The following is a 106,550-nucleotide window of genomic DNA, read 5'->3' on the forward strand; positions in this document are numbered from 1 at the left end:
AACCACTAAAGCTACAGAGCCGACTAAGAAGACAATTCTAGGTTATATAGAAATGATTTTTCACCCACTACCACCAGGTATTGCTGGTTTAATAGGTGAAACGCTGGTGACAGGTTCCCTTTAAAACCCATTGTTTTAAAGAGGACCGGTCACTAGGTTATATAAGTTGAACGGGTTTACTGACCTGAATAGCGCCGTCTCCCTGATTCCAGCGCTGATTTTTTTATTTTATTTTTTTACAATATAGTGGCAATTTACACAAAGATAGGATTTGGTTGATAAACTCAAAAGGGAAACAAACGATATCATAGTATGCTCTGAGCTAGCTATGGACCATGAATGTAATAAAAAGAAAAACCTGAATATTGCCAGGTAAGATTTATTAAAATGAGTAAGATAAAATTCAGTATTTACAATTTATTCTCATTAGAAACCAGACACGTCTTAGGAGAGTTTATTCAAAGAAATATTAATTTCTACCTAAAACACGACTTGTGTTCTTCTTTGCACCACATTTATTGTCCTTCCATGACATTAAGGTGGATGTATAATATTCACAAGTCTTTATTAACATCCACCATATTTAGCCAAATGTCCTGACACCGTCTAAGACACTGGAGCAGACCCTCTACGGCACTTGTCTCCAGGCTGGGGCTCTTAACCCCCTGCATGTCCTGACAGCTGCAGGCTGAAATACATGGAATGTTTCATGGGATTAAAAGGAACATCCTTAAAAGCTATGTGCACATTTGAGGGGCATTTTTTTTCTTTTTCTTTAAATAAACAGGTCAGTCAGTGTGTTCGGTGTAACGTTTTAATAAGTTTTCATTAAAAATTAGTTTTACTTTTTGAGATACAGCTGCTCTGTATTCTCTATACATAGCATTCACTATGACCTGAATCCGTCAGTCCCACTGACCTGACGGGAACAGGATTTAGCGCTACACAGATGCTCTGTATAGAGAATACAGAGCAGCTGTATCTCAAAAAGTAAAACAAATTTTTAATAAAGACTAATTAAAACGTTACACGAAACACACTGACTGACCTGTTTAAAAAAATAAAAAAATGCCCCTCAAAGGTTTACATAGCCTTTAAGATACACCATTAATGTATGAAAGATGGGGGTTCCACTTCTGGGACCCCCACCTATTGGGGGCATGTTGCTCTCCCCATCAAAATCTATGGGAGATTCAGACACAGTCAGTGTGCTTGGCTGTTTCTTTAATTCCCAAAGACCCATGTTTGTCTGATAGGTGGGTGTCCCAATGGTCAGACCCGCACACATTGGACCTATATGACATATCCTACAAATACGCCATAAACGTCAATGGTCAGCACACCCCTTTAATGACAATACTTACAGATTTTACCAAGCCAATATGGTACCGGGGGATGCCAGCTGTACGGATGTGCTGTGTATTCCCTCCATAGACTTCAGTGGGTGCAGCAGGTTCATAGGCCGGCTATACGGGCATGTATGTGGAACCAACACAAAGCACCTCTGTACAGACATGATCCAGAGACTGCAGTGTCATGTAGCAGAATATGCAACGTTAATTGTTAGGGAGAACCCGCTTTGTGCCAAGTGCAATACAAGAAAGTTGCATACCCCTAAATATGGATAGAATCGTATATAAAAACTATGTGCAGTGCATTTGACACATAGCCGTGCTGTAATACGATACTACATTCTTTGATAAGTTCTCACTACTTCAGCCGCCATATTTGTTGTCACAGATGAATAATATTCAATTATCCACAGGGACAGATTATACCCTCAAATTACTCTAAACATTAGAAAAATAAAATTATGCAAAGAAATGTAATTCATTTAGTGCTTTTAACTGCAGGGCATTGCTATGTACCTCCCGGGCAGCCGACTTTCCAGAAAATACTATAGTAAGGTTATAGCAAATATTTAACCAACCGTTTTAATTTTACAATGAGTAAGTAATGACTAGTGTTTGTTCTAAGAAGACAAATGCTACTTAATAATCCCTATACCAGATTACCAAGATTTTGTTTCATCTGCAATTCCCGATAATCTGACATTGGGCAAAAATAATCCCCATGCCAAATTACCAAGACATTTTGAAATGTTATTGATCCAGAGAAAAAGACCATCAGGAAAGCAAACACATTCATTTAGTGCTCCCTTTCCCCAGCTTTGCAGTGTATGCTGCAGAAATAAGGCAGAGCAGAAGAGAAGTGGCTGAAGAAGGAGTCGAGAGGACCCGGGTGAGTCACTTTCTGCACTGTAACCCCGGCCCCTTCTGGCTATTCTTTATAGCTGTGGGCTAGCACCTGCTACACTGCCCATGTCCCAGAGGTTCAGCATATTAATAACTCAGCACCCTGTGGCCTTAATTGGGCCAAATAATAGGACTTTTACTACCTATAGAACACATGCAAAGCTGCCAATTTGGTAAATCAGTGTAAAAAAAAAAAAAGAAGGTCTACTGCTACAATCCCTGATCTTCAGAAGTCCAGTCCGCGATGTCTGCAGTCCGAGGGCTTCCTGTAATACACTATTTGGCAGGCTTGGATTTGTTGTATATCAAGAAGTCGGAGATATCATGCCAGATGTTGCTGTCGTCATACAGATAAGTCATGGAGGACTGCAGAGATGGCTGGAGAGTGTGTCTTTGGTATTCAAAGAGCCACAGCACAAAACCCCACACTAAGGCTCCAAATAAGGGGAATACGTCACACTTGGGCTCGGGGATATAACCTTTCTCAACTGCCAGTCTGGACAGACCGAAGAGGACGCGAGATAACAAGTACATATTTATCTGCAAGCAGACAAAAAAGGGTTAATACAAGATCAGCTGCCACTTTCATGCATGACTGTCAATTCAACCATTTCATTTACGTCTTTGTACAGTTGTACTCGAGGCAAGACTACCAGTGGCATGCCTACCATAGAGGCTGGGCATGCAACTGCCATGGTGGGAGGAGACCATCAGCATAAAGATGGCACTGGAAACCAAATCTGCTGATAGTCCGCCCAACTGGAATTGTGTAGAGGAAACAGGAGGGGGTCCAGCACTAAACCTCGGGGAACCCCGACAGAGAGAGAGTAGAGAAAATACACACCAAAAGTGCGGTCAGAGACCGGAGAAAAACCAGGATAGGACAGTATCCTTTTAGCCAAAGAAGAAGAGTTCTATGCTTCTTGTCAACGAATGGAAACATTCAATGTTTATAATCAGAGCCTGAAAACCATGCAGACCTAATATTTCTCCGTTTTCTACAGTTGTAGCCAGCCGGTGAATGTTTCCATTCACTGACAGCAAGCAGAGGTCATGCAAATAGTGAGGAACTGAAACACAAAGGGAGAGATTCAATACGTTATTTGCACCAGTTTTCGGGCAGAAGGAGAGTCACAAATCTCTGGGGAAACCTTGTATCGTTGTGTCATTCGCTGAGGAAATTCCCAAATACTTCGGGCTCAGGAAGGAAGTTGTGGTTATGGTTGGAATCCCGGCCTGCGATCAATGAAGGCATTTACGATGCACAAAAAGTAAAAATTCCCATTTTGGTGACTGCTGAGAGACAACGGTATCCTAACACTGAACGCTTTCAGCTTTGTGTTTCCAGCCTCCTTATTCTGATGATCGGCCGGGGTACCAGGGTCAGACCCCCCGATCAAACACTGATGGCCTATCCCACAGAAAGACAATGATTTATTCCCAGAAAAGCCATCTAAGAGTATCCTGACTGGAAAGTTCCATATTAAGCCACTGACTATCCTTACCTGGCTATTGATGTGATTATTCTCTCCGAACACCAGCCACCCCCCTACACAAGCCGCCAGGAAGGAGTGGAATTGCCATTTGCTTCCATGGATTTTCTCTTGAGCAGCTAAAAGACTCTTATATGTGAAGACGAAATAAGCCAGATTCCGGGAATGGGTGAATGTTGCTTGGAAGATCGCGCTCAACTTCTCTTTTAAACTGGAGACACAAGTAGGAATAAGTCATATATGTGGTTTCAGAACAAGATCATTACTAAACGACTGATGGTTCCATTCACTTCAGGTAACAGCCAAGATACAAAGTATAACATTCATGTCGTAAGCACGAAAAGATCTACATGTTAAAAGGAGAAAATGGAAACCCCGTACAATCCCACTCAGTTCTTCATCCCGCCACCTTCTCTTCCCTCTATTTCTCCCTCGTTCTATCCTGACTCCCCCCCTTTCTACGATGCCCCTCTTTTCACCGCCACCTCTCATATATTGCCTCTTCTAGATTTGTCATTGTCTTACCTTCCTCTCCTAATTACTAATATGTCTTAGACATCACACAACTGATATTTAAAGGGCTTTTCCCACAATCAATATATGTCACCTATCCCAGTGGTTGGACCCCCACTGATCCCGAAAGCGAGCTTGCCTGACTATTCCTGCGCGCCCCATATGAATGGAGAGGTGCTGCGCATGCTCGGCCACCGCTCCATTTAATTTCTACGGGGTTGATGGACATAGCGCTCGGCAGTAGGCAAAAAAAAAACGATTTCCCTTTAAGCCTAATCCTGTACAGTTCTAAATCTTTTATCTACATCCCATACAGAGAATACATTACCTTCCACTTTTAAACAGGAATGTCATCACCAGTGCGTGCGGGGCCCGGATTTTAGCTCCATATCTTCATAAAGAGAAATAAGAAAAAGGAATTTACTATCATTTAAAGTAGACAACAGGAAAACAGCTTTTCACTGCAGGTGGATAATATTCATACGTCACAGCCAAGAAGAATGACCCGGTACAGTCCCCAGAGGCTGCATCTACTAAAGCCTGGGACCTTCTGCGGCTCTCTAGGCTTGGGACCCCCTTTATAAGTCACAGTGGATAATGTAGTTGCAGTGGAAATGCGTGGCCACCCGCAGCCTAGGGGTCAGAAAGCTATTCCATCTTGGTATAGAATTGCACCCCTTTGTAAATGGCTGTGGTTGGGTTTGGCCTACTCAACTGCAGAGGATAGTGATGTCATGGTAAGGACAAGCTACCAATATGGCTACAAGTGATGATGTCATTGCGTAGATCAATCCGAAGACAAAGACTATATAACAACTAATGCCCCTTTACAAAATAGCACGACTAACAAGTTCAACCTGCCAGTGACGAAAGTCACCCTACAATTCCTGCCTTAGACTGCTACGAAATCATATATTATGGTCTGTTGTAGGGATAAAAATCTGACAGTAGCCCATAGCGGGTGCACAGGATTACAAAAACATGGCTGCTTTCCCCTAGAAACAGCACCACGACTGAACACAGGTTGTCTTGAGTATTGCAGCTAAGCTCTATTTAGTAAATGGGGGCTGAGCTGAAATACCATACACAACCTGTAGACAGGTGTGGCGCTGTTTCTGGAGGAAAGCAGCCATGTTCTAATCTAGTACAACTGCCTCCTTTAATGTGGTTTCCTTTTTTCTGCAGATAAAGCTTAATCACTGTATAAATTAAATGTTATACAACTATAACATTGTTATAATTATAACTATAAGTTATACAAGTATGTTATACTCTGGTAATGCAAATGGAAGTGATAGTTTCTGTTCCTCGGACAGAAAGGTTGAACGGAACCCGAATACTGATGTGAACAGGCCCTTACTAATCATGTGAGGTAAACGGTTTTCTAATTTGGATACAATTGTATCAATTTTTTTTAAAACGTGAGCAGGACAAGGTATGTAGGGGTTTTTGGCCTCTGTATGTAAACAAGAATATTTTCATCCACTGACAACAAACAGAGATCTTATACTAATGGTGAGGAATTGATACAATAAGAAATTTACAGAACTTTTTATTACACATTTAAATAAAACTGGAAATGATTATTTGTCGCTAGTCGTTATAACTACAATAATGTGACAATTTTAAAAATGAAGTTGGATTGTAGTCAAATCTGTTGTCTCTGATCCCCTTGACCATCATTTTAAATGGATTTCCCCTTTGAACTGCAATGTAATGTCTATTGAGGCAGTGATCCTGTGTCTGTGGCCTCCCTTTTAGAGCACTGATAACAGGTGCTCCTCTCCCTCACTGCTATCATAAGGGACATGGGCAATGGCTGCACTCACACTGCTCCATTGCGGAAACCTTTGAGTACGGCCAGAGCAGCACGATATCTCTTCTTCTTGAGCAGCTCATTCAGAGCACGGAGCAGAGACCTCGGTAACACGGCCCCTGCCATTCTGACAGCCTGCAACTCGCCACTTCCGGGTTCAGAAACCACTTGCGTTCCACTGGAGTCAGATGCAACCATTAAATGTGTCCGTGCAGGAAACAAGCCTAACGCGCTTAGTTCCGTTTACTGTTTGCACTTTATTCCAACTTGTTATTTCTAATAAATTCCTCAAACTAATTATCCCTAATTATCTAACATTGTTATTATAATAACAACAGTAATAATAATAATAACAATAACAACTACGACCAGTCTCACAAAATATCTCACCGGTCTGTAGTAAACCCCAATGTTTATCATCTCACATTGCATGTAATGCACTATGTATGTATCTACTTTTTTTTGTGTTCACGTTTATATCAATACATTGTTTGCTTTTAGACATTCATGCACTTTATATGTAATATGTTGTTAGTAGGTTATACAGTTAGACATATATATCATCTGGCTCCCTCTGCTGGCAATGCTAGGTCTTGCACCAAGACGCGTTTCCCATAATGCTGCTCTTAGGACATCTGCAGCCTGCAAGATGGCGCAAGCAATATTTGAGGCATTTGAAGGTAAATATATAAAAATGATTGATATTTATATTATGTTTGTGAAATGATTACATAGCCCGACTACTGCGCATATTTGATGTGGCTTCTCTTTGTTGAGCAGGGGGAGGAGGTAGCTGGGGAAGAGCTGGGGACAGGAGGAGGGCGGCTGCTGGAAGAGCACAGGGGTTGTTGGGTGCAGCAGAGGGGGGCAGGCTTCCGGGAAAAGCCGCTTTATCAGTGAGGAGGGTGGCAACTAGAACAGCAACATAGGACAATGGTCGTGGACACCTCCAGCTATCATTGACCTGTATCTATGTGCTCATATCCTCCTCATCATGTACAGGACAGCAGCCATTACATAAAGCTGTCTATAGACATTACAATTTGCTCCATTATTTACCATGCACTTCCATATTTGTATGCAGCCAGGTTGTTATACTATAGGAAATTATTCTTATCCTTGCAGATATCGTGTGTATGGCCCTTTAACATTAATCCAGTCAGATCTGGTGTCAAATGTACATTATATGGCCAGTATTATAGTCCTGTCAGAAGATATTCATTTATGTCCAATATATGCATGGTAAAGTGAAATAAAAGGGGCTTTACCTTCTAATACAAGTCAGAGGATCGCAAGAGGTGAAGGGACCCAAAAAACAACTATGCTCAATAATGAGGGTCACAGCGTTTATATCACGGTTAGCCGACAACTTCCAGTATTCGTGAGATGTCGCCTGACCCGACATCGGGCATGGAGAGAGGCTCCTGCACGCCGGGCGGTAGGGTTGCCGTGGCAACCATATGATACCCTGAGTATCGTGTACAGTCCTAACTCTAAATAATGGTACCCATGCATGTTACTCTCTGGTATGATGCTGGTCACAATGCGGCCACGTTGAATTACATTACGTACAAAACAGGCAGGGTGACAGCAAATTTTGGCCGCTTGACCTGTTTCATGACCAAAGTCGCCGTGTAGCCCTAGACTCAAAGATCACTCTGGGCAAAACGGATGCGCTGTGTTATACGTAGTGCAGGGCCTGACCGGACGGTGCAAAACACGGATATTTAAAGAACACCAAAGGGAAAATACCTGTGTTCTGCACCGTCCCCTCAGGCCCTGACACAATGGGGCAGATTTACTATGGCAAATCCACCAGAATTCTGGTGGCAAATTGTGGCAAAAAGCTAGCGTATACGCCATGCGCTAGATATGTCATATTTTAGACACTTTTTGCACCTTACTAGACACCTTGCTATGTAGAGTCCCAAAATGCATCAAATTTATTAATGAGACGTGCTAAAACATATAAAATACTGGTCTAAAGTCAAGCCAAGAGGTGACGTAAGTTACACGTCTATCAAGATGCGCCAAATCTATCACATAGAGTCCGCCGTTCTGATACATTTTTGCACATCTGCCTTTGTGGTCTAGGTTTTTGCTTTCTTTATTTTAGACAATAATAATAAATCTTCACCGAGTGTCCCTCAAGCTGTCCTGACAGATGAAATCAGAGAATAACTAATGATAGGGGTAGGGAAACGGACAAGTGAGCCCTAATCTACCCGCCACTCTGTCCCTGCCTACTTGCAACGACCCGCCCTAGGCGACGGGGTACAACTGGGCGGCGGTCCCTACGCTCAGTAAGTGCACGAGACAAAACATACAAGGGAATATAAAGCAAAGGGAAAGGGGCAGTTGCCCACGGCAACACCGTGAGCAACAGAGTGGTGAACGAGCCAAGTCAAACCAGGAGAGCACGAGGTACCAAACGCAGAGCAGAAGAGTAGTCAGAAAGCCAGGGTCAGAATGGAGCAGGATCAAATTGTTAGGAGCTGTAGCTGGGCCAGGAAACCACACGGAAAGAATCACAAGCAAGGAGGAACAGGAAAGGCAGGTATAAATAGACAGAGGGCGGGAGCTAGCTGAGTCTGGCCAGGCTGCGATAGGCTCTACCACTCCTAAGCCTGCCAGCCTGAGTGGTGGAAGCTGGAGTCAGTCTCAGAGAGATAGACTCAGGTGAAGACTGATTACCTAAGGAAGTTAACCCCGAAGCTGTGCCTGGCAGATCCTTTACAGTACCCCCCCTTTTATGAGGGGCCACCGGACCCTTTCTAAGCGGACCTGGTTTACTGGGGAAACGAAGGTGGAACTTCCTGACCAATACCCCAGCGTGAACATCCCGGGCGGGTACCCAAGTCCTCTCCTCAGGCCCGTATCCTCTCCAATGAACCAGGTACTGGAGGGAGCCTTGGACCATCTTGCTGTCCACAATCTTGGCCACCTCGAATTCCACCCCCTCAGGGGTGAGAACGGGAACAGTAGGTTTCCTCGAGGGAGCCAAGGACGGGGAGGAGCGTTTAAGGAGTGAGCCATGAAACACGTCATGTATACGAAAAGATGGGGGTAACTCCAGGCGGAAGGAGACAGGATTGAGGACTTCAATGACCTTATACGGCCCAATAAACCGGGGAGCAAACTTCTTGGACGGGACCTTAAGACGCAAGTTCCTATATGATAACCACACCAGATCCCCGACCATAAACAAGGGGTTAGCAGAACGTTTTCTATCAGCCTGAGTTTTTTGTACGCTCTGGGACGCCTCTAGGTTCTTCTGAACCTGGGCCCAGACTGTGCACAGTTCCCGATGAACGACCTCTACCTCGGGATTGTTGGAACTACCAGGTGAAACGGAGGAGAACCGTGGATTAAACCCAAAGTTACAGAAAAAGGGGGAGACCCCTGACGAGTTACTGACCCTGTTATTAAGGGAAAATTCAGCGAGGGGAATGAATGAGACCCAATCATATTGACAGTCAGAGATAAAACACCTTAAATATTGTTCTAGAGATTGATTAGTCCTCTCAGTTTGGCCATTGGTTTCAGGATGGAAAGCAGAGGAGAAGGACAGATCAATCTCCAACTTCTTACAGAAGGCTCTCCAAAACAAAGAAACAAATTGTACCCCTCTGTCCGAAACAATATTGACAGGGACCCATGGAGACGCAGGATGTGTTTGACAAACAAGGTAGCTAACGTCTTGGCGTTGGGTAGTTTCTTGAGGGGCACAAAGTGGCACATCTTACTGAAGCGGTCTACTACCACCCACACCACCGACTTGCCTTGGGATGGAGGCAAATCGGTGATAAAATCCATGGAGATATGTGTCCAAGGTCTCTGGGGATTGGGCAACGAACGTAGTAAGCCCGCTGGTCGGGACCTGGGAGTCTTGGACCTAGCACAAACCTCACAAGTGGCGACGTAGGCCTTAACGTCTTTAGGCAAGCCAGGCCACCAATAGATTCTGGCAATGAGGTGTTTGGTACCCAGGATGCCTGGATGACCAGATAGTGCGGAGTCATGATTTTCCCTAAGTACCCTTAGCCGGTATTGCAGGGGAACAAACAGCTTGTCCTCAGGAAGGTTCCCGGGAGCTGAACCTTGATCAGCTGCAATTTCAGAGACTAAATCAGAATCAATAGAAGAAATGATTATACCGGGAGGCAAAATTCAAGCAGGATCTTCCTCCGAAGGAGGGCTGGCCATGAAGCTACGCGACAGTGCATCGGCCTTAATATTTTTAGACCCAGCCCTATAGGTAACCAAAAAGTTGAATCTGGTAAAAAATAGCGCCCATCGAGCTTGTCTCGGGTTTAGCCTCCGGGCAGATTCTAGGAAAACCAGATTCTTGTGGTCGGTAAGGACCGTTACCTGGTGCCTAGCCCCCTCCAGGAAGTGGCGCCACTCTTCAAATGCCCATTTAATGGCTAAGAGTTCGCGGTTGCCAATATCATAGTTACTCTCAGTGGGCGAAAACTTCCTGGAGAAGTAGGCACAGGGGCGGAGATGGGTGAGGGACCTGGTACCCTGGGACAAGACAGCCCCTACTCCCACCTCGGATGCGTTAACTTCCACGATAAATGGCTCCATTTGGTTGGGCTGAACCAGCACCGGGGCCGAGATAAAGCACTTCTTAAGGACCTCAAAAGCCTGGACAGCCTCTGGAGACCAGTGGAGGAGATCAGCACCTTTGCGAGTGAGGTCCGTAAGAGGCTTAGCGATGACCGAGAAGTTAGCAATGAATCTCCTGTAATAATTAGCGAACCCCAAAAAACACTGTAACGCCTTCAGGGAGGCAGGTTGGACCCATTCTGCCACAGCCTGAACCTTGGCGGGGTCCATGCGGAATTCATGAGGAGTGAGGATTTGACCCAAAAATGGTATCTCCTGTACCCCAAACACACATTTTTCGGTTTTTGCAAACAGTTTGTTTTCCCGAAGGACCTGGAGCACCTTCCTGACATGCTCAATGTGGGAGGGCCAGTCCTTGGAAAACACCAGTATGTCATCAAGGTACACTACAAGAAATATCCCCAGGTAATCTCTCAAAATCTAATTTATGAAATTCTGGAAGACCGCCGGCGCATTACACAACCCAAAGGGCATGACGAGGTATTCGAAATGACCTTCGGGCGTGTTAAACGCAGTCTTCCACTCATCCCCCTCTTTGATGCGGATAAGGTTATACGCCCCCGTAGATCAAACTTAGAGAACCATTGGGCCCCCTGAACCTGATTAAAGAGATCAGGAATCAAAGGAAGGGGATACTGGTTCCTTACAGTGACCTTATTCAGGTTACGGTAGTCAATGCATGGCCTAAGACCACCATCCTTCTTCCCTACGAAGAAGAAGCCAGCACCTACCGGAGAAGTAGAGGGGCAAATGTAACCCTTGGCCAGGCATTCCTGGATATACTCACTCATGGCTTCACGTTCGGACAAGAAAGATTAAATATCCTACCCTTAGGAAGCTTAGCTCCTGGTACCAATTCGATAGCGCAATCGTATTCTCTATGAGGAGGTAACACTTCGGAGGCCTCCTTAGAGAAAACTTCAGCAAAGTCCCGAACAAACTCAGGTAGCGTGTTCACCTCCTCAGGGGGAGAAATAGAATTAACAGAAAAACATGACGTCAAACATTCATTACCCCATTTGGTAAGCTCCCCAGTATTCCAGTCAAACGTGGGATTATGCAACTGCAACCAGGGAAGGCCTAAAACCAAATCGGACGATAATCCCTGCATCAACAGTACAGAGCACTGCTCCAAATGCATGGAGACAACAAGGAGTTCAAAAACAGGGGTATGCTGTGTAAAATAACCATTAGCAAGAGGAGTGGAGTCGATACCCACTACCGGGACAGGTTTAGGCAAATCAATCAAAGGCATAGCAAGAGACATAGCAAATTCCACAGACATGATATTAGCAGAGGACCCTGAATCCACAAAGGCGCTGCCGGTAGCAGACCTACCACCAAAAGAGACCTGAAAGGGAAGCAAGATCTTATTACGTTTCATATTTACGGGAAATACCTGTGCGCCCAAGTGACCTCCCCGATGATCACTTAGGCGCGGAAGTTCTCCAGCTGCATTCTTACGCTTAGGACAGTTGTTCACTTGATGCTTGTCATCCCCACAGTAGAAGCAGAGACCATTCTTACTGCGGAAATCTCTACGTTGTTGGGGGACACGAAGGCCCCGAGTTGCATAGGTACCTCTGAGTCTTCCGGGGAAGAACGAAGCAACGGAACCTCGGGAGGCATCATGGGGGAGTCGGAGGAGAAAACACATAAACGTTCGCGTTGTCGTTCCCTGAGACGTCGGTCAAGTCGTACCGCTAAAGCCATAACCTGGTCTAGGGAGTCAGAAGAGGGATAGCTAACTAGCAGGTCTTTTAGGGCATTCGACAGACCCAACCTAAACTGGCACCTTAAGGCAGGGTCATTCCACCGAGAAGCTACGCACCACTTCCTAAAGTCAGAACAATACTCCTCAACAGGTCTCTTACCCTGACTTAAGGTCACCAGCTGACTCTCAGCAAAGGCAGTCTTGTCAGTCTCGTCATAAATGAGTCCGAGAGCAGAAAAGAAAAGATCAACGGAGGAAAGTTCAGGGGCGTCAGGAGCCAAGGAGAAGGCCCATTCTTGGGGCCCTTCCTGGAGCCGGGACATAATTATACCCACTCGCTGGCTCTCAGAACCTGAGGAGTGGGGCTTTAAGCGAAAGTAAAGCCTGCAACTCTCCCGAAAGGAGAGAAAAGCCCTCCGGTCCCCTGAGAACCGGTCGGGCAACTTGAGGTGGGGTTCAGGAGTTGGGGTGAGGGGAACTACCAAGGTAGCCTCAGGCTGGTTGACCACCTGAGCCAGGGCCTGGACCTGTAGGGAGAGACCCTGCATTTTCTGAGCCAGGGTCTCAAGGGGGTCCATAGTAGTGTCAGGGACCAGGGTAGACTAGGTATATGGGCTTGTGATTATGTAATGATAGGGGTAGGGAAACGGACAAGTGAGCCCTAATCTACCCGCCACTCTGTCCCTGCCTACTTGCAACGACCCGCCCTAGGCGACGGGGTACAATTGGGCGGCGGTCCCTACGCTCAGTAAGTGCACGAGACAAAATATACAAGGGAATATAAAGCAAAGGGAAAGGGGCAGTTGCCCACGGCAACACCGTGAGCAACAGAGTGGTGAACGAGCCAAGTCAAACCAGGAGAGCACGAGGTACCAAACGCAGAGCAGAAGAGTAGTCAGAAAGCCAGGGTCAGAATGGAGCAGGATCAAATTGCTAGGAGCTGTAGCTGGGCCAGGAAACCACACGGAAAGAATCACAAGCAAGGAGGAACAGGAAAGGCAGGTATAAATAGACAGAGGGCGGGAGCTAGCTGAGTCTGGCCAGGCTGCGATAGGCTCTCCCACTCCTAAGCCTGCCAGCCTGAGTGGTGGAAGCTGGAGTCAGTCTCAGAGAGATAGACTCAGGTGAAGACTGATTACCTAAGGAAGTTAACCCCGAAGCTGTGCCTGGCAGATCCTTTACAATAACCTTATTGGGGGTCTGTGAGTTGTGACACAACTGTCCCTCTGAGTGGAGCGCTCGCAGCACCTTGGAATTCACAATACAGAATCTGATGCAGCACTTCAGAATGACGTTCGTTTTACTGGCCCCTTTTTTGCACAATACGTAATACGGTGCCAGTGAAATGGCAAGGTTTCTTAGAAATGAGCTGTGCCAAAGAGTTTCATGCATTCCCAAACTACACAACCAGAGCTTGGGTATTCAGTATCGCCGTGGCCCCTTGGTTCAGCTGAGCCTTATAGATGCTATGTTCTGAAGCACAGGTGCATCTATTGTGTAGCAGCCATAGAAGCTGCTAGCGGCCCAGTGACTGACCGGGCCTGCTCCGTACTTTATTGTAAAAAAAAGAAAGTTGCTAGCGCTCTAGTGACCAGCAATAGATTTACTATTTAACACTACCATACTGTCCATCTCTTAAAGGGCTTGTCCATCTGAAAAACCCTCTCTATATGGCATAATTGGTCATATGGATGTCAAAGAGGTTCTCTCTATGAGCCAAAGCGGAGAGCTACTAACAAGCAGCGGCTCTGGCCATTCTTGTATTACATGAACTGCAATTTATCTGATTGGTCGCCATGTAATTCTACATTTCCCCTGCTGGGGAAATGTCTGGCTGTCCGTGGCCTGCACAGAGCCCTGACCTCAACCCCATCGGCCTATCAAGGATGCCGATTGTGAGCCAGACCTCATTCAACATCAGTGCCCGACCTCACAAAATTCTTTAAGGAACTTTAAGGCAGATTTTTCTGCATGCAAAAAAACTCTGTGTGAACATACTCTAAATGCGATAGTGATCGTCGCATTTAAGAGGTTTGTAGCAAATCGGCACCCTCCATAACGCGCTCTTGGGGGGTGCCAATGGTTGGCATGGCAACCAGAGGCAGGTCCTGATAGGCTTCCTGTCATTGTCACACTGACAGCTGTAATACATTACACTACATAGGTAGTATAATGTATTAGAGCAGAGATCAGAGCTGCAAGTCTTCAAGTCCCCTAGTTGGACAAAAAAAAAGGTTAAAAAAGTTAATAAAAATGATGTAGAAAAGTGTAAAAATAAAAGTTATAAGTTAAAACAACAAAAACTGCCTTTTTACCTATAAGTCTTTTATTATAGGAAAAAAATGAAAATGTTAAAAAAAGCACAAATATTTGGTATCCCCGCGCTCGTAACAACCCAAACTATAATGTTATTTTTCCCGCACGGTGAACACTGCAAAAATAAAAAACAATGCTAATATCTCTCTTTTTGGTCACCACCCCTCACAAAACATAGAATGAAAAGTGATCAAAAGGTCACATGTACCCGAAAATAGTATCAATAAAAACTACCACCCGTCCCACAAAAAACAAGCCCTTACACATCTTTTTTGACTGAAAAATAAAAAAGTTCTGGCTCTCAGAAAAGTGATTTTATTGTGCAAACGCTGCAAAACATAAAAAAAAACGATATACATATGGTATCTCCGTAATCGTACCGACCCGCAGAATAAAGTAAAATTGTCACTCACAGCCCACGGTGAACACTGCTGGCTCTTGGTCACCTTGCTTGCCAAAAAATGGAATAAAAAGTGATTAAAAAAAATGAATGTACCCCAAAATGTACCAGTGAAAACTACAGATTGTCCCGCAACAAATAAACCCTCACACGGCTCCGGTGGAGAAAAAATAAAGAAGTTCTGTCTCTCAGAATATAGCGACGCAAATTGTGCAGTGTTCCAAAAGCGGATAAGATTAGGCACCATTTGACAATGCGACACCGGCCACACTTCTGTGAAATATTATTTATTTACTGCATTATTATGACCTCTTTATTATACCCTGATGTTCTCCGCACAGCTTACATATGCCCTGATGTTCTCCGCACAGCTTACATATGCCCTGATGTTCTCCGCACAGCTTACATATGCCCTGATGTTCTCCGCACAGCTTACATATGCCCTGATGTTCTCCGCACAGCTTACATATGCCCCCACATTATAAACTGAAATACCAGCAAAAATCCAAACCGAACAACTGCCAAGCAAAATCTGCGCCCCAAAAGCCAAATGGTGCTCCCTCCCCCTACAGTGTGCCCAAACAGCAGTTTCCGACCACATATATGCCATCGCCATACCCGGGTGAACCCGCTTAACAGTTTATGATGTATTTGTCTTCAGTGGCAAAAACTGGACACAACATATTGTGCACTAAATATATGTGGAAAATTGCAATTTTCACTTTGCATCATCCACTGCCCATTAATTAATTTCTAATGAAAAAACACATGTGCGGGCAAAATGCTCACTACACGCCTTAAAATGCCTTAAGGGGTGTAGTTTCCAAAATAGGGGTCACTTCTTGGGGGCTTCCACTGTACTCTGGTACCTCCAGGGTTTTGCAGATGCGACATGGCGCTCAAAAACCAATCCAGCAAAATCTGCATGCCAAATATCGCTCCCGCCTTTCTGAGCCCTGCTATGTGTCCAAACAGCAGTTTATTACCAAATATGCGGTATTGCCGTAATCTAGAGAAATTGATTTACAAATGTTGGGATTCTTTTTCCCTTGTGAAAATGAAAAAAATGCAACATTTTAGTGGAAAATATGTTGATTTTCATTTTTACAGCCTAATTCCACTAAATTCAGCAAAAAAACGGAGGGATCAAAATTCTTATTATATCCCTCGACAAATTCCTTGAGGACTGTAATTTCCCCATGGGGTCACTTTTGGGGTGTTTGCACTGTTTTGGTCCCTCAAGGGCTTTGCAAATGCGACATGACATTCCATCAAAACTTGAGCTCCAAAAGACAAATGGCGGTCCTTCCGTTTCGAGCCCTGCCGTGTGTCAAAACAGCAGTTTCTTACCACATAGGTGCTCCTTTGCTTCTGAGGCCTGTTTCAGACATGTAGCACACTAGGGACACATGTGGGATATTTCTTAAAACTGCAGAATCTGGGCAATAAATATTGAGTTGCGATTCTCTGGTAAAACCTTCTGTGTTACAGAAGAAAATTGATTAAAATAGATTTAAAAAAATATATATAAATTTGTGAGTTTCACTTCCAATTTTCTTTAATTCCTGTGAAACAGGGTTAAGAAACTTTCTAAATGCTGTTCTGGATAGTTTGAGGGGTGAAGTTTTTAAAATTGGGTGACTTATGGGAGGTTTATAATATATAAGGCCCTCAAAGCCACTTCAGAACTGAACTGGTCTCAAATAGGTGTTGGAAATTTTCTTACAACTTTAGAAGTCATTTCTCATATTTGTAAGCCTTGTAACCTCCTAGAAAATTAAAAGGATGTTCAACATAAAGTAGACATATGGGAAATGTTAACTAGTAACTATTTTGTGGGGGTATTACTCTTTGTTTTACAAGCAGATATGTTTAAATTTAGAAAAATGCTAATTTTTGCTAATTTTCTCTAAACTTTTCCACTAACATAAAGTACAATATGTCATGAGAAAACTGGCTGTGTCTACAAGGCCACAACAGGCTGAAGGGGTTAAACAGTCCACAGTTTGGCCGTGCAATAAGATGTAAGGCACTTTACTAGGTGCTGACTGTCATTTTTCGCCATCACGTGAAAGATGGCGGTAACAACGAATAAAGGAAAAAGATCTTCCAGTGGTAGGGGATTGTATATACCATCATGCTGTACTTACTATTCCCTCTGCCAGGTTTCTCCTCTGGCCCTCAGAATTTGTAGCAGAGGTCTTGCATGGGTTTGCCTTGAATTTTACAATGACAAGTGAAAAAAAAACTGGATCCCACTTAAAAAGACCTCCTGGGTTTTGGATGAGTAGTTGCGTTTTGTGCTGAATATTCAGGCCTATGAAAACACGTCAATGTTATCACCTCTCCAAAATGATACATCTTATATACAAGTATACTGCAGCCAACCATTATTGTATATCTGATCTCATACATCTTTATCAGTCTCCCAGTTCTGTGTTAAATCTGAATTTATTGTGTTCTTTTCTAGGGATGGACAACCAGACCGTCCTCGCTGTTCAGTCCCTGCTGGATGGACAGGGTGGTGTGTCGGACCACACAGCTCAAAATGTCAGCAATTCTGCAGCTTTGCAAGGACTTGGTATGACAATGGATATTTTTTTTTACATTTATTTAAGATATAAGAAGGGTCTTTAACATCTAAAAATACAAGAGGATCGTCTTCCTGCCAACTGCTTTTCAAAAACGGCATCTCTCTGCACGAAGATTTATGATCGGGTCGGCTCCCGTCCCCAGTCTCCTATGCTCTGGGTATGCCGTATAGTGTATGTGTCGTGAAGAGACACATACACAGATACAAATGTAGATGGCTGCCCCCACAAAAGTAAAAACACACACATAAATAAAGTTAGATTAGGGAACACATTGAAATAATAAAAAAAAATGGGCCCATAGCTTAAAATACATCAAATAAAAATTAAATAAATGGTCACACCTTTCCTTTATAAGTCAATAACTTATTTTAATAATTATTTTTAACATGGTGAAGGAAATGAGAGAATCCAAAGAATTGATCCCACACTGTATCAGGATCAGTGCTCCATATTGTACGTGATGATTGTGTACAGCAGAGACATAGAATAAAGTCTTCACCACAATAGAGTATGAGATATCTTTCCACAACCGACTCCGCAGTATGGTACCAGGAATCCTTCAAAATCCTAACCAAATTATTGAGCGTATATGAGTATATAGGAGAGTATTAGGCTCTGTTCAAAGTGTCTGTCGCAGAGGCAGCGCTATTTTTCCTGGAAAAAAAGATGAATACCATGGTGTATATCAATGGACTACATTATAGGTCAATGGGATCTATCGGGCACCCGTGGTATGCATCGTATGACGTATCCGGCAGATGGTTATGGCTTCCATTATGAATGGCAAATGTGAACAGAGCCTTAGAGTATGATCGTCTTTGTATTTAACGCTCACAGGCTGGATTGTTTCAGTGCATAATGATAGAAGTGATCAGTGAGCCCATGTACAGCATACAGTCATCTCATTATGGTTTATATATAGTCCGCTTCATTATTGATGAGACCCTACATGTACGATAAGAAACCACAAACCCAAAACAAAACATTGGAACAAAAAACTGGTTACTGAAAATTCCAAAATTTTGCTTTTCTTTATAGATGATGAAGATGTTTTTCTGTGCGGCAAGTGCAAAAAACAGTTTAACTCTTTGCCTGCTTTCATGATCCACAAGCGGGAACAGTGTCATGGCAATGCACCATCCTTGGCATCAGTCTCCATGGGTAATCACAGTGTATATACACCACCAGTCAGTTCTGTACAGCAACCACAAGTTAACAGACAGGTGAGTAGAAATAGAGGCAAACTGTGGCAAAGCTCCAATTTCAGTACAGGTAGCAGCATATACTGAAGCGGCCACATGAAGTTCTGTCCACTATACAATAGACTACCTCGCTATGCTACACAGGCTTGTTTTATGTTCATCACACTTTGTCACCAGGAAACATGAGAAGAGTACATAAGAAATAGTGCAATAAAAACATGCAAGACAATGGAGAAAAGGTGCAGGGAAAATTGGAGGGATTCTTTACTGTAAGAGCTGTGACACTATAGAACTCTCTGCTAGAGGATGTTGTCACGGGAAATTCATTGAAAGAGTTCAAAGAGGACCTGGATGCCTTTCTTGAGTCTAATAATATTACAAGTTAAGTTTACTAGATTACTGGAGATGGGTCGTTGATCCAGGGATTTATTCTGATTGCCATATTGGAGTCGGAAAGGAATTCTTCCCTGAGATGTGGAAAATTGGCATCCACCTCATTGAGGCTTTGCCATTCTCTGGATCAACATTGCAGGATAATAGGCTGAACTTTTGGATGGACATGTCTTTTGTCATTCTAACAAACGATGACACTAAGATCTACTGTATATTTACTACTAGATATCCACCTATATCGCAGTTCCGCCATCACCTCTAATTCAGACTCTGGTGCAAGGAAATGTCTTGGTGAATGATGAAGTCCTGCTTTCTGCAATGTCAGCCCTTACCTCGCTGGATCAGTCCATGCCACCCACACCAGCCCCTGTACAGGTAACAGAAGACAGACCAGTACCATGATTCATGTAGACCTGCATGTGAAAATATTAAGTACATTTCATCACCTGGTAACTTGCGCATTAAATAATTTAGGTGATTGTAGTCTTTTAAAGAAGGAACTTTATAAATAACAGTTTATACTATATATTATTACCATTGTTCCCTTTACTAGAATGAATGATCCAATAGTAAAGTCACATCTGCAGGGAATTCTAAGCACAAATCTGTCAGCAGAACACAGACTGCCATTAATGCAGGCTGTATTCTGCCTGTGGTGCTGCAGTCACAGGCAGTCCTAAAATAACCCACTACAAAAAGGAGTGATTTCGATAATAGATGTATGTTGGTGAATGTATCTTTATTCGATTCTTTAATTTATTCTAGATACATCAAACACCTGGGTGGTCAACACCCATTCGTGAGGCAGCTTCCCTGACGGTGAGCTGATCGCTGGGGGCCGGCTGCTGGATAACAGTTCGTCGGTGAAGTCAATGGATGATCATGTAATGTGGTCACACTGAGTCCTCCAGAGCGGGAGAGCGATGCTGTTTGCAGCAGTTCTCCACTCTAGTAGAGGGTTGTCCTGAGCAGAGGACTCACCTCTAAGATGTCCATATGCCCTAATAGCGTTGTTCTGAGTTGGTAACCCCGTTAGAATGAAGCACCACCAAGGAACCACGTTAAATAGTATATTAGAGGATTGCAAAATGAGCAATTCCCTAATGTGATGTTATTATTGGACCATTCTGATAATAACCTGTAGGCCGAATACAGGTACCATTTATGGCAGCCTGTATTCTCTATGTTATGCTAATGTGCTGACAGATATCACAATAGCCTCTGTCTATATTGTAGGATGGAAATACATCTCCTGTTCTAATTTTAAGCCAAGTCCCACTTCTGATTTTTATTTTTTTCTAACATAAGAATCATTAATCGTCATATTCAATGACTTTGTCTTTTTTTAGAGTAACCTCAGCATGCACACCGGTGGCAGCTATCTCCACGCACACTCTCTGTCTCACCGACCGACTCATCCAGCTGCACAAGGGCAGAACCTTATGGGGGTCCCTGTCCAAGCCAACAGTGGTAGCTGCAGTACTGTAGTTCAAGTCTACAGCTCTCCCATTAGTATGCCAGGAAACACTGGCATGGAAATCCATGGTTTGGGCATGACACCCTACACCCAGATAGAGGTAAATACAGTTGTAGAACATTTTTCCTTTGAGATGTTGTTGTCTTTTTTGTCTCACCTTCTGAAGACCATCATCGTGTAACCTTCTACTATGCATGTGTTCACCCTGTCGCAGCACAAACCATTGCAAGTGGACAATAATGTAATATATAATGATCATCAATTATTCACAATATGGACCAATTGGATCATGTTAAAGAAGACCCGTCAGCTCTACTGACATGTCTACTTTAGTAAACATTTGTATTGCACATGAAGAAAGATTTCTACAGCATCTTTTCTTAGAACTCTGCGTTGTGCCGTTGCTCTGTTATTCCTCCTGGAAATGTGTGAATGCATCAACAGCTGGGTATATAGAGACACACCCTATTGACAAGGGAAATGGTAATGCCCAGTTTTCAATGTATTCATCCATTTTCGGGAGGACAGACAGCGGCACGTCACAACACAGAGTTCAAAGAAAAGGTGCGCAAGGAGTTCAAAGAAAAGGTGCGCCACAATTATTATTATTTTTTTGAACACTCTTTTTTATTTGCATTTTCTTTGCATAAACAAAATCAAAACAAAATTGAAATCAAATGAACAATTGCCAAAATGTATCGATGTCAGTTGTGCAAAACACGGAAGAGTGACCATGCGGATAGTTTCATAACATTCACAGTAACTTATATCGTACAGGGCAATTCTGGTCATAACATAACATTAGAGAAGTCGATCCTGGGTCGCAGCCCAAGGCTATTTGTTTCCAATATCCTGAATAACCAAGTAAACATAAACCTGAACATGACCCTGTTGTAGCTTAATGTACCATCTACATGTATCCACGTCCCCCTTATGAACCTCAGAAAACCCTTTTATTAAGCCTAGCCGTATTTGATCCTCTCTTGAAATGATATCCTCCCCGAAATGTCTAACTGTCCCAAGGATCCACTTTTCGTGTACCATGCGGTGTATCTAAAAGGAGACATCAAGTCTTTCATCTCCTTGTCTATTCAATTGAGTAATTATAAATTGCTTCCACTTTCTGAAAAATTGAGCTGTAGTCTGTTCCTTGTGTCTTTCTGTGTCAGGACGATTCATAGTCAGGAGTTTTTTCAGTTGTGGGATTAGAAATATTTTATGGACGATACTATTATTTACTAAAAGACATGTCAGGAGAGCTCAATTCCCAAATGTTTCTTTGAGCATAAATAGCAGTTTAATGAGTAATGATCTTGAATAAATCTACCTACAGGTTCCAAGTCAATGTGTTGAGAGTACCGTTTATAACACTCCCCCTGTCTACAGCCCAGGAAAACAGGGGCTGAAATCCAAAACTACAAGTAGTTGTTCACCTTGTGCTGATGTAAATGGGAACAATATGGGAAGCCTGGAGCCTGCCATCCCCAACAAGATTCGCCGCACTAAGTCAGACAGCAGTGGTCAGAACGGTGAGTGCAGTGATGACCGTGGCTGGCAGTTCATATAAGTCGGACAGCAGTGGTCAGAACGGTGAGTGCAGTGATGACCGTGGCTGGCAGTTCATATAAGTCGGACATCAGTGGTCAGAACGGTGAGTGCAGTGATGACCGTGGCTGGCAGTTCATATAAGTCGGACAGCAGTGGTCAGAACGGTGAGTGCAGTGATGACCGTGGCTGGCAGTTCATATAAGTCGGACAGCAGTGGTCAGAACGGTGAGTGCAGTGATGACCGTGGCTGGCAGTTCATATAAGTCGGACATCAGTGGTCAGAACGGTGAGTGCAGTGATGACCGTGGCTGGCAGTTCATATAAGTCGGACAGCAGTGGTCAGAACGGTGAGTGCAGTGATGACCGTGGCTGGCAGTTCATATAAGTCGGACAGCAGTGGTCAGAACGGTGAGTGCAGTGATGACCGTGGCTGGCAGTTCATATAAGTCGGACATCAGTGGTCAGAACGGTGAGTGCAGTGATGACCGTGGCTGGCAGTTCATATAAGTCGGACATCAGTGGTCAGAACGGTGAGTGCAGTGATGACCGTGGCTGGCAGTTCATATAAGTCGGACAGCAGTGGTCAGAACGGTGAGTGCAGTGATGAGTGGCTGGCAGTTCATATAAGTCGGACAGCAGTGGTCAGAACGGTGAGTGCAGTGATGAGTGGCTGGCAGTTCATATAAGTCGGACATCAGTGGTCAGAACGGTGAGTGCAGTGATGACCGTGGCTGGCAGTTCATATAAGTCGGACATCAGTGGTCAGAACGGTGAGTGCAGTGATGACCGTGGCTGGCAGTTCATATAAGCCGGACAGCAGTGGTCAGAACGGTGAGTGCAGTGATGAGTGGCTGGCAGTTCATATAAGCCGGACAGCAGTGGTCAGAACGGTGAGTGCAGTGATGACCGTGGCTGGCAGTTCATATAAGGCTCATCGGTCTTTAGCATATAAGAGAAACTTGGTACTTCTGCCGGCTTTGGGGAGTTGGAATTTGCACTGGCACCACTATACATTTTTCAGTGGGACTGATCTGTAATATTACTGCACAGTAAAAGCTTTTTTCAGTAAAAGCATTTTGCATCTATTTAAAATGTCAGCAATAAATGCTATATAAATATAACATGTATGTTTACTTCCCTCATTCTGATTCACATCTTTACTAGGAAAGCTGAAATCTCCCAAGCTGAAGTGTACTTTCTGTGATAAAGCCTTTGGAAAGAATTTCGATCTCCAGCAGCACATTAGAAGGTGAGATCTTTCCAGGGAGCATCAATAGTTCAGAGCACGCTAAGCCATTAAATGGGTTGTCCAGGATTAGAAAGAAGGGTCCAGAAACCGCGCCACTCTTGTCCAAGGACTGTGTCTGGTATTACAGCTCTTCATTCAAGTGAATGGGGTTGAGTTGCAATACTACACACAGTCCATGAACAAAAGTGGCGCTGACCCTTTTATTTGATCCCTAACAACCCCTTTAAAGTGAACTTCCAGTTTTAGCTATCTTCTTATAAGACCCAGAGACTTGTCAGAAGATTACCTGGACAGTCATCTAGGAAAACATCGGCTCAGTCTCCAGATACCTCTATGAAGCAATAAAACCTTTCGGCATTCTGATGTCTCACTGACTGGAATGTTGACTGTTGTATCCGAGTTCCAGTGGTGGTCTGAACTGGATCTATGATATATCAGAGGGTTTCTATGATATATCAAAGGAGTTTCCCTTTAACTGCTACAAAGGTCTCTCCCTTAGACCCTGTTCACACAGAGTTTTTTTGCAGGCAGAAAAATCTGCCCCAAAATTCCTGAAATCAATGGGAGGCGATTTCAGACGTTTTTTGCTGCAGTTTCCACGTCAACAAAAAATGCGCCAAACATTTCTGTGTGAACAGAGCTTTATAAGGCAGCAGATTCCCTATTCCCTAGCCTTGATGAAAAAAACGGGGTAATACTTTTTGGAAGTGTCCTGCATTGTAAACAGAAACCATGTAGAATTCTGGACACTTCCTGGATTGCCGGTCACTGCTGTGCTTATTTGCATACGGCGCCCAGGGGAGCAAAAGCTGTTTTTACGGTTCACAATGGCATGACTTGGGCAACATAGCTATGTTTGAAAAACTTTCATCCTTCCCTGTATTAGCTCTTGGAAGGCAAAAATGTGTTGACAGATTCACTTTAAAGTGAAACTCCAGGAAAATATTCCTAATGGACCTTCTAGGGTCATTTAACATACCAAGGCCATTCATTCTTTCACTCTGATCTGCTAAATGTAAGTTTCCCGGGTGCAACACTATAGAGAATCTGAAAACTGCTGCAAGTTACTGGGCTGTACAGGTAGGATTGCCACATTACTACCGGGAAATACCAATCCGATCAAAATGGGGTGCGGCTTCACACAAATACATTTTATTAAGTTGCTTAATTTTGCATTTAGGAAGCAAATTAATAATAATTTGTTTTGTGCATGTTATGTATCCCTGGTGGTCTAGTGTGGTCAAGGGGTAATAATACCTGATTTATTTTTTTTAACGTTTATTCAATTACCACTGGAAATAGTACAGCCAATACAGTTAGTCTTCCAATACAGTGAAGCATGTAAAGAAGAAGCCATACATATATAAATTGGTACAGGTAAAACATTTTACATTCCCCCACCCTATTCCTCCCGACCGACCGACCGCAGCTCTATGACCCGTTCACCCTATTCCTTCCATATACCAGTCCTATCAAATGTCAGTTATGAAGTGCTTATCTCCAGCCGATGTCTTGTTAATTCCTGTGGAGCCAGCCCAGGACAGTTCAGCCACTTCCCCCATTGCTGCTCAAACTTTTTTGTGGCCCCATGTTTGAGGTGTACAAACCTTTCTGTGAATTATTCATATACACTTATAAGTTCAGTTTGACCAGTGGGATCTCCCTGTATCCAGTATTTAGCTATCAATTTTCATGCACGATACAAAACCTTACCAATAGCCTGAGTTTCAGCCATGTATCCTCCTATTCCTCCCACACATACCAAAAAAACCTACTTTAGGATCTGGCAGTATAGTTATCTCTCCTAATTAAGTCTCGTACTGCCAGCCAATAGCCGTCCACCACCATGCAATCCCAGAACATGTGTTTTAGGTCTGCCATTTCAGTGGTGCACCTAGGACACTCCATAGACGGTCTGATAAGCATTTGCCAAATCCGCTTCAGTGTCCTGTACACTTTATGTATTAAAAACAATTGTGAACGTCTGTGCGTTATATTGAGAGGTACCAACAGCGGAGAGACGGTTACCTCCCTCCATTCCTCCGGTGTGAGGGGCCCCACATCTGGTTCCCATTTACCTTTTATGTCCACAATTGAATCCCCCAGATGCACCAATAGCATTTTTTGTATATACCAGTGAGATAATCCCTTTAGTAGTTCCCAAAACATGTTCCAGTATGCCTGAGCTAGAGCTTCTCAGATCTACCATTCTAGACCGTGCTTGAGCCGCAATTGTAAATGTTGATAGAATTGATCGGAATATCAGTCATCTTTTAGTTGTTGGAAGGATCTGAAGTCTCCATCACTAGACAATTGACTCACATACTTAACTCCCTTCTGCTCCCAATCCAGAAAGCCCTCCAGGGTGTTAAATTCCCAGAGGTACGGGTTATTCCATATGGGCATATAGTTCAATCCTCAGCAACATTTTACTTTTCCACCAAATTGTATGCATGAGTAGCAGAGTCGGTTTACCCCCAGCTTCTCTTTTGAATTTAAGGGTTTTCCAGCGCCCCCATCATACCAGTTTGTTGACTTAGATAATATAGCAACTGCCCACTAGAGTGCCAGTCCCAGCGATCTCTATCTTTCCATCCTCTAAAGTGCTGTATTTGAGCCGCCAAATAATATACCCATGCATTCGGCAGTGCAAGCCTGCCCTGTTCTTTAGACAGCTGAAATTTTTCCAGTTTAATTCTAGGCATCCCCCATTTCCATACCAGATTTCTAAATAATTATGAATCCTCCTAAACCAGTATTTTGTTAACCACACTCTTCCGCATTTTCAGGTATGCCAAGCATGCGAACATTATTTCGCCGTAAGCGGTTCTCTAAATCACTTAGCCAGCAAATTATTCACAGCCACCGAATTTGTTAAGATCTCTCATCGGCAATAACCTGTCTTCAATCTCACTTATGCGACCTACTGCCGCAGTGGTGCGTTCTGCCACTTTTTGGAGGACATGGCATATTATTCATATGTCCTCTTTGATCCCCCCTACCTGGCAGGCAAGCTTAGCGAGTGTGGTGTTATATTGGCTTACCGCCGAGACGACATCTGCCAGTGTAGGTTCAGGGTGTATCGTGGTCTGCACCGTGGCCATCTTAGACTCAGAGGGCTATGCGCTCTCAGCGGTGTAAATCTGGACCCAAGCCCACCGTTCAGCGAGTGCCACCACTCTGCCTCTGCATTACTCCTCACAGATCTGGCTCGAAGGTGTTTGGTGTGCAAACTTCTCCAGCCGCGATGCCGTCTCTCCTCTAATATCCCTCTGCTCCAAAGGGTCACCATCTTGGGCCTCTCTGTCGGCGCCATCATCAGCAGCCTTAGACCTCTTTGAACGGGTCACCCTGTCTCCAAAATCCTCTGAATTTAGTCTCCGAGGTCTCCGCAGGTATCAATCACCAGTTTGGGCACCAGCAGGAAGCCGGGGAATATGGCAAGTATGATCTTTCAGGATGTTAGGCAATGGGAGCTCCGGAGCTTGCATCTGCTCACATATGACGCTAGGCCACGCCCCATAATACTTGATTTCTAGTGGATTACTCTGCTCCCCAGGCTCCAGTCATGTCTCCTATTACAGGAAGCACTTTCAAATTCCTGTTTCCTAGGTTGTCTTTTCCCATGTGCGCGTGTCCCTCCCAGTAATACATGCTGAATGTGAGTTCTGGGTTTCCAGGATGCCGCTACCTTCATTAGCTCTCATGTATCATCAGCACAGCTACATTCCTGTACTGCTTACTCCTTCTACAGCCCATGAGGGATCTCTTCTCCCTTGTCTTGACAGACACTGATGCTGAGAAGTGTGTGATTTCCCCTCCCCCGCTCTCCTTTCTCTTTACACTGGTATCCTGTGTAAATCTCCCTCTCCATGTGCTTTCCTCTCTATCTACACTCTAATACAGTTCACTGCGTGTAAACTGCCCTCCCTAAACACTTGGATGCCCCACCTATGCCATGTACAATCTCCTTCCACTCCCTGCTGCTATCTTTAAGGCTGGATTCACACGAGCGTTGCGTTTTTGCGCGCGCAAACAACGCGGCGTTTTGCGCGCGCAAACACCATTTGACAGCTGCGTGTGTCATCCGTGTCTGATGCGCGGCTGCGTGATTTTCGCGCAGCCGCCATCATAGAGATGAGTCTAGTCGACGCCCGTCACTGTCCAAGGTGCTGAAAGAGCTAACTCTTTCAGCGCCCTCGACAGTGAATGCAGTGAAAAAAAGAAAAAGTTCGTACTCACCGAGAACTTCCCGGCCGTTGCCTTGGTGACGCGCCCTTGGTGACGCGCCTCTCGACATCGGGCCCCACCTCCCTGGATGACGCGCCAGTCCATGTGACCGCTGCAGGCTGTGCTTGGCCTGTGATTGGCTGGAGCTGTCACTTGGCCTGAATTGTCATCCCGGGAGGTCAGACTGGAGGAAGACGCCGGGAGTTATCGGTAAGTCAGAACTTCGTTTTTTTTTCTACAGGTTCATGTATTTTGGGATCGGTAGTCACTGTCCATGGTGCTGAAACAGTTTAACTCTTTCTGCACCATGGACAGTGACTATCTCCTGACTTCGCGTACCGATAATTTTTTTGCCGGGTTCGGCCAAATCGAGTTCGGCCGAACCCGGTGAAGTTCGGTTCGCTTGTCCGGCTTCGCTAATCGCAAAGACACTCCGTTTGGATGTTCGGAAACAGAAAAGCACGTGGTGCTTTTCTGGTTACATTCATCCTTTTGACAGCTGTTGCGCAAACACGCAGTTCGCACCGAAGTGCTTCCGTGCGACATGCGTGGTTTTCACGCACCCATTGACTTCAATGGGTGCATGATGCGTTGAAAACGCTGAATCAACGGACATGTCGTGAGTTTTTTGCAACGGAGCAACGCTGCGCAAAAAACGCTGCCATGTCTGCACGGCCCCATTGACTAATTTAGCTACAGGCAACGCACGTGAAAATCACGCGCTTTGCACGCGCGTATTTTACGTTCGTCTGAATAAGCCCTAACACTGTGAGAAGGGAGGGAAGATCAGAGATAGCAGATTACATCAGACCCCTTACAGGAGCAGTGTGCTGTCGGATTTATGTGTGAATCTGCAGGACACCCATCTTTGTGAAGGAGTTACCCAGACTTTATAGCAGCAAAATGGTAGAACATTTTTAATGAAGACTATTTAGAAAGGTGCTTAATTTTGCATTTAGAAAGCAAATAAAGAAATAATAAAAAACATGTTAGTGCAAAGGTGTCCATAGCATTTAGTGTCTGTATCCCTGATGGCCTAGTGTAGTACTAGTGGATTACTCACCTTCCCAGGCTCCAGCCAAAGATTCTTTTTTGGCCTGATGAAGACACAGGTTCTGTGTTGAAAAGTGTTGCCTGTTTTTGTAAAAAAATCTACCTTTATTATCACCCTGCTTATCCTTATCTTGAGTAGCGCTTTCCTATATCCATTTATATATATATATATATATATATATATATATATATATATATATATATATATATATATATATATGTGTGTATATATATATATATATATATATATTTTAAAAATATATACCTTTTAAAATTGCTATTTCTCGCGGCACTACATAATTGTTGCCGGCATCTGGATATCGAAAGCTGCAACCTAGTTTTACCACTGCCTACTTCAAGTTGTACCTGCCAGTACAAACTACCTTAGGTGAGTGTATTCACTTACCATTACTACGAATTACCCTACCTATCAGGTTTATCTTGCACTATGTGACGCTGTGTACATTTATTTCTTTCCAGAATCCTCATACAGGAAGCTGAACTGATGTGTAAACCACTTTCATCTTCATGGTACTTCCCTGTACTGACAACAGAGAGCAGGGAAAGAAAAAGAGGACTTTGCGGCTGTGACTTAACAGCCGCAGTGCTCTCCCTGTGTTCGGGCACAGCACAGTGAGGGGAGACCTCTGTGAGCAGGAGCCGACAAATTGCATGTCAATTTAATGCAAAAAATGTAATACCAGCAACGGCCTCTTGGTATCAGTTACCAGGCAGACTGGTCAGTTACTAGCTGGGTGGCAACCATATGTACAGTAATAGGTTCCAATATAACACCCCTTCCCGCTCGGCAGCTTTTGGCTGAAGCTGCACCTCATAGACTTTCTTCTCTGCTCTGCATTCACTCTGTTTTTTGCTCCATTTTAGTTGCCTACCCCAGCATGTGGACGAGATAGCAGAGGGAATTATATTACTCACCTTGAACGTGTTACATGATGTTACTGGCAACTGGTAAAAATTCTCCGTACTTTTCTTTGTGTTGCAGTCATACAGGGGAGAAGCCTTTCCAGTGTATTGTTTGTGGACGAGCATTTGCACAGAAGTCCAATGTTAAAAAACATATGCAGACTCACAAAGTGTGGCCAAGAGCGCCAAACACCACAAACACACAAGGATCCATGACGGTACAGGTGGTGCCACTTAACCCTTCACAGCCAGAAGAAGATTGTGTTGAAAATGGAGGTAATATGAGTGTGTCTGTTATACATGCGTGTAATGTTTATATTACTGGAGTCTTCTGGCTATATTGATATTCTACAGTCTCCAGCCAGGTCCCAGCTGAAGATGCATCATCTCATGACATAGACCCTTCCCAGAGTGGGCTATGTGCTGGATCAGATGCCAAACAGGCTATGATTGACAGCTCCTACCACTGCCAGTTCTGCACCGGCAAGTTCAGTAACTATTTCCAGCTTAAGTCTCATATGACTCAACACAAACAGGAACAGGTAAGAACCAGGATGTTCATCTTTAATTTATGACAGAACTATCATTATACCTATACTGATATCTCTTGCTGAATATACTTCGTCACATTAGTAAAGGAAAAGTGCACCATGTTCACTTTTTTCTTAATGGGGCTATATGATATTAGATTAACAGGTTTACTTTATTCCAGAAACCGCGCTACTCTTGTTCATACATGATGATGATCGTCGGACCTGTCACTAAGTCATGTTGTTTGTGGTTAGGGCAGCGTGATCTTGGTGACCGGTATTTCAGACAATTTATTCATTTACAAGAGGGTTTAGATGTTGTTTTTTTTAATAAGAATCCATATTAAATGTCATTGACAGTGGAAACAGGGCTGTGAAGTTATGACACACGTTGTGTACATTCTGTACTGAATGCACAGTGTATATAATAATACGGGAAGACTGACAGCTGTATTTCTGGTAAAGCAAAATACTTAGATACGTTTAGAAATCATTATATCATTAAGGTTACATAGATGCTATTATCCAAAGTGATTGTAGTGAACCCTCCACAATTTGAGAGGTCTACTAATATTATTCTACTTAACATTTTCAGGACCCCCTCTATGAGTCTGAGTGGAGAGGCACTGACAAGCAGTGGCTCTTGCTCTGTTGGACTGGAGCCGTCTATGTATTACATGGATGACAATTCAACTGAATCGGCGCTATGTAATACTATATTTCTCCTGCAGCGGCCACTGCAGGGAAAATACATAGCCATCTTCAGAAACCGGATCTGCGACAATCAGCTGATCCACCTCCATGGCAGTCACATTAATCTGTGATGTGACAATTGTGTTTGTGGTGCCTTAAAGGGCTTTTCCCATTAGGGACATTTATGACATCTCCACAGGACTGAATGGTAGTTATAGAAACAGCGTTGCTTGCATGCTACGCTGCTTCCGTAACTGCCATTCGCTATTATGGGAGTTGTGAAAACAGCATAGCTTGCTGAGCTTCGCTGTTTTCGTAATCCCAACCATATAGTCAGGAAGTGGCTGGGAGGCAGTTGCAGCTCCAAAAACGTTCTCAGTTGTTAGTTGCTCATGACAATAATATGGGAGTTGTCGCCTCCAGGACCGGAAGTAAAATAGTAGACAAAAAGCTAAAAGGTTGTGCAGTTTTCTAATAAACAATTTCTCATGGTTTTCAAGATCTCTGCTTGCAGCCATTGAATGTGAACTTTTATTGTTTAATCCTAAAGATGAAAATCTGTCCTGGTCATGTGATGGACACACAGGTGCATGGCTTGTTACAGTTATCAGAGCAGGGGCGGACATACCGCATGTGCAGCCGGTGCAGCTGCACAAGGGCCCCGCGTGGGAAGGGGGCCCGTTCCTCTGCTGGCCGACTCAGTTCTCAGCTGCGCGATGCTGAGGACTGAGACAGAGGCCCGTGGACCACTGGCGTAGCTATAGGGGTCGCAGCGGTCGCAATTGCGACCGGGCCCCGAAGCCAGGGGGGCCCACGGCCCCCCGCACCACATCAATAAAAAGTTACTATAGTAACTCGGGCCGCGGGCCCCTGTTACTATAGTAACATACTTTACTTACCTTCCTGGTTCCGGATCGCAGCGGAGGTCCTGACGTCAGGCGCTGTGCGCAGCGCATGACGTCACAGCGCTATGCCGCCGCGCACAGCATCGAGACTACAGAACTCCCGCCGCGGCCGAAGAGGAAGGTAAGATAGCCCTGACTGGCGGGGTCCGACTCCTGGGACCCGCCAATCAGCTGTTTTGAAGGGGCCGCAGCACTCGTACGAGAGCTGCTCCCCTTCATTCCTGTCACTTCATTCCGGTCACACTGTGAATCGGTTTCGGCGATTCACAGTGTGGGCGAGTGGTGAAATGAAGGGGAAGCAGCTCTCGTACGAGTGCTGCGGCCCCTTCAAAACAGCTGATTTGCGGGTCCCGGGCGACACATCAGCTATTGATGGCCTATCCTGAGGATAGGCCATCAATGTTTAGGGACTGCACAACCCCTAAGCCTACGATGTAGCAGGCTTAGGGGGCCCATGAGACAGGATCACAGATTGTGTGATGCTGTCTGCTGGGCCCTGTATCTAAGCCAATCACATGGTAGGCTTAGATACATGGCCCATGCGTGATCCTGTCTGCTGGGCCCTGTATCTAAGCCTACCACACTGTAGGTTTAGATACAGGGCCCCAGCACACAGTAATCTTATACTGTATAAGATTACTGTCTGCTGGACCCTGTATCTAAGCCTACCTTGTGGTAGGCTTAGATACAGGGTCCCACAGACAGTATCACACATGGGCCCTGTATCTAAGCCTTAGGGTATGTGCACAGACACTAATTACGTCCGTAAGTGACGGATGTATTTCGGCCGCAAGTACCGGACCGAACACACTGCAGGGAGCCGGGCTCCTAGCGTCGTACTTATGTACGACGCTAGGAGTCCCTGCCTCGCTGTGGGACAACTGTCCTGTACTGTAATCATGTTTTCAGTACCGGACAGTTGTCCGGCAGCGAGGCAGGGACTCCTAGCGTCGTACATAACTATGATGCTAGGAGCCCGGCTCCCTGCAGTGTGTTCGGTCCGGTACTTGCGGCCGAAATACGTCCGTCAATTCCGGACGTAATTAGTGTGTGTGCACATACCCTAACACATGTGTTACTAATCATTTTTTGTGTGTTTTCTTACAGGTTCGGTCGTTGGACTACGGCGGATTCCAGGACTACTTCGATGACAGCTTTTTTTTTTATTAATAAAATGGTTAATGAGGGTTGTGTTTTTTTTTTTTATTTCAATAAAATATTTTTTCTATGTCTTTGTGGTTTTTTTTAAACTATATTACTACCGCCTTAGTAATGGCCGCCGGCTGATTGACAGCATCCATTGCTAAGGCAGGGCTTAGTGTTAGCCGGTGCAGAGGCTAACACTAACCCCCTTTATTACCCCGGTACCCACCGCCACCAGGGGTGCTGGGAAGAGCCGGGTACGATCCAGTACCTGACCATCTGTAGTGATGGTCGGCCACTGGGGTGGCCGCAGGCTGGTATTATCAGGAGGGGAAAGGCCAGATACAGTGGCCCTTCCTACCCTGGTGATGCTAGGCTGCTGCTGCTTTATTGTATCTGGCTGGTTATGAAAATGGGGGGGACGCCACGTCATTTAAAAAATAATTGGAAAGAACGATGTCGGGTCCCCCCCAATTTTCATAACCAGCCAGATACAACACAGCAGCAGCAGGCAGCATTACAAGGGTGGGAAGGGCCACTGTTTTTGGCCTTCCCCAGCCTAATACTACCAGCCTGCGGCCACCCCGGTGCCTGCCCGTCACTACAGCTGGTCGGGTACTGGTTTGTACCCGGCTCTTCCCAGTACCCCTGGTGGCGGTGGGTACCGGGGTAATAATGGGGGTTAGTGTAGACTCTGCACCGGCTAACATTAAGCCTCGCCTTAGTAATGGAGGTTGTCAATCAGCCAGCGGCCATTACTAAGGCGGTGATAATAAAGTTTAAAAAGATACAAGCACATAGAAATTTTTTTTATTGAAATAAAAACACAACCCTCATTAACCATTTTATTGAGAATAAAAAAAACGCCGTCATTGAAGTCCTCGTATCCGAAGTCCAACAACCGAACCTGTAAAAAAAACACAAACACACAAAAATAATCAGTAACACATAAAGAAGCAAAATTATTATTCTTACCTTTCCTGGGTCCAGCGCTGGAGCCGCAATGTCAGCGAGCTGGGCCCTGTATCTAATCCTATCATGTGTGATACAGTCTGCTGAGCTGTGTATCTAATCCAATCATGTATGATACTGTGCTGGGCCCTATATCTAATCCGATCATGTGTGATACTGTCTGCTGAGCCACTGTATCTAATCCTATCATGTGTGATACTGTCTGCTGAGCCACTGTATCTAATCCTATAATGTGTGGTACTGTCTGCTGAGCCACTGTATCTAATCCTATCATGTGTGATACTGTCTGCTGAGCCACTGTATCTAATCCTATCATGTGTGGTACTGTCTGCTGAGCCACTGTATCTAATCCTATCATGTGTGGTACTGTCTGCTGAGCCACTGTATCTAATCCTATCATGTGTGATACTGTCTGCTGAGCCACTGTATCTAATCCTATCATGTGTGGTACTGTCTGCTGAGCCACTGTATCTAATCCTATCATGTGTGGTACTGTCTGCTGAGCCACTGTATCTAATCCTATCATGTGTGATACTGTCTGCTGGGCCACTGTATCTAATCCTATCATGTGTGATACTGTCTGCTGAGCTGTGTATCTAATCCTATCATGTGTGATACTGCCTTCTGAGCCACTGTATCTAATCCTATCATGTGTGATACTGTCTGCTCAGCCACTGTATCTAATCCTATCCATAGTTTATAGGGTCGTAGTGCTATAGATATGCTATGCTGTCTCCTATACACACACTTTTTTTTGGGGCGGACACATATGTATTGGGGCTATTTCCCGGACATTTTAAGCCCTGAGGGTATGTTCACACGGCAGCGTCTGTTACGGCTGAAATTACTGTGCTGTTTTCAGGAGAAAACAGCACCGTAATTTCAGCCGTAATGGCATGTGCAGGCGTCTTTTGCTGCGTCCACTACGGAAGTAATTGAAGCTGGTTTTCCATGGAGTCCATGGAAAACGGCTCCATTTACATCTGAAGAAGTGACAGGCAGTTTTTTACGCGCCGCCTTTCGACAGCGGCGCGTAAAAAAAAATGACCATCGGCACAGAACATCGTAAGACCCATTCAAATGAATGGGCAGATGTTTTCCGACGCTTTTGAGCCGCATTTTCGGATGTAATTCAATGCTAAAACGCCCAAATTACGTCCGTAAATAGTGTGTGTGTGAACCCAGCCTTAGTGACGCCCCGGCTGCTAGTGCTGCATTGTTGGGTCACTTAGGAGACCCAGCGATGCAGCTGAAAGCGGACCGTCGGCCATGAGAAGTTTGCGGGGTGGGGGGGGGGGGGGCCCTGGCACATTATCTGCACAGGGGCCTTTTGCAGTCTGTGTCCGCCACTGTATCAGAGCTGTGTCTTTTGTAATGAGACACCAACCTATGTGATCATTAAATGACCAGGGTAGATTTTTTTATCCTCCGCACCACGAAGAAGAGATCATGAAAACCATGAGGACGTTACTCAAAGCATATTAGAAAATTTTATAACTTTTCATTACATTGTAATATCCCTTTTGCATTAGGGGTTATTTTTTTTTATCTACCAAAATAGAATCTTGGTATGATTAATATTAATAATAGTCGTTATTCTCTATAGCCGTGGATTGCAGCCTGTAGCCCTCCAACTGTGGGGAAACTTGTCAAGACATGCTGAGAGTTGTAGTTTTCCTGCAGTGGGAGAGACACGGGATGCATATTCCTACTACTAAATAGTGTTGGGTTCAAGAAACGTGATCAGATAATTTTCTATACAATACTGACAGGTGGTATACATGGTGGTCACTATTATATTTTTGCAGGTGTACAAATGTGTGGTAAAGGGCTGCGTTCACACATCTCAGAAGCTGGACCAATTCTTGGAACACATCAAAACTCACCAGGAAGAGATGACGTACCGATGCCACATCTGTAACAAAGACTTCTCTTCTCTATATGAGATGGGGGTCCACCAGTATTCTCACAGTCTGCTGCCCCTTATTGCCCCCAAGAAGGAGATGGCTGTGTACAAGTGAAGTATTAGTTCATTTTATATCATTACCCAGACTGAGAGATTCTTGTCCAGCATCACTAGTGAGAGCCAGAGCTAAAAGGAGACCTGCCAGAAGAAAAAGGGTGTTTAGAGTAGATTATACATGAGAAACCCATTTTTAATATCTGGTTTGATTCTATGCAATATTGTTAAGGAGACTGTGTGTGGATTTAAATAACAATACAGGTCTATGTGTATATACAGAAAAACGGATGATACATGGAAACCACACTGGCGCAACACGGACAGTCACATGTATGAAAAATATCCAGGTTTTTTTGTGCACACAAATCGGACACGATTGTGTGAATAATGCCTTGGACATAGGCGTAATTCAGCCCTTTATACGTAACAAACAATGTGAAAAATTCTTGGAGACAGAAGCTGGGTCATTGACTATTTGTAGAGGACAAAAAGTTTCTCTATCAGCATAGAAGAGGTTTATATAGGAGCAGTGAGGCTATGGAACTTTCTGCCCCAGCATGTGGTGGTAGCTAAAGAATAAAGGAGTTGTTCAGCCACATCATTTTTTTTTACAATTAGCTTTAGAAATGTTAGCTTTACAAAGCTATAAAACAACAAAAGAAGAAGTAATCACCTTACTAAACTCCCGTCACTCCCATCCCACGCGCTTCTGGCTGTAGCAGTGATGTATCGACACCAGTGAGGTCACCGCTGTGGCCGGTGATTGGCTTCAGCGGTCACATGTTGTGTCAATCAGTCATCGCTGGAGCAGGTATAACATAGACTGATGGAGGACCGGGGCAGCGTCGGCAGGGTAAGGTGAATATCTTATAGCGTTGTAAGCTCTCTAGTAAAAATAATCAGGGGGCAGGACTACCGCACTCATTTAATTTAGCAGGTGTCTGGATGTCTTACCAGAAAGATCTACTACTACAGTGTCTCTAGATAAAATTGTTGAGATATGTAGCAGTATCTACTTTGTAATTAAGCTGGAAAACTTTACTCAACATGTACAGATTATCAATGTTTCCTAGATCAACAGACCTTTAACAACTTGCGACTCCCCTTTTATTTCAGGTGTTTGAAGTGCATGAATAAATACTCCACCCCAGAGGCATTGGAGCAACATCTACAGACAGCCACACACAGCTACCCCTGTCCACACTGTCAGAAGGTCAGAATATCCACAGTCTTCCTCTCAGTAACCATGTGGACTCCACAACACATTCTAAAGATATTTAGACTAGAAAATTAATATTTTAATCTATGCCACCATTACAGTATTACATTTAATGAAAGTCTACTGTCTGAATACACATCACGTCCTGGCTGGAGGAAATGTATATCCATTATCAGGACACATGTGTAGCGTTATAGTGTGTTTATGTGGCTGCACATAGTGATATAGCTATATCGCTATGTGCAGTGTAAATGAATGGGGAGAAGTGTATGACGCTGATTGGTCACTGATTGGTCAGCGTCATACACTCCTCTGTACAACACCCAGTTGGCCAAAAAGTAAAACACGGCCAGTTGTCCATTGAGAAACTCATTAGCATAAAGCTAATATAGGTCATAACTCCGTCAAAAATGATTGTTTTTCTAAATAAAAAACACTGTTGTTATCTGCATTACAGCGCCGATCACATCATGTACAATATAGGCCACTTGTAATGTGGTGACAGACGCTTTAACCAATTCAGATCTCTCAACGTACAGTACAATGTCGAACATTACAAGGTATAGGGAAATGGTGGCCCAACAAAAAAATAAGTAGTTGTTCATAATAAACTAGCCACTAAGTGTATATTTCTATCTGTACCAGAAAGAAAGAAAAATAAAGGCTTTACTTTTTACTTTTTCGTTTTTAGGTGTTTCCATGTGAACGATATCTAAGGAGACACCTACCCACCCATGGAGGAGGTGGCCGTTACAAGTGTCAGATCTGTAAAAAATTATTTAGAAGGGAACACTACCTAAAACTTCACAGTCACATCCATTCAGGTACAGTCATGTATTATTATCTCAGAGATAGATTCTGGAAGCTAGTGACAATAGAGAACATGGCAGGACACAGCATAGCCGTGTCACCTACAGTCGTGGACAAAATCGTTGGTATCCGTCTGTTAAAGAAAGGAAAGCCCACAATGGTCACTGAAATAACTTGAAACTGACAAAAGTAATAATACATTTTAATTTACTGAAAATCAACTAATGTAAATCAGACTTTGCTTTTGAATAGTGGTTCAACAGAAAAAAAAAAACTAATGAAACTGGCCTGGACAAAATTGCTGGTCCCCTTAACTTAATATTTTGTTGCACAACCTTTTGAGGCAATCGCTGTAAACAAACAAAGGATTTGTGTAACTCTCAATGAGACTTCTGCAAATGTCCACAAGTTATTTTGGCCGCTCCTCGTGAGGACGCTGCTCTAGCTGTCAGGTATGAAGGCGCCTTCTCCAGACCGCAGGTTTCAGCTCCTTCCACAGATGTTCCACAGTGGCTCATAGAAGCCACTTCACAATAGTCCAATGCTTTCTCTTAGCCATTCTTGGATGTTTTTAGCTGTGTGTTTTGGGTCATTATCCTGTTGGAGGACCAATGACCTGCGACTGAGAACAAGCTTTCTGACGCTGGGCAGCACATTAGATGGGCCCGTGTAAAAGGGCCTTAACTTTTCAAACAACTTATGCTAATCTATTAGTACACCTGATATAGATCAGCTTTGCAATTTACAGTGGTCCCTGAAGTTAAAATGGCCTCAGGTTACAATATTTCCAACATACAATGTTCCTTCCTGGGCCATTTGTAACTTAAAACCACATTAAACATACAACGCCACAGAAGGTCTGGATCTCGGGCGCATGCGATTGGCTGGAAGATCCAGCCAATTAGCATGGGCATTTTATTGGTAAAACATCTGTTGTAATGCAGTACATGGCCTGATTGGCTGTCTAGTAGCGCCTCCCTACTGTACAGTACAGTACTACATGTCCTGTACTGCTCTTTCCCTGCGCCAGAATGTGTTGCTCTTTTGGACACCAGTTGAGGACGGCTCCATGTTATATTTCTGGTACACTGTGTACTGTGCAGGCTTCTGAGGAAGCTCCTGTCCTCATCGTAGAAAGTGATTTACAGCCTCCAGCAGCTACAGTATTTCCACAGGGTTATTGTTATGGCCGGAAGAAGGGGAAGGGGATAAGTGAGCCCTAATCTACCCACCGCCCTGTCCCTGCCTACTTGCAACGACCCGCCCTAGGCGACGGGGTACAACTGGGCGGCGGTCCCTACGCTGACTAAGTGCAAGGGAATACAAACAGGGAAGTCGGAATAGGATGTCACGAAGTATACGAACGCAGAGCAAGGAGCAGAAAGCAAGCCGGGGTCAGAGCGAAGCAGGATATGCGGAAGCTGTAGCAAGGCTGGAGCAAGGCAGTAGCAAGGCCAGGAAACCAGGAAGAATCACAAGCAATGAGGGAGAGAAAACGGCAGGAGTAAATGGACAGGGGGCGGAGCTAACTCCGACTGACCAGGCCGCGATAGGCTCTCCCACTCCTTAGCCTGCCACCCTGATTGGTGGGAGCCGGAGTCAGTCTAAGAGGTCCGGCCTCAGGTGTCGATTGATTAATCCTGGGAGTATCCACAGAAGTAGTGCCTGGCAGATCCTTTACAGTACCCCCCCTTTTATGAGGGGCCACCGGACCCTTACTAAGAGGACCTGGTTTAGTGGGGAAGAGAAGGTGGAAACCTCCTGTTCCCATTCTCACCCCTGAGGGGTTGGAATTCGAGGTGGCCAAGATTGTGGACAGTAGGATGATCCAGGGCTCCCTCCAGTACCTGGTCCATTGGAGAGGATACGGGCCGGAGGAGATGACTTGGGTACCTGCTCGAGATGTTCACGCTGGGGCATTGGTCAGGAGGTTCCACCTTCTCTTCCCCACTAAACCAGGTCCTCTTAGTAAGGGTCCGGTGGCCCCTCATAAAAGGGGGGGGGGTACTGTAAAGGATCTGCCAGGCACTACTTCTGTGGATACTCCCAGGATTAATCAATCGACACCTGAGGCCGGACCTCTTAGACTGACTCCGGCTCCCACCAATCAGGGTGGCAGGCTCAGGAGTGGGAGAGCCTATCGCGGCCTGGTCAGTCGGAGTTAGCTCCGCCCCCTGTCCATTTACTCCTGCCGTTTTCTCTCCCTCATGGCTTGTGATTATGTTATGGCCGGAAGAAGGAGAAGGGGATAAGTGAGCCCTAATCTACCCACCGCCCTGTCCCTGCCTACTTGCAACGACCCGCCCTAGGCGACGGGGTACAACTGGGCGGCGGTCCCTACGCTGACTAAGTGCAAGGGAATACAAACAGGGAACAAGCAATGGAAGGGGCAGTAGCCCACGGAACACCGTGAGGAAACCAGAGTGGTCAACGAGCCAGTCAGAATAGGATGTCACGAAGTATACGAACGCAGAGCAAGGAGCAGAAAGCAAGCCGGGGTCAGAGCGAAGCAGGATATGCGGAAGCTGTAGCAAGGCTGGAGCAAGGCAGTAGCAGGCTGGAGCAAGGCTGTAGCAAGGCCAGGAAACCAGGAAGAATCACAAGCAATGAGGGAGAGAAAACGGCAGGAGTAAATGGACAGGGGGCGGAGCTAACTCCGACTGACCAGGCCGCGATAGGCTCTCCCACTCCTGAGCCTGCCACCCTGATTGGTGGAAGCCGGAGTCAGTCTAAGAGGTCCGGCCTCAGGTGTCGATTGATTAATCCTGGGAGTATCCACAGAAGTAGTGCCTGGCAGATCCTTTACAGTTATGGTTTCAACATAAAATGGTAGTCCCGGAACCAATTAATATTGTATGTTGAGAGACCACTTTACTTACTGTTAAAATGTAGTTGTTTTATCCATGCAAATTCTGTGTGAAGTTGCTGCCCCTCGGTGTCTTCCTTCCTGTAATCTGCTGTCCACCACCTGTTGTCATAGTTACATAGTACGGTTGAAAAAAGACACATGTCCATCAAGTTCAACCAAGGAAGGTCATGCAAATCCGTTCCTGGTTACAGAGCAGAATTGATGGCCTGCAGTTGTTGGCAGTGTGGAACTTCACTTCCTGCCCATACAAGTCTATGGAGAGGGTACGGGGGGTAGGAGGAGGGAGCAGAGAGAGTGTGAATCACACAGACGCTGCCAATAAAATTCTATGGAGAGGGGTGAGCAGGAGCAGAGTGAAAAAGACACAGACGCACGTTGCAGCAGCATCCTGGTAAGTGTTATATCACCCCAGTGCTGTATTCTCAGCTACACTGCTCATTACTGCTATATAATGTCTTACATGCTGCTTTATATATGTGATCAATAGGAGAGCAGGATTCTCCTATCTCCATGTGTGCTGTACATAGAAGACATGATAGCCATTAGGCTGCACCCACTCGCTCAGAGACCACTGAGAATTAGAGATAAAATCTGCAGAGGGGAAAACTGCTAAATAATGCAGAGTACAAGTCCTATTATGGCCAGAAATAGTATTATTCCTCAGGTACGCACATATGACCGATTATTCTGAAAAGTTAGGTACACTTTAAATAAAACTATAAGTAAGCAGGCTGCTCTTTGCCGACCTCTCCACATACAATCTGTACATCTGTTACTTCTCCACCCTCACACCCGCATTCTGTAGCCGCTTTTAGCAGCAAAAAATGGGTCTTAGACTATATTACAAAGTATGAGCACTTTATGTGCTCACGGAACTTATAGAGAACCCCTTTCATTTGTTTAAGGAGTTGTCTAGGTGATTTAAAAGATGCTCAGCCTTCAATATTCGGAATAGATATACACCCACAGCTTCATTCTATCTGTTTCAGGTGAAAAGCCATTCCGATGTACACTGTGTGAGTCTGCATTTAATCGCAAGGACAAGCTGAAGAGACACATGCTGATTCACGAGCCCTATAAACAATACAAGTGCCCCTTTGCGTATGTATTTTTAAAATTATATTAAGATATTATATATATATATACCGTATATATCTCTTGTGTGCCTTGAAATGTTCAAGTTGCCCTGTGTTGTTGACTGATTTCTGTATTGGTTCTCTTTTTTTCATGACCTGGTTCACTGACATGGCTGCTTGTGCAGCTATGAGTTCAGGGCTCAGTGGATTTTCCCTGTGACTTATGCCCCCTCCTTCTTCCTCAGAGATCTATAACTTTCTGTGTGTGAAGAACACTTCAAGAGGCTCTGTCACCAGATTTTGCAACCCCTATCTCCTATTGCAGCAGATCGGCGCTGCAATGTAGATTACAGTAACGTTTTTTTTTTTTTTAAAACGAGCATTTTTGGCCAAGTTATGACCATTTTTATATTTATGCAAATGAGGCTTTCTAAAGTACAACTGGGCGTGTTTAAAGTTATGTACATCTGGGCGTTTTTACTTCTTTTACTAGCTGGGCGTTGTGAATGGGAGTGTATGATGCTGAAGAATCGGCATCATCCACTTCTCTTCACAACGCCCAGCTTCTGGCAGTGCACAGACACACAGCTTGGTTCTCCTGACACCCTTGTTACTTCCATTATCTTTGTTGTCACTGCACATAAGAAATGTCCTCATTATGTAGATTTCTGCCATGGTCCTTCTTATAAAAGAATTGCAGACACAAAAATGCAACATCGCAGCTCCTCAGACTTGCTCAACAAAAGCAGTTGATGCCGTGGATATCCACTGAGCCTTGTGTTGATTGGTAAGGCCTCATGCACACGGCTGTGCCTGTAATCACAGGCCGCGATTGCGGGCATGGCCGGCCGCGGACAGCCATCTGGATTTTCGGTCCGTGCTCCCATACAAAGTATGGGAGCACGGACTGTAAAAAGCAAAGGATAGGACATGGTCTATCTTTTGCTGTACAGTTCTACAGCACGGACACCTATCCGTAGCGATACGGAAAGGTGTCCATGGCCAAAACACCTGAATAGGTCCGTAATTGCGGAGAATTTTTACAGTCGTCTGCATGGGGCTTTAAGGCGATCCCATGACCATGACCGGTTTCTGGCAAGGGTATTGTAATTTGTGATACTTTCAAGAAAATACAGTGCACTGCTTGATACAGGAGGGCAGTTTCTTCTATGGGCAATCGATCTGGCCTGTTAGACGCTACTTACTTGAGATTCTGGTGACCTCATTGCACCACAAATTGTGATGACAAAAACTTAGTCAAGCCACAAAATTCACAGAATATCTTTTATTGTGCTTAACTCTCTATAGGTCTCACACTGGATGCAACAAGGAGTTTAATCGTCCAGATAAGCTAAAAGCTCATGTTCTGTCACATTCAGGTAAGTTTCCTGCTGCCAGGACTCGCGTGTGCATGGTGAGTGATAGGGGTTACGGAGACAAAAAGATGCTAATGGTGAAGATTCATTGAACGTTCTGACTTCAAGTCCCAGGCAGGTACATGGACGCTAAATCAGCTATTTAGTGCAAAGTGTGTGCAAGCCGCTGCATAGATCTCCGCTTCCTGGACCTTTCTGAATAGGACTTGGAGGAGAGGGTCAGATTGTGTTTAAAGAGTAACTACTTTCAGCATCGCAACCATTGCGGAAACGAAGGTGCAGAAGCACTCCGCTAAGCGCTTTGCACCTTCGGCTGTGATCAGCGCTCCGCGTCAGGCTGAAGACGGCTTACATAGAACATCTGTGAGGGCCGTCTTCAGGATGACGCGGAGCGCTGATCACAGCCGAAGGTGCAAAGCGCTTAGCGGAGTGCTTCTGCACCTTCGTTTCCGCAACTCCCACCGATTCAAACTTTTCATATGTCTCATCAAAAGTTTTATTAACAACCAGCTTGTTTTCTGGCATAAATATTTCTAATGTCTATGGGCATCATAAGGCCTTCTTCACACAGTACAGAATACCTGCAGATTTTACATGCATTTTCTAAGCCAAAACCAGAATTGGATCCACTTTAAGGCCTTCCTTTATATATTTCGTCTGTGTAGGTTCCGTTCCTGGTTTTGTCGTAAAAAAATACATTCAGAATCTGCACTGTGCGAACAAGGCCTAAGTCACCTATGAACATTTCCCGCATTGGATTTTCATTACATTTACTTGTGTGGAATTATACCGTGTACTTGTTCTGCTCTGTTTCTACATCAGGAATGAAGATGCACAAGTGCCAATATTGCTCTAAATCCTTCAGTCGTCGTGCACACATGATAGAACATCAGCGAAGCCATACAGGGAATTACAGGTTCTGCTGCCCCAACTGCGGCAAAGGGTTTACCCGGCAGAAGTATCTAAAAGAACATAAGTGTCGACTACATCTAGAAAATGACAAGGAACAGGTGAGCTGAAAAATGATTACTTCTCATTTATGTTTAAACAAAGTATTGTAAAGCGCGCAATTTTGGAAATAAATCCATCAAAATAATGTATATAGAATATGAAATTTGTTGTGTATATCAGTGTTCCCCAAACTAGTCACTCTTGGGCCCAATGCATGTGGCTGTCCAGCTGTTCTAGAAACTAGGGCTTGATCCAGAGTCAAAACCTTATCGCACAGCCCTATATTTAATATACTCTGCGTCTTTTACTATTCAGTGTGGCTCAACACTATATGTTATATATGAAAGTGGCGCGGGACCTGCAAATGGTTGGGGGCCACTAGTGTATATGATAAACGCTCTGCAAAACACAGTGTGGTCCCATTTTAGCGTTACTGGGAAAGTGTTGTCTTCATTCATATACATAGCTGCTTTCAAAGTTCTGATGGTTTCCATAGGAAACAGGCAGTTTCACTCGGCTGTCAGACATGCATGCTTGGATTGGCTGAGCATGCATGTTTATTTCAATAGTGAGAGGAGGTTGCTGCAGACTTCTGCCAGGCATGTTAGATTTCAATTGCAAACATCGGCAGACTGACGGGCTGCCCCAATTCACATTAGATCATCTGACAATCCTGCCAAAATGAGTTGCATTGAATTCTTAGGGTATGTTCACACGGCCTATTTGTAAAAACAGCGCGTAAAAAAACGCCCCGTAAAAAAGAAGTTCATGTCACTTCTTGAGCCATTTTTGGGTCAAGAGAAAAACAGCTCCAAAAACAGCCGTAAAATACGCATCCAAAGACGCCTGATGCATAAAAAAACGACTGTAAATCAGAGGCTGTTTTCCCTTGAAAACCGCTCGGTATTTTACAGCCGTTTTTTGTTTAGGGTGTGAACATACCCTTAGGCCTCATTAACATGAGCGTATTTCACGTCCTTGTGCTGTACATTTAAAGAGGCTCTGTCACCACATTATAAGTGCCCTATCTCCTACATAAGGAGATGGGCGCTGTAATGTAGGTGACAGCAGTGCTTTCTATTTAGAAAAACGATCTATTATCACCACTTTATTAGCTTTATGGTAATGAGTTTCTTAATGACCAACTGGGCGTGTTTTTACTTTAGACCAAGTGGGCGTTGTACAGAGGAGCGTATGACGCTGACCAATCAGTGACAAATCAGTGTCATGCACTTCTCTCCATTCATTTAGTCAGCGCATAGGGTTCCTGCTAGATCACTATGTGCTGTCTTATACTTACACATTAACGATACTGAAGTGTTTAGACAGTGAATAGACATTCCTTCCAGCCAGGACGGGATGTCTATTCACAATCCCGACACTTCGTCAACGTTTCTGTGCGACTTACAGCAGAGCAAAGCGTAATCTCCCTGTAACCGGTCATTTACAGCGTGATCTTGCGAGATATCCGGTACCTACACTTTATTATCTCTGTATAGGCCTCCAGCATCCGGTACCTACACTTTATTATCCCTGTATAGGCCTCCAGCATCAGGTACCTACACTTTATTATCCCTGTATAGGCCTCCAGCATCCAGTACCTACACTTTATTATCCCTGTATAGGCCTCCAGCATCAGGTACCTACACTTTATTATCCCTGTATAGGCCTCCAGCATCCAGTACCTACACTTTATTATCCCTGTATAGGCCTCCAGCATCCAGTACCTACACTTTATTATCCCTGTATAGGCCTCCAGCGTCAGGTACCTGCACTTTATTATCCCTGTATAGGCCTCCAGCATCCGGTACCTACACTTTATTATCCCTGTATAGGCCTCCAGCACCAGGTACCTACACTTTATTATCCCTGTATAGGCCTCCAGCATCCGGTACCTGCACTTTATTATCCCTGTATAGGCCTCCAGCATCCGGTACCTACACTTTATTATCCCTGTATAGGCCTCCAGCATCCGGTACCTGCACTTTATTATCCCTGTATAGGCCTCCGGCATCAGGTACCCGGCATGGAATGGACTGGGAAAGCGTTGGGGACTAGCCGTATTAGCAGGATTTCCGGGACCACTGGATGCCGGATTCACTGTGTTCCTGTATTAATCATTGAGCAGAAAACAAAATATCCGCTTCCTTTACGGTCAAGCCCTTGTAAGCCAGTTACAGCTACAACTTTCCAGAATCGTATCACTTCACGCCTTGGTGACCTGTGGCCTCTCTGGACATTGTTGAGTTTGGGGTAACAGTTTCTGTGGTCCAAAGCAAAAATAAATAAATCCCATTGCGCCCTGAGGACCTCAGAAAACAGATATGCTGACCTGCTAGATAACTCCTAAAGATGACCCGACTGTCCCAAACTATTACGTATTTTACCCGGAAATCCTCATGGGACTATTTGTGTCTCATGCCACGTTATCTGGATGATTTTTAGAGCTGTATATTCTGATTTGTTCGCTTTTAGGTAAGGAAGGGGCAGCGAAAGCGAGGACGGGGCAAACAAGATGAAGATACTGGTCCTGAAGAAGAAGAAGAAGAGGAGGAGGAGGAGGAAGAAGAAGAAGAGACCACGTTAACAGAGTTGAAGAGCAGTAGAGAGCAACTTGATGAAACCGATCCTGCAGTAGAGAACTATCAGCAGACTGGTGCTGTGCTTTCTATGGTGGTAGATGGATCTGCAGCTGCCAGGGAACGCTCGGCAGTGCCCCCCAGCCAGGACACTACAACCCCTACTACTGTGACACTAGCTGAGCTGCAGAATGCCACTGATCCTTCATGTTCAATGCTGGCAGTGCCCATATATATACAAAGTTCAGAGTGAACAGATGACCGGATGCTCTTGGGTTGACTCCTGGGACAATGTACATAAAAGGGCCGTTCCAGTCTTGCTCATCTCTAATAGTTGTGGAAAGTAGACATTGCTGCAAATAACATTCATTATCTTCATGTCTATACCATCGCAGGACGGCTTCTCCTCTCTACTCTGTTACCAGATGAAAATTTGTTCTGCCATACCGTCCAACCAATGAACCAAACAGCTTGGGCATAGCCGATCTTAGAAGGTAATACAATGTATATATATATATATATGCACATACTGTATATTCAGAAATGTATTTATATTTTTTTTCACTTCACCTGTGTGTAGATGTATTTTATTTGTGTGTATGGAATATTAAACATACAAGTATTTATATAAAAAATGCTGCTCCATTTATTGATGTCATCTGAAGATATACAATTTTGTAAAAAAAAAAATGTTTTTTGTACCATCCTGTACACTTTTTTCCATGGGTTATATCTGGTATTGCAGTCCCGCCTTATTTACTTGAATGTGAATACTAGACACAGCCTATGGAAAAGAGTGGCGCTGTTTCGATAAATCATAGACAACCACTTTATGCTTTATTTACATCAGATTGCAAAACCGTATATAGTGTACCTTCCAGTTCAAATAAAATTTGCATGTAGGCAGATCTTGTTTGTTACGGGGGTTTTACACTGGGCAATTATCAGGCAAACGATCGTTCACAGAATGCTCATTGACAATAATTGCCCTGTGTAAACAGGCAGCGATCAGCAGATGAACGAGCAAACTATCATCAATCATCTGCTGATCGTATTGTTTTAAAAAAGTAAAATATTATCGTTGTCGGCAGCACATCTCCCTGTGTAAACAGGGAAACGCGCTGCCGACATGATGATAATGAATGGGGACGAGCGATCAGAGTAACGACTGCTCGTCCCCATCCATAGCTCCGTGTGACAGGAGCAAATGAGCGCCGATCAACGAGCTGTCTCGTTGATCGGCGCTCGCTGCATAGGGCCATTAGTGCGTCTGCCACATACTTTTACATGAACTTTCTATTGTTCAGAGCTGGCAGATCCTCCTGCACCCTCTGCTGCACATGTGGAAATCTTCATAGCGCAGACTCTACTTTTTGGTACTTGCATCCAGTGTGAGGTCTCCTTGATTTGTGGCACCCATTGACTAATCGTTACCTTGTTGTAAGGAGACCTCACAAGGAACGTGAATTCTTCGGAGAGGGAGAACAGAAGCGGTGTAAAGATTTACACAGACTGCAGGAGGGGGAGGGGAGATCTGTGGCTGCACTTATGTTACTATTCGCAGAATACAGGTATTGTTTAAACACCCATGTACCCTGAAAGGAGATAGCAGAAGGGTGTAATTAACAGTACACAAAATTTATGAATGGGGAAGAGGGGGAGGTAGACCTCCAGCTCACCGTTTAGTTGTGTCTGAGTGCAGACAGCGCCCGGATTCCCGCGCGGCCAGCGGTAAACAACAGGAAGAAAAAACAGAACCAAGATCCAGCGCTGGGTGTGCGTTAAAAAGGAACTCCTGTTCCAATTTTATTGGTATAACAAAGATAAAAATAATAGAACTATATAGAGTAGTTCTGTGGCAGAGTACAGGAATGAATGTTAGGTGAAGGATAGCAGTAAGCCCTGTTCAAATGTGCCTACGCGTTTCTGACACGTCTGTGTCCTTATTCATGGCATGCATAGGTACTCTGAGTTCACTCCTGGCTTTTATTTCCGGTTTTAATGTCATTTGGAGGGAAATTAAAGAACAGCTGTGTCCATGGGGATTGAGGAATCAAAAAAGCCGGTAAATGTATTAGCGGTTCTTATTGATTTATTGAGAGTAGCTAAAGAAATTGGAATATATCCTGTGTTTTAACAATGGACAATGTTAAAGAAGTATTTATGTAAACGAAATTCGTAAGGAATAAGTAATTGATACTAAACTTAAAATTATCTCATATAAAAAGACATGAACAATATTGAAAGTGAACCCAAAAAGATGGTAAAGATTTTAGTAGAAAAAAATAGTGAGAAGAGATGATTGCACTTTTTATTTGATTATGATTGATAATATTTATCCAATATTATACTTTATTGCTGATTTTGTATCATTTGGAAGGAAATTCACGATCAGCTGTGTCCATCGGGATTAGTAAACCACAAAGCCGGTAAATGTATTAGCGGTTCTTATTGATTTATGGGGAATAACTCAAGAAATTAGATAATATCCTGTATTTTAATGAAAGACACTGGAGGAGGAGTATTTATGTAAAATAAATTCGTAAGGAATAAATGATTGATACTGAGATTAAAATTATTTCGTACAAAAAGACATGAGAAATATTTAAAGTGAACCCAGAAATAAGGTAATAATTCTAGTAGAAAAATAATGGGAAAAAATGATTGTACTTTTTGTTTGATTGTGGTTAATGATATTTATCAATGAGAAAATTGTATATTAATAGATAGTATATCATGGAAAAGACTCAGGATGTGAGGTCAGAGTACATGCAAAAAGATCCCCATGGACACAGCTGTTCTTTAATTTCCCTCCAAATGACATTAAAACCGGAAATAAAAGCCAGGAGTGAACTCAGAGTACCTATGCATGCCATGAATAAGGACACAGACGTGTCAGAAACGCGTAGGCACATTTGAACAGGGCTTACTGCTATCCTTCACCTAACATTCATTCCTGTACTCTGCCACAGAACTACTCTATATAGTTCTATTATTTTTATCTTTGTTATACCAATAAAATTGGAACAGGAGTTCCTTTTTAACGCACACCCAGCGCTGGATCTTGGTTCTGTTTTTTCTTCCTGTAATTGACAGTCCCTGACTCCATTCCCACAATACGGGGTTGTAAGTGGTGTCTGTATTTTCTACAATCTAAGTGCTTACTCAGACGATTGAGTGTAAACTCGGACGTGAAAAACGGCCGCTTCGCACCCATGTGGGACCAGTTTTTACAGATCCCTCATAGACTTGTGTCTATTGAGGGATCCGTGAGAACGGACAAAAATAGGACATGTCCTATTTTTTCATGGGTCCTTCACACGGTCTGATAAAACAACGGCCGTGTGAACAGCCCCATTGAAATACATTCAGTCATGTGACGGCCGTTAAAAAAACGTCAGTCACACGGACGACATTTACGTTCATCGGAATAAGCCCTAATACAATATATTGTTTCCTGTTATTAGCCAATTTAGGCTGAGCAGAAGCTGAATGTGGGATAAATATCTAACCCCCTGATCACTACTTTGTCCCACATTTCTGTATGCGGAGAACCTCAGAGACCTCTATATACAGAGCTGTAAAGCGCCACGACAGCCCCTTTTATAACGGTTTCTCAGACGATCCCGTAGTGACCTGCGCTACACCCGTCAGGAATCCGTCTTTTTATTTCCATCCTTTGTCTAACGCTTTCACGGAGGCTTTTACAATCCATGGTGTTTGTTCCCATTGTATCCAGAGTTTCTAGTCGTTTATTCTACTGAACTAGAAACCAAACACTTCCTGCTCTCACTTCACGTCTGAGTCACCCGGCAGGATATTTCTCCATGTCACATGATGACGATAACGTAATAAGGTCACTGTGCCTCGTGCTGAAGTGATACTAGCAATAGATAATCCGCCAGCGTCCTGCCACATCAAAACCAGATGATTGCTGAAACTCTATCATAGATCCCATCACTGATCGTGCAGGACCGGGGGATCTGGCTGTGATTGATCGTGCAGGACCGGGGGATCTGGCTGTGACTGATCGTGCAGGACCGGGGGATCTGGCTGTGACTCTGATCGTGGCTACATCTGTATTCAGTTTTTATGATCTCCCGATTGTTCTGCCGTGACCAGGCCCCTAATCGAGCGGTGCTATAGATGGGCTCAGGGCAAAGTGTCATGTTGTATTCCGCACATTTCAGTACAGTAGCACCCCCTGGCTTGTTTTAATTAGGACAACAGAGGGTGTTTTCACTTGGTGCCATTTTGCTGCGGTCTTTACTGCACCGCCAGAAAGTGCACTGCAACACTACGTGCGTTTTACTAAAATTTGCAGCAGTTTGAACGCTAACTGCAGAACCGCGGCAAATCGTAAAAATGCACACATGTATTGCCACAGAGAGGCAAATCCGCTCTGTGGGAATACACCCTAATAGGTGCCCTAATTTTAAGGGGTGTTCCACCATGAGAAGTAATGACATATGACTTTCGGTGGGGTCCAGGCAGTAGGCAATGCTCAGATTTAAGGATTCCCAGCACTAGTTTTGTGTTGTGCTGTTTTGCAGTTCCCAACACAGCGGGTGTCCTCGTACCGGGTAAATGTCCACGTGGCCTCAGTCCCTTTCCTTTTCAGGGTCGGCGATGGTCCCAGAAGTCGCACCCCTATAATTGTTTTAAAGGGGTATTCTCATGTAATAATGTTATGTCATATCACTAGGATAATCCATACCATTGTGATCAGTGATAGTCCCGCCGACCAAGGGAACTAAGGTCTCCTTGGTTTATTCAGTGTCCCTGTGCAAGGAAATACTGTGCTGGAGCAGCTGCACTCAACCAGCACTACTACTCCTCATTCTGAGGATCGGTGGGGTGTCATCAGTTATACAAGTGTAGTATTTCTTTAAGCGGCCAGCATTGTTATGGAGGCACTGAAGCCGGGTTACGAACCTGTAAATATTTTATTTATGTTACGTTAGATGGTTTGATTTTATTTAAGTCAATGAAACTTAAAGTGACAGTGTCTTTTAATTACAGACTACAGTATGAGCTCACTCCCACGTGACTGTGACACAGAACTTCCATGTGTAGCAATCGTCCTAGCCATCACCCTGCCCGCACACACCCATGCTTCACACGCATGCGCGCCCCGCTGACGTCACGTCACTAGTTTCTATAAGTAAGCTTCCCTATCATGATAAACTAAGGGCGGACATCTTTGAAATGGTTTAAACCGGCTTTACCATCCATAAAAAAAAAATGTAAACTGAATCCTAGATGTAAAATATGTCCTTATAAATTACGAGCGCGGCACTAACAGAGTACAGTCCCGAAGTGCTCTTACGTTTAATGTATTTCAGCACATATGCCAGAAAGGAAAATGGCTTCCGGGCAGTCAGAGAAACGCCCCCTTTCCGTGTGCGGTGAACGCGTGACTTGGTGACGTCAATACGCTGGGGCTGACGGGACCAGTCCGGTTGTTGTCGTCGCAGGGCAGGAGCGTTCGGTCAGTCAGTGGTAGAAGCCGAGCTCCCAGCGCTAGGCCCGGTCTCTGCATAGTACAGTGACGTCCTTACACCAGGGAAATGTCGGTGTTCGGGAAGCTGTTCGGCACCGGGGGTAAGGGTGGCAAAGGCCCCAGCCCCCAGGAGGCCATCCAGAAGCTGCGGGACACCGAGGAGATGTTGACTAAGAAGCAAGAGTTTCTGGAGAAGAAAATAGAACAGGAGCTGACGACGGCGCGGAAACACGGCACTAAGAACAAGAGAGGTGAGAGGGCAGGTGGGGCACACCTGGGGAATGTGTAATGCAGCGTACAGGCCAGGGGGGAGCTGGAGGGTAAAAGGGCAGTGAACACCTGGTCATACACAAGACAGCTCCCCCTGATCTGAGCAGCGGTGCCGAATCTTTCACAATTTGGACGCTGATCAGTGAAGAGATCTGCGCCAATTATGGTCTTTACGTGTATTTTCTTATTAGATGTAGCCTCAGGAAGTCATTCCATGCTGGGAGTTGTAGTTGTCAATGTGGGACTGCTGAGTTTAGTAGTATAGAGGTAATGATGATCCTTCTCAGGACAGGTTATACATTATTATTATATCTGTGTAGTCTTCACATCGGTACAATGGTAACACACTGCTGAAATCGCCTGCAAGGTTCGGGCTTCTATAGGGGGAGGGGGGGGGGGGCAGGCAAAATGAAGGCCCTTTAAGGCCTGAGCTAAATGATCAATTGCCACACATGTTGGATCTGTCATTGACTTGTCAGTTCACTTCCTCTACCCACTTGTCACCCACTGCTGCAGCCAATGGAAGCTGCCGGACACCATCATGTGACTTCACTGAAATTTTTAATTTAGTAATGAGAAAAGCTTTGACTCACTTTTTGGCTCCTGAAGGGGTCCAGCTCCCTCTGAAATGTTTAGTTCATTGTCGACCTCCACTTTATAAGACCCTGTTCACACTGGACCACACACCTAAGGCCTCACGCACACGACTGCTGCCATTGTTTTGGCTACAAGCTACAGATCCTAATGTTTGTGTCTGTAATGCCTCAGAGTTGCTTTGCCAACCATTCCATAGATCTGTATATTACGGCTGTTTAGTTTTCGCGTCTCATCCATATTTCGCGCGTCGCACCTATAGGAAGATCACGTGATCGTATTTCCCAGGCGTTTCCTTGCGATGTATCTGCAAAATCGGATCACGCATGGATGGATCGTCCTGTCTGTTATTTTTGCAACTTGAATGATGGCACGGGTCCACAAAAACGGACAGGAATAGGACACATTCTATAATTTACGGGACAACGGATCCACAAAAAACACTGATGTGTGCAGAGCCCCATAGAAATGAATAGGTCGGGGCTCTGTCTGCAAAAACTGCGGATATCACGCTGAAGATAAACATGGCCGTGTGCATGAGCCCTCAGGGGTTTTCCAGGAATAAACATTGATGGTCTTTCCCTAGAGTGTGATTGGTCGGGGTTTGACCCCAAAGACCCCCAGTGATCCATTTAACAGAAGTGCCACGACTCTGACTGGAGCCCCACGGGCCCTTCACGGCCCCAGACACTGCAGCGCATCCATATGGGTACCTGGTACTGCAGCCCATTGCCATTCCTGGACCCCCAGCAATCACGCATTGATAGTTTATCAGAAGGATCGGCCCCCATGTATTCCTGGACACCCCCTTAACATGTCATTGCTGCAGCATCTCTGGCTATGTGTGAATGAGATCTTTTAGTAGTTCTTGACATTTGTGTTTAGTAAGAATGAAGTTGGTTCAACTTGAAGCATCAGAGACAAGAAATCTGAGACTTGTGGTGTTGGCATTTGGGAAGTCCTTTATCTGTAGCGTTGAGATGCCCGGGGACGATCTGAGAGAGGAGAGAGACTTCCTAATGATGTCATAGGAGGTAACAGGAGTGTCACTGCGTCCTAGTAAAACCTCAGCTCGTTAACCGCCTGTAAATACAAGTCTTCTAAACTTCATAGACTAAGGCCGGATTCACACCAGTGTGTGCGTTTTGCGCGCGCAAAAGGTCCATAACAGCTCCGTGTGTCAGCTGCGTATGATGCGCGGCGGCGTGATTTTCGTGCAGCCGCCATCATTATGACTCTGGTTGTAAAGAGAAAAGCACGTGGTGCTTTTCTGTTTTAATTCATAGTTTTGACTACTGTAGTGCGCGGCACACGGAAGTGCTTCTGTGTGCCGTGCGCGGTTTTCAATGGATGCGTGCAGCGCGAAACACGGCCAAATATAGGACATGTCAAATTCACTGACAGTCCGAACGGCCCCATTTATTAACATAGGTCTGTGCGTCGAGCGTGAAAATCGTGCGCGTAGTATGGACGTATATCACGTTCGTGTGAATAAGCCCTAAAAGTGATTCCACCTCCAGGTCACAACCCCCGCTGTTATTGAAGCTTCCAATGATTTCTGGGCCCCGGCTTCTGAGATCTGTGGGTCTCTTCTCCTTCTTGGACCCTACTTTCTGTTCCAATGGATAAGTGTTGTGATTGGCAGAAGCTGTACCTAAAACCTGAAGCCTCAGAGCAGTGAGGGGTGAACTTCAATATGCAAGTCTAAGGCTGGGTTCACACGAGCATGTTCGGTCCGTAAAGGACGGAACGTATTTTGGCCGCAAGTCCCGGACCGAACACACTGCAGGGAGCCGGGCTCCTAGCATCATAGTTATGTACGATGCTAGGAGTCCCTGCCTCGCTGCGGGACAACTGTCCCGTACTGTAATCATGTTTTCAGTACGGGACAGTAGTTCCACGGAGAGGCAGGGACTCCTAGAATCGTACATAAGTATGATGCTAGGAGCTCGGCTCCCTGCAGTGTGCTCGGTCCGGGACTTGCGGCCGAAATACGTTCCGTCCTTCAGTGTCAGTGTAGGATTATTTTGGGTGCTTATACATGAGTCCCTTTTTCTCATTGCAGCGCAACTGTGGCATTTTTGTAAAAATGGCTATTCTGCCGAAATTACGAAACTTTCAGCATAAAACATGAAAAACCTGTAGATGAAGTTTATGTGAAGAACGTGTGCTGGCAGTGATCGATGCTCAGAATGTGACAGGCAGGAGCAGTGGCAACCGCAGGTCAATTTCTGAAAGTCTTTTCAGCAGATTTTTTTTTTTTCCCCGTTTGCGGACGAGATTTGTTCAAATTTCATCCACTTTGCGTTACTGTGAATACTGCGGACTTTCCACACAGAATTCAGTTTTGGAAATTCCACAGCATCTATGCAGACATGCGTAACGGATGCCGTGGACACACTGATGACACAAGGGCCGCAAAATACAAACGGTCGTGCGCATGTGGCCTAAATAGGTGATAATTCCTCCTGCATCATCTATGGTAATCCTGTCATACATTGTCCGCAGTGAGTGAAGCAGGTGTAATGGGTGCTGGGTGCACTGTGTGTGGCCAGGGAGGGGGCGGACTGCGAGTGTTGCCAGGGGGGGGGGCAAGCCGTTGTGAGGACAGTAGCTGGGTGTGTAGCGGCCGGTCAGGGTGCAGGGAGAATGTGTTGTGGCTGCTCTCAGTAGCGGTGTGAGGCCACGAGGCAGGTCCTAGCTTGCATCACATTCCACATCGATATGGAAATGTGTCCGATGTGTGTGTGAAGGATCTGATTCTTGTTCTCTGAATACAAATCCAGTAACAAAAGGATTCAGTGCACATTATTTAAAATACCTGGCCAGTTTTCCATTAAAAGCGTCAATTTAAGGCAGTGACTTGGGACAAATAATCCAAGTGATCGGCCAACATTATAATATATAACCTGTAGCTGAAACATAGGTCAGGCCTGTGCTGCGTGTCCGTGGCGGTACCCTGAAAAATCTGCAGTAGGTAGTCGTGGATTTATGTGGTAAATGAATAAGCTCATTAGTGTAGTTCACCCCTGTGACGTGACCTGAGATCGGCAATCGTCACAAGGATATCACCTGGATTTGTTTATTCAGCGCGCCCTGTAGTCTGCACACACTTCACTTATTGTACTGCACTTTTGTTGGCGATTTTCAGTGCAGATTCCACAACTTGTAAACATTCCCTTAGGATATGTAGCCACTTGTTATTTTTTAGGTTAGGCCCTGTGCACATCATGTTTATGCCCTACGTTTAGTGGGTACATCAGAAACTTCCAATGTACACGCTAAATGTGTAGAGCTCCATTAGCCTCACGGAGACCAACAGTGACCTTTCTGCCTCCCTTTTCTTAAAGGATGGAATAGCGCAGTAGACTGCGCTTTTCCATCCTGCCGGACCCCGCAAAACAACATATACCACGACATATGCGGTTTACTTATTTTTTTACATTGGGGCCTGTGGGTGATGGATGCCACTGTATGGCATCCATCATAGGCCTTCTTTAAACATGTGCCCCGGGAAGCTCCAGTGTAACTGTTCATAGATAGACAGTTATCACTGGAGCTCCCAGACATAGCAGAGGATCCACACAGAAAATACTCCACTCGCACAGCACCCGACCGCAATTTTCAAGCAGCCTGAGCCGGAAAACACGCCAAAAAACGGCTGAAAATGCCTCCCATTGATTTGAACGGGAGGCGGAGGCGTTTTTTCCCGCGAGCGGAAAAACAGTCTCACGGAAAAAGAAGGAACATGCCCTATCTTCAGGTGTTTACGTCTCTGACCTCCCATTGACATCAATGGGAGGCAGAGAAAGCGTATTTCGTGGCGTTTTTTGCCTGCCGCGCTCAATGGCCACAGGAGAAAAACGTAGCAAACGGCATGCAGGCAGAGGAAAATCTGCGTCAAATTTCCAGAATTTTGAGGCAAAATTTTCTGCCTGCATAAAACTCCATGTGACAATACCCTAAATGTTTTTTATGCTCTGAATCACTTCAAAACTGCACCAAAATGGTGCAATTAAACCGCAAAAGGAGAACATTTCCTTGTGAGATCTTTTAGTCTGTAGATGGTGACCTGGAATAATTATTCTTGCTTGATTTCCTGTGGCTGTTGGGAGCAGCTCTGTAATGTGAAGGGGAGAAATACAAAGGTCCAGAGTTGTATGGAAACTCCACCGGTCACTTACATGGTGACCTTCACCCTCTTGTGCTGATATTTCTGCTGGCCGCAATACAAACGCTTCAGCAATAAGTTGTTCCCCCGGATTCTGAGCTCCCGGGAAATGTCCAGCCATGAACAATTATTCCAGGTCACCATTCACAACGACCGGAGCCTTTCATGTTTTTGGTACAGGAAATTATTGTGAGGCTCTGCCCCTAAGATCAGGGGCCCCCAACCCATGGCTCTCCAGCTGTTGCAAAACTACAACTCTCAGCATGCTTAAATAACTGTGGGATCATCACGACTAAAGGCTTATACTCTAGAGTGGGGTTTTCTACTACTAAACCTCTTAGGGTATGTTCACACGCTAAACAAAAAACAGCTGGAAAATACGGAGCGGTTTTCCAGGGAAAGCAGCCTCTGATTTTCAGCCGATTTTTAAACCACTAACGTTTTTTGAGGCGTTTTTTTTTGGAGCTGTTTTTCTATTGATCCAATGAAAAAGGTCTCCAAAAACGGCTCGAGAAGTGACATGCACTTCTTTTTACGGGACGTTTTTTACACGCCGTTTTTTTCAAACGGCTGGGTAATAAAAAAATACCCTGTCGGGAACGAAACAACGTTTTTACCATTTAAAGCAATCAACAGATGTTTGGAGGCGTTCAGCTTCCGTTTTTTTTGGGCGTTTACGGCCCGAAAAAGGCTGAAAATAAGCCGTGTGAAGATGCTTTGACCTTGTTGTGGCTGGACCTGATTTTTGTGTTTGAACCTGGACCCCCAGATAGATCCTCTGCAGACATGTTGTGCAATGTTAGACATGTCAGCGAGAACAAATGTACATACAAAGAGAAGGGAGAAAAGTGACACCGGTTTTATTGTATCATTGGTAGATGGAGGGCAGAGGTGGCACATCCTGGTAGTCTTTTAGACTCTCCCATGGTGCGGAGGTTCTGCAACCATCTTGAGTCAGGTCTGTTCAGAACAGAAATTGTCACAAATAGAAATCAGCAGATCATTGGGTGAGTGGATGCAGTGGTACATAGTGGTGCTCGTGACTTAGGGCCTGTTCACATCTGCGTTGGCTTTCCGTTTCGGGGTTCTGTCAGAGGTTTCCGTCGCGTGAACCCCACAACGGAAAGTCAAACTGAAACCACAGCTTCTGTTTCCGTCACCATTGATATCAATGGTGACGGAAACATTTCTAATGGTTTCCGTTCGTCACCATTCCGGCAGGTTTTAGTTTTAACGACGGAATCAATAGCGGAGTCGACTGCGCTATTGATTCCGTTAGAAAAATGGAAAACTTCTGGAATGGTGACGTATGGAAACCATTAGCAATGTTTCCGTCACCATTGATATCAATGGTGACCGAAACGGAAGCTGTTTCAGTTTGACTTTCCGTTGTGGGGTTCACGCGACGGAAACCTCTGACAGAACCCCCGAAACGGAAAGCCAACGCAGATGTGAACAGGCCCTAAAATACAGACCTACGTTGGTTTAGAGCATAATATTTAGGATTTGAAAACCCTTCCAGAACGTTTTAATGCATCTACAATATTTCTTCTGTGTTCTGCCTTTAGCTGCCTTACAAGCCCTGAAACGTAAGAAGAGATACGAGAAGCAGTTGGCACAGATCGATGGAACGCTATCTACCATTGAATTCCAGAGGGAGGCCTTAGAAAATGCCAACACCAACACAGAAGTTCTCAAGAACATGGGCTTTGCGGCTAAAGCCATGAAAGCCGCTCATGACAACATGTAAGTAAATACGCAGCAGACCGTCCGTCCACCCCCTGAATCTGATAGGTTGTTTCTGGAGCACGTGCATGATTTCTGCAAGGTCCATTCAGATGAAGGGGACAGTTGCAGAAATGTCTAACAAATCTGCCGCGTGTGAATATATCCTTAGGCTATGTGCATCAGTAGTGTAATATCTGCAGACTAACAATCCGCTGCATATTACAGTGGCAGCAAAGCGGAGGAGGGTTAACAAATCTCATCCACACGCGGCACAGTGATTCACTGAGGATGGGCAGCCGTGCTCCCGCTACATCTACTGTAGTCAGGTCTATGACTAAGATGCACTAGGTGTCAAAAACCGGAGAGAAGTGTTAGACCGCTAGTCTAGGGTGGCAGAACAGAAGTTCTATTGCTGGAGTTGGAAGTAAGAGACCTCCAGACACCTGGCTGGGCACAATGTACTGGACATTTTGGATAGGAGATAGTTGGCAGATCCCGTAGATTTATATCTCCGGTCTATTTAGTTGACGAGTGTAATGTTTTGTTAATTTGAATGGTTCCTGGAAACCGGGTTTATAAAAGTAGCCCAGATCTAGACATGGCTTTTAATAATGTTCTATTCGTGAGCTGTCGGCATTGTGCAGCATCTAGAACACTGGGGGAAATTATTAAGATGTTAACGTAAAGTAATGGTAAAGAATGGCGCAAATTTTAGCGCACACCTGGTCCCCATAAAAGTGTGATCCTTTTTACCCTTTTAAGCTGCTCACATTACTTTAAAAATGAAATAAATAAAAACTACGGCCCAACAAATATATTCTAATTTATGCCAGGCTAAGCTGGCACAGGTTTCACTATGTTGTTGCTTCAGTCTAACTCCTTGTTCACTCGGTGCTTAAAAAAAAACAAAACGTGTGAACTTGTCAAAAACGTCTGCGTTTTTGTAAAGCACTTTTTAAAATACAGGCTTTTTGATGCGTTTTCGTTGCGTTTTTTGCCGCATTTTGTTTGCACTTTTTTGCACGTAATGAAGACTCATTGACTATGGGAATTAGGCGTGTTTTCGGCTGAATAATTGCTGCTCGTCCTCTGACATTTTATGTGACCAACTTCTACCCAGCGCTCTATGCTAGAAAGCCTTTACCAGTATAGACACCTGGGTGTATGGATGTCCTAGAGGGGGATCACCTTCGCTGACACTGCCCCCTCTGTCAGCCAGAGCAGAGCGCTACAAAGAGCCGATCCGGCGTACCCGGGCCTGTCATGCCGTACATAGTAAATTGCAGGGGAAATGTAGGATTATGTAATAAATACGGACTTTAAAGGGAATGTGTTGCCAGCAAAACATGTTTTTTTTTTTTTTTTTTTAGTTAAACAATTAGTGTGTAGGTGATTAAACATTGTTCTAATTTTTTTTTTTTTTTTTCACGAGTCAGGAAATATTATAAATTAGATTCTAATTTATAATATTTCCCTTTGCTGGTCACTAGATGGAGCCATTCCCAAAATTGCAGCATTGCATGTGGTAAAGCAACCACATTGCTTTATGCTGCAAAATTTGGTAAAAAGCCCTCGCTCTAGTGAGCTCTGAGAATCCCCCCCTCCTTTATCCTGGCTAGTGCCGGGAGAAACGAGGGGTTTGAACGGTCTAACCTCCTACACTGTGTATCGCCATATTTTGAGCTAACACACAGTGTAGAAGGTTTACATACAGTAGTAAATACACACTGAAACACAAACATACATAGAAATCCCTTACCTGCTCCAGTCGCCGCCGCTCCCTCCGGCCCGTCCGCTCCGTCTGCTGCCGCTGCTCCATGTGCACAAGTCCGGAAGCCGCGACCGGAAGTAGTAATCTTACTGTCCGGCCGCGACTTCCGGTCCACAGGAAAATGGCGCCGGACGGCGCGCATTTCAAATTGAACTGTGTGTGAGCGGCGCATGCGCCGTTCCCACACAGCGGCGTACATGTTAGTGGGTGGAACGGGCCCCGTTCGCAGTCCCTATGGGACTGGAGCTGCCGTATTCCATGTCTGTATGTGTCGTTAATCGACACATACAGAAATGGAAAAAAAAATGGCAGCCCCCATAGGGAAGAAAAAGTGAAAAAATAAGAAAGTACACAAATTAATCCAAATGTTTTTAATAAAGCACTAACATCTTTAACATATTTAAAAAAAAAATTGTGGTGACACTGTTCCTTTAAGGCTTTCATTGTTCTATTTGATATGAGTTATATTACATTTTATGTGAATTAAAGATGGACGGTTATGGCTTTGGTTGCATTGCTGAATGGGTTGTCCCTCCCATTATGCAAAATGCTCATTGTTCACACAGATTTTCACATTAAAAGGTCTGTCGGGTCTCCCCGGTATCTCTTAAGACTCTACTACATGGGCCAATGGTTGGTTCATACTGACCCCTGGTTATCAGCTGATCGCAGGGTTGTTGTATGTTTATTTGTGTAATCCATGGTAAGATGTACATTAGACAACTAGATGTTTATGTGGCATCTCCTGTCACTTACGTAATCTATTTTCTTTCCCCAGGGATATTGATAAGGTCGATGAACTCATGCAAGACATTGCTGACCAGCAGGAGTTGGCTCAGGAAATCTCTGATGCAATTTCTAAACCTGTCGGCTTTGGTGAGGAGTTTGATGAAGTAAGTAGCAGATCACCCTTTCTGGCTTCCTTAATAAGATGTTGTCCAGCGCAGTGTTACCGCCTCACCCTGGTTGCGGGCCACACGGTGCGGCATTCTAGTATTTGCTGCTGGGTGACGTAAATAGAGATGACTAGGCTTGATAGACGATGGTTGAATGAGCACACAAAATAATTCTTGTTTGAGCCGGCTGGCAGGGTAAGGGCAGTAACAATGAGCGCAGGAGAAGGCATGAATAAACCTCACATCTACAATCGTGAGGTTCAGACATAAGAGCGCTCCGTGGTCTGTATGTCGTTCACTTAATTGTTCCCCGTTGACTTTGGCTACATTCAGACGAGCGCAGCTAACCTCGGAGGTGAGAAACTGCAGTGCACCCGTGTGGGGCGCGTTGTCACGGATCCCCCATAGACTAGAGTTTTTGGAGGGATGCGTGACTCGCAGTAAAATAAGACATGTCCTATTTTTTTACACTCTTGTAACAACGGTCGTGTGAACGGCTCCTAATGAAGTACATGAGTCCGTGTGACTGCTGTTGTTTTAACGGCCATCACACAGACTACATATACGCTTGTCTGAATGAGCCCTTAGAGAGTTAACGTGAAATGTAAAAACCCCTATAGCTACCATGCCTGCCCAAGAATATAGAAAACCGTGAAAGTCTTGTGATGAATATTTTGGGGTATCTCTGGGGGAATGAATAAGACCTTGTTCACACAGTGCAGATTTTGCATTCATTTTTTAAGTCAAAACCAGAATTGGATCCAGGAGAGCAGACCTATAAGGCCTTTCTTTACATATTTCTTCTATTTAGGTTCCGTTCCTGATTTTAGCTTAAAAAAATGCATGCAAAATCTTCTCTGTCTAAACAAGGCCTAAAGCTCCCATTCATAGTGTGTTTTTGGGGGATTTTTTTTTTTATGGCAGAGGGACCTACAGTGTCCACCACCATTGCCTTCATGTGCGCCAGCCAGGAACACCATAGGTGCTGTATTTACCTACAGTCCGATTTCCACTCTCCGTTCTGGGAACAGAATTGTCACTTTTGTTAAGTGTGAGTGACCATTCCAAAGGAGCACGGAGATCCAATGTGGTCACCTGTGTGCTCTGTCCTGATCCAATGTGGTCACCTGTGTGCTCTGTCCTCTGTCCTGATCCAATGTGGTCACCTGTGTGCTCTGTCCTGATCCAATGTGGTCACCTGTGTGCTCTGTCCTGATCCAATGTGGTCACCTGTGTGCTCTGTCCTGATCCAATGTGGTCACCTGTGTGCTCTGTCCTTTGTCCTGATCCAATGTGGTCACCTGTGTGCTCTGTCCTCTGTCCTGATCCAATGTGGTCACCTGTGTGCTCTGTCCTGATCCAATGTGGTCACCTGTGTGCTCTGTCCTCTGTCCTGATCCAATGTGGTCACCTGTGTCCTCTGTCCTGATCCAATGTGGTCACCTGTGTGCTCTGTCCTCTGTTGCTAAGCAACAGTTTGATCATTCTCAGGCCTCTGCTTAGAACCTTCTTCATTATATCCAGTCTAGTTTTTACCAGTTTCTCTTTAATTTATACATCGGTCAAAGTCTAACAAGTCAGTAAAGCGGAGGATTTGTATTTTCAAATAAGGAAATATTTATTGTGTGGAGTTGGTGTTTTCCGGTGTTTTTGTGCAGTAAATCGGATTACAGGCTTTGTGGTTTCAGCAGCGATGATATTTTTAGCAGGTTTGCGCTCGGCCCCTCTAATTACCACAATGCCAGGCTGAATACTCGGCTGCTGGCATCAGGATTACAGGCACAAGTTACATTACGGCTGTAAACTGACGTGTCCGATCTGCTGTGACGCTCTGTGACACTCCCAGCATTTCTGTAGCTGCCATTTGTCATGTCCAACTTCTAAATGGAGAAAACCTTGAATAACCCCACACTGCGCTGAACCGCTGATCTGTAAACTTCTTAGTACGTCTTTCTGTAATACTGCATATAGGGCTATAATGTCTGGATGTACATCCGTATATAGTCATGGGATACTGTGATGTATCCATTGCTTAGTCTAATATATCACTGTTTATTCCAGGATGAATTGATGGCGGAGTTGGAAGAACTAGAACAGGAGGAACTAGACAAGAATCTTCTGGAGGTCCACGGTCCAGAAACTGTACCCCTTCCAAATGTACCGGCTTCTTCTCTCCCTGCAAAGCCAAGTAAGTCCTATTGATGAAATGCAGATTTTACTCGGTGAACCTGAAATGTAACTCTTTAATGCCAGTATTCAACGCCTGGAAATATTTGTGAAAAAGCAGTGGCCAACTAGATAATAAATGCAGTTGTCACCAAATGTTTAGCTTTATAAAAGTACCTTTATAAAAAAAAAAGTAGCCATTTATGTCTAGTCCTGTACAACCTTTTTATGGCGATCCCCTTAATATTCTATAACACGGCTCCAGTATCACTTTAAAAGAACACTCCTGGGAAGCTGTGTCCTGCACTAGGCGGAGAGTGTACATGTTGTGCTGGGAGTGTTCCTTTAATGCTGTTCATTTTACCTATTCACGCGTTTCACTCACCCTATAGAAAACCCCTTTTGATATAGCACAGATTCTCCTGCACAATATATGGCCGTGAAACTCTAATCTGGAGCATGTTGTTCAGAATCTGCGACAATAACTCCTTATTTTGTACAAAAGCAGACGGCCTATCGTAGCGCTATACAGTAAATCTGAACATGTAATTCCGTGCTCTGGCACTAGGCTGCTGTGGTATTTCATCTGGATTTGATGGTTTCAACTAAAATAATGGCTGTGAATCAAAGCATGTCACAATGACTCTGTAAATCGGTAGTTAAACCTGTCTTGGTTGTATCTTTCACTGCTGCTTTTAACCGTAGGCGACTATGATTCAGGCTCTGAAGGAATCAACATAATAATAAATGTTTAATTGTTGACTGTATTTTACCAATCTTTTATATTTTACTTTTTAGCCAAGAAAAAGCAAGAGGAGGATGATGATGACTTGAAAGATTTAGAAAACTGGGCAGCAGTGTAAAGTCTGGAGGAATCTTACAAGGTCCACTAGTGGATGGAAAGACTGATGATCTGCTGGAATTGGGTGTACATATAAGTGGGATGGAAAGTTTTAGGGGTACAGAAAATGATTCAGTCTTTCTCCACCCCTACTTCTTTTGCTGCCTGGAACATGAATTCATGTAAACAAAACTGAGAACGGCCCTGGCTCATATTTGGCCTGATTTGGATATGGTGACGACGTTTGTCTTTTTCATTCATCACTTTAAGTCCAGCGTTTGGCTCAACCTATGGATGGCAACCAGATTGCCTTCATTAAATCCTTGACGGTTACTTCCCCATCTGCTTGGCCTCAGGTGCCTTTGCTCTCAATAAAACTTTGACTACTTTTATTTCTTTAGCTCTCGTATTCCGGTCCTGTCTCAAGCTTGGTATCCTAGTAAAGTAACATGTCACATGGTATACAACACAGGTTTCAGAACTGCGAATGTCACTACATATTAATATCCATATTCGCACTACTTCCAATGCTACTCACATTTTCGCCTCTAGTCTTACAGAGATGAGGCCGCAGCGCAGAGGACTTCAGAATGTTACTACTTAGAATCATGGGGGTCATTCAATGTAGTCAATGAGACGTGATTTACTTTGTATAGTTCTTACAGAAATAAACCAATTCCATAATATGCAGTTTGTATATTAGTTGTACAGAGTCTATTAGGACTAAATGTCTAATGGATTCAGAATGTCTCCATCTTTATCCAAGTGAAATATTGTCTTTGCAGTAATAGAACCTGTCACAAGGTGGCGATGTGACGGCTGTCCATGAATCTAGTTGGTGTAATCCCGGCTATTCAGGATAATGGGTTAAATAGGTTGTAGCTTCCACTTCTATCCACAGCGACAGATGGAAGGGCAGAACAGTCACGTTGGGATTCTCCTTCTGTCCACACGTTGCGAACGCTGGCATTCATTCTTAACCCTTCACAATATCTTGTTTACAAGCATCTCGGAGCCTTTCTTCAATCACCTCACACAACCATGTGCTCTTCTCCGCCGGGGAAGGAACAGTAAGTAGATCACCGGCCTAGAAGCGGTAACCAGAGGAAAAGAATGAGAATTTAATTTCCAAGCTGTATTTCTTCACACTAATAATGTTATTGTTTAGTTTGGATGATACGTGTTTGTTTGTTTGTTTTGTTTTTTCCTTTTTAAATAGTTTGCACTTTCTAATAAAAATCTCTATATTCCTATCTTGTTTTTATGGAACAATTGCCCTTTATTTGCTTAGCCAAGAAGCCCCCTTTTAATAAGCGCAACGTAGGATGAAGAGACGCCGCCGCTCTGAAAGTGTGTGTATACATATATCCGATGACTGGCTGCACAGCTCTAGCTTTGTACATGGAGTGAATGTATTTTGCAATACTGTATGTCCCTGTTTATAACATTTCCAATTACTTTTAGATGCATTCGCTCTGACTCATGAAAGAAAATAAAATATATTTCGAAAAATTAATGTGAATGATTTGTTTTCTACCCCAACTCTGCTGAAAAGCTTTATATGTATGTGCTGCTATAGTTAGTCAGGGTCCCCACACGGGAGACCGGGGTTTTCTCATCGTAGGTTTGATTCACACCACTATGACTGAACCATTTGAAATGGTCCCGCCAAATGAATGCAACATTATGCCCTCATGGTTGCAAATGTCTGCCATTGACTCGTGGTTGAGTTTATTGTTTTTTCAGTTAGAGTGGTGGGGTCCTTGTGTATGCCTGCCAAAAGGACTCTTGACATACGTTTAGCAACTAAAATCTATGGCCACATCGTGAGATAGTGTCTCACACTCACTCATGGGAGGTACCGTAAGGCTGGATTCACACGAGCATGTTCTGAATTCAATGGGAAATACTGTGTAGCTCAGACAAGGTGCGTTTCTACGCCCCAGAATTCAAATACACTGCATTACAATACCTCGTGAAAAGGCACGTGACATTGATTTTCCATTTCCCCCTACAAAAAAATATCTCCAAAAATGCCTGGATTCAGAGGTTAATTTCTCTTGAAATCAGCCTCGTATTTTTCTGCCTCGAACATATGACGTGTGTACATAGGATATAGAATACGAAGTCACCTGTTTCTGTAGTGTTGGCATTAAAATAATGTAATATGTGTTTCCTTTTCAAGCTTATATGTAGTTAAACTTTATTACATATCATCTTGTACCATACATGCAATGGCAGCAGCCTATATTGTGCAGGGAAAAGGGCAAGGCCTCATACTGGTAACAATACAACCCTCAAGCTGCGCATTTCCTATCCACAACTAAACAAGATCAGAGTAAATAGAACTCAGGCCGGAACGATGTACAGAGAATCGCACGGCTTTCCAGAATGATCTAGAATATAGTAACGCAGTCCCGCACGCCCTCTAATCCTGGGGCACTTTAGTGCTTATTAATGTTGTACTTTTTCAGCTCTGTAAACTCGCTGTAATCTTCATGAGTATTTTAATCACCGCTAATTTAACCGGGTTAAGATGCTGAAAGCTTTTTATGGTCGGACGCTCACTTGAGTTCAGCTAAAAAAAACAAAAACACACCACAAAGCGTTCCCTGTGATGGGCGCAGCATGAATGGATTCCTGCTGAGCAGTGCGGGCCTGGAGCTGCTGGGTTTGGTTTTCCCCTTCCTGAAATTGTTGCATTTCAAAAAAAAAATGTCCCCACATCCTAATGGCTTTCAATGCAACAACAAAATGTAAATGTTCTGGGTAGTAGAAACAAAACTTTGCTCCTCATTCCTCTCAATTCTTCCATAACCTGCATGTTATTTCATTAGTAGAGAGAGAAGCTGCTTCAAAACAAAAGCCACTTATCTCAGGGGGATCGCACAGGTTACAATCAATTTATCTGATCCGGTGATAAGCAGCAGGACAAAAATGTTCTGTTTTCATGTCCGCTTTATCGCTCGTGTCATGGGAAATTTAGATATCCTTTAGATTTATTGTCCCTTTGAATTGGGCACATAAAGGCCTGTTTCTCTATCTAATCCAGAGTTTCTCAACCTTTTCAGGCTTGGGGCACCGCTGGAAAAAAAATGTTTCCCCTCCGGGCACACCTAGCAAATGTTTACTAAAAACTGCTAAAAACAAGCATTACACCTGGAGACGGGTCCTTTGCATTTGAGGTGTCACATGGTCAGGTGGGTAAAAGAAATGTATGCCAGATTTACCGAGGTTGGCCAAAAATTAGATGCACTTTATAATTTGCTACACTACATTATGCCACACCCCCAAACAAAACACTTTCCGCAATGAGGAAATAACCATCAACCCCCATTCACAGTAAAATGAGCATCAGCCCCCCACTCACAGTAAAATGACCAGCCCTCCACACACAGTAAAATGACCATCAGCCCCCCACTCACAGTAAAATGACCATCAGCCCCCCACTCACAGTAAAATGACTATCAGCCCCCCCACTCACAGTAAAATGACCATCAGCCCTCCACTCACAGTAAAATAACCATCAGCCCCCTCCCACTCACAGTAAAATTACCATCAGCCCCCCACTCACTGTAAAATGACCACCAGCCTCCCACTCACTGTAAAATTACCATTAGCCCCCCCACTCACAGTAAAATGGCCATCAGCACCCCACTCACAGTAAAATTACCATCAGCCCCCCCCCCACTCACAGTAAAATTACCATCAGCCCCCCCCCCCCCACTCACAGTAAAATTACCATCAGCCCCCCCCCCCCCACTCACTCACAGTAAAATGACCACCACAGGGCGTAAAAAGTTCTCCTCATGGCTCACTCTCTGAGCTTGACCTGATCCACTGACAGAAGTTAATTCCTTCCCCCTCAGTAAGCACACTATAACCACGCTGCAATCACATCAAAGAGTGTAGCGGCACAAAAGTGTATTTACTGCGGGGAGAGAATCGCATTCTTATACTGCCCACGAACATAGCGTCGATGGTGCCCGTACTCCTCTCTGTCAGGCTGCGCTGGTAGGAAGCGTTGGGGGGTGGTGCTTGTAGCAGACGTGCGTACGTCTCGTCACGTCTGCTACAGGCAGGAAGCAGCTGCAAGAGGGAGGACATTAGGACATTTATTTATTTTTTTCCCTTGTGGTGGCAGTGGATTTGAAGAGTTTTACAAAAACTCCTGAAGGGTTCTCACGGCATCCAGGTTGGGAAAGACAGATGTAAGCTTATAGCATTGAAGTGTACCCCCAGTTATGTGCTGTTCTGTGCTTCCACCAGACGTTACACTAGGTGTATCAGAGTCTTGTAACCATCCCAGCAACTGTGTCCATCACATGACCATGGACGGAATTTTATCCACTGGAAGTAAACAATGAAAGCTCCTACTGAATAACAACAAGCAGAGATCTTGAAAACCGCAGGGCCAAACTCCAGAAAGTAAATTGGAAAATTATACAAAAATAAAACTTCAATTTTCTGAAACTAGACAACCCCTTCAAACTTCTGGCGGAAGAACAGAACAGCACATGACTAGGGGTACACTTCAATGCTAAAAGCGGAGTTAAAAAAAAAACAGTCCTTTTTATGTGCCCAATTTAACCCCTTAATGACCGCCGATACGGCTTTTTACGGCGGTCATTAGTGGGCTTTATTCTAGAGCGCCGCCAAACTACGTCGCTGCTGTAGAATAAAGTAAACAGAGCAGGGAGCCGTGAAATCTCCCTGCTCTCGGCTGCCAGAGGCAGCTGAGGGCTGGGGGTGTCCCTGCTCTGCCGGGTGAGATCGATATTAGTATCGATCTCACCCGTTTAACCCTTCAGATGCGGTGCACAATAGCGAGCACCGCATCTGAATGGTTTTGGAGAGAGGGAGGGAGCTCCCTCTCATCTCACTGACACCCGGCGATAAAATCGCCGAGTGTCTGTGTCTTCTATGGCAGCCGGGGGTCTAATAAAGACCCCCAGGTCTGCCTGGAGTGAATGCCTGCTAGATCATGCCGCAGGCATGACCTAGCAGATGCCTGTCCGTTTTAAACGGACAGGCAGTAATACACTGCAATACAAAAGTATTGCAGTGTATTATAATAGCGATCGGAGGATAGGGAAGTCCCCTAGTGGGACTAGTAAAAAAGTAAAAAAGTTTAATAAAGTTAATTTAAAAAAAAAGTGAAACAAAAAAAAATGAAAAACCCACTTTTTCCCCTTACAAAATGCTTTACTATTAAAAAAAACTACAATAAAGCAAAAAAGTTACACATATTTGGTATCGCCGCGTCCGTAACGACCCCGACTATAAAGCTGTTACATTATTTAACCCGCACTGTGAACGCCGTAAAAAATAAAATAAAAAACAATGGAAAAATTGCTGTTTTCTGTTTATCCTGACTTTAAAAAAATGTGATAAAAAGTGATCAAAAAGTCGCATCTACTCTCAAATGGTACCAATAAAAACTGCAAGTCGTCCCGCAAAAAACAAGACCTTATACAGATATGCCGACGCAAAAATAAAAAAGTTACAGCTCTTCGAATGTGACAATGGAAAAATGTAGAAAATGGCTTGGACATTAGGGCCCAGAATGCAAGCAGGGGGAAGGGGTTAAAGGGACAACAAATCTAAAGGATATTTCATCTATAGTTATTGCACAAATTTAGCCATAAAATGTATTCATTAGATTGCATGTAAATGCCTGAGGGGACAGAAGAAAACACTGCTATACTTCTTTCCATATGGCGCTACAGATCTTTTATGTCATGGGGTTCGTTTGGAGGGGTTAACATTTTTGAAAGTTTCTCCTTAAACCGTATTTGTCATATTTGTCACTTGTTAAAGGCTATGTACACCTTTGAAATAGTTTTTTTCAATAAAAACGTCTATCAGTGCGTTAGGTGCAACTCTCTAAATACTTTTTATTATAAATTCTTTTTACTTTTTGAGATACAGCTGCTTTGTATTCTGTATACAGAGCAGCTGTATCTCACACTGAGGCCTGAATCAGTCAGGTCAGCAGCACTGACAGGTTCTGTGTCAGAGGGTCCTGCGTGATCCACCCATTATCGATCACATCTAAGTTATGAACATAGATGTGATCGATAACAGCTCGATCCTGTGTGTCAGAGACACTCACAACTCGCTGACACTGATGGACCTGACGGGAGTAGGATTTAGCGAAAAATACAGCTGCTCGGTATAGAGAATACTGTATCTCAAAAAGTGAAACAAATTTGTAATAAAAACTATTTCGAAAGTTGCATCGATCACACTGACCTTTTTATTTTAAAAAATTGCCTTTCAAAGGTTTATATAGCTTATAAGTATTTATTTGTGGCCACTCTGCTGATAATGAGGGTAGAGGCCACACTGCAGTTACCATTGTGTGGGCTATTATTAGACTAGATCAGGTCTCCGAAAAACTTTCTATAAGAGAAAAACTTTCGAAATTTGACCAATAGTCACGCTAAAATTAACAATATTACAATTAACAAGTATTACTTTCATTTGCATCCTAAACCCAGTGTAAGATAAATAAGCACACAAGGTATTGACCACGACCTACATTTACAGTAAAATAACGACTCACCATGAACGTATTCACCAATCAACAGAAGTTGGGGTTCAGTAGCTTCTTAAACTCGGGGTAGCTCCATCCAATCGTCCAGAGCATTTCTTCTGTTGCTTGCGCTGCTCCTGGATGCAAAAGGACTTGTTATCTGGGCAGTGTAGCGGACATTACACAATGTGGTATGGACAGATAGATAGGGATACAACCCACTGGACACCAGGGACCAGAAACTAACCCACTATCCTCCAAGGACTAGCATCTGAAACAATCAGATGCCACCAGAAACACCAGGTACATATTGGGGCACCAAACCACCGGATACTAGTGATGCTAAAACATTTGACCGCCAGGACTAAAGCGCTAAACCACTGCATAGCAAGGACAACAAAACATTGTATGTATGCTTACATTACATTATGTATACATAAGAAAGCCCCAGTGTGGACAGGAAAAGCACCTGCCCCACTGCTGCTACGGAGTGTGTCCAGTTGACACTAGTCAGCAGCTTTTAAAGGGGTTCTCCAGGGATTTAACATAGGATCAGCCATCAATGCTTGAACAGTAGGGTTTCGATCAGCACAATGAAAGAGCTGTGCCAGTCACCTGAATAGGATGAACTGTGATACCAGCCACAGCTGCCCTTATGATGGATGAACCACTGCGCCTTTGTAAACAACGAAGGGGACATGGCACTCACTTCTGAAGGTCGGACCCTCACTGGTCTCGGAGATCCCATCTAATTTCTTTCAGAGCTTGTTTCCTTATCTTCTTTTGCTGGTTATACTAGCCGGTTATCATAACATCTACATCCAGATCACCTTTGAAAAAGTATTAATAGCCATTTTGACCCAAACAAAAAACCGTTTCCAATCAAAGCTTATGTGGCTAGTGAATTCTAGTCAATATTTCAGAGTTTTGCTCAATGCATCTTTTCTGATACATAAACCACAACAATCACACAATATACAGTGCGGCCTATAAGAATCAGTTATTGTCCCCAGGACTGATCAGAAACAGCTTATGAAACGTCCCAATGCTATTAAACTGTACAAGTATTGCTTCACTATTCCAGAACTGTAGATTGAACCAGAAAAACCTCAAAGAAAGATAAAGTCATGTAAAACACCTAATAAAAGTTTTGCAATTGCTAAACCTTCTCAGTTGTAGCTCACCTTTCCTGTCACAGCATCTTACTGGTCAGAGACAAGTAAACTGCATTTTATTTCTAATGGATATTCTGCGGAGTATGGTTATGGATTTCTTAGGAAATGTAATGTATCCAATATATCATCGTGATTCAAGCTTTACACCAAACATGAGAAGGATTTATGCTCTGACTGCAAGCTACAGAACTTCTGCTCCTCATGAAGACTGCCAATAGGAGCAGGAGATTTACAGGAGGGATGGCAGAAGACAACCTGATCCTTTGCTAAATTTCCTCCAGAGAAACATTTGTATTCATTTATTTGTATTTTTAATTAAATCAGGAAAAAGAAAAACAACCATATTACAGTCAAATATATTATCCGGAGGAATTAAGTTTAGCTTGGTTTACCTTTACTCCCTTACATAGAAATTTAAATATCTATCTATCTATATATACACACACACACACACACACACACACACACACACACACACACACACACACACACACACACACACACACACACACACACACACACACACACACACACACACACACACACACACACACACACACACACACACACACACACACACACACACACACACACACACACACACACACACACACACACACACACACACACACACACACGTCAATATAAAGTCCAAGCACAAGGGTATACTGTTTCTACAAACTTAGATTTAGATAAAGTATTGCTCAGGGAGTAGCATGAAAACTAAAATAGATTGGGGCGACTGTAAGAGTCAGGGTGGCGCCGCGGAGGTGAAGACTGACGTGTGTTGGAGTTTTTGCTTATCTTATTTTTTTGTCTCTTGATAGATTATATTCATCTGGTATGTGCAACCAGCACCAGTAAGAGTTGTGGCGCTTAGTGTTGGCCCAGTGGGTTGTACTTTGTCTTCGTGCAGCTCCAGGTTCTAGTCCTGCTGCTCTTTTTGGGACATTATATTCCTTTGTGAAAAAAAACAACACATTGGAGAACATTGTATTTATCTAGCGAGTATCCTCTGTCATGATCTTGCTCAGGGTATAGGGAAAAGCACTAGACTATGGTGTGAGAACTTGGAGTTCTGTCCCTGTGAGGGGACTTTATTATTTATCACATTGAGTAACACAGAAGGAAGTGGCAGAGGGGACCGTAGTCGCCAAGGTTGAGATGGCAAAGGTGACCATGGTGGCTGATGCGGAAGTGGCAATAGTGGTGAGGGCTCAGTTGGTCATGAGGAGCAGCCAATGGTTGGAAAATTTGGCACGATTTTTCTTAAACTGCATTAATCTTGCTTACAGTATTGACTATTAACCCATGGTAAGAAGTTGGACGACTTGGATGATGCTGGGTGATGCCAATGGTTTAACTTGATGTTGGCTCCTTGATATAGTTGGTCCATGTTGCTCTTTGCTTGGGATGACCCACGCTACACAAATAATCTGAAGCTCCAGTGTTAGGAACGTGGCGGGCGGCTGATCTAGAAGTTGTTTTTTGAAGTATGAGAAGTCTTCTTTGCAGGAACATCTGAAGTCCTGGGCTGAGTTGGAGACGACTGATCTTAGGATGTTCTTTTTTCGTCTCTCAATGTCCCTTCCCCTGATGTACCTGTCTTAGGACTTTTAGATTCTTCTTTGTGTAACTTTTCCATTATTTTAGACTTATAATTACAAAAATCACCTATGATTTTCAGATCTGGCCGTGGGTCAGTGGTCAGTGCAGCGGCTTGAATAGTAAGAAGAAGTCATGGGTTCTAGCCCTATCTGCTGCTATTTCATTTGTTTCTGAGCAGATTCTGCATTTTTTTTGCCCACGAGGGTCGGAACCGCTCAAAACCCCTCCTCCTCTTTCTCGATAATGAGATTAAGAAAGGTACTCTTATATGTATAGAGGTGGAGCTGGCTCAGAGGGTAGAGCGCCAGGAGAGGCAGTAGTGGTGCTGGAGACCAGGGTTCGAACAGTGGTGCTGGCTCCTAGGAATAGCAGCTCAGTTGTCTGGGAGACCAAATACCATACACCTGTAGTGCAGCCGTCTGGAGTGGAAGTGGCAGGTTATAGAAAAATGGAGCATTTTTTTCACAAATCTGAACAGTAGAAGGGTGTCTTTCTTCAGCCAGGATTCAGGAAATGAAATGACCAGAGGAGATTTGAACCTGGGTCTTCAGCATGGGAAGCAGAGCAGGAACCCTGTGAGCCATCTCACTATTTGTTACTAGACTATAGATTTTGGCAATGATGATATTTAGATGTAGCCGACTAATCCTCAAGCTCCCATCCTGTGAGGTTCACTTCAGTCTCGGGATTATTAAGGTAGAGGCATGTTCAGAGAAGATGCAGGTCTCCGGGGTTACCTCCGACACGGCAAGATCTGTGTTCACGAAGGTTTTTGAAGGCGAAGTGGAAGCTCCATATTCATGATCCCCGGAGATTCGGCTATTTATTGAGTGAGACCGGCCACGCATCATGCAATATACTATTCCCATTGGATGGACACTGCTCTGTAGACGATTCAGTATCAATATAATATAATAATTCTTGTAATTCTCATGAGAAGACGGAAAAAATTGCTGGCACCGCTCAATCCAACAAAAGACGCTGCACATGGATGGAGTTTCACCACGGCAATTGTACTGGATAATTGATCCTGCAGCAATAGAACAGCACAAAAGCATGTAAATACAGTCGAGCCACATTATTATGACCACCTCCTACTTTCGACGTCAGCAGCGCGTAGCCCATAAAGGAAGTGATGTGTCGTGGGCTTGGTGGGTATATAAGGCGTGCGGTCGGCTGTCTGATCACGTCACTCATTGTTGCCAGGTGGAGATTTATCAGAGTTGCAAAAAGGGATGATTATTGGCTTTCGGGCCAGGGTGGCAGAATTTCTCGAACAGCGCAGTTTGTGAACTGTTCGCATGCTGCTGTGGTGACAGTGATCATGACTGGAGAAATGGTGCCATTGGAAATAACCGACGTGGTAACTCCGTAGCACCACGTGCCATTTATGTGAGAGATGAATGTCAGCTACAAATGGGCATGAGGGTCAAACAACGCGCTACAGTTGAGCAGCTCACCGTGAAAATCAACCAGGGGGGGTACCAGACATGTTTTTAAAACAACAGTTCAGCAAACCCAACTGGGTATGGGGCTCCGAAGCAGACGGATGGTCACTACTCTTATGCTAATAAAGGTGCATCGGCGGGGGGGAAAAAAAAGTCTACAATTTGCACGGCCGTGTCCGAATTGGACCACTGCTGACTGGCAAAGGGTTGTGTTCTCACGTTTTCTGCTTCCTGGAACGGATGGACGTTTTCGTGTCAGGAGAGAAACATCAGAAAACACCCGGCAGCCACTGCTGGAAGAAAACGAGCCGGTGGCAACAGCTTTATGGTCTGGGGGATTATTTCCTGGCATTCTCTGGGCGATGGGCCACGTGGACGGCGCTGAAGCGATCTGGTTATGAATCCGTCATTGCAGATCATGTCCCCCCCCCCATACATGCTGATTGTCTTCCGGGGGTAGATGGAATCTTCCAGCAAGACAATGCGACATGTCACACAGCTAGAAAAGTCTGATAGTGGATGGTAGAGCACGACAAGGATCTCCAAGTACTTCCCTTGCCCACCAGACTTCAACCCAATTGAGCATCTGTGGGACCTCAATCAATAGTTCGCTCTATGGATCCTCCCCCGCGCAAACCCTCCAGCAAACGTGGAATGCACTGCAATAAGCGAGGCGCCAGATACCGGAGACCACCAACCAGCACGTTGAGTCACTCCCAGCCCGTCTACTGCTGTCCATGCTAAACACGGCGGTTACTCTGGATAGTACCTGCTCCTCATAATAATGTGACTCGACTGTGTATATGTGACAGTAAACCGATTGTCGCAGCAATCACCGATAGTGCAAAGATTCCTTTACTTCAATTATCTCAGTCTATAGGATGTGGAAACAAATCGCCTGCAGCCGTTTTGTTTGTTCCCACGCTTTGTCAAGTCCTTGGTGTCAATTCCTGCACTGCCCCTTTTATACGTAACATGTGAACTACATTCACGTAATAATTGTGAAATAATTAATATTACAAAATACAGAATTCGCGACAAGAGCTGCACATGTAAAAACATCATAAACACAGCACATAATAAATAAAAAAGATTATTAGGTATCAGGATCAGATCATGGTAGGATGATTGCCTCTCAACATCGATTCTTGTATCCAGTTATTTCTTTATTCATGCTCGATTTGAAACGTCCTCTTACCCAGAGGCGTAGCTAGGTTCTCCAGCACCCGGGGCAAAGATTCAGATATAGCCCACCCCTGTATACAGTGTTTCACAGATAGCCCACCCCTGTATATAGCCCCCCCTTGTACATATAGTCCACCCCTGTATATAGTGCTCCACAGATAGCCCACCCTTGTATATAGTATATACAGGGGTGGGCTATCTGTGGAGCACTACATACAGGGGTGGGCTATATCTACAGGGGGACTATATACAGGGGTGGCCTATATCTACAGGGGGACTATATCTACAGGGCTGGGCTATACAGAGGGGGGGGGGGCTATACACGGGGAATATATCTACAGGGGGCTATATCTACAGGGGGGGGCTATCTATGGAGCACCATATACAGGGGGCTATATACTATGTAGCGCACCCCTGTATATGGTGCTCTATAGTCAGCCCACTCCAGTATATAGCCCAGCCCTGTAGATATAGTCCCCCTGTATATAGCCCAGCCCTGTAGATATAGTCCCCCTGTATATAGCCCAGCCCTGTAGATATAGTCCCCCTGTATATAGCCCAGCCCTGTAGATATAGTCCCCCTGTATATAGCCCAGCCCTGTAGATATAGTCCCCCTGTATATAGCCCAGCCCTGTAGATATAGTCCCCCTGTATATAGCCCAGCCCTGTAGATATAGTCCCCCTGTATATAGCCCAGCCCTGTAGATATAGTCCCCCTGTATATAGCCCAGCCCTGTAGATATAGTCCCCCTGTATATAGCCCAGCCCTGTAGATATAGTCCCCCTGTATATAGCGTCCCCCTGTATATAGCCCAGCCCTGTAGATATAGTCCCCCTGTATATAGCCCAGCCCTGTAGATATAGTCCCCCTGTATATAGCCCAGCCCTGTAGATATAGTCCCCCTGTATATAGTCCCCCTGTATATAGCCCAGCCCTGTAGATATAGTGCCCCTGTAGATATAGTGCCCCTGTAGATATAGTGCCCCTGTAGATATAGTGCCCCTGTAGATATAGTGCCCCTGTAGATATAGTGCCCCTGTAGATAGCCCAGCCCAGTAGCTATAGTCCCCCTGTATATAGCCCACGCGCTGTAGATATAGTCCCCCTGTATATAGCCCAGCCCTGTAGATATAGTCCCCCTGTATATAGACACCCCCCCCGGAGATATAGTCCCCCTGTATATAGACACCCCCCCCCCCGTAGATATAGTCCCCCTGTATATAGACACCCCCCCACGTAGATATAGTCCCCCTGTATATAGCCCAGCCCTGTAGATATAGTCCCCCTGTAGATATAGTCCCCCTGTATATAGCCCAGCCCTGTAGATATAGTCCCCCTGTATATAGCCCAGCCCTGTAGATATAGTCCCCCTGTATATAGCCCAGCCCTGTAGATATAGTCCCCCTGTATATAGCCCAGCCCTGTAGATATAGTCCCCCTGTATATAGCCCAGCCCTGTAGATATAGTCCCCCTGTATATAGCCCAGCCCTGTAGATATAGTCCCCCTGTATATAGCCCAGCCCTGTAGATATAGTCCCCCTGTATATAGCCCAGCCCTGTAGATATAGTCCCCCTGTATATAGCCCAGCCCTGTAGATATAGTCCCCCTGTATATAGCCCAGCCCTGTAGATATAGTGCCCCTGTATATAGCCCAGCCCTGTAGATATAGTGCCCCTGTAGATATAGTGCCCCTGTAGATATAGTGCCCCTGTAGATATAGTGCCCCTGTAGATATAGTGCCCCTGTAGATATAGTGCCCCTGTAGATATAGTGCCCCTGTAGATATAGTGCCCCTGTAGATAGCCCAGCCCAGTAGCTATAGTCCCCCTGTATATAGCCCACGCGCTGTAGATATAGTCCCCCTGTATATAGCCCAGCCCTGTAGATATAGTCCCCCTGTATATAGACACCCCCCCCCATAGATATAGTCCCCCTGTATATAGACACCCCCCCCCATAGATATAGTCCCCCTGTATATAGACACCCCCCCCCATAGATATAGTCCCCCTGTATATAGACACCCCCCCCCCGTAGATATAGTCCCCCTGTATATAGCCCAGCCCTGTAGATATAGTCCCCCTGTAGATATAGTCCCCCTGTATATAGCCCAGCCCTGTAGATATAGTCCCCCTGTATATAGCCCAGCCCTGTAGATATAGTCCCCCTGTATATAGCCCAGCCCTGTAGATATAGTCCCCCTGTATATAGCCCAGCCCTGTAGATATAGTCCCCCTGTATATAGCCCAGCCCTGTAGATATAGTCCCCCTGTATATAGCCCAGCCCTGTAGATATAGTCCCCCTGTATATAGCCCAGCCCTGTAGATATAGTCCCCCTGTATATAGCCCAGCCCTGTAGATATAGTCCCCCTGTATATAGCCCAGCCCTGTAGATATAGTCCCCCTGTATATAGCCCAGCCCTGTAGATATAGTCCCCCTGTATATAGCCCAGCCCTGTAGATATAGTCCCCCTGTATATAGCCCAGCCCTGTAGATATAGTCCCCCTGTATATAGCCCAGCCCTGTAGATATAGTCCCCCTGTAGATAGACACCCCCCGCAGATACAGCCACACTTCTATTACAATTTAAAAAAAAAAAAAAAATCAAACTCACCTTATTCCCGCTCCCACGCCGTCCGGCAGCCATGGAGACCTGCTCTCTTCTGCGCAGGTCTCCAGGGGGTTGAACACAGCGTCTATGAAAGGCGCCGATTGGCTGGGCAGGATGACTTTCCCTGCCAGTCAGTCAGCGCCTTTCATCGACGGAAGCGTCACTGGTACAAAAGGTACCAGTGGCTTCATTCGTGGAGAGGCGCTGAATGGCCGGGCACGGAACGTGCCTGGTCATTCATTGCTTCTAATTGTACCTGTGTCCTTGTGACACAGGTACAATTATAGTGCAGGAGGAGGGGGCGCTGGCGCCCCCCTCTGAACTGCGCCCGAGGCAAATGCCCCGCCTGCCCCCCCCCTAGCTACGCCCCTGTCTTACCAATCCATCTCCCAGATACTACATCCACGGCAAGATACGATCGGTCTTCTTACCACGACCTCCGATAAAAGTGGATGCAACACCAATTGTTCCTGATCCTTTACTCATAGGGCTATGCTGAAATGACAGCGCAAACCGGTTTTCTTATTTTACAATTTTTTTTGCTCTATTGCTTTATATGCACAAAAGGGCATATTACTCGCTTTGACCAGCGTCTTAGACATAATATTGGCAGGATTACCCTACAACTTTAAACTCTTACTAAATTCAGCTTCCTCATCACTATTAATTGGTTGTAACCTTAAGATCTGTGTAAGGAAGAGATTTCCTGACCCGTTCTGGGTGGTAACGGTCGTACCTCCATAACGCATTTGTGGCAGCAGGTTTAACCCTTTGTTTGTAACGTTCCTTCTACTACTGATACACGGACATCGAGGAATTCTATTTCCTGATCTCCAAACTACTCATGAATTTCATGTTCACATGGTTACAACTTAAATGAACTAATTCTTACAATTGAATTAATGTCCCGGGGCAGATGATAAATAGATCGTCTATATAACGCAAAGTTGCAAAACTAAATATTATTCTGTAATACTAATGATATCGCAATGCTTCAGTGAATGTAGTTTCCATATTATGTATAAAAAGGGCAGCACAAGAAACAGGTGGATCCTGCCAGAGTCACGCAGAACCTGCTGACACTGAACTCATTAGTCCCGCAGACCAGGCGGGAACAGGATTTAGCGCATGATACAGCTGCTCTGTATACAGAAAACAAAACAGCTGTGTCTCAAAAAGTAAAAAGAAATCAGATCACACTGATGGGCATATTTTTTTTCCCTTTAAATGTTAATCAAAGGATTCCATAGCCTTTAAAACTAGGGGGTTACCTGCTAGAAACCACAAGATGACCCCATGCAGTCCGCAACCTTTCATACCTTCTGAGCCACGTATTTTTTTTTATACTTAAATGCAGCTCCTGGCCCTCAATCAAAATCGAAACATATTAAACGTGTAAAAAAACAAAACACGTGTCCATAGTCTTCCAAATGGTCCCTTAGTTGTATGCTGTTCCCTGTGTTCTCGTGCCCTGCTACCTGTATCCCGTGCTGTATTTGTTCCTGTGCCATCTCTAGTGTTGGACTCGTGTTGTGCCGTCTACTACGCCTGCTGACTTACACATCTGGTGTCATCTGCCACGTTTTGCATCACCTGCCGCCAAGGTCCCATCTGTGCCTAAGCCGTTGCTACTGTCTGGACTATTATAGGTACGCTTGTGCCCGGAATTTATATTGACCAGCTGCTACTCCACTACGGCCTACTGGCTCCACATAACCACAGATCGTGACACCTATGTTCAGAAATCAGGGTTCCCAAGGCAAGCCACAGAGCAGGGGGTTGCGAACTGGCCTAGAGAGTCAGCTCATGTGGTCACTTCTGCATCTCAGAGTAGTTAACACCCCTACCTGCATAAACAGATCTGAGCAACAGACAAATAATGGAGCCTACAGGGAAGGAGAAAGATCCAGCGGACTGTAATGTATTGCACTGATCAAATGAGTCATTGTGTACATACATTACTTATCCAGTACTGATCCCGAGTTACATCCTGTATTATACACCAGAGCTGCACTCACTATGCTGCTGGTGGAGTCACTGTGTACATACATTACATTACTTATCCTGTACTGATCCTGTATTATACTCCAGAGCTGCACTCAGAGCTGAAACCTCCCACTCCCTTCCATGACTATGAGCCCTCAAAATGGCCACCTCCAGTATATGAAAGACATCTCTAGAAAAGACTTTGCTTTGCTGTCTGCTGTCAAAGTGAGGCTGCACAGAACATTACCACCAACAAAGATGGTCAGGTTTTTTTATTCCTGTCTAAAAAAGAAGGATCTTCTCCCATTTGTTTTACACATGTACCATCTGTTGCTTAAAATGTTTATTAAATATTCACTACATACGTGCCAAGCACTCCTACACATCACCAGCGCAGGATGAATATATACAGAGCAAAGAAATAGAACTGGTAAATTGAAGTGTTTTCTATGGATGTTATTTTGTTATACTGATGAAATATGGGAAGGGAGGAAACCTGTTCTAAGAACAACTACTATAATACTGCCCTTATATACAAGCTGTATGTACACACACGCGCACACACACGCGCGCGCGCACACACACACACACACACACACACACACGTATATACATACACTACCGTTCAAAAGTTTAGGGTCGCTTAGAAATTTCCTTATTTTTGAAAGAAAAGCACAATTTTTTTCCAATGTAGATAACATTCAATTAATCAGAAATACACTCTGTACATTGTTAATGTGCTAAATGACTATTCTAGCTGCAATCGTCTGGTTTTTAATGCAATATCTACATAGGTGTATGGAGGCCCATTTCCAGAAACCATCACTCCAGTGTTCTAATGGTACATTGTGTTTGCTAACTGTGTTAGAAGGCTAATGGATGATTAGAAAACACTTGAAAACCCTTGTGCAATTACATTAGCACGCCACTGTAAACAGTTTTGATGTTTAGAGGAGCTATAAAACTGACCTTCCTTTGAGCTAGTTGAGAATCTGGAGCATTACATTTGTGGGTTCGATTAAACTCTCAAAATGGCTAGAAAAAGAGAGCTTTCATGTGAAACTCGACAGTCTATTCTTGTTCTTAGAAATGAAGGCTATTCCATGCGAGAAATTGCCAAGAAACTGAAGATTTCCTACAACGGTGTGTACTACTCCCTTCAGAGGACAGCACACACAGGCTCTAACCAGAGTAGAAAGAAGTGGGAGGCCCCGCTGCACAACTGAGCAACAAGACAAGTACATTAGAGTCTCTAGTTTGAGAAATAGACGCCTCACAGGTCCTCAACTGGCAGCTTCATTAAATAATACCCGCAAAATGCCAGTGTCAACCTTCTACAGTGAAGAGGCGACTCCGGGATGCTGTCCTTCAGGGCAGAGTGGCAAAGAAAAAGCCATATCGGAGACTGGCTAATAAAAAGAAAAGATTAATATGGGCAAAAGCACACAGACATTGGACAGAGGAAGATTGGAAAAAAGTGTTATGGACAGACAAATCAAGTTTGAGGTGTTTGGATCACACAGAAGAACATTTGTGAGACGCAGAACTGAAAAGATGCTGGAAGAGTGCCTGACGCCATCTGTCAAGCATGGTGGAAGTAATGTGATGGTCTGGGGTTGCTTTGGTGCTGGTAAAGTGGGAGATTTGTACAAGGTAAAAGGGATTTTGAATAAGGAAGGCTATCGCTCCATTTTGCAACGCCATGCCATACCCTGTGGACAGCGCTTGATTGGAGCCAATTTCATCCTACAACAGGACAATGACCCAAAGCACACCTCCAAATTATGCAAGAACTATTTAGGGAAGAAGCAGGCAGCTGGTATTCTAGCTGTAATGGAGTGGCCAGCGCAGTCACCAGATCTCAACCCATAGAGCTGTTGTGGGAGCAGCTTGACCAGATGGTACGCAAGTGCCCATCAAGCCAATCCAACTTGTGTGAAGGGCTTCTGGAAGCATGGGGTGAAATTTTTCTCGATTACCTCAGCAAATTAACAGCTAGAATGCCAAAGGTCTGCAATGCTGTAATTGCTGCAAATGGAGCATTCTTTGACAAAAGCAAAGTTTGAAGGAGAAAATTATTAATTCAAATAAAAATCATTATTTCTAACCTTGTCAATGTCTTGACTATATTTTCTAGTCATTTTGCAACTCATTTGATAAATATAAGTGTGAGTTTTCATGGAAAACACAAAATTGTCTGGGTGACCCCAAACTTTTGAACTGTAGTGTACGTACATACATACGTACGTACATAGTTACATATGGACATAGTTACATATGTACATACGTACCTACATACATACCTAGATACCTACATACGTATACATACGTGTATATACGTGTATATACCTACATACATACCTACGTATTTACCTACATACATACGTATATACCTACATACGTACAAATATACCTACATATATATATACCTACATACGTACGTATATACCTACCTAGGTACGTACGTACGTACGTACATGCATATACATACATGCATATACCTGCATATACATACATACATGCATATACCTGCATATACATACATACATGCATATACCTACATACATGCATGCATGCATATACCTACATACATGCATGCATGCATATACCTACATACATGCATGCATGCATATACCTACATACATGCATGCATATACCTACATACATGCATGCATATACCTACATACATGCATGCATATACCTACATACATGCATGCATATACCTACATACATGCATGCATATACCTACATACATGCATGCATATACCTACATACATGCATGCATATACCTACATACATGCATGCATATACCTACATACATGCATGCATATACCTACATACATGCATGCATATACCTACATACATGCATGCATATACCTACATACATGCATGCATATACCTACATACATGCATGCATATACCTACATACATGCATGCATATACCTACATACATGCATGCATATACCTACATACATGCATGCATATACCTACATACATGCATGCATATACCTACATACATGCATGCATATACCTACATACATGCATGCATATACCTACATACATGCATGCATATACCTACATACATGCATGCATGCATATACCTACATACATGCATATACCTACATACATGCATATACCTACATACATGCATATACCTACATACATGCATATACCTACATACATGCATATACCTACATACATGCATATACCTACATACATGCATGCATATACCTACCTACATGCATGCATATACCTACCTACATGCATGCATATACCTACCTACATGCATGCATATACCTACATACATACATACATGCATGCATATACCTACATACATGCATATATACCTACATGCATACGTATATACCTACATACAAAAATAGATATTGGGATGCACTCCTCAATCAATTGGCGTGGTGCTAGTAAGGTAGGGATGAGAATCCCACAATATTGGAAATATATAACCCCAGCACACACAGAGGTACGCAAAAGATCCAGATGCAAACAAATTTAAGTTTTATTGCAACAAAAGATGGTAAAGTTTAGGTGGAAAGCGACTTGGTAAAAGACGTTTCGGCCGAACCTCGGCCTTTGTCACGGTCGCTAAAATGATAAAGAATAAAATGCTTTTACAAAGTTGGCAATAAAATTTTCAAAAATACAGTATGAACAAATGAAAAATAATATGAAAATAACATATATAGAGGAGTTCTCTGTTTACATGAAATTATATAGCGCTGTCACCTCAGATATACACAGAGAACAATAATTATACATTATAAGGAAAAATAAAAATATTTTAATACTGAACTGTATAAAGAAAATTGCGTGATCAATTAGTGGAACACGTAACACAAGAATTAAGGAAATCATAATCATCTATGAAAGAATAAGTCATAATGATCTATAAAAACAAGACTAGGGGCTGAATAGTCAGAACAAAATTAAGTTAAATATGCTCAAGGAGGATCTAGCAGTATATAACTGTATGTGGCATAAACAATCTGGAAACCTCTGATGGTAATGCAATACCTAGGTTACATATATTGATTTAGTTTTGTTATTGTGGTGGGGAGAGGAAAGAGTCCTCACTGTAGACCATACCATAAAGTACGGTAGAAAATAAAGGATAGTGTGGAAAGAAGCAAACACTAGAGGATAAACTAAAGGGAGAAAGTAAGAGGAAAGACATGTGCTGCTGTACCTGTAAGAGATATCACTGGTATGGGTTGTCCGCCGGATATTCCCTGTGTGTCTGTGCTGTGTGAGTTGCGTCTGTGTTTATATCAGACCAACCGGAACTGACGTCAGTGGTACAGCCAGAGCCGTTTAACAGCTGATATGCTGTGCAGTGAATATTCATGAGGTAATTATAGCAAGGGACCGTGAAAAAGAAACCTTCTGGGAGTATTGACAGAGCCGTCTAGCTGCTGATATGTGAGTGCAGTGAATATTCATGAGGTAATTATAGTAAGGGACCGTGGAGAAAGAGAGCAAAGGGACCTAGCAGCTGATGTGAGTGCAATGAATATTCCTGAGGTTATTATAGTAAGAATGTGTGTTAGTGTGTGTATATATGTGAGTGGCATGTAATGAAGGAATGTAACTATATAGAGAAGTATGTTGACAGAAACTGATCGGACGCTATCTAGTTGCCATGACAACGAACCAAAGAAGGAAAGGGACCGTATGTCTGAAAGTATAGATGATCTCAGCCCATGTGTATGGGATGTCAATGTAAGGATAGATGTAGGAACGGTATAGAAGGTGATAGTAGTCATGGCAACATATAGAGAGAAGGGAAAATTAGAAAAAATAAAAAATAAAATAAAATAAAAATCAGAAAAAATATATATGTATAAAAATGAAGGAATAAAGATGAGATTTGACAGCCGGTTTTATGGTACTTTTACCTGGTCCATGTGGATGTGTTTTTTTCTCTAGCGTGCCTAGAAACAGAAAAGACAATAAGTTAGAATATGCAAGTCAAACAAGATATAGGAACTGGCATTAATACATGAACTGCACAGAAGATAATAGGGTTTCGTATCAATTCATTAGGTCAAATTCCCTATTGAGACCCCTGGGACTTAGGGTTTGTAATGTATGTATCCAGTAGGATTCCCGTTCCTTAAGTAAATGTATGTGGTTGCCACCTCTACGTGGTTGAGGAACGTGTTCAATTATCTGGAACTGAAATTGGGAAAGTTGATGATTAGCCTTACTGAAGTGGTCTGGTAATGGTAACCAGTTTTTGTTACAGCGGATAGTAGATTTGTGTCTTGTTATGCGATCCCTAATGTGTTGTGTGGTTTCGCCCACATATATTAGCCCACACGGGCACTTTACCAGGTATACCACAAAATTGGTATCACATGTATAGAAGCCTTTTATGGGAAAAGATTTATTCGTGTGGGGATGCTGGAACCGATCACCCTTGATAACGTTGGAGCAGCATGAGCAATGGAGGCATGGGAAAGTTCCATTGTGTCTGGGTCGTAAGAAAGTTTGTCTGGGCAATTTAGTGTTGCTGCCAATGTCTGCTCTAACCAATCTATCCCTGAAATTGGGTGGGCGTTTGAGGCACATCATAGTAGGCGACGTAAATTCTTGAATGGTCGGGTAGGCCGTACTGAGGTGGTGCCAATGTTTTCTAATAATTTGTTGGAATTTTGGAACCAAAGGGTGATATGTATGTACAAACGGAATTCTATTTAGTTTAGTGTCGTTGCGGGTGGTACGAGGTGTGTGATCTTCTTGAATCGTATTATGTAGTTCTTGTTGAAGTATCCGTGAAGGATAACCTCTGTCTTTGAATTTGTCAGTCATTTCTTGTAATCTAGTGTGTCGTGTTGTCTCATCTGTTACAATCCTAGAGATGAGTTTATATTGAGATTTAGGAAGTGAGGTTTTAGTTTTATACGGATGGTTACTCTGGAAATAGAGCAGGCCATTTCTGTCTGTAGGTTTGGTATATAGATCGACAACTAGATGGCCAGTGTTATTTTTCTTAACCAACTGTGTCCAGGAAGCTTATCTCCTGTGAACCCAGATTTAATGTAAATTGTAGACCCTCACGTATGGTGTTAATTTCCTGGACAAAATCTATGGCAGATTGTTCAGTACCTTTCCATATGCAAAATATATCATCTATATATCGATGCCAGCAGATTGCATTATCCCTGAATCTAGGATTAGTGTAAATGTGGGTAGATTCGAATTCTGCCATGTAGGCATTGGCATATGGAGGAGCCATGTTAGAACCCATAGCAGTGCCATTGATCTGTTTATAAAAGTTGTCCCCAAATAAGAAATAATTCTCATTCAGAATTAATTCGAGTAGTTCTAAACAAGGATTTGGAATTCATGGACATATCGGTAGTGTCCAGGAGGCTACTTGTGGCTGCTAGGCCATCTTGATGTGTGATGGATGTGTATAAGCTATTGACATCCAATGTAATTAGGAGGCTAGTAGGCTCAATCTGATGTAGACTTAATAATCTGTAAAAAATGGCTGGTGTCCAGGAGAAATGATTTGGTTTTTTTAATGAGGGGAGTCAATATTTTTTCTAAAAAGATGGCTAATAGGGATGAAATAGAGTCGGTGGAGGCAACTATTGGTCGACCAGGGGGATTAATTAAAGACTTGTGAATTTTTGGTAGGACATAAAATACGGGAGTTATTGGAAACGGATTCTGTAAAAATTTGTGTGTTTTGTGATCAATTGTATTAATATCAAGGTGATGATCAATGATGGAGTTGATTTTATGGCGTATATCGGAAATAGGGTCTCTTGGTATTTTGAGGTAGGTGTTACTATCAGTAAGTTGGCGATTGACTTCAGAGACATAATTATTATAATCAAGTATTACAATGGCCCCTCCCTTATCGGCTGGTTTAATTATGATTTCCCGGTTATGTTGTAAATCCCTTAAGGATGTCCTTTCTTCAATGGACAAATTTTTTTGATGGGGATAGTAGCCCAAATTATAATCGTGCAAAACAACATCAATGTCTCTTTGTACAAGTTCAATCACCGATTCTGTAGCGTGGTCGATTTTGGGGGGAGCAAAATTGCTTTTGCTACGGAGGCCCAAATTAGAAATAGAAATTTCTGAGCACACGTCTCTAGGTTGTTGGGAAGTGGATGGATCAGTAAGTCCAAAGTGTGTCTTGAGTCGTAATGATCTGTAAAAATAGTTCAATTCCTGCTGGAGAATGAACGTATTACAGGGGGCGGTGGGGCAGAAGGACAAGCCTTTCTGTATGACTGACAGTTCTGTTGGCGTAAGGGAATGAGAGGAGAGATTGATGACCAGGTGGTTCTTCCTACCTGGGACCTCGTCTGTATGTTGGTGTCTCGACCTCGTCCATCTCCTCCCCGCCCGCCTGGTGGTCCGTTTCGGCCTCTCCGATTGCCTAAAAAACGTGGAGGACGTCGACCAATGGAGGAGTCGCTGCCAGAACTGGAGAAATTTTCTGTTTGTTTCGTGGTTGGCGCCATGAATTTGCGTAAGTTGACGACTCGTTCCATCTGTAAACCCTGTTGTTATCGTAATCCGTTGCGTCCCTCTGGAATTTGTCGCGTTTTCTTAGTTGTATGGTCTTAGAGAAGTCGTTGATGGCAATGTCGTTACGTGTTTTCAGATTCTCCCATTCACTGGGGCTTAGAGTTGCTGATAGTTGATTTTCCAAAGCCTTGATTTTAATATCGGATTCTGAAATTCTGGTTTGTAGATGAGAAATAGTAAGTAGAATCAAATCCAGAGAGCATTTGTTTAAAATCCTCTGGAATTGTTGACAGTATTCTTCGTCGTCAGAAAAGAGGGTTGGTCGAAGGTGACTCCTGAGGCCACGTGGTATTCTCTCCAATCTATGATATTCCGCCAGAGTTGTGCGATGCAGGTCATAGTAGGTATATTTTCGTAGTTCCTTTTCGTAGTCTCGTGTACGTAGTTCCTGCGGAGGAATTCTCAAAAAGTCTCCTGAGTTGGTGACTTGTGCCAAAATATTGGCCGTGGTAGTGGAATCGAAGGCAAAAGTTGATGACGTCATCTATATCAGGGTGCAAGACATCCAAGGTACAGTAGTAATCAAAAATAGATATTGGGATGCCCTCCTCAATCAATTGGCGTGGTGCTAGTAAGGTATGGACGAGAATCCCACAATATTGGAAATATATAACCCCAGCACACACAGAGCTACGCAAAAGATCCAGATGCAAACAAATGTAAGTTTTATTGCAACAAAAGATGGTAAAGTTGAGGTGGAAAGCGACTTGGTTACCAAGTCGCTTTCCACCTCAACTTTACCATCTTTTGTTGCAATAAAACGTAAATTTGTTTGCATCTGGATCTTTTGCGTACCTCTGTGTGTGCTGGGGTTATATATTTCCTATACCTACATACATACGTATATACATGTATATACCTACATACATACGTATATACATACTGTTATGGCAGGAAGGAGGTGAAGGGAACAAGTGAGCCCTAATCTACCCACCGCCCTGTCCCTGCCTACTTGCAACGACCCGTCCTAGGCGACGGGGTACAACTTGGCGGCGGTCCCTACGCTGACTAAGTGCAAGGGGATGCAAACAGGGAACAAGCAAGGGAAGGGGCAGTAGCACACGGAACACCGTGAGGAAACGGAGTGGTGAACGAGCCAGTCAGGATCAGGATGTAGTGGAGTATACAAACACAGAGCACGGAGCAGGAAGCAAGCCAGGGGCAGAGCGAAGCAGGATAAGCGGGAACTGAAGCAAGGCAGAAGCACGGCAGAAGCAGGCTGGAGCAAGGCAGCAGTGGGGCCAGGAATCCAAGAAGAATAACAAGCAATGAGGAAGAGAAAACGGCAGGTATAAATGGACAGGGGGCGGAGCTAACTCCGACTGACCAGGCCGCGATAGGCTCTCCCACTCCTGAGCCTGCCACCCTGATTGGTGGGAGCCGGTGACAGTCTAAGAGGTCTGGCCTCAGGTGTCAACTGATTAATCCTGGGAGTTTCCACAGACGTAGTGCCTGGCAGATCCTTTACAGTACTTCCCCTTTTATGAGGGGCCACCGGACCCTTACTAAGAGGACCCGGTTTAGTGGGGAAGAGAAGGTGGAACCTCCTGACCAATACCCCAGCGTGAACATCTCGAGCAGGTACCCAAGTCCTCTCCTCCGGCCCGTATCCTCTCCAATGGACCAGGTACTGGAGGGAGCCCTGGATCATCCTACTGTCCACAATCTTGGCCACCTCGAATTCCACCCCCTCAGGGGTGAGAACGGGAACAGGAGGTTTCCTCGAGGGGGACCAGGACGGGGAGCAGCGTTTAAGGAGGGAGGCATGAAAGACGTCGTGTATGCGAAAGTATGGGGGCAGCTCCAGACGGAAGGATACAGGGTTGAGGACTTCAATGACCTTATACGGCCCAATAAATCGGGGAGCAAACTTCCTGGACGGGACCTTAAGGCGCAAGTTCCTAGACGACAACCACACCAGATCCCCGACGACAAACCGGGGGTTAGCAGAACGTCTTCTATCAGCCTGAATCTTTTGTACGCTCTGGGACGCCTCTAGGTTCTTCTGAACCTGGGCCCAGACTGTGCACAGTTCCCGATGAACGTCCTCTACCTCGGGATTATTGGAACAACCAGGAGAAACGGAGGAGAACCTTGGATTAAACCCGAAATTACAGAAAAACGGGGAGACCCCTGACGTGTTACTGACCCGGTTATTCAGGGAAAATTCGGCGAGGGGAAGGAATGAGACCCAATCAAATTGACAGTCAGAGATGAAACACATTAAATATTGTTCCAGGGATTGATTAGTCCTTTCCGTTTGGCCATTAGTTTCGGGATGGAAGGCGGAGGAGAAGGACAGATCAATCTCCAACTTTTTACAAAAAGCTCTCCAAAATAAGGAAACAAATTGTACCCCTCTGTCAGAAACGATATTGACTGGGGCCCCATGGAGACGCAAAATGTGTTTAACAAACAAAGAAGCTAACGTCTTGGCGTTAGGTAGTTTCTTAAGGGGCACAAAGTGGCACATCTTGCTGAAGCGGTCTACTACCACCCACACCACCGACTTGCCCTGAGATGGAGGCAAATCGGTGATAAAATCCATGGAGATATGGGTCCAAGGTCTCTGGGGAATGGGCAAAGAACGTAGTAAGCCCGCAGGTCGGGACCTAGGGGTCTTGGACCTAGCACAAACCTCACAAGCAGCGACGTAAGCCCTAACGTCTTTAGGCAACCCAGGCCACCAATAGTTTCTGGTAATGAGGTGTTTGGTACCCAAGATGCCAGGATGACCAGATAGTGCGGAGTCATGGTTTTCCCTGAGTACCCTTAGCCGGTATTGCAGGGGGACAAACAGCTTGTCCCCAGGGAGGTTCCCGGGAGCGGAACCTTGATCAGCCGCAATGTCAGAGGCTAAATCAGAATCAGTGGCAGAAACGATTATACCAGGGGGTAAAATACAAGCAGGATCCTCCTCAGAAGGAGGATTGGCCATGAAACTACGTGACAGTGCATCGGCCTTAATATTTTTGGACCCAGCCCTATAGGTAACCAAGAAGTTAAATCTGGTAAAGAATAGCGCCCATCGAGCTTGTCTAGGATTAAGCCTCCGGGCAGATTCTAGGCAAACCAGATTCTTGTGGTCAGTAAGGACCGTTACCTGGTGTCTGGCCCCCTCCAGGAAGTGACGCCACTCTTCAAAAGCCCATTTAATGGCTAAAAGTTCGCGGTTGCCAATATCATAGTTACTCTCCGTGGGCGAAAACTTCCTAGAGAAGTAAGCACAGGGGCGGAGATGGGTGAGGGAGCTTGTACCCTGGGACAAGATGGCCCCCACTCCCACCTCGGACACGTCAACCTCCACAATAAATGGCTCCCTTTGGTTGGGCTGAACCAGCACGGGGGCCGAGATAAAGCACTTCTTGAGGGTCTCAAAAGCCTGGACGGCCTCAGGAGGCCAGTGGAGGACATCAGCACCCTTGCGAGTGAGGTCCGTAAGAGGCTTAGCGACGACCGAGAAGTTGGCAATAAATCTCCTGTAATAGTTAGCGAACCCCAAAAAACACTGTAGCGCCTTCAGGGAGGCAGGTTGGACCCATTCCACCACAGCCTGAACCTTGGCTGGGTCCATGCGGAATTCATGAGGAGTGAGGATTTGACCCAAAAATTGTATCTCCTGTACCCCAAACACACATTTTTTGGTTTTCGCAAACAGATTATTTTACCGGAGGACCTGGAGGACCTTCCTGACATGCTCCACGTGGGAGGACCAGTCCTTGGAAAACACCAGTATGTCATCAAGGTACACTACAAGAAAATTTCCCAGGTAATCTCTCAGAATTTCATTAATAAAATTCTGGAAGACGGCAGGGGCATTACACAACCCAAAGGGCATGACCAGGTATTCAAAATGACCTTCGGGCGTGTTGAACGCAGTCTTCCACTCATCCCCCTCTTTGATGCGGATAAGGTTATATGCCCCCCGTAGATCGAACTTAGAGAACCATTGGGCCCCCTGAACCTGATTAAAAAGATCCGGAATCAAAGGAAGGGGATACTGGTTCCTTACTGTGACCTTATTCAAGTTCCGATAGTCAATGCACGGCCTAAGACCACCATCCTTCTTCCCCACGAAGAAGAAGCCAGCACCTACAGGAGAAGTCGAGGGGCGAATGAAACCCTTGGCCAGGCATTCTTGGATATACTCCCTCATAGCTTCACGTTCAGGACATGAAAGATTAAATATCCTACCCTTAGGAAGCTTAGCACCAGGTACCAAATCGATGGCGCAATCGTAATCTCTATGAGGGGACAACACCTCGGAGGCCTCCTTAGAAAACACATCAGCGAAGTCCTGAACAAACTCAGGTAGCGTGTTTACCTCCTCACGGGGAGAAATAGAGTTAACCGAAAGACATGACGTCAGGCATTCATTACCCCATTTGGTGAGATCCCCAGTATTCCAATCAAACGTGGGATTATGCAGCTGCAACCAGGGAAGACTTAATACCAGATCGGACGATAATCCCTGCATCACCAGTACAGAGCACTGCTCCAAATGCATGGAGCCAACAAGGAGTTCAAAAACAGGAGTATGCTGAGTAAAATAACCATTAGCAAGAGGAGTGGAGTCGATACCCACTACCGGGACAGGATAAGGCAAATCAATAAAAGGCATTTTTAGAGACATAGCAAATTCCACAGACATGATATTAGCAGATGAGCCAGAATCCACGAAGGCACTGCCAGTGGCAGACCGGCCAGCAAACGAGACCTGAAAGGGAAGCAAAATTTTATTGCGTTTCATATTAACGGGAAATACCTGTGCGCCCAAGTGACCTCCCCGATGATCACTTAGGCGCGGAAGTTTTCCGGCTGCTTATTCTTGCGCCTGGGACAGGTGTTCAGTAGATGCTTGTCACCCCCACAATAGAAGCAGAGACCAGTCTTCCTGCGGAACTCTCTACGTTGTCGAGGGGACATGGAGGCCCCGAGTTGCATAGGTACCTCCGAGTCTTCCGTGGAAGAGCGAGGAGACGGGACCTCGGGGGGAATCGCAGGGAAGTCAGAGGGGAAAACATTGAAACGTTCAAGCTGACGTTCCCTGAGACGTCGGTCAAGTCGTACTGCTAGGGCCATAACCTGGTCTAGGGAGTCAGAAGAGGGGTAGCTAACAAGCAGATCCTTCAGGGCGTCAGATAATCCTAACCTAAACTGGCACCTTAGGGCCGGGTCGTTCCACCGAGAAGCTACACACCACTTTCTAAAATCAGAACAGTATTCCTCAACAGGTCTCCTACCCTGACGTAAGGTCACCAGCTGACTCTCGGCTAAGGCAGTCCTGTCAGTCTCGTCGTAAATGAGTCCGAGGGCAGAGAAAAAACGATAGACGGAGGAAAGTTCAGGGGCGTCAGGAGCCAAGGAGAAGGCCCACTCTTGGGGCCCTTCCTGGAGTCGGGATATAATGATACCCACCCGCTGGTTCTCGGAACCTGAGGAGTGAGGTTTTAGACGGAAGTAAAGTCTGCAACTCTCCCGGAAGGAGAGAAAAGTCTTACGGTCCCCTGAGAACCGGTCAGGTAACTTGAGGTCGGGTTCTAGAGGTGAGGTGAGGGGTACTACTATGGCAGCGCAGACTGGTTGACCCTCTGAGCCAGGGCCTGGACCTGTAGGGAGAGGCCCTGCATCTGCTGGGTCAGGGTCTCAAGGGGGTCCATGATAGCGTCAGCGTAGGAGAAAAGGTAGACTAGGTATGGGCTTGTTATTATGTTATGGCAGGAAGGAGGTGAAGGGAACAAGTGAGCCCTAATCCACCCACCACCCTGTCCCTGCCTACTTGAAACGACCCGTCCTAGGATTACTCCCAGGATTAATCAGTCGACACCTGAGGCCACACCTCTTAGACTGACACCGGCTCCCACCAATCGGGGTGGCAAGCAAGGGAAGGGGCAGTAGCCCACGGAACACCGTGAGGAAGCGGAGTGGTGAACGAGCCAGTCAGGATCAGGATGTAGTGGAGTATACAAACACAGAGCACGGAGCAGGAAGCAAGCCAGGGGCAGAGCGAAGCAGGATAAGCGGGAACTGAAGCAAGGCAGAAGCACGGCAGAAGCAGGCTGGAGCAAGGCAGCAGTGGGGCCAGGAATCCAAGAAGAATAACAAGCAATGAGGAAGAGAAAACGGCAGGTATAAATGGACAGGGGGCGGAGCTAACTCCGACTGACCAGGCCGCGATAGGCTCTCCCACTCCTGAGCCTGCCACCCCGATTGGTGGGAGCCGGTGGTCAGTCTAAGAGGTGTGGCCTCAGGTGTCGACTGATTAATCCTGGGAGTATCCACAGACGTAGTGCCTGGCAGATCCTTTACACATACATACATATATACATACATACAAACATACGTACATACATACATACGTATATACCTACATACATACATACGTATATACCTACATACATACATATATACCTACATACATACGTATATACCTACATACATACGTATATACCTACATACATACGTATATACCTACATACATACGTATATACCTACATACATACGTATATACCTACATACATACGTATATACCTACATACATACATATATACCTACATACGTATATACATAAGTACATACGTACATACATACATACGTATATACCTACATACATACATACATACATACATACCTACATACATACCTACATACTTACGTATATACCTACATAGATACGTATATACCTACATACATACATACGTATATACCTACATACATGTATATACTTATATACCTACATACATGTATATAAATGTATATACCTACATACATACATACGTATATACCTACATACATACATACGTACGTATATACCTACATACATACATGTATGTATATACCTACATACATAAGTATATACCTACATACATACATGTATATACCTACATACATACGTATATACCTACATACATATGTATATACCTACATACATACGTGTATATACCTACATACATACGTATATACTTACATACATACATACGTATATACCTACATACATACGTACGTATATACCTACATACATGTATATACCTACATACATGTATATACCTACATACATACATACATACGTACGTATATACCTACATATATGTATATACATACATACGTATATACCTACATACATACATGTATATACCTACATACATACATGTATATACCTACATACATACATACGTATACCTACATACATACGTACGTACGTACGTATACCTACATACATATGTATATACCTACATACATATATACATGTATATACCTACATACATACATATACCTACATACATACATATGCCTACATACATACATACACCTACATACATACATACACCTACATACATACATGTATATACATACATACATACGTACGTATATACCTACATACATACATACATATATACCTACATACATACGTATATACCTACATACATACATACGTATATTCCTACATACGTATATACCTACATACGTATATACCTACATACATACATACGTATATACCTACATACATACGTATATACCTACATACGTACATACCTACATACGTATATACCTACATACATACATACCTACATACGTATATACCTACATACATACATACGTATATACCTACATACATACATACATACGTATATACCTACATACATACATGTATATACCTACATACATACATACATGTATATACCTACATACATACATACATACATGTATATACCTACATACATACATGTATATACCTACATACATACATACATACATGTATATACCTACATACATACATACATACATACATGTATATACCTACATACATACATGTATATACCTACATACATACATGTATATACCTACATACATACATACATGTATATACCTACATACATACATACATGTATATACCTACATACATACATGTATATAGGCACATACATACATGTATATAGGCACATACATGTATATAGGCACATACATGTATATAGGCACATACATGTATATAGGCACATACATGTATATAGGCACATACATGTATATAGGCACATACATGTATATAGGCACATACATGTATATACATACATGTATATAGGCACATACATGTATATACATACATGTATATAGGCACATACATGTATATACATACATGTATATAGGCACATACATGTATATACATACATGTATATAGGCACATACATGTATATACATACATGTATATAGGCACATACATGTATATAGGCACATACATGTATATACATACATGTATATAGGCACATACATGTATATACATACATGTATATAGGCACATCCATGTATATACATACATGTATATAGGCACAGACATGTATATAGGCACATACATGTATATAGGCACATACATGTATATAGGCACATACATGTATATACATACATACATGTATATACATACATACATACATACATGTATATACATACATACATGTATATACATACATACATACATGTATATACATACATACATGTATATACCTACATACATACATACATGTATATACCTACATACATACATACATGTATATACCTACATACATACATACGTATATACATGTATATACCTACATACATACATACGTACGTATATACCTACATACATACATATATACATACATACATACGTATATACATACATACGTACGTACATACATACATACCTACATACATACGTATATACCTACATACATACGTATATACCTACATACATACATATATACCTACATATGTATATACATAAGTACATACGTACATACATACGTATATACCTACATACATACATACATACCTACATACATACGTACGTATATACCTACATACATACGTATATACCTACATACATACATACTTATATACCTACATACATGTATATACGTATATACCTACATACATGTATATACATATGTATATACATAAGTACATACGTACATACATACGTATATACCTACATACATACCTACATACATACGTACGTATATACCTACATACATACGTATATACCTACATACATACTTATATACCTACATACATGTATATACGTATATACCTATATACATGTATATACATGTATATACCTACATACATACATACATACATACATACGTATATACCTACATACATACATACATACGTATATACCTACATACATACATACATACATACGTATATACCTACATACATACATGTATGTATATACCTACATACATACGTATATACCTACATACATACATACATGTATATACCTACATACATACGTATATACCTACATACATACGTATATAACTACATACATACCTATATACCTACATACATACATACATACGTATATACCTACATACATACATACGTACGTATATACCTACATACATGTATGTAGGTATATACATGTATGTATGTAGGTATATACATGTATGTATGTAGGTATATACGTATGTATGTATATACATGTATGTATGTAGGTATATACATGTATGTATGTAGCTATATACATGTATGTATGTACGTATATACATGTATGTATGTATGTAGGTATATACATGTATGTATGTATGTATGTATGTAGGTATATACATGTATGTATGTAGGTATATACGTATGTATGTAGGTATATACGTATGTATGTATGTAGGTATATAGTACGTACGTACGTACGTACGTACGTACGTACGTGTGTATGTATGTATGTAGGTATATACGTATGTAGGTATGTACGTATGTAGGTATATACGTATGTATGTAGGTATATACGTATGTATGTAGGTATATACGTATGTATGTAGGTATATACGTATGTATGTATGTAGGTATATACGTATGTATGCATGTATGTATATACATGTATGTATGTATGTAGGTGTATGTATGTATATAGGCATATGTATGTATATAGGCATATGTATGTATGTATGTAGGTATATACATGTATGTATGTAGGTATATACATGTATGTATGTAGGTATATACGTATGTATGTATATACATGTATGTAGGTATATACGTACGTACATACGTATATACCTACATACATACATGTATATACCTACATACATACATGTATATACCTACATACATGCATGTATATACTTACATACATACATACATACATACGTATACCTACATACGTACGTACGTACGTACGTACGTATATATACCTACATACGTATATACCTACATACATATATACATGTATATACCTACATACATACATGTATATACCTACATACATACATACATATGCCTATATACATACATACACCTACATACATACATACATGTATATACATACATACATACGTATATACATACATACATACATACATACGTATATACCTACATACATACATACATACGTATATACCTACATACATACGTATATACCTACATACATACGTATATACCTACATACATACGTATATACCTACATACGTACATACCTACATACGTATATACCTACATACATACACACGTACGTACGTACGTACGTACGTACGTACGTACGTATATACCTACATACATACATACGTATATACCTACATACATACATATATACCTACATACATACATGTATATACCTACATACATACATACATACATGTATATACCTACATACATACATACATGTATATACGTACATACATACATGTATATAGCTACATACATATATATACCTACATACATACATACATACATTCATGTATATACCTACATACATACATACATACATACATACATGCATTTATATACCTACATACATACATACATACATACATACATACATACATGTATATACCTACATACATACATACGTATATACATGTATATACCTACATACATACATACATACGTATATACCTACATACATACATACGTATATACCTACATACATACATACGTATATACCTACATACATACATACATACATACGTATATACCTACATACATACATATATACATGTATATACCTACATACATACATGTATATACATACATACATACATATGCCTACATACATACACCTACATACATACATACATACATACATACATACATACATACGTATATACCTACATACATGCATACTTACATATATACCCACATACATACGTATATATACCTACATACGTATATACCTACATACGTATATACATACATACATACGTATATACCTACATACATACGTATATACCTACATACATACGTACATACCTACATACCTACATACGTATATACCTACATACATGCATACGTATATACCTACATACATACATACATACCCACATACATACATACATATATATCTACATACATACATGTATATACCTACATACATACATGTATATACCTACATACATACATGTATATACCTACATACATACATACATACATGTATATAGGCACATACATACATGTATATACATACATGTATATAGGCACATACATGTATATATACATGTATATAGGTATGTATATAGGCACATACATGTATATACATACATGTATATAGGCACATACATGTATATACATACATGTATATAGGCACATACATGTATATACATACATGTATATAGGCACATACATGTATATACATACATGTATATAGGCACATACATGTATATACATACATGTATATAGGCACATACATGTATATAGGCACATACATGTATATAGGCACATTCATGTATATAAATACATGTATATAGGCACATACATGTATATACATACATGTATATAGGCACATACATGTATATACATACATGTATATAGGCACATACATGTATATACATACATGTATATAGGCACAGACATGTATATACATACATGTATATAGGCACATACATGTATATAGGCACATACATGTATATAGGCACATACATGTATATAGGCACATACATGTATATACATACATGTATATAGGCACATACATGAATATACATACATGTATATAGGCACAAACACGTATATACATACATGTATATAGGCACATACATGTATATACATACATGTATATAGTCACATACATACATGTATATAGGCACATACATGTATATACATACATGTATATAGGCACAGACATGAATATACATACATGTATATAGGCACATACATGTATAGGCACATACATGTATATAGGCACATACATATACATACATACACATACATACACGTATATACATACATACATACATGTATATACATACATGTATATACATACATACATGTATATACATACATACATGTATATACATACATACATACATACATGTATACACATACATATACACATACATAAATACATACATACATGTATATACAGATACATACATACATGTATATACATACATACATACATTATACATACATGTATATACATACATACATACATACATGTATATACATACATACATGTATATACATACATACATGTATATACCTACATACATACATACATGTATATACCTACATACATACATACATACATGTATATACCTACATACATACATGTATATACCTACATACATACATACATGTATATACATACATACATACATACATACATGTACATACATACATACATACCTACATGTATATACCTACATACCTACATGTATATACCTACATACATACATGTATATACCTACATACATACATGTATATACCTACATACATACATACATACATACATGTATATACCTACATGTATATACCTACCTACATACATGTATATACCTACATACATGTATATACCTACATACATGTATATACATACATATATATACCTACATACATGTATATACCTACATACATACATGTACATACCTACATACATACATGTACATACCTACATACAAACATGTACATACCTACATACATACATGTACATACCTACATACATATATATATATATATATATATATATATATACACACCTACATACATACATACATACATACATGTATATACCTACATACATACATGTATATACCTACATACATGTATATACCTACATACATGTATATACCTACATACATACATACATATACCTACATACATACATACATATACCTACATACATACATGTAGATACCTACATACATACATACATACATACATACATGTATATACCTATATACATACATACATACATGTATATACCTATATACATACATGTATATACCTACATACATACATACATGTATATACCTACATACATGTATATACCTACATACGTATATACCTACATACATACGTATATACCTACATACATGCGTATATACCTACATACATGCATGTATATACCTACATACATACATACATACACGTACATACATACATACATGTATATACCTACATACATACATGTATATACCTACATACGTATATACCTACATACATACGTATATACCTACATACATACATACATACACGTACGTACATACATACATGTATATACCTACATACATACATGTATATACCTACATACATGTATATACCTACATACATACATACATACATGTATATACCTACATACATACATACATATACCTACATACATACATATACCTACATACATACATGTATATACATACATACATACATACATGTATATACCTACATACATACATGTATATACCTACATACATACATGTATATACCTACATACATACATACATGTATATACCTATATACATACATACATGTATATACCTATATGCATACATGTATATACCTATATGCATACATGTATATACCTATATACATACATGGATATACCTACATGCATACATGGATATACCTACATGCATACATGTATATACCTACATACATACATGTATATACGTACATGTATATACCTACATACATACATGAATATACCTACATACATACATACATACACCTACATACATACATACATGTATATACCTACATACATAAATACATGTATATACCTACATACATACATGTATATACCTACATACATACATACATGTATATACCTACATACATGTATATACCTACATACATACCTACATACATGTATATACCTACATACATACCTACATACCTACATACATGTATATACCTACATGTATATACCTACATACATGTATATACCTACATGTATATACCTACATACGTATATACCTACATGTATATACCTACATACGTAATACCTACATACATACATGTATATACCTACATACGTATATACCTACATGTATATACCTACATACGTATATACCTACATACATACGTATATACCTACATACATACGTATATACCTACATACGTATATAACTACATACATACGTATATACCTACATACATACGTATATACCTACATACGTATATACCTACATACATATATACCTACATACATACGTATATACATACATACGTATATACCTACATACGTATATACCTACATACATACATACGTATATACCTACATACATACGAATATACCTACATACATACATGTATATACCTACATGTATATACCTACATACATACATATACATACATACATACATGTATATACCTACATACATACATACATGTATATACATGTATATACCTACATACATACATGTATATACCTACATACATACATACATGTATATACCTACATACATACATGTATATACCTACATACATACATGTATATACCTACATACATATATACCTACATACATACATACACCTACATACATACATACACCTACATACATACATACATGTATATACCTACATACATACATACATACATACATACATACATACATACATGTATATACCTACATACATACTTGTATATACCTACATACATACATACATGTATATACATACATAAATACATACATGTATATACATACATACACACATACATACATGTATATACCTAAATACATACATACATGTATATACCTACATACATACATACATACATGTATATACCTACATACATACATGTATATACCTACATACATACATGTATATACCTACATACATACATACATATACCTACATACATACATATACATACATACATACATACATACATACATACATGTATATACCTACATACATACATGTATATACCTACATACATACATACATACATACATGTATATACATACATACATGTACATACATACATACCTACATACATACATGTATATACCTACATACATACATGTATATACCTACATACATACATGTATATACCTACATGCATACATGTATATACCTACATACATACATGTATATACCTACATACATACATACATACATGTATATACATACATACATGTATATACATACATACATACACACATACATACATGTATATACCTAAATACATACATACATACATGTATATACCTACATACATACATACATACATGTATATACCTACATACATACATACATACATGTATATACCTACATACATACATACATGTATATACCTACATACATACATACATACATACATGTATATACCTACATACATACATACATGTATATACCTACATACATACATGTATATACCTACATACATACATACATACATACATACATACATACATACATATACCTACATACATACATATACCTACATACATACATACATGTATATACATACATACATGTATATACCTACATACATGTATATAACTACATACATACATACATGTATATACCTACATACATACATACATGTATATACCTACATACATACATACATACATACATACATACATACATGTATATACCTACATACATACATACATACATACATGTATATACCTACATACATACATGTATATACCTACATACATACATGTATATACCTACATACATACATACATGTATATACCTACATACATACATACCTACATACATACATACATGTATATACCTACATACATGTATATACCTACCTACCTACATACATACATGTATATACCTACCTACCTACATACATACATACATGTATATACCTACCTACCTACATACATACATACATGTATATACCTACATACATACATACATACATACATGTATATACCTACATACATACATGTATATACCTACCTACATACATACATGTATATACCTACATGTATATACCTACATATATACATACATACATGTATATACCTACATGTATATACATGTATATACATGTATATACCTACATACATACATACATATACCTACATACCTACATGTATATACCTACATACATACATGTATATACCTACATACATACATGTATATACCTACATACATACATGTATATACCTACATACATACATGTATATACCTACATACATACATGTATATACCTACATACACACATACATGTATATACATACATACACACATACATGTATATACCTACATACATACATACATGTATATACCTACATACATACATACATGTATATACCTACATACATACATACATGTATATACCTACATACATACATGTATATACCTACATACATACATGTATATACCTACATACATACATACATATACCTACATACATGTATATACCTACATACATACATACATACATGTATATACCTACATACATACATACATGTATATACCTACATACATACATACATGATATACCTACATACATACATACATGTATATACCTACATACATACATGTATATACCTACATACATACATGTATATACCTACATACATACATACATATACCTACATACATGTATATACCTACATACATACATACATACATGTATATACCTACATACATACATACATGTATATACCTACATACATACATGTATATACCTACATACATACATACATACATGTATATACCTACATACATGTATATAACTACATACATACATACATGTATATACCTACATACATACATACATACATGTATATACCTACATACATACATACATACATGTATATACCTACATACATACATACATACATGTATATACCTACATACATGTATATATCTACATACATGTATATAACTACATACATACATGTATATACCTACATACATGTATATACCTACATACATACATACATACACTACATACATACACCTACATACATACATACATGTATATACCTACATATATACATACATACAAACATGTATATACCTACATACATACATACATACATACATACATGTATATACCTACATACATACATACCTACATACATGTATATACCTACATACATGTATATACCTACCTACATACATACATGTATATACCTACCTACCTACATACATACATGTATATACCTACATACATACATGTATATACCTACCTACATACATACATGTATATACCTACATACATACATGTATATACCTACATGTATATACATGTATATACCTACATACATACATGTATATACCTACATACATGTATATTCCTACAAATATACATACATATACCTACATACATACATGTATATACCTACATACATGTATATTCCTACATACATACATACATATACCTACATACCTACATGTATATACCTACATACCTACATGTATATA

The 106,550-nt window shown here is 42.8% G+C and overlaps 3 protein-coding genes across 4 annotated transcripts; 2 read left to right on the forward strand and 1 right to left on the reverse strand.

Annotated features, from left to right (window-relative positions):
- Positions 1-363: 363 nt before the first annotated feature.
- PXMP4 (peroxisomal membrane protein 4) lies at positions 364-6,253 on the reverse strand. The gene is made up of 4 exons (XM_075846250.1): positions 6,091-6,253; positions 4,590-4,652; positions 3,761-3,959; positions 364-2,795 (listed from the first exon to the last, which is right to left on the reverse strand). The coding sequence occupies exons 1-4, from the start codon at positions 6,201-6,203 to the stop codon at positions 2,532-2,534; spliced, it is 639 nt and encodes a 212-aa protein (XP_075702365.1). The 5' UTR covers positions 6,204-6,253; the 3' UTR covers positions 364-2,531.
- A 429-nt stretch (positions 6,254-6,682) lies between these two features.
- ZNF341 (zinc finger protein 341) lies at positions 6,683-47,491 on the forward strand. Of its 2 annotated transcripts, XM_075846251.1 has the most exons (17): positions 6,683-6,757; positions 17,610-17,720; positions 18,772-18,956; positions 19,554-19,703; positions 20,094-20,147; positions 20,678-20,905; positions 22,139-22,334; positions 23,518-23,602; positions 29,889-30,085; positions 30,164-30,351; positions 35,861-36,069; positions 37,132-37,228; positions 37,926-38,058; positions 41,903-42,014; positions 43,298-43,368; positions 44,188-44,375; positions 46,792-47,491. In XM_075846251.1, the coding sequence occupies exons 1-17, from the start codon at positions 6,727-6,729 to the stop codon at positions 47,146-47,148; spliced, it is 2,592 nt and encodes an 863-aa protein (XP_075702366.1). In that variant the 5' UTR covers positions 6,683-6,726; the 3' UTR covers positions 47,149-47,491. The 2 variants fall into 2 exon arrangements, with proteins under 2 accessions (XP_075702366.1, XP_075702367.1); XM_075846252.1 differs by lacking the exon at positions 20,094-20,147.
- A 4,817-nt stretch (positions 47,492-52,308) lies between these two features.
- On the forward strand, positions 52,309-66,351 carry CHMP4B (charged multivesicular body protein 4B). Its single transcript, XM_075846651.1, has 5 exons — positions 52,309-52,649; positions 59,002-59,179; positions 61,711-61,825; positions 63,890-64,016; positions 64,793-66,351. The coding sequence occupies exons 1-5, from the start codon at positions 52,466-52,468 to the stop codon at positions 64,855-64,857; spliced, it is 669 nt and encodes a 222-aa protein (XP_075702766.1). The 5' UTR covers positions 52,309-52,465; the 3' UTR covers positions 64,858-66,351.
- The last annotated feature ends 40,199 nt before the right edge of the window (positions 66,352-106,550 follow it).

The sequence above is a fragment of the Rhinoderma darwinii genome, chromosome 13 (assembly GCF_050947455.1).
Source record: "Rhinoderma darwinii isolate aRhiDar2 chromosome 13, aRhiDar2.hap1, whole genome shotgun sequence".
NCBI classification, from domain to species: Eukaryota; Metazoa; Chordata; class Amphibia; order Anura; family Rhinodermatidae; genus Rhinoderma; species Rhinoderma darwinii.

Coding starts and splice junctions, on each gene's coding strand:
- ZNF341 (XM_075846251.1), top strand. CDS start 6,727: ATGGCGCAAGCAATATTTGAGGCATTTGAAG. Junction 20,148..20,677: donor GTGAGGCAGCTTCCCTGACG/GTGAGCTGATCG, acceptor GTCTTTTTTTAG/AGTAACCTCAGCATGCACAC. Junction 43,369..44,187: donor TCATGTTCTGTCACATTCAG/GTAAGTTTCCTG, acceptor TTTCTACATCAG/GAATGAAGATGCACAAGTGC.
- PXMP4 (XM_075846250.1), bottom strand. CDS start 6,203: ATGGCAGGGGCCGTGTTACCGAGGTCTCTGCTCCGTGCTCTGAATGAG. Junction 3,960..4,589: donor TTCCTGTTTAAAAGTGGAAG/GTAATGTATTCT, acceptor TTGTGTCTCCAG/TTTAAAAGAGAAGTTGAGCG. Junction 2,796..3,760: donor ATAATCACATCAATAGCCAG/GTAAGGATAGTC, acceptor GTCTGCTTGCAG/ATAAATATGTACTTGTTATC.
- CHMP4B (XM_075846651.1), top strand. CDS start 52,466: ATGTCGGTGTTCGGGAAGCTGTTCGGCACCGGGGGTAAGGGTGGCAAA. Junction 61,826..63,889: donor TTGGTGAGGAGTTTGATGAA/GTAAGTAGCAGA, acceptor TGTTTATTCCAG/GATGAATTGATGGCGGAGTT. Junction 64,017..64,792: donor TTCTCTCCCTGCAAAGCCAA/GTAAGTCCTATT, acceptor TTTACTTTTTAG/CCAAGAAAAAGCAAGAGGAG.